The sequence below is a fragment of the Amblyraja radiata genome, chromosome 14 (genome assembly GCF_010909765.2).
Source record: "Amblyraja radiata isolate CabotCenter1 chromosome 14, sAmbRad1.1.pri, whole genome shotgun sequence".
In the NCBI taxonomy this organism is placed as follows: Eukaryota; Metazoa; Chordata; class Chondrichthyes; order Rajiformes; family Rajidae; genus Amblyraja; species Amblyraja radiata.
The window spans coordinates 31,027,059-31,170,114 of NC_045969.1; the positions used below are offsets into that span (position 1 = coordinate 31,027,059).

At 43.2% G+C, this 143,056-nt stretch overlaps 1 protein-coding gene and 1 long non-coding RNA gene across 2 annotated transcripts; one reads left to right on the top strand and one right to left on the bottom strand.

Annotated features, from left to right (window-relative positions):
* Positions 1 to 295: 295 nt before the first annotated feature.
* LOC116980612 lies at positions 296 to 6,450 on the bottom strand. The gene is made up of 3 exons (XR_004414023.1): positions 6,440 to 6,450; positions 5,144 to 5,146; positions 296 to 351 (listed from the first exon to the last, which is right to left on the bottom strand). It is a non-coding gene; the product is annotated as an uncharacterized LOC116980612 (long non-coding RNA).
* atp1a1 (ATPase Na+/K+ transporting subunit alpha 1) lies at positions 4,519 to 58,653 on the top strand. The gene is made up of 23 exons (XM_033033002.1): positions 4,519 to 4,724; positions 25,672 to 25,776; positions 25,877 to 25,936; positions 30,887 to 31,090; positions 31,181 to 31,294; positions 32,159 to 32,293; positions 33,047 to 33,164; positions 35,545 to 35,813; positions 36,422 to 36,620; positions 37,108 to 37,217; positions 39,099 to 39,233; positions 40,709 to 40,898; positions 41,451 to 41,626; positions 43,674 to 43,810; positions 46,532 to 46,682; positions 48,636 to 48,804; positions 50,065 to 50,219; positions 50,966 to 51,089; positions 52,020 to 52,165; positions 54,672 to 54,802; positions 55,532 to 55,633; positions 55,788 to 55,879; positions 58,447 to 58,653. The coding sequence occupies exons 1-23, from the start codon at positions 4,713 to 4,715 to the stop codon at positions 58,473 to 58,475; spliced, it is 3,063 nt and encodes a 1,020-aa protein (XP_032888893.1). The 5' UTR covers positions 4,519 to 4,712; the 3' UTR covers positions 58,476 to 58,653.
* The last annotated feature ends 84,403 nt before the right edge of the window (positions 58,654 to 143,056 follow it).

The following is a 143,056-nucleotide window of genomic DNA, read 5'->3' on the forward strand; positions in this document are numbered from 1 at the left end:
GAGAGTGGTCCTGACCTCCCATCTACCTCACTGGAAACCCTTGGACTATCTTTAATCAGACTTTGCTGGACATTATCTGGTGCTAAACGTTATTCCCTTTATCCTGTATCTGAACACACTGGATGGCTCGATTGTATGATGTATAGTCTATCCATGACTGGTTAGCACGTGACAAAAGCTTTTCACTGTACCTCAGTATACGTGACAATAAACTAAATTAAACTAAACTCCGACAAATACTCCGGCAAACATCCACAGATGCACCGTAGAAATTATCCTTACTGGTTGCATCACGGCCTGGTACGGCAATTCCAACGCACAGGAACTCAAGAGGTTGCAGGGAATGGTGGACTCAGCCAGATTACGGGCACAGCCCTCCCCACCATCTAAAGCATCTACACCAGGTGCTGCACTTATCACCATCCCCACCATCCCAGCCGTGCCCTCTTCTCACTGTTACCATCAGGCAGGAGGTACAGAAGCCTGGAGACCCACACCACCAGATTCAGCAACTCAGATTAGCAACTCAGCAGAACAGGTAGCACCTCTGGATAGAAGGAATGGGTGACATTTCAGGTCGAGATCCTTCTTCAGACTGAATCTGAAACTGAGTCTGAAGAAACGTTACCCATTCATTCAATGCAGAGATGCTGCCTGTCCCGCTGAGTTACTCCAGCATTTTGTGTCTATCTTTGGTGTAAACCAGCCTCTGCAGTTCCTTCCTACATTTTTTAGTTTTTAGTTTGGAGATACAGCTTAGAAACAAGCCCTTTGGCACACCGTGTCCATGCCGACCAGCAATCCCCGCACACCACTTCTCTCCAACACACTAGGGACAATTTACAGAAACCAATTAACCTACAAACCTGCATGTTTTTGGAGTGTGGGAGGAAACCAGAGCTCCTGGAGAAAACCCATGTATTCACAGGGAGAACATACAAACTCCATACAGACAGCAACCATAGTCAGGATCGAACCCAGATCTCTGGCGCTGTAAGGCAGCAACTCTACCAGTTGCGCCACTGCGGCACACTGTCCTTCTAAAACCAACCTGCACAACCCTAAACCACCTCATGGACCGAGCCTGAAGAAGGATCACGATCTGAAAGTCGCCTATCCATTTTCTCCAGCGATGCTGCCTGACCCACTGAGTTACTCCAGCACACTGTGTCTCTTTTTTCACTGATAGTTTCATGCCTATTTTGAGGTTTTGATCTTCAAACAGCCTTTTCTTCGGACAACCAACAGCTTTGGTTGCTCTGGAAGCTGGCAAAGAATTTCAACAGGTTAGTAAATACCTGAAACCTTGCAGATGTTGAGCAGAAGTCCCATCTCCTATACATCGGGTGAATGAACTGACATTGACTTGGAGCTCAGACTCTGAACTCCAGCATTTTTTGTTTGGTGTAGTTCATAAGTTCATAAGGCATAGGAGCAGAATTAGGCCATTCGGCCCATCTACTCCGCCATTCAACCATAGCTGTTCTATTTTTCCCTCTCAACCCCATTCTCCTACCTTCAGGAGAATTGATGGAAATGTGCACATCAGGCAGCAACCTAATAAAAAATCATTAAAGTATTAGGTAATAAATGGTTTTATTTAATTATATGATCTTATGCAAACTTAGATCAGAGAGCATCCCCCATTGTATGCGCCACCGAGATGGAGTGGATGTAGAGAGGATGTTTCCAATAGTGGAAGACTCTAGCACCAGAGGGCACAGCCTCAGAATAAAAGAACATACCTTTAGAAAGGAAATGAGGAGGAATTTCTTTGGTGAGAGGGTGGCGAATGTGTAGAATTAATTGCCACAGACAGCTGTGGAGACCAAGCCATTGGCGGGTTTTTGATTAGTAAGGGTGTCAAAGGTTATGGGGAGAAGGCAGGAGAATGGGGTTGAGTGGGAAAGATAGATCAGCCATTATTGAATGGCGAAGCAGGTCGAATGGCCTAATTCTGCTCCTATGTCTTATGAACTAAATAGTCTGAAGAAGGGTCTCAACCCAAAACGTCACCTATACCTTTTCTCCAGAGATGTTTGCTGACCCGCTGAGTTACACCAGCATTTTGTGCCTAAATCCGCAGGTGTAGGTCTGACTGAGCTGATAGCACAATTGCTGTTAAATCATTAACAAAACCAGCAGAGGGCGAACAAAGCCAATCATTCCCATAAGAATTTTGAATCGTCCCACTGGCATTGGAAAAACACATTTTACTTCCTGACTCACACTGAATTGTATTGTCCAAGGTCTGGGAAAATTACCATAAATGTTTAACTTCAAAACTTTTGTTAACAATTGGATTGAGGCATTTTGGCTTCTCAATCCAAAAATACCAAGGAAGGGTCTCAACCCGAAACAACAGCTATTCCTTTTCACCAGAGATGCTGCCTGATCCGCTGAGTTACTCCAGCATTTTGTGTCTATCAAAAATACTTCTTTTTGTATAGTGCATCTATAGATATATTATAATATTTATGCACGTGTACTATGTATAACACTTTTGGGATGCAGGGTAGCACTGTTGATAGAGCCACTGCCTCACTGCACCAGAGACCAGGTTCGATCCTGACCTCGGGTGCTGTCTGTGTGGTGTTTGCACATTCTTCCTGTGACCAGGTGGGTTTCTTCCAGATGCTCCAATTTCCTCCTACATCACAAAGATGTGTGGTTTGTAGGTTAATTGGCTTCTGTAAATTGTCCCTAGTGTTTAGGGAGTGGATGTAAAAGTGGGATAACGTAGAACACGTGTGAATGGGTGATCAATGATTAACCCGGTGGGCCGAAAGATCCTTTTCCACACTGTATCTTTCAATTATTTTCTATTATGAATAATAATCTACTTAATTACAGGATTAACTAAGTTAAATAAACCTCTTAGGGAGGTATATTTGCAGGCAAGTGAAGGAGCCAAATGGGACTAATTTAGATAGACACAAAATGCTGGAGTCACTCAGCATATCAGGCAGCATCTGTGGAGGACATGAATAGGTGATGTTTCGGGTTGGGACTGTGATTCTAACTCGAGAGATTCACCTGACCTGCTGAGTTGCGCCAGCACTTTACATCTTTTTTCGTAAACAAGCATCTGCAGTTCCTTGTTTCTACTTAACTGCAGAATGAATTAAGAAGCCTCAGTCTACACTGTAAATTGGCACCAGCTTTTTCTGCATGACCCAATAGTTTACTGTAAACTCCCATGAAGATATGGCTATGACACATAGCCACATATTTGAACATTTGGGCTTTTTTATCAGTATTTTGGGATTCCAATGAGTGCAACAGTTGTCTTATGCTCTGCAGCCTGGTTTAAAGCCACTGAAATACATTGCGACTTTTCTAAAGTGAGCCAAACTACCTCAGGAAAATCCTGATGCCTCAGTGAAAAAAGTATTTTTTCATCAGTGATTAATTTTTATATTTAAAAAATAAACATATTATTTGGGATTAAAAAAGAAATACACAAAACAATATTCTTCAAGCATTCTTAGAATAGAGTGTACATTCTACATTTGCATAATTGCAGCTGGTAGAGCCGGTGCCTCACAGTGCCAGCGACCAGGGTTCTATCCTGATCTCGGGTGCTGTGTGGAGTTTGCACATTCTCCCTGTGACTGTGTGGGTTTTCTCCGAGTTTCCTTCCACATCCCAAAGACGTGCATGTTTGAAGGTTAATTGGCCTCTGTAAATTTCCCCTGTACTGTGTAGGGAGAGGATGAGAACGTGGGATAACAGCACTAATGTGAACGGGTGACTGATAGTTCTTGGAGTTAACTCAGAAGGCGGAAGGACCAGTTTTCAGGCTGTATCACTAAACAAAACTAAACTAAGTTTAGTAAGGGTCCCAAGAAAGGCTCTGACCCGAGATGTCACCTACCCATGTTGATAGTAACATGTCGATGGTTGGTGTGGACTCGATGGGCCAAAGGTCCTCTTTTCATTCCGTGTCATTAAACAAAACTAAACTGTTTAGTTGTTTAAGAAGAAACTGCAGATGCTGGAAAATCGAAGGTAGACAAAAATGCTGGAGAAACTCAGCGGGTGTTTAGTTGGTAACTGAAGAAAACTGTTTAGTTGGTATCTGAAGAAGAGGTCCAAGCTAAAACATCAGCTATAAATTCTCCAGGGAAACTTAATATACATTAAGAATTTATATTTATATGTATTTATTTCTTAATACATTAGAAATTTAGGGTTTTAAGAATTATTATTAGATGGTCTATTAAGAATTTAGAATGTATTAAGAGTTAAATAAACCCTTAATATACAGTCTCCCTACCTTCAATTATATATCAATGCAATGGGATTGTCATCCCCAGTGGAGTGACCACCTCCCGATGATACAGGTGCCCACCATCGCCCCGCCCCGCCGCCACAAAGACGAGACGTGATTGGACAAATGGCCCGTCCATCGTTATGGTTGGTAGGCGGATACGGCCTTGTAATTGGTCGCGGCGGCGGGGGTGGGCGGGACGGGGCGGGGCGAGGTTACTTAAGAGCCGGCGGGCGGCGTTCTCTCCACTTTTTTCATCCGGTTCCGGCGTCGGTGGCAGCGACGGTAGCGGCGCTGAAGAACCTTTTACCGTCCACGTGTGACAGCAGGAGGGTGGATGCGCAAACCGCTTCACCTCAGTCGCTTTTAGTTTAAAAAAAAAAAACGTTTTTATTTATAAATCCGGCCGCCCTCGGAAAGGAAGAGAAAGGAAAACAAAATGGGGCGCGGGGTAAGTGAAGGCGATGGATGGAGGGAGGGAGGGGGGAGACGGGAGACGCAGGCCCCGCCGGGCCCCAGGCCGCCCCTCATCAGTTGCCCTTCACCCGCAACAGTTGCCCTTCACCCGCAACAGTTGCCCTTCACCCTCTACAGTTGCCCTTCACCCTCTACAGTTGCCCTTCACCCTCTACAGTTGCCCTTCACCCTCTACAGTTGCCCTTCACCCACTACAGTTGCCCTTCACCCACTACAGTTGCCCTTCACCCGCAACTGCTCCGGGCTGCTCGCGAGGGCCCCGCGCCCATTAAACAAATCCTCACCCAACAAACATCTTGGAACAGCCGCCAATGCTTCCTCTCACCCCGCGGAGCTGGAGGTGCCCGACACCCTTTGGGTGATGTTTTTTTTGTGGGGGGAAGGGTTCGTCACTTTCTTCCCAACAGGTGATGAAGTTGTTGATCTCAGCTCTGAGTTGCTAAAGTTACTGATCTTGGCTCTGAACAGTCAATAGAGCAACTTTGGGTGATATTTTTTGAACGGTTTCACTAATCTTTATTTCCCAACAAGTGATAAAGTTGTTGATCTCGGTTCTGAGATGATAAGGTTGCTGATCTCGGCCCTAAACAATCAATAGATTGATAGGATATTTTTTTGAGGGATTTTGCTAGTCTTTATCTCATCGAAAGTGATAACATTCTTGATCTCAGCTCTGAGTTGGTGTTAAAGTTGCTTATCTCAGCCCTGTGCAATCAATGGATTGATAGGGCCCTTTTGGCTGTTGTTTTTTGAGGGGTTCCACTAGTCTTTCTCTCCCAACAAGTGATATCATTGTTGATCTCAGTTAATGATAAAGTTGTTGATCTTAGTTCTGTTAGTGTTAAAGTTTGTTGATCTCTGCCCTAAACGGTCAATAGATCGATAGGGCCCCTAAGAGTGATAAGTCTTGAGGTGTAACACTAGTTTTTCTCTTGCAACAGGTAAAGTTGTTGCTCCGAGTTGTTAATCTCAGCCTTGCACAGTCAATAGATTGATAGAGCCACTTTGGGTGATATTTCTTCATTGGTTTCACCAGACTTTATCTGCCAACAGGTGGTAAATTTGTTGATCTCAACTCTGAATTCATAAAATTCTTGTTCTCAGCCCTGAACAGTTACAGATTGATAGGATCCCTTTGGGTGATAATTTTTGAGGTTTTGCTTGCCTTTCCCAATGGGTGATAAAGTTGTTGCTCTCAGCTCTGACTTGTTAAAAAATTGTTGATCTTAACTCTGCATTGTTAATGTTGATCTCAGCCCTAGGCAAGGCAACTCAAAAAGTAACGGTCACTTGGAGAACTGCATTGTAAATGATTGTCATAACTAACACTTAAGAGCAATTTCTTTTTAGTTAGCAGATGATAAATGACCAGTTCTTCAAATGTATTTTTTGCTGTTCTTTAAAATAATATGATCAGGCCACCTTGGAAGCCAGAATAGACTTATTTGGTTTTAGATTTTATTTGAAATGACAACACAGCATTGAAGTTGCAGCTGAGACTGTGCTCAAAAGGATATTGCGGGAGTTGTACTTGCAGCCGTTGCCTTGTGCAAGAACGTTACAGGTGATAAAGCCTTTAAAAAAAAAAAGAAAGAAAGAAAAACTGGAGAATTAGGATATCTAGAAGCTTAGAATTAAATTCAACTTGAGCACCCTGGAGAGGAAAAGACTACAAAAAGTAGTAAACACTGCCCAGTCCATCATCGGCTCTGACCTCCCTTCCATCGAGGGGATCTATTGCAGTCGCTGCCTCAAAAAGGCTGGCAGTATCATCAAGTAACCACACCATCCTGGCCACACACTCATCTCCCTGCTACCTTCAGGTAGAAGGTACAGGAGCCTGAAGACTGCAACGACCAGGTTCAGGAATAGCTACTTCCCCATAGCCATCAGGCTATTAAACTTGGCTCGGGCAAAACTATGAACATTAATAGCCCATTATCTGTTATTTGCACTTTATCAGTTTATTTATTCATGTGTGTATATATATATTTATATAATGGTACTAGACCAAGTGCAGACCCGTTGGGTCTGTTCCCCCAACGTGCGGTTGTGGGGGGGGAGGCGGCATGCAGCATCACACACACTAACTATCTCCCCCCCCCGCGCACTCACGCTAATTACCCCCCTTGATATAATATTAATATTATTAATTTGCTCCTTTTACTCCATAACCACCGTATCTACTGACGCATAGCCCCCAACTTGCAGTCACATCTAGAGAGGGGGGGGGGGGGGGGCGGGGGGACGAGAGTGAGGGCAGAGAGAGAAGGGGCAGAGACAAACACAAGAGGGTAGAGGAAGGTTGGGGAGGAGGAGAAGAGGAGGGTGGGTGGGTGATGGGGGGGAGAGAGGGGTGGGTTTAGGGGAGAGAGGAGGGGGAGGGAGGAGAGAGGGGGGGGAGGGAGGGGAGGGTGGGGAGCAGGGGAGGGGGGGGGAGGGGGGAGGGTAGGGGTTGTGGAGGGGGGGGGGGTTGAGGGAGGAGGGAAGAGGAGGAGAGGGGAGGGGGAGGAGAGGGGGAGATGAGGGGGGAAGGGGGGGGGGGGGAGGGAGGGGAGCAGGGAGGGTGGAGGGAAGGGGGGTGTGGAGGGGAGGAGGGTGGGGGGGGGGGGGGGGGGAGTGAGGGGGGGGGGGAGGGGGGGGGGGGGGGAGAGGAGGGGAGAGAGAGAGTGCCTATTTATTTCAACCCAAACAACCATTTGCAGGCAGTGCTTTTTTACTTTAACCATATTTTCATTTTCAAACCACATTAAGGGTACTTAATCATAGTTGTGTGGACATTTGTTCAGTTTTATTCACAGCTCAGAGAAACGTGACCCTCTGCCTTCCTCCAGCTTGCAGACTAATTGAGGCACACCACTTCCTGATTTTATAGTCCCTCCCCCCTGCCGCCAGCAGGGGCAGCAGAGAGAATGGGGAATTTTGTAAAATCATTAATATCTCTGTCATATTTCATCTACGGCAAAAATCCTCTGCACACATACGGCGGGGGGGGGGGGCTCTGAGCGAGGTGGCCAAAAATGACGGCCGTATGTGGCGGTGTTCTCTCGGAAATCGCAGCACAGATCGCCAAAACCGGTCAAGAACAGAGTTTTAGTAATATAGATATGGACACACTCGTCTGTTTTGTAGTCAATGCCTACTATGTTCTGTTGTGCTGAAGCAAAGCAAGAATTTCATAGTACTATCAGGGACACATGACAATAAACTCACTTGAACTAAAAGGTAGAGGAGGCATGTTAAATCTGAATTAACAATATCGCCTTGCCAGGCAGATCCTGCAACCCCGACCCAGTTCCGTCGCCAGGACAAAGGGCCTTTGTGGTCAAGTTAAGACTCTGATATTTTTAAATAACTTTGAACTTCAAGGTTAAAAGATGGCACTCGAAACATGGTAACTCTTACGCACTGCTTCAGTGCAACCTACGGTTTTTACTCGTGTACCTGAGAGTGATGGTACCTATGTATAGCTGATTTTTTTTCCTGGACTATGCAAAAAAGGAATTTCATTTTACCTAGGTACATCTGACAACAAAGTACCATTGAAACTAGTTTGATGTCCAATGGACTACTACAAAGAGATTCTCTGAACTCCATATTTTGAAATGGTTTCAAAGGATTTGGTGATGATGCAAAAAAAGTAGAATCAATTTGATGAGTATTTTGAGCAATTATTGTAATTTTGAGACTAGAACAGAGAACGTAAATTAGAATCTCTGTAGTAGGAGTAGGAGGGATTTAAATTGGTACCTGCTGGAAATAAATGGACTGTGAGATTGTGACTGTTTGGGTTGCTCTGCAACAGTTGACTCGGTAGGCCCAATGACTATGACTTTAAATCCAAGAGGAAAATTGAAGAAAGACTTCTTTACCTGGTGGAAAATTGTATTTGCTGCATCTGGAAGTGGTTACAGAAATGGTAAAAAAAATTAGTTCAATTAATAGCTAGTGAAGTACATGAGAATGAAACTCACTATCACCCTCCAAGAATATATTTGTTAATATGGAAGAAGACAATTGCATAGCACAATTGCCAGTGTGAAGGAGAATACCCTTTTTCCAAATATGTTTGACTTTTGGATTACTTCAGAAAATTCCATGTTTAATTCCAACAAATCTAATGTTTTTGCTAATTTTGGTATGAGTGTCATCACTTGTAATTACACAAGTATCTGGAACCCCAGGTAGACAAAGACACATGGGAGAGCATGTTGTGCTGGGGATATTTGGACTCAAGCAGGTTGTAGAGAAGTATGTGAATTGCAAGTGAACTTTAATGTTGGAACGTGCAAGGTCATCTATATACTTTTAAAACTCTGTGTGGGTGTACAGAATTTTGCCTTTGCTACGTATCTCCTCGAAAACCAGACGCAAAAACGCGGAGATTTTTACAATTTCGGTAGGAATTTATCTTACGAGTTCAGAAATCCACTCCTTGGTCAATTATTTCCCCAGATTTTGAATAAAATTGATCACAAAACTCAATTTTTTAAATATAAACGGCGCTCACCAGCTGCTGACGTCACAATGCCCTCCTCACCTCTCCCTCTGTCTCTTGCCCTTCTGTCTCTGCCCCTTTCTCTTTGCCTCTCCCCATTCTCTCTCTGCTCTCACTCTCTACCACCCCCCTCCCTCTCTAGACGCGCCTGCGAGTTGGGGGCTATGCGTCAGTGGATAGGGCGGTTATGGGGTAAAAGGTGCAAATTAATAATATTAATATAACATCAAGGGGGTAGTTAGCGTGTGTGCGGGGGGGGGGGGTGGGTAGTGTGTGACGCTGCATGCAGCCCCCTCCCCCGCAACCACACGTTGGGGGAGCAGACCCATACTTTGGTATACTTTGGGAAGAGAAACCGAAAGGCGGACTATAGGCATACTTCCTTTGGCATCTAAAAAGTTTCAGAAGTGATAAATCTGGCTGTAAAATTTTAAAATCGCCCATAGTTCTCAAGTGGGTTTTTACATACAAAAAGAAAACTCTTCTGAAGCAAAATTTATCATTAAAAAAAAAAATCGCAAACCATACGTGGGTTTTGAATTACATTTTACTCAGATGCAAGCCAAGTAATGGCATAATTGTTAGCTGTTAATTGGACATAATCAACCTCAGCAAATTGACAATATCATATTAATAGGGAGTGGGTGTTTAAGCTGTCAGGCCATTTCATTATTTGCCAAAATATACATCTCAATAGCATAATGATAGACTTACTTTTCCGCACACCACTCGTAAGTGGAGATTTTTTTAATGATAAATTTAGCTTCAGAAGCATTTTCTTTTTTATGTAAAAACCCACTTCAGAACCATATGCGATTTTAAAATTTTACAGCCAGATTTATCACTTCTGAGACTTTTTAGATACCAAAGGAATCAAGAAAAAACACAAATAATGCCTTGATGATACAGAGCAAACGCGATAATTCACAATATTTTCAATTTCGATATCTGCACGGCCAATGTTCGCCAAGCACTTTAGCTGTTGTTATCCCTTCAGCTCTCGCTTCTCTTTACCTTCATTTTGCTTCACTTTTGGAATTCTGAAGTTGGGTACATGTCTCTCACGCTTACCCCGGCTTCCACAATTTTTTACAGCGCAGAAATTCACCATTTTGGCGGTTTTTAACAGGAAAGTACGCGTTTCGTGTATTAACAACATATACCGGAAGCTGCGATGTCCTCCAGATGGATTGAGCGGCTCCGTGCGTCAAGCCCTATGACCCAGTGACCTTGCGTGCAACCCCCCTATTACCAAAATATATGTTGCAAATGAAAAGAGCACAGGTATCTTGATGTCCCTCTGCATGATTATAAAAGGAAAGCAGGCAGGTGCAGTGAGGAATAAGGAAGAAATATTGTGCATTTACCTTTATTGCAAGGAGATTGGAGCCAAGATATGGGGAAGTAATGGAGTTTCAGATTGCTCAAGGCTTTGCGTCCAAAGCTGGTTTCCCCCGTGCTATTTTTTCAGGTAACCATCTCAGTTTTAGATCAAAGATAGACACAATGTGTTGGAGTAACTCAGTGAGTCAGGCTACATCTCGGGAGAAAAAGGATAAATGATGTCTCGGGTCAGAACCCAAACACTTTGTGTCTATTTTTGGTATTAACTAGCATTTGCAATTCTTTGTTTCTATGTCTGTTTTAGGTTTAGGTTTATTATTGTCACATGGACTGAGATACAGTGAAAAGCTTTGTTTTGCATGTTATTCAAATGTACATGGATGCAATCAGTTCAAACGTGGGTACAAAAGATAGAGCAAAGAGGAATTTCCAGCAATTTTAAACTTAAAACCTGTTCTCGATTCAGAGGCTGCCAAAGTATGAAATGTAGTGGGATGTAACTGAAAACTGAGGGGACAAAATAAAATGTTTAAAATTAATGCTATTGCACTGCAAAATTGAAGGTTGTGCCAGTGCAATGCATTCCTTAATAGATCAAATTTTATTTTGTCTCCATACTAAGCACACTGCAATATAGATTTGTAGGAGGCAGCTGGTTATTCTGTGACCAAGTTTATCATCTGCTGATATCAAATGACGTTTAATCCAATTGCTTTTGCATCTGATTCTTTGATTATTTTTTGGAGAAAATAAAATAGTTGCCACTATTTGTAACTTTCTAGAGTGAGGTATTACAGACCTATGGTATGTTTACACAAAAAAACACGCTGCAGCTTTTCAGTATGTAATAGTCTTGTTTTGATTTTTGGATTCCACTCTAATTACCCTGCAGACACCGTTCCATATAAAGCATTAAAGCATATACAGGTGCACAACCTTTTATCCGAAAGCCTTGGGACCAGACACTTTTCGTAATTCAGAATTTGTCGGTCTTCGGAAAGGATTTTTTTTAGCGTAGATTTTAATGGCTGGCTCAGTGGTAGAGTGCTCGGCTCATATCCGCAAGGTCGCGAGTTTGCGCCTTGATCCCGGCAGTAAACTCGGTCGCGAGTTTGAGTCTTCAATGTAGTTTTTTCTTGCAAAATAAATGTTTGTATGAAATGCAGTGTAGGAGAGGTGTAGTGTAGGAGAGGTGTACTGACTGTGTGGGCAGAACTTTGGAAGTGATTGCCCACCAGTCTAAAAAGCCGCTGTGTCTCCCTGTCCCTGGGATAGCAGGGGGCGATCAAACAGCACAATACCCCCCTCCCCCTCCAGAGGAATCCGCTCCCCGATGGGCCGCTACGGCGACAAGTGGCAGTTTGCCCACAGCCTGAGCTGCGCCCCCTCATCCGCCACCCCAAGAACAAGACGTACCTTGCACACCATCAGCTTCTGCCCCTACGTGTTCCTCTGGAGTTGGAGCGGGGCTGGGCTGGAGTTGCTGCTGGCTGTGGGTCTCTGGGATCTCCGTGCTTGCAGTGGGCCTGGGGGTCGGTGTCCCGTTGGTCCTGACAACCCCACTCTCCTGCAAGGGCGGTACAGTTCCCGGAGGATGGCAGGTGGCCGGAGACGTCAAGACCAACAGGAATCCGCTCCCCGATGGGCCCCTACGACGCCCCGAGCTGCGCCCCGTCATCCGCAACCCAGGTTCCTCTGTAGTTGGAGCGGGGCTGGGCTGCTGTTGGCTGTGGGTCTCTGGGATCTCCGTGCTTGCAGTGGGCCTGGGGGTCGGTGTCCCGATGAGGGGGCGCAGCTCGGGGAACGGCTTCTGGTGGTCCTGACGTCTCCGGCCAGTTTGCAGTTTTCCTCTGGAGTTGGAACGGGGCTGGGCTGCTGCTGGCTGTGGGTCTCTGGGATCTCTGTGCTTTCAGTGGGCCTGGGGGTCGGTGTCCTGTTGGTCCTGACGTCTCCGGTGACTGGCACGGTCCTGCTGCAATCGCCGACTTGAAGACAGTGCAAAGCCCCCGCGCCGGTGCAGAGGGGAGGGAAGGGGTCACACACATGGCCGGGAAGCAGAGGGGTGTAGGTGGGGTGAAACTGAAGCGTACAGCATATATGCTTCAACACTTTCGCCACTTCCAACAGGATCCCACTACTGGCCACATCTTCCCATCACTCCTTTCTGCTTTCCGCAGAGACCGTTCCCTCCAACTCCCTGGTCAACTTGTTCCCTCCCACCCAAACCACCCCCTCCCCAGGTTCTTTATCCTGCAACCGCAGGAGATGCAACACCTGTCCCTTTACCTCCTCCCTCGACCATACAAGGACCCTGAGTCTTTTCAGGTGAGGCAGAGGTTCACTTGCACCTCCTCCAACCTCATCTGCTGTTCTAGGTGTCAACTTCTGTTCATCAGTGAGACCAAGTGCATGCTCAGCAATCGTTTCGCTGAACACCTCCGCTCTGTCCGCCTTAACCGACCTGATCTCCCGGCTGCTCAGCACTTTAACTCCCCCTCCCATTCCCAATCTGACCATCCTGTCTTGGGCCTCCTCCATTGTCAGAGTGAGGCCCAGTGTAAATTGGAGGAACTGCGCTTCATATTTCGCTTGGGTAGCTTACACCCCAGCGGTATGAACATTGACTTCTCTAACTTCAAATAGCCCTTGCTTTCCCTCTCTCTCCATCCCCTCCCCCTTCCCAGTTCTCCCACCAGTCTTACTGTCTCCGACTACATTCTATCTCTGTCCCGCCCGCTCCCCGATATCAGTCTGAAGAATGGTCTCGACCCGAAACGTCACCCATTCATTCTCTCCCGAGATGCTGCCTGTTCCGCTGAGTTACTCCAGCGTTTTGTGTCTACCTGTTCCATTTAAACATGTTAGTCTATTGTTTTATCTGCCTTGGTTTAATTATTTTACCATCCAATGGTGGGGTAATCTAAGCAAAGTTCATGCCACTCATCAATTTAATCCTTTTAAACATTGGCGTCGTTCAAATTAGTTTTCCCTGTGCCTGTCCAAGGTTAATAGTGCCATAACTAAATTACAGTACTTCAGATTGAGTCTGAGCAAGTACAATTTATTTGCATGTGATCCATAATTTTCTTTAGATAATGGGCAGTGTTCTGATCAATTTTGTGCTTTATGCCATGTCCACCCTTTGTTTTCTTTCATTCTGAGATAAGGAAACGCCATTTTATCTATTGGCAAAGTGAATGACCTAGAACTTTCTTATATATTGAAGGCTTATCTTCCCTAGATTTCATTTAATTTTTTTCTCTGTCGCTTCCTGTTATTAAACATACAACATGCTTGCTTCCCAGTACAGTCATAATGAGGCCCAGTATAGATCTGCCAGAAAGTGCCATTTTATAGCAATGTTACAACATTTTGAGATTTTAAAAATCAAGTCTGCAATTTATCCCATCAGATAAAGCATAAAAAGAAGTTTAATTTGACATCTAATTCACTTTAATATCTCAAATATTTAAAAAGTTATGGCCATTTTCATACTCGGAAATTAGCATCTTGTTCCCTATTGATTTTCTATGGACATAACAAAAAAGCTGTGATCGTGGACAGTCAAAAGCCCATAACTTTCTTAAAAATTAAGAGAACTGAATGAAGTTTTCAGTTATCATAGATTGAAGCATTCTGAAACAAATATAAAATAATCTTACTTGGATGACCTGAAATTAAAGCATATAATTAGTTAGTTACCCAATTGTAGCTAATTCCAAACTTCAATTACTAGATCTAAACATCTATCCATTTCTTAATAAATGATTAACATTTTTAAATAGTCTAAGTGTCCAAATAATATTCACAAATAATTCACAATAAAACATGATTTTTAAATCTCATTTACATTAATTTATAGGCCAAATGGAAGGAATTTAGTGTTCAATTGCTGTAAATTAATGTCCATTTAAATCAGCTTTCCAGTGGGATCCTGTGAACGCGCTGGTTTAGAACGTTCACATTGTGGTAGATTTGTGCCCTCAAATGCCCAGAAAAATACTGCAGGATATAATGGGCCCCAAATTAGCTACTCACAACATTAAACTTTGTATAAAGGGATCTTAAGAAGCCCTTTTTAACGTAAAAATAAACAGCCTACCTTCCGTTTTCCCCTGTATGAGATCCGGCCCGTTGTCGGCGATCGTGGGTTTAGAGGTTAATTTTTAACCTACTATAACAGGTAAATAAAGCCCTTAAAACTAATAATAGCTCAAGCAACGGAATCTTCCAGTGATTTTTCGTTAATAATTAACTAGGCTGAAAAACCTCGATTTGAACAGCCTAGGGAAAATCGTGTTTTAAACCCGCCCCCCCTCTAAACGGCGCCAAAATCGTGCACACGGGCTGGGACAGATTTTCAGCGACCTTCAGGTACGTTTTGCAACATACCTACATTTTACCCTTATGAAGTTGGGGGAAAATGTCAATTAATCGAACAGTGACAATTTTCTTTCATATTGTTCCTTGTGTTTGTTGTCATTTTCTGTGCAATATTCATTGAATTTATTAAAACCATAATTGTACAGGTGCACAACCTTTTATCCGAAAGCCTTGGGACCAGACACTTTTCGTAATTCAGAATTTGTCGGTCTTCGGAATGGAAATTTTTTAGCGTAGATTTTAAAGGCTGGCTCAGTGGTAGAGTGCTCGGCTCATATCCGCAAGGTCGCGAGTTTGCGCCTTGATCCCGGCAGTAAACTCGGTCGCGAGTTTGAGTCTTCAGTGTAGTTTTTTCTTGCAGAATAAATGTTTGTATGAAATGCAGTGTAGGAGAGGTGTACTGACTGTGTGGGCAGAACTTTGGAAGTGATTGCCCACCAGTCTAAAAAGCCGCTGTGTCTCCCTGTCCCTGGGGTAGCAGGGGGCGATCAAATAGCACAATACCCCTCTCCCCCTCCAACTCCAGAGGAATCCGCTCCCCGATGGGCCGCTACGGCGACAAGTGGCAGTTTGCCCACAACCCGAGCTGCGCCCCCTCATCCGCCACCCCAAGAACAAGACGTACCTTGCACACCATCAGCTTCTGCCCCTACGTGTTCCTCTGGAGTTGGAGCGGGGCTGGGCTGGAGTTGCTGCTGGCTGTAGGTCTCTGGGATCTCCGTGCTTGCAGTGGGCCTGGGGGTCGGTGTCCCGTTTGTCCTGACGTCTCCGGCCACCCCCCTGGACAGGAGCTGAGACTGGGAACTGTACCGCCCTTGCCCCCTCCCTCTGCAACTGCAAACAACCCCACTCTCCTGCAAGGGCGGTACAGTTCCCGGAGGATGGCAGGTGGCCGGAGACGTCAGGACCAACAGGAACCCGCTCCCCGATGGGCCCCTATGACGCCCCGAGCTGCGCCCCGTCATCCGCAACCCAGGTTCCTCTGTAGTTGGAGCGGGGCTGGGCTGCTGTTGGCTGTGGGTCTCTGGGTTCTCCGTGCTTGCAGTGGGCCTGGGGGTCGGTGTCCCGATGAGCGGGCGCAGCTCGGGGAACGGCTTCTGGTGGTCCTGACGTCTCCGGCCAGTTTGCAGTTTTCCTCTGGAGTTGGAACGGGGCTGGGCTGCTGCTGGCTGTGGGTCTCTGGGATCTCCGTGCTTGCGGTGGGCCTGGGGGTCGGTGTCCCGTTGGTCCTGACGTCTCCGGTGACTGGCACGGTCCTGCTGCAATCGCCGACGTGAAGACAGTGCAAAGCCCCCACGCCGGTGCAATGGGCGGGGAGCTGGAGAGGGGAGGGAAGGGGTCACACACATGGCCGGGAAGCAGAGGGGTGTAGGTGGGGTGAAACTGAAGGGAGCGAAAATCTGCTGCTGCCTGCCCCGCTGAGTTAAAAAGTTCCCACGCAAGACTCACGATACACTGTGTATCGTGAGTCTACCGTGGGAACTTTTTAAACTCAGCGGGCAGGCAGCAGCATATTGTCAATTATTAACCCTCCCGCGCATTATAGCCTCGCCATCTCTTTTATGAATGGGGATTTAGTTCCCCTTTCTTCGAGGACCGACCGGAGGTTCCGCTGTCACCTCTGCGGGCCGCCCTTGGTGAACGTTTTCAAGGACCTTTCTTCAAGGACCGAAAAAATGGCCGCTATTCGGAGGTTTTCGTTATTTGGATCTTCGGATAAAAGGTTGTGCACCTGTATCAGCATCCTTGAGTAATGACTGAAGATTTTATAGCATGCATGGCAGTAACTAATGGCACCAAGGTATGTGGCTGGGTTGAAAATACTGAAGGCTTTTGAGTACTTCCTGACATATTGCAAAGTTGGATGTTTCCATGTAGAATTTGGTGAACACAATTTTAAGAAAGTACTTGACTAAAATACTCGGATGGTTGTCAAAATATGAGACTCGTGGAATAGAAGGACCATTGTTGGGTTGGGCGAAAGGACAGATTCCAGCAGGTCAAGGCAAATAGTTCTTTTTCAGAATGGAGGATGGTGGTTATTGGTATTTTCCATGGATCAGTGCTCGGACTCTACTCCATTGATATTTTACACTGTATTCCAACAAATGACATCAGCAATTATGAAACTGTTTATCAAACTTGGGAGCGTGGCAAACAGCGAGGATGGTGCCATTTGATTTTAGCAGGCAGGGCTCTAAAAAGCATGCATATACAAAGATACATTGCAATATGTCTGCATAAATCTTAGAAAGTAGCAGGAACTATAGAAGCAGTATTTAGCAAAGTGTATTATATCTCCATGAATCGAGATACTGAGAACTTAAACAATGAAGTCCTATTGCACTATTGCTTTAAAGTTCTGGTTCAATCACAGTACTCATTTCATGCTGCTGCTCTTTAGCAAGGCTGTTGGAGGATGTAGAGGAAGTTTACCAGAATGGATAAGGAATTTTTATCTACATGATTAGATAGAAGAAACTGGATTTACGTAGGTTTTCCATGTAGCAAAGGATGATAAGTGGAGATTTGAGAGGTGTGGGATTGTGAAAGCCTTAGCTAAGGTTGTGGGTAGAAACAAGGACTTGCTGATGCAGGTTTACAAAAAAAGGCGCACATTGCTGGAGTAACTCAACGGGTCAGGCAGCATCTCTGGAGAACATGGATTGGTGACCAGGCACGGAAATGGATATCAAAACATGCGGGGAACACAATTTCTTGGCGGCCGCATGCACACACGCGAGACTTCGGCCGTGGGCCCTGTGAACAGTAACTGACCTGGTTGGTGACCGACTCCGAATTCCACCAACAGCAGCTTCGTCTGCCCCGATTCGTGGGACTTGAATCGGCCCGTTCAGGGCGTCTTTAATCGGCCAGCATTAACAACATCGGGAGCCTCGATCGCCTCGATGCAGCAGTTTGATTTTAAGCTGCGCCGGGCGCTGAAAGGCCCCGCGAACAGCCCGATTCAGCCCTTAGAAAGCGTCTGATAAATCTGGATTACAAAACATGTGGGGGGGGTTGTCCCCCACCTTTCAAAGCGTGTGTCCCCCCTGTCTCTTTTCTCCCCCCCCTACCCCAGGATTTCTGCCCCTGTCGGTAACGCTTCGATGCGGGACACTTTAGATTTCAGGTTGTGGGGTTTTGAGGAGGAGTGTGGGAGAAAACGTCAGGAAGAACCTATGATAGATGACACTTCCCACAAGGCTGGAGGGATGGAGTGATCAAAAAGAAATTTGAGCAAATAAATTCACTGAGCCATGAAGGTAGAGCAGAGGAATTGGAAAGCGAATTTAGGGCTTGGTTGTATGACTGCTTCCAAGTGGCAATTTTGGGAACTGAGAAGGGTGAGCATTCTTGGCAGGATACTTGGATAATCAGCCATGACTTCAATCAAGTCTATGGAGGAAATAAATTGAAAGTTGTTACTTAGTTCTTGAACTACTGAGAAATATACTTGCAGTCTTTAGTTTTACAGATACAGCTTGGAAACTGGCCCTTCGGCCCACAGTGTCCGCTCCGACCAGTGATTTCCTGTACACTAGTTCTATCCTACACCCTAGGGACAAATTACAATATACAGAAGCCAATTAACCCACAACCCTGCATGTCATTGGAAAATATGGGAAGAAACTGGAGCACCCGGAGAAAACTCGCTGTCACAGGAAGAACGCACAAAGTTCATAAAGACAACATTTGTAGTTAGGATTTAACCTGTCTCCTTGGTAAAGCAGCAACTCTACCACTGCTGCCCCAAATTTTGGTCAAACTATGGTTTGTACATAACACAATGGAGGAAATGCATGCAACCTTTGTCTTTTGAGCACGTGTCGGTTATTTTGATAGGAACCTTTATTTCTCAGTATTTTATTTTAAAATTTGAATTTGTATCCTGTATATTATTTGCAGTGTGATAGCCTGGGGGGGTTGAAATGCTAAAATATTCAAATAAGAATGGCGAATCCTTGTATGTACTTTTTTATTCAAGGCAGTATTTAGACCTTGAAACATATTGTTTTTGTGCACTCTGAGGAAGCAGTTAATATGTAACAAGGAACTGCAGATGCTGGTTTAAACCAAAGATAGAAACAAAAAGCTGGAGTAACTCAGCGGGACAGGCAGCGTCTCTGGAGAGAAGGAATGGTTGATGTTTGGGTCGAGACTCTTCTTCAGACTGGTTAGGGATAAGGGAAACAAGAGATATAGACGGTGATGTGGAGAGATAAAGAACAATGAATGAAAGATATGCAAAAACGTAACGATAAAGGAAACATGCCATTGTAAGCTGTTTGGAAATGCTGGGCCTTTCTGAAGTGAGAGAAATCAATATTCATACCACTGGACTGCAAGCTGCCCAAACAAAATATGAGATGCTGTTCCTCCTATTTGCGTTTAGCCTCACTCTGACAATGGAGGAGACCGAGGACAGAAAGATCTGTGTCAGAATGGGAAGGGGAATTAAAGTGTCCAGCAACCGGGAGATCAGGTTGGTTCACGCAGGCTGAGCGAAGCTGTTCCACGAAACGATCGCCCAGTCTGCGTTTGGTCTCGCCGATGTATAAGAGTCCACATCTTGAACAATGGATACAGTTGATGAGGTGCAAATGAACCTCTGCCTAACCTAAAAGGACTGTCGGGGTGGAAGGTAAGGACTTGGAGGGACTGTCTCTGTTGCGACTATCCCTCCCGAGTCGCACTAGCTTTTCATTTTCACCCTACAAACAGCTTACAAGCAAGAATGTTCTCGAACAGAAACGTTCCTTTGGGAAAGAGATGAGGAGGAATTTCTTTGGTCCGAGGGTGGTGAATCTGGAATTCTTTGCCACAGAAGGCTGTGGAGACTAAAGGGCCTGTCCCACTTGGCCGTCATTTTACATATTACCTATTTTACATGTGACGCGTAATGAGGCGCAAATGACGGCCGAGTGGGACAGGCCCTTAAGTCAATGGATATTTTTAAGGCAGAGATAGATAGATTCTTGATTAATATGGGTGTCAGGGGTTATGGGGAGAAGGCATGAGAATGGGGTTAGATGTAGCTCAGCCATGATTGAATGGCAGAGGAGACTTGATGGACCGAATGGCCTCATTCTGCTCCCATCACATATGATCTTATGACTAATATTGCTAAGGTTGCTCCATTCCATAAGGAATTAGAACATTAATTCTTCACAACTGGTCATGTGCGGTTAATTTTGACACACCCTTTGCCTGTTGATTAAGGGAGAGAGTAGATCATCGTAGTGATTTTCTTTGCAAATTGGAGCTGCCTATGAAGTTGATTATGACCTGAAGTTAACCTGATATCTCGCATGCCCCACCCATGGCAGGAAATGGATGATGGCAATAGTGCTTCTAAGGCTGGGTGACTTGTTACTAGTGGATCAGGCTGCATCTGTGGAGGGAAAAGAGTTGGAAGTCATTTACAGGCTATCATTCTATTTGTATATTAATTAATTATATTGATCATGCCAGCAGAAATTGTTCATTTTGTTGAAAGAGGAAAGCGTGTACAATGTTACCTTTACTTACAATGGCATGTGGACAGTAACTGGCTTGCATTCTGCAGTGACATTTGTACAATATTCCTCAATGAGTTGCTTAAATTTAAATACTATAGATGCTGGAAATTTGAAATAAGAAATGGAAAATACTGGAAGCATTTAACAGGTCAGACTGTATCTGAAAAAGAGCAGCGCTAATGGTTCAGGTCAAAGATAAAAGGTGTTAAGTCTTCAACCTTAAATGATAATTATTTTTCTTTCCACAGATGCTGTGTGACAGAGTACTTCCACCACTTTATACTATTATTCATTATTGAGATGTAAAACAATACATCCTTTTCATGTTTTAATGCTAAAAATATTATAATTTGTAAGTTATGGCAAATCAAACCATTTTTTAAAACTGGATTTTACCTTTGTATTTAAAGTTGAAATGTTGGTTCCCTAGGCTAGTAAAGTGTAATTTATTTTGTCTCTGCACTTGGCATTTTATGGCGATATCAGGACATAAACTTAAATCCCTTTTAACAGTAACCGAAGGAAAGGTCACGTTTGACTCAAAGCTGCTCAATTCTTTTTTAGGTTTCATTGAATTTAATGCCCAGAGCTGCTTGACCTCCGTCATAGAGGGCGGAGTGTGAAGTGAGCAGGAACAAATCTTTACAATAAAAACAATTCAAAGCAGAGTGCTGCTTCAAACCTTATCAGCAGCAGCTGGGCTGACTTAGGACCAATGAGTGACATACTTATTGCATTAAGTGGTCATCTGCCAACTTAGTCACGATACTGTGAATAGACAGTACATGGTTACAGTGTAATGCTTCATCTCATTAGTGGTTATGAGTTTTTCTCATACTTAGATAATGAGATTTTTTGTTTTAAGAAGTGTAATATTTATTACTGACAGCTTGTATTTAACTGGAACCCTTAAATTCTCATGTGGAAACAAAGAACTGCAGATGTTGGTTTATACCAAAGATAGACACAAAGTGCTGGAGTAGCTCAGTGGGTTGGGCAGCATCCCTGGAGAAAAAGGATAGGTGACATTTCTGGTTGGGATCCTCCTTCAGACTGAAAGTAAGGAGGGGGTGGATGGGGGGGTACGGGTGATGAGCAGGTGTGTTCTTTAAAATATGCTGTCCTATCATTGTGTAGTGTTGGATCAACACCATATACTTCATTTGTTAACAGGCTGACCTTTTGTGCGTATCAATTATAGTTTATGTGGCAGGTCTACATTGTGATATTATTGGACTGAGCAATATTATTTAAATTCGACTGATCACGGCCAAATTGAAATTGGTTTTGACTTCTGTAGGTATATGCCAACGCCAAATGTTTCAACGTCCATGCAATTGGCAATAATCTCTCTCCTACATTTTAATAAAATTATATCATCGGGTAGGTTTAACCAGAGGGAATTGCATTGATCAGAAAGATCATTTGATATTTAATATGGGTTTTGTTGAATTAAACTTGATATAATCCTTAAAGGGGATCCTGCTTGCTGTTCATTAAATGTTTGCAGAATAAGTCTGGCTGAGGATTTGTAAAACACCAAACTCTTCCTTGTGCACAAGATCAGTAGGGTGGGTGCAGCAGTGAAGCGGGCATGTCACTTTATTACAAAAAAAAACTTATCACCTAGTTCAGGGATGGGGAACCTTTTCATGTTGCAATGCCGCATTAAGTTAGCTGTATTCTAATAAGGCCGCATCCAAGAAACTTCAATCAGATATACTTCACGACATTTATCTTAAAAGTTGTTGAAGAAATCTATTCCTCGTGTTCTACCCATAAGAGTGCCCAAAGCGAGTACCTCTTCGTGGCAATAGAATAGCCTTCATGACTTACTAATGTTTTACTTTTGGCTGTCAGTCGGGGAGGATTATTTTGTTGAATCTTCTTTTATTCTTTGATATTTTAAATACGTTCATTTTCAGATTAAAATAAAAATAATAAAAGACGAACAAAAACATATTAATAAAAATAAAAGGATTTGTTCTACAAAATTAGGATTCATTCAAAAGGCCGCACTTAATGGCCTTGAAGTCCGCAGGTTCCCCACCCCTGACCTAGTTCCTTTACATTGGTTGGTCAGAATTTCATTGGTTTAGCTATTTTCCTCCTCGCTGTTGCCTCTGGAACCCAGATGTTAAATTTTAAACACTCCCCCTTTCATTTTGTGTACTTCCCAAATTAAGAGTGATCTAAATGAAATGGTTATATCTCTCAGTCAAATGAGAGTGTGTATCACTTGAGAAATGTAAAGTTTAACCAGAATGAAAAGAATTGTCACGAGTTGTTGAGGGATTCTGGCATTAAGGGCAGATTGACATATTCTAATTAAGTTTTACTTCTCTAGCTAATTTTAGCAGAAAATTTGCTTTAATAGTTCTTTTCTTTGTGAAGGAAGTACAATTATAATGACTCATGTACGAACTCTCCTTTTAACAATGTGGACTACATTTACATTGTCCAAAGGAGAATTCTCCCTCGTCCAGAAACAATGGTACAGTAAAATTAAAATTTGATAGTTAAATGCTCTGGTTCCTTGTAATGTGGATTATAATTTTCTTGAGGTGATCAAAAATTCATTACTTGTGCAATTTAATAGTGTACTAACAAGGGTAGTGCACGGAAAGTAGATTAATTTAAAGGATGAAAAACAAAAAGAACAAAGGGTTAATTTTCAGATTATCAGACTAATATTAGTCAGATAGTTGCTGGGATTACTCCTGATCCTTCAGCTATTTGCTGTTTCTATTAATAATGCACCCATTACAGGTGTATTTTTTTTCTTGGAAATTAAAAGTTGGATGGAAAGGTCAGTTGTTGGAAGAACATGAAGTCTGCAGCAGAATTAAGCAAGTAGACAAGAGGTGACAGAGATGGATTATAATGTAAGATTATGCATTTTCGTATGAAGAATAGCAAAACAATTTTTAAGCATTGAGAACTTGGTAAATTCTGGTTTGTGAAGGAATCTTGAGAATAGAAAATAAACATGTAGCATTAAAATGAGAAACAAGAGGTTGGGAAACAGATGTCAAGTTTAACTTTATTGCAAAGAAGACACAAAGTGCTGGAGTAACAGTGGGTTAGGCAGCATCTCTCGAGAAAAAGGATGGGTGCCTTTTCAGGGCAGGACCCTTTAAACTGAAGAAGGGTTCCAACCCAAAACGTCACCCATCCTTTTTCTCCAGAGATGATGCCTGACCCGCTGAGTTATTCCAGCACTTTGTGTCTCTCCTTTGCAATAAAGTCAAACTTGACATCTGTTTCCCAACTTCTCTTGTTTCTCTCCTGTATTGGGTCATGGTGAGGTCTTGGAGTGTGTTTCGTTTTTGTCACTATACCTGAAATGTTAGAGATTAACTGTAGATTAACCAATCTGATTTCAAAGGGCAACTATAATAGAAGATCAAAACCTGAAACTCAGTCCAAAGCTTTTTAACTGTCTAAATCAGGTAGCTCAAAGCCCTGGAAAGATGCTACCAAACTGTCTCCACAAAAATCTTTCAACCCTTTAGTAAATGTTGGCATAGTCTCTTGGGTCAATACCCCTCATGTTATTCAGCGTGGAAACTCATGGGCAGGCCCTGCTGTTTGCATGCCTGTACTAAATTCCTGAAATGAACTTCTGTTCCGAGCTCTGTCATGACCTGGTGAATTGGTTAAACATTTCATTGGTTCCCAAATATTCCTTGAAAGTGTAGCCTACTTGGGGACAGCTGGCATCCCCTGACCCATGACTATTTATGATGAAGTATGATTCAAGATGGTCAGGCACATGGAGGGTCAGTAAAAGGTGAAAAACACGACACTTCCCAGTCTGTCCAAGTATCCCGCTAAATTTTACAGTTGCCCCATTTCTTGCTACGCTGACCTGAGCAAGAAATCGAACCAGCCAGGATCACTGCAGAATTTGAGGAAGCAACAAGGAGAGCAATGGGTGAAAATAAGCCTCAGTAAATAAAAACAATGTTAAACAAATGTTGGGACAAATTAAGAATAAAATGATAGTGATGTAAAATAAGGAAAGTACGATGCAAAAGTACGGAAAGAAGACTATGATGACTTGAAAAGCCAGTTAAAGTGGTGACAAACGCCAGAAATATGGTACAGACCTCAATCGGGTAAGTGTTCTTCAGAGGTAATAATAATAATAATAATAATAAAAAAAACTTTATTGATCCCCTCAGGGAAATTCAGATGTCCAGAAGTCCCCAACCAACAAACCCACAGATTCAAAACGAACGCAGACAGAAAATACATAGAATACAATGTGGACACTACCTGAGAGCAATAAATACTTAAAAAGACCAATAATTAAAAATTAAAAATTAAAATCCCATCAGCAGCTGACTGAATCCTTGTTGCCAAGAACAAATTTGCTTACCTTCGGCTGTTATTTTCTCTTGTTGTTGTCTTTTGAATATTCAGAATAGCTGGGGGGAAAAGCTGCCACTTAAACTTGAGGAAAATCCATATTTTTAAGGAGGGTAGCTGTCTATTGTGTATTTGCAGTTTTATCTCTGGTTAAGTTGCCTTGACTTCTATTGATAAGATGGTGTGGCGTGTTAATGTTCTCCATTTCTGAACTTTGCATAGTCATCTCTTCCAGCTTTTGAAAGAATAGTTAAGAAAAACATTATTTTTTATATACGCAGAGGATTTTTGCAGACTAAACTGAAGATAAATAGGCACAATGACTGCAAAAACGTGTTGATTTCCCTTTCATGAAAATGATAGCCTTCAAGCTGTTTGACATCTGCTCAAGTACACAAGATCTGCAGTTTATTCCTTCGAAGAAGATATTCTAACTGGGATGTTCAGTCGTACATGAAGTACATAAATGGTGAGACAAGGCTAAATAAGTTTCTATCGGCTGTCGTGAACAAGAATATAAAAAAAACCTTAATCACAATCTCTAAAGCCAAAAAAAGTCACGCCCTGCAACATATGTCCTGAACATTAATCTGACTTGCAGATATTCTCAAATCTGCTTGGGGTAGGTGGGCCTCATTCTGTGGATGGTAGAAAGAAGTGCAAACAATGTTAAAATAAAACTATTTTAGCCATTGGCTAACATAACCACTGAAAGAAAGCATTTTGTTTAAATCAATTCATCATCTGTATGATTTCAGTGACTGAATCCTTTTAATATAATAAAATTGTTTTCATTCTAGGCTGCAGGTGAGAAGTATCAGCCTGCGGCAACATCTGAAAATGACAAACGCTCAAAGAAACCCAAGAAAATGGATTTGGACGAACTTAAGAAAGAAGTGTCAATGGTATAGATATTTTTTCGTTACTGGCATGCTTTTGAGTTTTCCCTAATTCATTTTGGAAAATATGTTTGCGGTTATCTAATGCTCAACTTTCATGTTCCAGGATGATCATAAGCTGACTCTGGATCAACTCCACCAGAAATATGGTACAGACCTCAATCGGGTAAGTGTTCTTCAGAGGTAATAATAATAATAATAATAATAAAAACTTTATTGATCCCCCTCGGGGAAATTCAGATGTCCAGAAGCCCCCAACCAACAAACCCACAGATTCAAAACGAACGCAGACAGAAAATACATAGAATACAATGTGGACACTACCTGAGAGCAATAAATACTTTAAAAGACCAATAATTAACAATTAAAAATTAAAAATTGCAAAATGCATCCCCCTACAGCCTAGCGGTCCGAATTATAAAATCTAATGGCTGCAGGGGTGAAGGATCTCCTGCACCGCTCCGTTCTACAGGGCAGGGAGAGGAGCCGGTTGTTGTTCCGTGTGCTCTTTTAACTCTCCAGAATTAAATGGAGGGGATGCCCGGGGTTTTTCAGGATGACCTGCACCTTGTGCCTCGTACGCCTCTCAAGCACATCCATCCCAGAGTCTACTCTCCCCTCCAGCACTGAGCTAGCTCGTTTGACCAGCTTCTTGTTGTTTTTTGCACTAATGCTGTTGCCCCAGCAGAAAATAACACTTGCAACCACAGTGTTGTAAAACATGTGCAGCATATCATTACACACATTGAAGGATTTGAGCCTTCTGAGGAAATTATTCTGTTTGGTATATTTTCTACAAATGCCATATTTTGACTGTTCACCTATTCACGACGGTCCTCCCATTGTCTTCCCCTCTCCCCCATGCTCCACTGCCACCGAGGTTTCTGCCGTCAATGCTCCGCTGCCGCCGAGGCCCCACCACCTCCGAGGATCCCGTTGCCATCAAGGCTCAAACTGCCGCCCAAACGGGCCTCACTGCCCGGCTTCTCTGCAGTCCCTGGGAGGCCTGTGGGGGCGCTCTGGACGTCGGCACAGCAATTGTTGGGCGGGTGGATAGGGCCCGCGTGGCTCCCCGGGACACTCCCGCCGCGTCTTGCTTGCTTCGTGCATCATATTATCTGATTTGATTGGGTAGGATACAAACAAAAGCTTTTCACTGTACCTCAGTACTCATTACAGTAAACCTAAACTTCCTCATAGTTTTTTTTTGTGTTATTTCCTACCTCGTATCAATGCCCCTTCTGGCCTTCCTTTTCTCCCATGCTCGTTAACATTAGCCCTATTGACTGGATTTTGTTCTGTAGGTCAGAAAAGGTGTTCTAAAGAAAATACCTATTCCTGTTACTTGAGGCATAAGAGCAGCAGTATGCCATTTAGTCCATTGAGTCTGCTCCACAATTCAATCACACCCTTACTCATCAAGAACCTGTCAATCTCCGCTTTAAACATACCCAGTGACTTGGTTCTGCACTTATCTGGCACCAACATCTGGCTAAAGAAATTCCTCCTTATCTCCTTTCTAAAGGTACATCCTTTTTATCCTGTGAGACATGGCTCAAAAACTGCCACATTGTTCAAGATTTCGAACACGCCTCTTGTATATACTTGTATATCCTCTTGTATATACTTGTCTATGAATAATTTCGATTTTATGAAGTGCTTTGGGGCATCTTCCTACATTTGAAACTAGTATTCATAGTGTTAAGTCTTCATATTGGCAACTTTTACAAAATCCATCCATGGTCCCAAATGTTACACAAATGTTGGAGAGTTCCTTGTGGGTTGGCATTAAAGGTTGCATTTATCTCTTGTTGAAATGGTTGAATGTGAATGCATTATTTCTTTTCTTATGAAGCTCATATGTAATGTAGTGTGAAGTGCTTAATTGTCATATGTACCGACAACAAAACAATGACATTTATTAGTTTCAGCAGCATAACAGGCCTCTAAACACGATACACATAGGTAATATAAAATAAACAAAAATGCAATCAATTACTAACCCCAATACTAGTGCATTGAATTCTGTGATAGATTCTGAAAGCCATGGTTATAATTCTGCACTAAACACATAATTAAGAGAATAGTAATTGATGCAAGTCTGTTTTAGCTAGGGCTAAACTTTTATAGTGAAAGCCATTTGAGGTTGGTGTTCTGCATGTTCTTTTCAAATTGTCATTTTATTTGATGAAGGCGGAGAACTCATTTGCTTGGTATAAAATCCAGTCTTGCAAATGTGATTAGTAGTGATTACGATTCCCCCAAAATAGGTGACCACCTAATGCCTTCCCAAGTGTCTATTGTGCAAATACCAACCTGTTGGTTATTTACAGAGCTGGGTAGTGTTCATATGTGATGAATGTACCTCAAAATACAACATTCTCTATCCAATTTGTCTTTAGGGACTTTACATTGTAATCGTTAGGCAGTCCAATTTCAAATGTTTTTATCACCCTTTACAGAGTTGATGTGATCAAGCTTTTCCCTTTGAGAATAGGGAAGATTCAAACAAGAGGACATGACTTCAGAATTAAAGGACAGAAGTTTAGGGGTAACATGAGGGGGAACTTCTTTACTCAGAGAGTGGTAGCGGTGTGGAATGAGCTTCCAGTGGAAGTGGTGGCGGCAGGTTCGATGGTATCATTTAAAAATAAATTGGATAGGCATATGGATGAGAAGGGAATGGAGGGTTATGGTATGAGTGCAGGCAGGTGGGACTAAGGGAAAAAAGTTGTTCGGCACGGACTTGTAGGGCCGAGATGGCCTGTTTCCGTGCTGTAATTGTTATATGGTTATAATAACCTTCATAGCATGATTTTTCTAATATACAAAACTTTCCATCATTATCAAAATAATGTTTACTGTCCTCTGAAGGAAAACAGTCCAAGTATTACCATTCATGCAGTGAAAGCACAGTTAAAGATTATTAGATCCTCTTCACTGAAGACAGAAACAAACTTGGTCAGCAGTTTCAGTACAGGTACACAACCTTTTATCCGAAAGCCTTGGGACCAGACACTTCTCGGATTTCGGAATTTTTCGGATTTCGGAATGGAAGATTTTTAGCGTAGATTAGGTAGGTAGCGCGGGCGGCTTGAAAAGTCTGGAGCGGCTGCCTCCTCCCAGGAGACCGGGGAATCATTGTAAATCATTGCTTAAATGTTAGTCAGTTAGTTTGGAGGGATTTTATGTGGTGGGGGGGGGTGAAGGGGGAAACTTTAATTCTTAGTCCCCTACCTGGTCGGAGAGGCGGGGAGCGGGCAATGCCTTACCGGGTCGCCGTGCAGTAAGCTCCGGAGCGCTGTGGCCGCCGACTCCCAACATCGCGGAGCTGGGGCTGCGGGCGTCCGGCCGCGAGCGGCGCCGGTTGGAGCTCCGACCCCGGCGAACTCTACCCCTGGCTGCGCGGCGCTCCAAATCCACCGCGGCCGGACGCCCGCAGCCCCAGCTCCGCGATGTTGGGAGTCGGCGGCCACAGCTCTCCGGAGCTTACTGCACGGCGGCCCGGTAAGGCATTGCCTGCTCCCCGCCTCTCTGACCAGATAGGGGACTAAGAATTAGTTTCCCCCACCCCCCACCATGTAAAAGCCCTCCAAACTAACTGACTAACATTTAAGCAATGATTTACAGATGTTTAAGTGTCTCCCCGGTCTCCGGGGAGGAGGCAGCCGCTACAGTAGTACAGACCTGGGTTGACCGTGGGTTGTTTTGGGTCAAGTTTGGCGCCAAACGCGAGCTTTGGTGTGCAGACGACATCCTGGAAAAAATGTCCGGTTTTCGGAGCTTTTCAGTTTCCGGAACTCCGGATAAAAGGTTGTGCACCTGTATTGAATAAGACTTCTCAGTCGAATGACTTTTGGCATTTCACAATCTTTATTACTGATCATTTCCTCCTCTGTCCAGCGGATTATTCATTGGAAACATTTTGAGATGGTTGCTATTTTCACTGCATTCTGTTTAATCGTACAAAGTACAAGTAGCTCTGCTATAACATGATTGTGCATTCCAAAGAAACCACATGTAATGTAATCGAAAATTGCACGATAAAGGCAATTGTTCCAATGGGGGAAGGAGGATTAGGGGCTAACGACAATTATCAACGTAATTATTAAATTGCAGGAACTTCAAATATCAAGGCCCTTTCAATAGCAGTAGTGTTTTGAGTTTTTTTTAACTTTTTTTAACAAAGTATTTTTGTTACTGCAAGGTACAAACACCAGAGGCACTACATTGTTTATTAAAGCAGTATCATGTGTCAATAGAAGTGACTGCTTGTCAATTTCAGTTACCACCCACAGTTCAAGTAGCAGCTGTGTTCTTAAGAGTCAATGGTGCCTCGGAGGTTACAGGGAAGCATTTTTCCCCTAAACTGTTTAAATACAAGACAGCTTTTTTTCTGTATGTCAATTTCCATTGTAACTTATAAAGGTTTCTCTATTTCGTGATTGAGAAAATCAATCCCATCCTATGTTAACCTGAACATGATTTATAACCATTTCGATCCACCTAATGCAAGTAGTGTTCCCTGATTCATTGCTTCTATTATATACAATTTGTGTTATGGAAATGCGTTTCTAAAAGCTGAAGTTCCTTGTGTCTATTATATCTTGGATGGTTTGACTATCTCCAAGAAAAAAAAAATTGCCCAGCACTTTTGAATGCAAATATTTGTCCTTTCCAACCAATGCCTGCACTTTATCCAAATTTTACTCAATGCAGAAATTTAATGTTCCACGTAGTAAGTAGTTGGGAAATGTACTTAGTTGTTTTCCGGGTTAATTAATTCTGAATTATTACTTAGTTGAGCAACCAGGGGGCCTTTCGAATGCACAAGTCTAATGTCACAAACTATTTATTCGGAGGTAGACAAAAATGCTGGAGAAACTCGGAGGGTGAGGCAGCATCTATGGAGCGAAGGAATAGGTGGCGTTTTGGGTCGAGACCCTTCTTCAGACTGAAGAAGGGTCTCGACCCGAAACGTCATCTATTCCTTCGCCCCATGGATGCTGCCTCACCTGCTGAGTTTCTCCAGCATTTTTGTCCACCTTCGATTTTTCCAGCATCTGCAGTTCTTTCCTAACTATTTATTCAGTGTCTGTTCATTATTTCATTTTAGGGTCTCACCGTTGATCGTGCCAAAGAGATTCTGCTTCGTGATGGCCCTAATTCACTAACCCCTCCTCCCAGAACTCCTGAGTGGATAAAGTTCTGTAGGCAGCTCTTTGGTGGCTTCTCAATCCTCCTGTGGACTGGTGCAGTTCTCTGCTTTCTAGCCTATGGTATTCAGGTTGCAACTGTGGAAGAGCCGGTCAATGATAACGTGAGTTGAGCTGTTTCTCATTCCTACAGTTGAGATTGTCCTGTGGTTTTTATGTTGCTGATTCCTGTGTGAAACTTGTGACTTTTGCAGTTATACCTCGGCGTTGTGTTGTCTACTGTGGTCATTATAACTGGTTGTTTCTCATACTACCAAGAAGCTAAGAGCTCAAAAATCATGGATTCTTTCAAGAACATGGTACCCCAGGTGAGTCATGCCTGCCATGCAACTAAACACTGTTATATCGTTTAGAGCAGTTAGTGTAGTGTAGAGGTACATCGTGGAAACGGGGCCTTCGGCCCACTGTGTCCGTGCTGACCAACAATCAGCCCGTACAATAGCTCTATCCTACACACTGGAGACAATTTTATAGAAGACAGTTAACCTACAAACCTGCACCTCTTTGGAATGTGGGAGGAAACCGGAGCACCCCCCATGTAGTCACAGGGAGAACGTGCAAACTCCACACACCTCCGCTCAGTTCGCACTAACCAACCTGATCTCCCGGTGGATCAGCACCTCAACTCTCCCTCCCATTCCGAATCTGACCTTTCTGTCCTGGGCCTCCTCCGTTGCCAGAGTGAGGCCCAGCGCAAATTGGAGGAACAGAACCTCATATTTCGCTTGGGTAGTTTACACCCCAGTGGTATGAACATTGACCCCTAATTTCAGATAGTCCTTGCTATCTCCTACCCCTCCCCCTTCCCAGCTCTCCCACAAGCCTACTGTCTCCGCCACTTCCTTTCTTTTTCCCATCCGCACCCCCCCCCCCACCCCTGACAACAGTCTGAAGAAGGTCTCGATCCGAAACGTCGCCTATTCCTTCTCTCCATTGATGCTGCCTCACCCGCTGAGTTCCTCCAGCATTTTTGTCTACATTCGATTTTTTTTCCAGCACTTTCCAGTTTTTTTTTTTACACAAAACTCCACACATAGATAGCATTCGAGGTCAGGATCGAACCCGGGTCTCTGGCTCTGTCAGGCAGCAGCTCTACCAGTTGCACAACTGTGCTGCCCAAAGTTAAGTCCTTGCAGTGATGTGTTGATTATTTTTGTTCCTTATCGCTGTAGCAAGCCCTGGTTATCAGAGATGGGGAGAAGAGTGTTATCAATGCTGAGAATGTGGTTCTTGGAGATCTGGTAGAGGTAAAAGGCGGTGACCGTATTCCTGCAGATCTGCGAATAATCTCTGCACATGGTTGCAAGGTATGTTTAATTAATACATTATAAGAATTAATCGATAAGCGATGTATCATTTATGATGCCATTGATTACATACTGCTCTGCATTTTCTGTCAGCAGCAAAGTCTTGAACATGCAAATCTTTGCAGGGATTGCTTGGTATGTTAGTTTAGTGTATTATTATGTGAAAAGCGTTTGCTTGCGTGCTATCCAGTCAAAGAAAAGACTATACATGTTTACAATAAAGCCATCAACAATATGGGTTTGAAAATGGGTTCCACCATAGGTAGTTTTGTACTTCCCAGTGGCAAGAGTGGGTGGCAACCTTTGGTAATGTGAACTAATGCATTTCCTTTATTCAGCTATGCTTCTGATTACGCTAATGTTTAGACTCAAGTAGACTACTATAATAGACTACTATAATGTTCTGGTTGTAAAGAGGAGCCAGTGCTGCAATAACTCAGTGGGTCAGGCAGCATCTTTTGGGTGGTGATGTTGTCTATCCGTCTTCTCCAAAGATGCTGCCTGACCTGTCAAGTAACTGCAGCACTTTCTCTTTTTTGAGTAAACCAGCATCTGCCGTACTCTGTCTATGTCTCAATGTTCTGGTATTTGGTTAAGCAACCTGCATCAAAAGATGTTCTATATTTTCCTTGTCAAAATGGAGTATACTTTTGGTGACAGACACGAATTGGAGTTCAAGTTAGGAAGCCAGTTAAATCAAACTGAATTTCACCCTGTCTAAAGACTAACAATTCTTGTTTATTTTTCATTTAGGTGGACAATTCCTCATTAACAGGAGAATCTGAACCTCAGTCTCGAACTCCTGAATTTTCCAATGAAAATCCCCTGGAGACAAAAAATATTGCTTTCTTCTCAACCAACTGTGTTGAAGGTATAGCTGAAAAGTATTGTAAATGACTCTTGATGATTTCTTGCTGGGCTTTTGACTCCATTACGTTCTTGTCTGAGTTGAAACTTATGGGTTCAAACCACAATGAGATTTAAGCACAATCTGTGTTAATGCTATAAGAAGCAGGGTGTTTACAATGTACTTCTGGTGGCCCTGCAAGATATAAAAAAGTTTACATTTGCACTGACTAAAACTTTTGTTTCAGGCAAGCATTCAAATGATTGGATAATTTGTCAGCATTGATTTTTAGTTTAGTTTAAAGCTACAGCGTGGACTGACCCTTTGGCCCACCGTATGTAATATACCAGCGATCACCCTGTTCCACCCAACACACTAGGGACAATTTACAAAAGCCAATTAACCTACAAACCCGCGCGTCTTTGGAGTGTGAGGGGAAACTGTAGCACCTGGAGAAAAACCAAGTGATCACAGGGAGAACGTGTAACCTCCGTACAGACTGCACCCAAGGTCGTGTTTGAACCCAAGTGACTGGCACTATAAGGCGGCAACTCTACTGCTGCGCCACAAATCAGTTTTGTCTTAAAGCTTGTGTTTTAAGAAGAAATAAAGGGTGTATACGAATAAGGGGTAAGCCATTTAGAACGGAGACGAGGAAACACTTTTTCTCGCAGAGAGTTTTGAGTGTGGAATTCTCTGCCTCAGAGGGCGGTGGAGGCCGGTTCTCTGGATACTTTCAAGAGAGAGCTAGATAGGGCACTTAAAGATAGAGGAGTCGGGGGATATGGGGAGAAGGCAGGAACGGGATACTGATTGGGGATGATCAGCCATGATCACATTGAATGGTGGTGCCGAATGGGCCTATGGCCCACTCGAAGGGCCGAATGGCCTACTCCTGCACCGATTGTCTATTGTCAAAATGAATTGTTCTGCAAAAAAGTTTAAACTTCAGAAGCATTTATTTGTATGTGGATTGGATTGTGGAAGGTTCTTGAAGTCAGAATTATGTTGCAAATTTGATTCTAAAACTTGACCATAAAGAGCAAGATGTATCACATACCGTATTTCCCGGCGACAAAGACGCACTCCAATTTTGAGTTGCTGAATTTTGAAAAGACAAACATTCGCCATGGTGGCGGCCATTTGCATTGCTAATGGTCTGGTGAATCTCACAGCTCAGCTCAAAACCAGTTGGGACTGGAATAATCTGAAAATCATTGGTTTCCTCGGATTTCTTCTCGGCAGTCTGTCGGGAATGTTGGGTGTTATCCGACAAGCCACTTCACTGCTTTAGGAGCTGCTCCTGGTTCCCCAGGGCTTAACCTTTAAAGTGAACAAAGCTGGCCACCAGCAGGTTGGTGCGGGGAGTGAGACCAGCCACTAGATTGTCCAACTGGCCCCCACTCGCTCTGTGGATGAGGCTGTTGATCGACTCTTCAACCACTCCACGCTGGCTGCAGTTGGCACCTTCCAGCTGCACCTCAGGATAAAAGCGGCAGAAGCTCTGGCAACGCCTCAGACCATCCTGGAAGATCATCCAGGTGCCGGTGGACATTAATGCATGTCCTGGGAACGCTCGCTGTCCCTGATCTCCCCACAGCTGCTGTCGGAGAGGCCCAAAACGTAATGGAATTTGTCAGCGTTAACCCCTTTGCACCCAGTAACAGACTGGCCAATACCATGTGGAGGTACGGAGGGGAGAGTGCCCTGGCCCCTGACCCTGTTTTGCAGACGCCATAATACGGGCAGTGTTAAAACAATTTTCACTGTGTATGTATAGGAAGCGTTAAACAATTAATGCTTCCTATAGGCCTATGATCAACCTAACCTTTGCCCTCCAAGACGCAGGTAATTTTTCGGGCCTTATTTTAGGGTAAAAAAATAGCGTCTTCGTCGCCGGGTAATACGGTAGTCTTCTACTGGCTGCCTAATTTGGTATTTCCCATATAGAGTAGTGTTTCATTCAACTGCCTTTAAAAGAAATTTGAAATAACTTATTGTAAACTATTTCATTTTACATTATTCATGCTCCTGAATCGATGTAAACTTTTATTTTGTTATAAATCCCCAACATGAAAAGTTAGTGCAAGATGTATCAAAATATTCCACTTGCAGCAAACTGACCAATTTGGCATTTCCAATACTGTATGGTTTCTTCGATCTGCTGTTAACTTTTAAAAAAAGTTTGGAATGCCTTGCTGTAAACCACTTCATTTTATGTAATTCATTCTCCTGGATCGATTAGAAAAGTTTTATTTGGTTATAAAACCTTTTCCATGAAAGTTATTGCAAGATGTATCACAAACCCTTCTCCCGGCCCTTCTGCCTAACTCGTCTGCTAACCAAGCCTTCAAAGGTATAAATTGAATTTAGCTAAATAAAGATGTCACACTTGTCATTCTAGGTACTGCTCGAGGTATTGTCGTTAATACGGGTGACCACACTGTAATGGGCAGAATTGCCACGTTAGCATCTGGACTGGAGGTTGGACAGACTCCGATTGCTTCTGAGATTGAGCATTTCATCCACATCATCACTGGAGTGGCGGTCTTCCTTGGTGTGTCCTTTTTCGTTCTCTCACTCATCCTGGGATACTCCTGGCTTGAAGCAGTCATCTTCTTGATCGGAATCATTGTTGCCAATGTGCCAGAGGGATTACTCGCCACCGTCACGGTATGCAATGGCATTTCATTTTTATTCAGCCAGCTTTTTGGTAAACCTGGTGTGGAATCTGGCCAGCTTACATTCCAGTGATTCTAAAAGCAGAAGAAACGGGGGGGAATTTGGAAGGGTTCTGAGAAATTAGATGGGTTTTGTACCATGTAATTTGAAGGGAAATGTGTTATCAGATTGAGCTAAAAACAAAATGCTGGACCATCCTTAAAAAGTTTCAAAGCCTGCAATGCCTGTCAGTTTCTCTCCACAGATATTGCCAGACCCACTATTGTGAAGAAGGGTCTCAACCCAAAACGTCACCTGGCCATTTCCTCCACAGATGCTGCCTAACCCACTAAGTTACTCCAGCACGTTGTTTTGCTCAAGATTCCAGCGACTGCAGTAACTGCAGTGCTGCAAGCAGTTTGCATTTTGCTCCGGATTCTAGCATCTGTGCTCTCTTGAGTATTTTAAGACCAAGCAGCTGTAATAAAATAATATTTAGTTTTCTTCCCTTCTCGCTGTAATAGATTGTTGGTAAAGGTGATCAACAGGCTAATGGGTTACACATTATGATATTGGTGGCTGAAGCATTTGGCCAAACGATCGATTTGTCTTGTTTCTAGGTGTGCCTCACCCTGACTGCGAAACGTATGGCACGGAAAAACTGCCTGGTGAAGAATCTCGAGGCTGTGGAGACACTCGGTTCCACCTCTACCATCTGCTCTGACAAAACTGGAACGCTGACACAAAATCGAATGACTGTAGCTCACATGTGGTTTGACAGCCAGATTCATGAAGCTGACACAACTGAAAACCAGAGTGGTAAGGAAAATAGAATATTTTTTGGTCTGATTATATGACTTTATTCAGTCACATTTTTTCAGAAAAGGACATCTTTTACCTCATCTTTGCTTTGAGCAATTAAAAAAATTGGCTAAACTCCATGAGATGAATAGGTGCATATATTTAGTTTGAAATATCTTTGTCATGTTCGTATGTGGCTGCCTCTTGTCAAAGAGCCAGCTGTGCAAGTAAATTCTTGACGAAGTCCAAATTATAATAGTTGTCTGTTGTAGTTTACCATACAATACAAAGTTAGGAGGTTTATCAATTATCTTGCGCCTAACTGCTGCTGCATTGTGCTGCTCATAGAGAGACTGATTCATATTGACTTGTCATTTGTCAAAACTCTTCAGACATTTTTAAAGTTGTAGAAGTTAATATAACACAAATTCTAAAATTATGAAAGTCGATCACTCCCAAAATGTGATGACAAAGTCCAATTTAACTTTGTGTTTAACCTCCTTAGGTGTATCTTTCGACAAGACTTCACCAACTTGGACTGCCCTTTCCCGTATTGCTGCATTATGCAACCGGGCTGTTTTCCAGGCAGGGCAAGATTCTGTGCCAATTTTGAAGGTGAGCTTGGTTTTGTGCTGTAGCCCTCCATCATATTAGTCGTCTCGTGTCAATTATGGAAATTTCATGATTACAAATGAGTGCAAAAGTAAGCATTACTTGGCATTTTCTTCCCAGAGCTGCTGATTAAATATCTGTGAGGCATAATGTTCTTTTAAATAACAACCAACTTAAATTTTAAATTGTTCCCAACAGTAAAGTATGGTGTTGAATCATTTGATAAGCTATTTGATATATTTACTTAAAGCTCTAAAGTAAGCTACATTTATATTGACTTGTATCAGATTTATTTTCTGTGGCAGTTTTGACCTGCTCTTTTAAAACGCTACGCTTCATTACCTTAACTCAGGAACTTCCTGTGTGTGCTGGTAGAATTAGACTGTAAGACTTTGGAGCAGAATTAAGCCATTCAGCCCATCAAGTCTACTCTGCCATTCCATCAGCACTGATCTATTTTTCCCTCTCAACCCATTCTCCTGCCATCTCCCCGTAACCTATGACGCCCTTCCTTATCATGAACATATCAATCTATGCCTTAAAAATACCCAATGACTGCCTCCGCGGCTATCTGTGGCAATGAATTCCACAGATTCACCACCCTCTGGCTAAAGAAATTCCTCCTCGCCTTTATTTTGAAGATATGTCTGTTTATTCTGAGGCTGTGCCCTCTGGTTTTAGACTCTCCCATTACTGGAAACATCCTTCACGCATCCACTATGTCTAGGCCTTCCATTGTCTGGGAGGTTTCAAGGAGATTCCCCCCTCATCCTTCAAAACTCCAGCGAGTCCAGGCCCGGAACCTTCAAATGCTCTTCGTACGATATTCCAATCAACCCTGAGGTCATTCTCATAAACCTCTGGACCCTCACCAAAGCTAGCACATACTTTGTCAGATATGAGGCCCAAAAATGCCCACAATATTCCTAATGTGCTCTCACCAGCGATGATAAAACGTCTGATGTTGTGTTTATTGTATTCTGTATGCCATATAATAGATTTGGAGCTGATATTTAAATCTCAAAACTTCAGGTGAGTGGAGTATGTCCTGAAATGATTTATCCCATTTTAAGATGAATTCCAGTCCTTGGAACATTTGAGGACTCCAGTGAGTTTACCTTAACCCTGTTGAATAATGATACTTTTATCATTAGCATTTTATATCTATCATTGGTGTAAACCAGCATCTGCAGTTCCTTCCTACACATACATTTATCTTCCCTCAGTGGATTCCCTGAAATGTGTGAAATCAGAACTGTCTGAAGAAACACTGCCAATAAATATGTTAAAATGTACTGTTAAAATCCAGTGTGATTCACTGGAATTTAGTAGGATAAGAGGGGATCTTATAGAAACATTAAATTATTAAGGGGTTGGACAGGCTAGATGCAGGAAAAATGTTCCCAATGTTGGGGGAGTCCAGAACCAGGGGGTCACAGTTTAAAAATAAGTGAGCCATTAAGGACTGAGTTTAAGAAAAACTTTTTCACCCAGAGAGTTGTAAATCTGTAGAATTCTCTGCCACAGGAGGCAAAGGGGGCAATTCACTGGCTGTATTCAAGAGGGAATTGGATATAGTAACAGAATCAAGGGATTATGGGTGATAAAACGGGAATGTGGTACTGATTTTAGATGATCAGCTATGATCATATTGAATGGCGGTGCTGGCTCGAAGGGCCGAATAGCCCACTCCTGCACCTATTTTCCATTCAATATGATCATAGTTGATCATCCAAAATCAGTACCCCGTTCTGGCTTTTCCCCCCTTAGCCTAAAGAGTTAAATCTAACTCTTGAGAACTATCTGTTTCTGTGATACTTATATCTGTGATACTAGATGAACTAATCACCATTAACCAACCATCTACTTTCCAATTTCATTCAGAGAAGTGTTGCTGGAGATGCCTCAGAATCTGCTCTCTTGAAGTGTATTGAGCTCTGTTGTGGATCGGTTCAGCAGATGAGGGATCGCAACCAAAAGATTGTGGAAATACCGTTCAACTCCACCAATAAATATCAGGTAAAGAGAGATTCAGCAAGGTTGAGCAATAGCAGCCCGTTAGAAAGCTACGTGACAATTTTAGATTGTACCTAGGAGTATCAGATCAGATAGGGTTGACAAAAGCATCTTAAATGAGAAACCCAAGCAAATTGAGAATCAGGATTGGGATGAAATGCTCCCAAATACCCTCTTTTTGGATTCAATTGGGTATTTATTTTAAATGCTATTTTTTTCCACCTATTTCCAATTTTGGTAATCCTTTACAAAATTGCAATACATCTGATGATCTTTTGTGTTTAAGAATGAAGGCGCTTTTATTTTAACATTCATCTTTGGTTAATTCTGGATAATTTCATTAACTTTATTATGTGAGTTTCCTTTTCCGGTGTTAAATTCATTGTCCATCTGGAAACATGTTATTGAATGACACCAGAGATGCTCAGCAGGTCAGGCAGCATCCGTGGGAAGAGAAAGATGAGTGACATTTGAGGTTGGAGATGTTTAAAGATACAGCGTGGAAACAGGCCCTTATGTCTACCGAGCCCACATAGACCATCAATCTTCTGCGTTATCTCACTTTCTCATCCATTCCCTAAATATTCAGAGCCATTTAGAGGCCAATTAACCTATAAACTGCACATCTTTGCGACTTGGGTAGGAACCAGAGCCCCCGGAGGAAACTCATGGCGACACAGTGAACCTGTAAACCACATACAGACAACACCCGAGGTCAGGATCGCACCAAGGTCTCTGGTGCTGTAAGGTAGTAGCTCTACTTCTGCACATATTTGCTATGTTTCTACCAGCTGCGCTGCTATGCTGCCCTCTGACAGAACTGAAAAGGAGACAAAAGCTGCAGGGAGGAGAGGTGTTTCTGACACGGTCAAACTAGGGTGACCACTAGGGTAGGCTGTAAATGCAGTTATCTGGTTCTGGCAGCAGTTCTGCCGAGGCTTCCTACTGGGCATTTTGAAGTTTTGGGTCCTGACTCGAAACTTCGCCTATCCATTTCTCCATAGATCCTGCCTGACATGTTGAGTTTCTCCAGCAGTTTGTGGGTTTTTTTTAAACCTGCACCTGCAGTTCTTTGTTTCTACATTTTGTTTAACATTCTTTGGTCTTTGCTCTCTCCCACTATCTGCTCCTATTCACTCGTTGATCATATCGTGTTTATAGCTTACTCTTTGTTTTCCTCTATCAGCTACATACCCCTCACTTGCCATGGAGCTTAACATTTTATAAAAGCTTGTTATAATCCCAGGAATTATGTTTTAAAATACAAGGTGCTTTTGTTGTCTTTTTAGTTCCATTAAAGGGTCTCTGATCTGAAACCGTGACTTTTTCCTCATCCCACTGACGTGGCTTGATCTCCATATTTCCAACGTTTTCTAAATTTATATTGTATTTCCGACATCTTCACAAACTGGTCGTGGAAGTCTATCTTATTATAAGCATTCCAGGCTGGTCTTTGTTTCACCAATTTTTATCTTTAGCTATCCATACACGAGAATGAAAAGGGTGACAGCCGCTACTTGCTGGTGATGAAGGGAGCACCGGAACGGATTCTAGACCGCTGCACCACTATCCTTCTGAATGGCGAGGAGCATCCCCTGAACTCCGAGATGAAGGAAGGTTTCCAGAACGCCTACATGGAGCTGGGTGGCTTGGGGGAGAGAGTGCTAGGTAAGGATTGAAATTTGAGTCTGAAGGCAAGGGTGGAGATGAGACCTGTACTGAAATCCCACAGGGTAACCAGGGAATTTAAATTCAGTTAATTAAGTTAGCTGGCATTTTCAGAGCTATGGCCAAACTAAGTTGAATCCTCCAGATTCAGGGACAGTTTCTTCCCAGCTGTTATCAGGTAACTGAACCATCCAACCAACAACCAGACAGCAGTCCTGAGCTGCTATCTACCTTACTGGCAACCCTCAGACTGTCTTTGATCGGACTTTACTTGATTTTATCTTGCACTAAGCGTTATTCACATTATTCCCTTTATCATGTATCTGTGCACTGCAGATGACTCAATTGCAATCGTGCATTGTCTTTCTGCTGACTGATTTGGATGCAACAAAAGCTTTTCACTGTACCTCGGTACACGTGACAATAAACTAAACTGAAAGAGCATAACTCAATCTTCCCAGATACGCTTCCAAACAAGGCACTTATTTGGGAAGATAGGCTCAGTTTATCCAAATACATTTGACCTGGTGAATTTATTTCCTTCTCTTGCAGGGTTCTGCCATTATAAACTTCCTGACGATAAGTTTGTTGAAGGGTTTCCGTTTGAACCTGAAGAGCCAAACTTTCCTACCGAGGGTCTTTGCTTTGTTGGACTGATGTCTATGATTGATCCACCTCGTGCTGCTGTACCAGATGCTGTCGGCAAGTGCAGGAGTGCTGGGATCAAGGTAAAGTCAAGGGTGGTGCTGATGTGTGGAAATTAATTTGTGGTGAGATTTGCAGCATTACATTGTTCTGCTCGAGGTTAGATACGAGATAATTGCACATGAATGCAAGGTGTCAGGGGTTACGGAGAGAAGACTTGATAATGGGGTTGAGAGGGAAAGATAGATCAGCCGTGATTGAATGGCAGAGTAAACTCGATGGGCCGAATGGTCTAATTCTGCTCCTATACATTGATTGGAGGTTCTAATTGTGTACATTATGAAATTTCAACAAAGTGGACCAATTTCGAAAGGACATGGACAGGCAACATTTTGAGTTGGGCACCCTTCAAACCTGACCTGAAATGTCACCTGCCCATGTTCTCCATAGATGCTGCCCGATCCGCTGAGTTACTCCAGCACTTTGTGTTATACTTTGCTAATATGCCAGTCATGATAGTTAAGAGGTTTTAATATTGTGAACTTTCAAAGCTGTCAACTTTAACATTCTTCTGCTTTGCCTGAAGAATGCCGGTTAGCTTGGTGCTAGTTCATCATGACTTGGTGTGAGTTAGCATAAGGACATTTTTTTCAAGAAATCAGTTTTGTGCATGTAAGACTAAGGAGGTCAGCAAGCAGTGGAATTGGTGAAATCATGAGTTATGGCAGTGCAGAACAGGATTTGAATAGATGAACTGAGGCAGAGTTGGAATTGGGCATTAGGAAAAAAAATATACAGGTCCACCGCTGATTTTCCGGCAACTGATGATCTGACGCCTCCTTTAGTCCAGACAAAATCCCCAGTATCCTACAGTAGACTGATCAATGGAGGCATAAGACTGCAAATGCTGGAATCCTGAGCAATAAGCAAAGTGCTGGAGGAAATGGACAGGTGACATTTTGGGTCATGTCCCTTCTTCAGACTGGAGAGTGGGGAGGGAGGAGGGGGGGGAAACTGGAAGAGAGAGGTGGGGTGGGCAAGTGATAGGTAGATAGAAGTGAGGGCGGCAGCACGATTGGCAGATCGTTGGGGATCGTGGTAAAGGCTAGAGGTGAATAAGAAATAAAGGGATGTCAGGTAAGGAATGAGGAGTGAAAGTAAAGCCAAGGTGGAACATGGGTGGAGAGGAGTTCCGCGAGCACTTTGTTTTATTCAGTGACTGGTCAAAGCAGGTTCTGGTGAGAATTCCAGGCACCATCGGGTGTGGAAAGTGACATTGTTTTGGGATAATGGTGCCCAAGGGTGGACGAGAAGTAAAACAAGTCCATGGGGAACATTAGAAAGGAAAGTCTGGGGTGTGGTAAGTGAAGCCATTAAAGGTGATTCTCAAGCTGCTCCTGGAAAGGTGAAAATGGACCTGGATAGGTGCAGACCCAAGGAACTGCAGATGTCGGAATCTTGAGTAAAGCACAAAGTGATGGAGGAACTCAGCAGGCCAGCCAGCATCTGTGGAGGGAATAGACAGATATTTTTTTTCGGATCAGGTCCCTTCAGACGTGTTTGAATATGGATCCCAACCCTAAATGTCAGCAATCCATTCCTTCCATAGATGCTGCCTGATACACTCAATTACTCTCGCACTTTTGTTTTACAATGGATGTCCAGTCCTGCCATCGAGGTGACAATTAAACGACTTTGTGATCAATACTGCAAAAGGTTCCAAAAGAGATACCTTTGATTAAGAAATCACAGGTTTTTGGCCATTTCCCCTCAGTTGTGAGTTCATTATAGCTCTTCCTACTTTGGGATTCATGAGCATATTAACGTTATCAGATTATTAACAAAGTGGTGGAAAATAATTATTAAAACCAATCCCTGCAGAGCGATTTTGATAACTAATTTGCATAACTATTACTGATACCTTTTCACAATAATGCAGTCACTTCCTTAATTTTAAATCCATTATAATCCCAGTGGAGGGCAGTTTATAAAACAAAATCTTTTAGTGCAACCTTTTCAAGAGATTTGCCAGATGTATGTCGACAGTTATTTAAATGACGAGGGTGTATTTTTTTGAGAAGGCTGCTGGCATTTTCTTTTGCATACTGATTCCTATTTTGAATTTCATAGGTTATAATGGTAACTGGTGACCATCCAATCACTGCTAAAGCCATCGCAAAAGGTGTGGGGATCATCTCGGAAGGCACTGAGACTGTAGAAGACATTGCTGCTCGCCTGAACATTCCTGTCAGTGAGGTTAACCCCAGGTAATCGCAGAACAGTTGTAATGTTTGGCTTCCATCTTGTTTGAGATTATCTAACTGCAAAACAAAGTGCTGAAGTAACTCTGTGTGAAGAAGGTCCTGATCTGAAAGGTCGCCTATCCATGCCCTCCACGGATGCTGTTTGTCCTGCTGAGTTATTCCAGCACTTTGCTTTGTTCAAGGTTACAATATCTGCAGTTCCTTGTGTCTATTTAACTGTTGGATGAGCACAAAACCAGTTTGGCCAGGTTTTCTCGTTCTTGTGTGCCGCTGGAGGGGAGTGCTGCAAGTGTTCCATCATTCCATAACTCGTCAACTGACTTGCTCAATAAAGATGTAATTGCTCAGACCATAAAGTACCAGATTTAATTTGAGAATTATATGGGATTACCTGATCGCTGGACTACAGCACTGAGGCACTGCTTCAAAAAGGCAGCCAATGTCATCATAGACCCACACAACCCTGGCCATGTCTTGTTTGCTCCGACTGTTGAGAAGTTATAGAAGTCTGAAAACTGTGACCCGGTTCAAGAACTGCTACTTCCCAACAACAAAACTAACCTCAATGATTATGTCTTTGGATGCACTACTGATTTTATACTATTATTGCTACGCAATACAGGTCCACACCGAGTTTCCAGCACCCTTAGTCCCAGAGCCTTGATGGATTATCTGTTTTGCCGGAGTAACAGAGGACATGACCTCCAAGTGGAGTCCAATGGTACTGGAAACCGGGGGGGGGGCTGAGATGACACCCACAGAAGTAGGCTGTGGGAACGAACCCGCCGGTGTAGTGAAGTGAAATGCTTTTTGCCATTTTGCAGCACACAAAAAAAGAATACAGACATAACACCAATGAGAGTCTTAAACACAAAGAACATCCCCCCACAATGGCTCCCACCATGAGGGAAGCCACAAAGTCCAGTCCCCAACCCCAGTTCACCCATAGTCGGGCCTATTGAGGCCTCCACAGTTGCCTCTACGGAGGCCCGATGTTCCTGGCCGTTCTCGCCGGGTGGTGGTCCTCCGGCGTCGGGAGAGTCCTCACAGCGGCATGGGAACCCTGGAACGGCCGCCTCCGTACTGGAGGCCGCGGCTTCTGAAGCCGACAAGGCCGTGCCGGATGGAGCTCCACAACTGGCGATCTCATATAGAGATCCCAGGCTCCCGATGTTAAGTTCAGCGCCGCAGCTGGCCGCTCCACAGTCCCGCAGCTCTGCGATGTTGTTCCCGGCGGTCTCAGCTCACCGGAGCTCCAGCGCGGCGACCCAGGCAAGGCATCGCCCGCTCCACGATAGCGCTCCAGCGCTGTGCCGCCGCCGAAGCCGAGGTTCTGGGCAGTCCGCGACAGGAAACGCCGCTCCAGGCCCGCTGGTAGGCCGCGAGGACGGGTCGAAGCTGCAGCCCGGAGAAAAGCTGCCTCTCCGACCAGGTAGGGACCCTGAAAGGCAGTTTCCCCCTTCCCCCCCACCACCCCACTCCCCACACAAAAAAGCCTAGACCTCCAAACAAAACACTTTAACTAACTAAAAATAAAAAGGTGAAAAGACAGACAACTGCTGTACGCTCTTGTAATTTTGTCCAGATCAAATGAGATGCCAGACCACCAGTTGCTGAATTTTTGTTTATTTATCTTTACTAGTGCGTTTACAGGCCTGTAGAGCTGCTGCAAGTTAGAATTTCTTTGTTTTGTTGTCAGTATATATGACAATTAAACACTGTTGACGGAAGTTAAAATTGGTTTCTTATCTTAAACCTAGATGGATAATGCAGAGGGTGAAAATACCAGGCATTATTGTCACTAAATGCTTCTACTCTATTTGAGGGTGTATCTGGCTTGTCTGACAATAGATTTTGCCTTGATACAGTAACTCCTGTTCACTTTCCAGATGTTACTTATCCCAGCTGTGTTTATAGCAGCGTTTCTCAAACGGGTTCCCCGGAATGCTAGGGTTCCGCAAGAGGTCGCTAGGAGTTCCGAGAGAAATAGTGATAAATAGGCTAATCATATGTAAATGCATTTTTGAGTCATTTTTGCGTTTAATTTTATATTCGTAATTTTATTATACACGTACCACATATTTAGTGACGTCACATTTAGCAACGTCTATACGGCGCCAGTGTGAAATGGCCATCAGTGGACAGGAGCTGTACATGATGGATTTGTGTATCATCAAGTGACTCACTCGAGTATGTACAGTCTCCATCAGTCCTGTCCGTGCTTCCTGGCGTGCATGTACAGTCCCTCATTCACCCACGTTATTTAGTAATTTTTACCCAACATTTAGGGATGTTATATGGATTTAAAAAAATTAAGTACGCTTGTTTATTTTTGTTAGATTATCAAAAGTTTATTTGTGTGTGTTTCAGTTAGTTTATGAAAAGTTTGTGTTTCAGTTTTTTTTGCTTTGTCAATAAACTTAGAAAAGCCTAAACTAGTTTTGCTTAAACTAGTTATCAGAAATATATATTATGTTTGCCTTATGACCCTTTAAGTTTATGAAAGAGAAAGAAAGATTAATAAAGATATATAATAATTGTTATGTAGTAATTCCCTGAGACATGAAAATTATTTCAGGGGTTCCGCAAGGGTAAAAAGGTTGAGAAACGCTTGATTTAGCATTTATTCTGCTTTTACCTAGAATAATACGTGTTGAATTGCTTAAAAGAAAATTAGGGATGATAGTAAATTGTGAATATATATTGTTGCATTTTGTATCACAGGGATGCCAAAGCTTGTGTGATCCATGGAACAGATCTTAAGGAATTAACCCCAGAACAGTTGGATGACCTTTTAAGGTATCACACTGAGATAGTCTTTGCTCGGACTTCACCTCAGCAGAAACTGATTATCGTGGAGGGCTGCCAGCGACAGGTAGGAAACTAGACTTGGAACCTAGAACAGTACAGTACAGCACAGCACAGCAACAGGCCCTTCAGCCCACAATGTCTGTGCCAAGACCAATTCTTATCTGCCCGCACAGAATCCATACCGCTCCATTCCCTGCATATCCATGTGCCTGTCTAAAAGTACCTTAAATGCCTCTGTCATATGTGCCTCCACCACCATCAACCCCAGTAGTGTATTCCAGGCACTCATTTCCCTCTGTGTAAAACAAAATCTTGTCCTGTGCATCACCTTTAAACTTTGCCCAACTCACCTTAACGCTATGCCCCCTGCTATTTGTTATTTCTTCTGGAAAAAATATTCTAACCACACAAGGGTGGTGAGTGTATGGAACTAGGCTGCTGGAGGAGGTAGTTGAGGCAGGTGCTATCGCAACGTTTAAGAAACATTTAGTCAGGTGCTTGGATAGGACAGATTTAGAGGGATATGCAGAGCTGCCAAGTAGTACGGATTTTCCATATTTTGTACGGCAATGAGATCAGAATACGGATATACGGATTTGCTTTGAAAAATACAGATTTTTTTTAAATCACCCGACTTAATGTTTCATCTTGCTGCTTAAAAAATGCAAAGATATAAAAAGTCATACTGTTCCTCTAAAAATTATAGCAGATTAAATCTATTAGTATTTTAAATTTCAAGATCTGGAAGCTTTGATCTGCCTGTCCTGCTCCAGGTTTAAACTGCGCTGTCAGTTTAACGCGTGGGTTTTGGAACGAACAGAGCTATGGGTTCTAAAAATAGCGCTCCCAGCTGGAGCGCTATTGGCCACAGCGCTATGGGTCACAGACTGTTAGGGGAGAGGGAGTGGGAGGGAGGGAATAAGAGGGAGGGAGATAAAAAGGGAAGGTGGGAGGGAGAGGAAGGGAAGGACGGGGAGAAAAAGCGAGGGAGGCTTCCAAAATGGCTTCTACATCATCACCTGGTGCTAAAAGCAGGAAGCAGCTGTTCAAACAGCAGTATACAAAGAGATGGCAATTAATGCACGGTCAAGTAAGGTGCGTAGAAGACATGTCATTTGGTAGCAAAGTTACGCATTCTTGTACTCTTACATGGGTATAACCGCACATTAAAAAAACACTTTTTTCAGCAAAATGACACCTCGTAAAAATACTAATTTCCTCAGCAAAATACTGATTTTCAGGTACTAGAATACTGAAATGCTCTGATAAAACTTGGCAGCTCTGGATATGGGCCAAATGCATGCAGATGGGACTGGTGTAGATGGGACATGTTGGCCGGCTCAGGCAAGTTGGGCCGAAGGGCCTGTTTCCACAATCTATGATGCTACAACTCTCTGTGCTTCTCGATTTTATATACTATCAGATGTCCCTTCAACCTCGTGTTCCATTGAAAACCATCCAGGTTTGTCCAACCTCTCCCTGTTACTGATACCCGCTAATCCAGGCATTATTTTGGTAAAACTTCTCTAGACCCTCTCTAAAGTCTCTACATCCTTCCTCTACTGCGACGACCATAACTACACACAATACTACCAACTCTTCCATTTGGGAATAAAATGCTATCTCCCCCCCCCTGTCACTCATTAAATAACTGAGCAGAATTTTGGCACATATAATTTCCTCCTTAATTTAGAGGCTTTTTTGAAAATAAATTTGTACAGTGTGAACTTGGTTCAAATTATTCAAAGCTAGTAAAAGCACCAGATGTGCTTGAGTGAAGCTGGATTTGTTTTCTGCCTCTATCACGTCAATCTTTGCATATGGGTGAAGGCACGTGGTATGCTGCCACATTTTCCCGTTTACCCGATCTCTATTCATAAAACAAAGCAGGAAGTGCTGACCCAGGACTTTGCTACACTATTCTTTGTGGAAAAGTTTTATGAAAAAAAGATGTTAAAGAATTTTTTTAATCGGCATTTTTTTTTAATGGATCCTATTTTGACTGACTTTAATGCAGGGTGCAATCGTAGCTGTCACAGGTGATGGTGTGAATGACTCTCCTGCTCTAAAGAAGGCTGATATTGGTGTTGCTATGGGTATTGCTGGCTCTGATGTCTCCAAACAAGCTGCTGACATGATACTGTTGGATGATAACTTTGCCTCCATTGTCACTGGCGTGGAAGAAGGTGGGTAACCTTTATTTTTAAAAGAAAGGAAATGGCCAGAATTTTACAATTGTTTTTCTTTGACAATGGGAACACTTTTTAAACATAGCAGTTCCCAGTTTTAGTCTTACTGTTGTATTTTAATTTCTAGTTACTGCTAACCTGTATGCATGCTTATTGTTGTCCCTCAATGGTCCTCAAAAGGAAAGCATGAGATTCTACTCTGTTAGCAGATTGCAACTTGATTTTTTGCTGAGGTACTGGGTAATGATGGATTGCAGTACAGAAATGAGATTGATTATCTGATTGAATAATGCCAGAACACAAACCTTGCTCTCAATGTCAGCAAGACCCAGGAGCTAATTGGTGACTTTAGGAAAGGGAAACCGAGGATCCAAGAACCTGTCTTCATCAATGAGATAGTGGTGGAGGGAGTCAACAACTTCAATGTTCTCGGTGTGCAGACCTCTGACGATCTAACCTTCAACCAGCACGTTGATACAATCATAAAGGAAGCCCAATTGCACCTCTACTTCCTTAGAAGATTAAGGAGATTCGATATGTCACCGAATACTCTTGAACTTCTACAGGTGTATGGTAGAGAGCATATTGACTGGCTGCATCACAACCTGGTTTGGCAACTTGAATACCCAAGAACGAAGCGGATTATAGAGTGGTGGCCACTGCCTGGTCCATCATTTCCCCACCATCAAAGGGATCTATAGGAGGTACTGCCTCAAAAAGGTACCAGCATCAAGGCCCAACACCACCATGGCCGCGCTGTCATTTTCACTCCAAGAAAGAAATGTTGGAATCTGGATGTTACTAGGAGGAACAGCTTCCCTCTGTTATCAGGCTTCTGTACTATAAGGTGGGGTACTATCTTATTCACCCACTACCCATTATGAGCATTGGACTTTGGGTAAGGAACTGATGCACTGCAATGCTGAGAACTATATTTTGTTCCTATTGTACTTGAATTTGACGATTGAATTTGTGTATAGTATTATCTGATCTGATTGGGTAGCATGCAAAAAGCTTTCCACTGTACCTCGGTAATCAAAACAATAGTACACCTAAACTAAGACGTACAGGCATTTATGGCATATAATTTAACATCTAACATTTTGAGGCATCCAGTTGAGTCTATATAGAGCTAAAGAAAATGCCTTTACAACAAGGAATTACTCTGCGTTTTATTTCCATTTGTTTTTTTTTAAATTATAAGAAATTTGTAGAACTTTTTCTTGCCGCTTCAAATTTCTTGATTTTGTTTTGTAGGTCGTCTAATTTTTGATAACCTTAAGAAATCTATTGCATACACCTTAACCAGTAACATCCCTGAAATCACACCCTTCCTGGTATTTATTATTGCGAATGTCCCACTGCCACTTGGAACTGTGACCATCCTCTGCATTGACCTGGGTACTGACATGGTGAGTTTTACAGTTGTTGATGTTGCATTATATTTGATTTTTGAAGCACTCCGATTGTTGCTTCCTATTGTGTCCAGAGAAAACTTGTGAAGCTGCTGCCTCAAATCCAGTGACTTAGATTCAACCCTAACGTCTGGTGCTAACTGTGTGGAGTTTGCAGGATCTCCCTGTGGTGGTTTGGGTTTCACTTTAGGGTAGCTCTAACTGGTTGGTAGATTAATTGGCTACTATAAATTGCCTGTGATGTACTGGCGCATGGGAGAGGGGATTCAGGGGAGAATAAAATCAGTGAGCAAAAAATTAGATTAATGTTAAATGATTGTTTGGCTGTATGAGTATTGTGAGCCAGTGATTGAGATTGGAAACAGTATTATTCCTGTTGGCGTTGTTTCATGATTTGCTCCTGTATGTGACACTGCAAACCCTCACAATTGTATTTTGCCTTGCCAGTTAAGTAAGTTGCACCATGACTATTGTGAATATACTAGTAATTGTTATTCGAGTAAGACTTGATGTACCCTGATAATCCTTCATCATTTGGAATGTTGGGCATCTGGCTCATCAAGGTTCTGGTATCTGTGCTCCCGGCTGGTTGTGAGTTCACTGCTCGAAAGAAAGGTGAATTTGAGTAGTAATAGGAATAACATTCAATAGTCCAGGAAATCTAACATCCTTCTACCAAGCATTCTGGATTATCACTATCATACTGTGTCATGTTGTCACCAAAGACATTTGGTCCTTTGTAGGTACCTGCCATTTCTCTTGCTTACGAACACGCTGAGAGCGATATAATGAAAAGAGAGCCGCGTAATCCCAAGACAGGCAAATTGGTAAATGAGAGATTGATCAGCATGGCATATGGACAGATAGGTTAGTATTTGTTCACTTATTTAATGCATTTGTTTTTATCTTTCCACTATTTTGAAGAGTACACAAATACTTTTAATATTTACAACTATCAACATGTTCCACTATTTCATTTAGCATAAATCAAACCATTGTTAGTAATCAGCATTGACTTTTATCTGTCCTTTAATAGGGCCATTTTCCATAGTCACCTTTTTCCCCCATGGTTTACATAGACTTTATTCGTTTGGCCATGATATTTTCTTTTTTAATTTTTCTTATACTCTTTCAAACAATTTTAACTTTGTTAGCCACTTCAATCATAATTTTAAAGATTTATTTCCATTTGAATGGGCCTCATATTTTGGGGGGTCCTTTGACTTACTTAGCAGTGGTTTTGTTTTTAAAGTATGTAATGTTTTATACCAAATGCCTCTTACAATTCAACTTAGCCAACCACTTTGTGGCAAATTCCAGACTCTTAAATTTATACTAAGTTTGATAACATTGCATAAGTATCTTCCCTCAGCCAGATTGTAAATTAAGATTCATAACGTATCACTTAAACTGATTTAAACTCATAAACCTTGTTTTCGAACATTCCACAATACCTGCTTGAAGTTTGTTTTGTTTTACAATTTGCAATGTTCTGCTCCTTCCAGCTTGAAAATTAAAATCTTCCATTGTCGCACTTGTATTGTCAGCATCTCTAATGTCTCTATAACTTGCCCCAAACTATTACAGTATAATAATCCAGTCGGTGGATTTATGGTTTGCTCTTGCAGGTCATGCATTCTCTTTATTATTTCACAATTTTAATTTACATGTTTACCCATATACAGTTTTATCTTATCTGTTTACCTACAATTCTTAAATTCTGTTGGGTGAATTCATATTAATAATAATGTATCGCGCGAGCAGCAACAACAATTAAAACAAATTGCTTTCATCCAGGAATGATCCAGGCCTTGGGTGGTTTTTTCACTTACTTTGTGATCTTGGCTGAGAATGGATTCCTCCCGTCAGACTTAATTGGAATACGTGATAACTGGGATGACTTATGGATGGACAATGTGGAAGACAGTTATGGCCAACAATGGGTATGTATATCTTTCCTGTTGCCATGTATTGGGAAGAACTAATTCCAGTGTGCTGTGATTAAGTGATTCCAGACTTGAGAGAAACCTGTATTGGGAATGGTGCAGTCAGCTAGTGTTTGCTAGCGATCAGCAAACTTGCGAACATTCAAACTTTTTCACGAAGATTGTAAACCACCAACTGGTGCATTTTACAAAAATAAACACTTTCCTGCGGGGGACATGGGTTATTCAGGGGTTTACTGGAAAAATGCAAATACTGCAAATTATTTTGAAGGATGTGATAATTTTCATCTTCAGTATGAGTGGTTATTTGGATTTCCAGATTTGACATTTACAGAAAGTGCTTAAGAAAGAAGTGCAGCTCTTTCTTAATGGGCCATAGGTCAACGGGAAACCACCTGTGACCTGGAGCAAGCTGTGAGAGTTGCCCGGTGCCCTGCCCTAGGGCATAATAGCCTTTTGACGTCCCATTTTAAACATTTTTAATAATGACTTTGATAATCTTGTCGCATGTAAATACAGCTCATATAGATTTTCTGATTCTAATAAAGCATTAACTGTTACATAAAACACCTTTTTAGAGTGAGTGAAACCTTCTAAAAACAACAGTGAAATAAAGGACAGCAGTCTGCATGTGCTTTTTCAATTAAACGTTAACCCGACCCAAATAAATTGCATTATGTACTACACCAGGCATGCCTGATAAAGCTGAGGGGTTTTAACTGGAATACATCCAGCCCTTGTCTTCAAGTGTTTACATTATAGCCATGGACTTGTAGCTGTCAACATTCTGCCTTCCGAATTGTAATATAGAACATAGAACAGTACAGCACGGGAACAGACCATTTGACCCACGGTGTCTGTACCAAGCATGATGCTGAATTCAATTAATCCCTTCTGCCTGCACATGATCCATGTCCCTCTATGTGGTTATCTAAAAGCCTTTAAACGCTACCATCATATCTGCCTCCATCGCCAACCCTGGCACAGTGTTCCAGGCCCCCGCGTACCCTCGGTGGGAAAAAAAAAAGTTGCCCTGCACATCTCCTTTAAACATTGCCCTCCTACTTTAAAGCTATGCGTTCTGGTATTTGTCATTCCCACCCCAGGGAAAAGATTCTGACTGTCTATCCTATTTCTGCCCCTCATAATTTTATAAACTCCTTTTGGGTCTCCCCTCAACCTCTGAAGCTCCAGAGAAACCAACCTAGGTTTATTCCTATGTTCCTTACAGCTCTTGCCCTCTAATCCAGAGAGCATCCTAGTAAACCTCTTCAGTACCTTCTCCAAAGCCTCCACATCCTTCTTGTAATGGAATGAACAAAAATGCAAACAAAGACTCCAAATGCGGCCAAACCTAAATTTTATAAAGTTGCGACATGACTTCCTGACTCTTGTACTCAGTGCCCCGACTGATGAAGGCAAATATTTGTGTTGCCACTTTCAATGAATGATGGACTTGGACCCCAAGATCTTTCTGTGCATCAATGCAGCCTGTCTTTACCCCAGACTTTAGAGAACCCTATCGTTATTGCTTGCCTGGATTTAGTCCTACCCTGCTGTTCAGCAGAGGCAGACATAATACCATTGTTCATGTTGCTGCTGCGATTTGCCCTGAGAATTTTTCCCAGCCCCCAACAGTATCCTTGTTTGAGAAGGAGACGGCTATAGGAGACTGCTGTAATACCTGCCTGCCCCTCCCAATGGTCATGTCTATCTGGCTGAGTCTTTGGTGTGTTCACCTCCCCAATATGACTGTCCACAACAGAGTGACACAGCGGAAGAGTTGTTGCCTTGCAGCGCCGGAGATTTGGGTGCAGTCTGTACAGAGTTTGCACCTTCTCCATAATCGTGTAGGTGTTCTCCGGTTTCCTCCTACACTCCAAAGACGTGCAGGTTTGTGGGAGAATTGGTTTCTGTAAATATCCCCGGTGTGCTAGGTGGAACTAGTGTATGGGTGATCGTTGGTCGGCATGGAGTCGGTGGGCCGAAGGGCCTGATTCCACGCTGTATCTCTAAACTAAACCCTCCCTGCCTCATGATGTGGAAATTTAAGATGAACTTCCTCAAAATGCGGTCATTGATTAGTGTGTGCATGTTTAGTTTCACTTCCTCTTTCCAAGGTGGAAATACTTAGACTGGGAAACTTGGTCACTGACTGATAAATCAAAGCACTGAAAATGAACTGCTCGTGAGAACATTCCTTTGCACGAATGAATAATAATTGTTTCACTAATTAGAGAAGATTTATGAATTAAATGGAAGGAGGAAATGTGACTTGGAAATGATTTTGAGGACAGTGGGTGAATTTACTTTTCAATTTCGCAGGATTGGGAAATTGTACTTGCTTCCAAGTGGAAAATTTGGGCAGGGAATCTTAATATGGCTCAGTAATATAAAATTTATATTTTACTATCAGTGCACATTTTCCACTTGCTATTTCTTAATTTTTAAATTCAAGCTAGCTCGTCCTACTCGCCTAATTTAAATTTTTGTCATTTTTCAGACTTATGCACAGCGGAAAGTTGTCGAGTATACCTGTCACACATCATTCTTCATCAGCATTGTGGTAGTGCAGTGGGCTGACTTGGTTATCTGTAAGACCAGAAGAAACTCTGTATTTCAACAGGGAATGAAGTAAATATCTCACCAATGTGTTTAGGAGAAATAACAATCAACAATATAAAATAACCATTCATGGGATATTTGACTAAATAATTTACTGAGGATTTACATTTCCTCTTCCCATGTTATTTTCTTTGCCCCTAGCTGATTGGGGTGGTATCCTCATGGAATACATTAGAGACTGTTACTGGTTTGAGCCAGTATATGAGATAAGAATAAAACGTGGAGCGAGATTCTAAGTGTTCAGCAGATGAACACAGTGTGAGCTCTAGTAAAACTACTCAATTGCAGTCTGAGGATGAGTCCCAACCAGAAGCATCGCCTGTCCATTCCCTCTAAAGATGCTATCTGACCTGCTGAGTTCCTCCAGCTTTGTGTTTTGTAAATCAATTCCAGTCCGTGGAATATGCTAAATTGTATAACCCTTGCTATTGCATTATTATTAGCTTCTGCATCTTTGTCTTATGAGAGCTATAATCTGCCAGCTCTATCCATCACATGCTGTTGTTGTCATTAGTCCCGTCCTTGATTGCAGGGAATTGATCAAAATCTCAAGACAGCATCGTGTTTGTGTGATTGATCCGTCTGATAGTACCTTCAGTTCCAAGTGCGTGGTGGTCATTAGATATGTTGCTCCTCGTACTAGTGAAACGCCAGAATAAGTTGCTGAATTCAAAATCAAAGATTCCATTGGTAGATTGAGTAATGATTTTTCTTTTTCAACGATGATTCTTTTTCTAGGAACAAGATTCTTATCTTTGGTTTGTTTGAAGAGACAGCCCTTGCTGCTTTTCTTTCATACACTCCTGGCACTGATATAGCCCTCAGGATGTACCCACTAAAGTAAGTAATTCCTGCCCTACCTTCCTTTGTTTGGTTCTTAGAATGAGAGTTTTTAAATCTGAATTGTAAACATTTTTTTAGTGTTCGTATATACTTTGGCATTTCTTTTGAATTTCTGATCAGTTTGTAATGCAATTCATTTGTTTCTCTTCAGACCCAGCTGGTGGTTCTGTGCCTTTCCATACAGTCTTATAATATTTCTTTACGATGAATCACGAAGGTTCATCATCCGTAGGAACCCTGGAGGTAATCCGGTAGTGCTTGTGACATTTGTGTCTCTAAAAGTAATTTGCATGAGTATGAAACAAGGAGGCAAGGTGTTGAGTCAAGTCCAGTCAATTTTATTTCTATAGCACATTTAAAAACTACTCTCGTTGACCAAAAGTGCTTTACATTGGTGCAGGTAATTACGTGCTAGAAAGAGTGGTACATAGATCAATGATACATACATAGATACATACATACAGTGCTCCCTCAGATGACCTCAAGAAAGGCTTGTGAGTAGAAATAAGTTTTAAGTCTAGACTTAAAAGAGTCGATGGAGGGGGAAGTTCTGATGGGAAGAGGGATGCTGTTCCATAGTCTAGGAGCTGCAACCGCAAAAGCGCGGTCGCCCCTGAGCTTATGCCTAGACGTCATAGATGGTCAGTAACCCCAAGTCGGCTGATCTGAGGGTCCTGGAGGTGGTATGGTGGGTAAGCAGCTTTTTGATGTAGGTGGGGGCAAGCCCATTAAGGGCTTTGTATACATAAAGAAGGAGCTTGAAATTTATTCGGAACTGTACAGGGAGCCAGTGGAGAGAGGCCAGAATTGGGGTGATGGGGTCCTTTTTTCGGGTGCCGGTCAGGAGTCTCGCTGCGGCGTTTTGGAGTAATTGCAGGCAGGACAGGGATGATTGGCTGATGTCAGTGTAAAGGGAGTTGCAGTAATCGAGGCGGGAGGAGATAAATGAGTGGATGATCTTTTCGAGGTCGACAAATTGGAGGAATTGTTTTATTTTAGCTATCGTCCGAAGCTGGAAGAAGCTAGATTTTACCACGGCATTGACTTGTTTGTCAAATTTCAATGCGGAGTCAAATATCACGCCAAGGTTTTTGACGTGAGGTTTGAGTAATGGGGTAAGGCTTCCAAGGCTGCCTGATATCGTTTTGATTGAGTCCGAGGGGCCGAGTAGGATGACCTCAGACTTACGTTTAGTTGATGGAAGTGCTGGGCCATCCAACACTTTATATCCTTGAGGCAGTGGATAAGGGTGAGTAGATTAGATCGGTTGTTGGGCTTCAGGGGGAGATAGAGTTGTGTATCGTCTGCGTAGCAGTGGAAGGAAATGCTTTGCCTTTGAATGACTTGGCCTAAGGGTAGCATGTACAGGGAGAAGAGAATGGGGCCTAGGATGGAGCCTTGTGGAACCCCGCAGCAAAGGCTAGCTGGGGAAGAGAAAGAGTTGCTTATGTTAGTCGAGAAACTCCTGAGGTAGGAGACGAACCAGCTCAGGGCAGTGCCATCAATACCAACCACGTACCGGAGACGGTCAATTAGGATGGCGTGGTCGACTGTATCAAAAGCTGCGCTGAGGTCGAGAAGGAGTAGGATTGCACAGTCACCTGAGTCAATGGTGAGAAGTAGGTCGTTATGTACCTTCAACAAGGCAGACTCTGCTGTGGTGTGCCCTGAAACCTGATTGGAAAGTTTCCACGATGGTATTTTGGTGAAAGTAAGGCATAAGTTGACTTAAAATTACCTTTCCAAGGACTTTTGAAAGGAAAGGCAGTTTGGAAATAGGTCTGTAGTTGCTAGGCAAGGTGGGGTCTAAGTTAGGTATTTTTCAGGAGGGGCTGGACCACCGCATGCTTGAAGCAGTTAGGAACAGTGCCAAGCAGACAATTGGAAAGCAATGTATGTGGGTTTTAACATCTGACAATACAGCATAGGAAGAGGTCTTAGGCCCACGATGTCTATACTGAGTATGATGCCTAGTTCCACCACCACCCCTTGCAACGCATTCCTAGCACCGTGTGTGTAAACAAAGAAAGCGTGCCTACACTTCATTTTTAAACATTCTTCATCTGACCTTAAAGATATGACTTCTAGTCTTTGACATGACCATAAAGCTATAACCTCTTGTCTTTGACATTTCTAGCCAGAGGGGAGGGAGGGTGTGGAAAGAGGTTCTGACTCTTACCTGATCAATGCTTCTCATAATTTTGTAAACGTCTGTCAGGTCTCCCCTGGGCCTTAGGCACTACAGAGAAAACAACTCGAGTTTTCCAACCTATTCTTATAAGTAATGCCGTTAAATCAGGCGGCATTCTGGTAAACTACTTATGGACCTGCAATGGGGTGACCAAAACTGCACCCAATGCTCCAAATGGGGTCTAACCAAAGTTTTATAAAGCTGCAACATGACCTCCTGACTCTTGTGCTCTATGCATTGACCAGTGAAGGTCAGCATACCAATTTGCTGCCTTTACCACTTTATCTATTTGTGTTGCTACTTTCAGGGAGCTATGGGCTTGGACTCCAAGATGTCTCTTTTAAGGATTCTGCCTTGAACTATATATTTTCGCTAAAAGCTTTAGGCAAAAACTTTTAAGTTAAGTTCATTAGTATGAAATATGTTTTATGGGGCATGAAAAGCACATATAGGTAGTATATTGGACATGATCCACCTACAGTAGGAACACTATACTTTGATTTATTCCTTTCAGGTTCAAAATGAAGTAAGGGCAACACCTTTTCAGAACAATTTTGTTTAATTTGTATTCTACTCTTTCAAAATTATTGACCTAACTTTTCTTCCTTTTTGTTACTAGGTTGGGTGGAGCAAGAAACGTATTATTAGAAGAACAAATGCTAATACATTTCAACAGTTTGTTTGTCTGCCTTAACTGTTAAAACATTTAAAGTGCTAATAGTGGTGAGTGGAGATGGACTGTTTTGTAAAAAACAAAACTGAAAGTCAGTAGTTTTATATAAACTTTTTACAAGTATAACTTAAATAAATTGGATTATCAATTTGAGTGTTTTTTTTGTATTTCACATCATTACATTTAATATTCCCTATCAATACTAGCTGTGTGCTCTTAGCTAGTTTAAATGTTCCAATACTGATAAGCAGTCTTGAATGAAGTAGCTGAAGATAGACATAAAATGCTGGAGTCACTCAGCGGGACAGGCAGCATCTGGAGAGAAGGAATGGGTGAATTTTCAGGTCTAGATCCTTCTTCAGACTGAAAGTAGCATTGTATAAGACCTGGACATTCTATGATCGGTATTATCCAAAAATATTTTGTGAGGGACTTTTCACTGTTACCAGAAAGCAGTTTCAGTGCACACTGCAGAACTTAACTCTCCAATGCAGAAACCCTCACCCAGGCAACTCCTACTATTCCAGCCTCCTCTACCCCAACCCGTCCCTTTCCATTTATATTCCGCTCTCTGATTTTACATTGCGCTCATTTTCTCTCCTTATTTGACATTCTTTTGCCTCCATTTCATCTCTCGCCTTTGTCCACCTACCTGCCAATTAACCCCCCTCCCACCTTGTATCAACCTATCACTTGCCAGCTTATGTCCTGTTCCCACTTTACTGGGTTCCTTCCCCCCCGGAATCACTCTGAGGAAGACTCCCAACCTGAAACGTCTATCCGTGTTCTCCAGAGATGCTGCTTTACCCGCTGAGTTACTCCAGCACTTTTTTTTAATGCAAGATTTCAGCATCTGCAGTTCCTATAGCCCATAGGGAACACATGTAATATTAGTAGCTCAGTACGTTAAGTTTGGCGGTAATGTGCTGTATCGAAAGACTTGCCATTGCCATTTGATTTATAAATGACGAAGTAAAACTGCAAATGGCACATAACATATTATAGACAAAACTAGAGTTATGCACATGAATAAAACTGTGGCCTTGAATGGAATTTGACACTAAGGTTCACAACCAGAACAAATGGCAAGATTGATGCATTCTAAATTGTAGATCACTTTCATGTCCTTTTCTGTCTTCATCTGGCCTGATATAACACCCTGGGCTACCTCCACTGTCGGAGTAATTGGAGGAACAGCACTTCATATTTCACTTGGGCAACTTAAGCCCCTGTCCCACTGTACGAGGTAATTCAAGAGTTCTCCCAAGTTTTCCCCTGATCCGAACTCGGAGAATGTCTGTAGCGGGTCCGTAGGAGTTTGTGGATGTCTCGTAGCGGCTCGTAATGCTAACAGTAGGTACTCTGGACATCCGGAAAACTCGTGATGTTTTTTCATCCCTGCAAAAAATGTCCACGAGTAAAAAAAATACTCGTGATGAGATAAATTGATACTTTTTACTCGTACGAGCCCCTACGAGACATCCACGAACTCCTACGGACACTCTCCGAGTTCGAATCGGAAAACTCGGGAAAGTGAAAGGGTTTGAATACTTTTTGAATGCACTATATACAAGTTGCTTAAGCATTGAACAATAGTAGATGTGGGCAGATTTTTCTCTGCCTGTTGACCTTGAGAATAGTTAGCTGTTGTCATTGATGTTGGTTTTGACAAACATTCATCTAGGCTTTGCAAGTTGATATTGCTGCCCACAAAAGATAGAAGTGTTGCTGTTGGAATGTACAAGGATATATATACTCCTTTTATTTCCATTGGTTGTGCAATCTGTGCTGGGAAGAAGTGTTACAATGTGGGACAAGTATTTCAGGCATTTTTCTCTAGATGAACATCTCGGATCACTTTTACAAGCAGCAATATATTGTGGATTTAAAAATACGCTGACAGAATTTAGTTCTTCAGTCTGAAAGTTTCCAACTTGAGACATGGGCTGTCTATTTCACAGATGCTGCCTGGCCTGCTGAGTTCCTCTGCATTTTGCAAAAGATACCAGCATCTGCAGTCTCTTGTCTATAAATAAACTAAACACTGAACTCGAGTGTTGTTCTTGAATCAGAAATCACAGAGTGTTGAGAAAAACATGTTTGGAAGGAAGTTTTATATCTTGCCTGCCAAATACAATGTTCTCGATCTTAAGCTATATTATTTATTATGTCCCTGCTAAAGCATTGCTGCCTCCCGCATTCCTGCATGTTGATAAGGGAATTACAAATCCACGTTTAAAAAAAGTTCCTTTACCTTGTCGTCATCATTTGGGGATAAATTATTGTTTTAGATTTACAACATCTGGAGTCTGCTTTGTTAAGCTTTGTCCAATGAGAAATAATTGTAAATGCCCATCAGAATGTACTTTTCCTTCATGTGCACAGCATTAAAGGAGAGCAGAAGGGAACAACTGTTAACATGGTGAGCACTTGCAGCAGCAGAGAGGCACAGCAATGAATATGGCGAATTAGAAAATCCATGGATGATAATCTGAAATTATCTTTGGCATAAGGAATAGAATTAGCCAGTATAAATTGCCTGAATATCGTCAGGCTTTAGAGATACAGTGCGGAAACAGACCTTTTACCCCACAGACCAGTACACTCGCACTATTCTACATACTGGGGACAATTTTACTGAAGCCAATTAACCTACAAACTCTTTGAAGTGTGGGAAGAAACTGGTGCACCCGGAGAACGTACAAACGCTACAATGTAGTCAGGATCAAACTCTGGTCTCTGGTGCTGTAAGGCAGCAACTCTACCACTGCGCCGCCACCTGTGCCAAATGGAACCTTGTGCTGGTAGAATACAATTTGTTTAGGATTAGGTTTATTTTTGTCACGTGCACTGATGTACAGCGAAAAGCTTTGTTTTGTATGCTCTCCAAACAGATCTGATACCATACATACCATGTCAAACTCAAATACAATAGAGCGAAAGGGAAGGTACAGAGTACAGTATGTAGTTCTCAGCATTCTCAGTAGCTCATCTGTTCAGTTCCATAGACAACAGACCAATGTCTGTAATGGGGAAGAGGTGAATTAGACAGCGTCCTAGCTTATGGAAGGACTGTCCAGGATCCTGATAATAATGAGGAAGATGCTGTTCCTGAGTTGTGGTAGCCCTTTACATATAGGGTCAATGTAGTAATCTTCAATTTGTTTCTTGTGCCCACCATAACTAGTTACGAACTGCTTGCTGATCTTTAGTTGCCGATCTTGTTGTGCAAGGCCCCTTGGGCAACAGTGACCATAATATGGTGGAATTCTGCATTAGGATGGATAGTGGCACGGTTAATTCAAAGACTAAGGTCCTGAACTTGAATAAAGGATACTTTGAAGGTTTGAGACGGGAATTGGCTAGGATAGACGGGTAAATTATACTTAAAGGGTTAACAATGGAGATGCAATGGCAAAGATTTAAAGACCTCATGGGTGAATCCAGAAATTGTTCACCCCTGTCTGGCAAAAAAATAAAACTGGGAAGGCGGCTCAACCGTGGCTGATGAGGGAAGTCAAGGATAGTGTTAAATCATCATGCTTGACTAGGCTGGATTTTTTTGAAGATGTAACAAGTAGATTGGATAAGGAAGAGCCAGTGGATGTGGTGTATCTGGACTTTCAAAAAGCCCTTTGACAAGGTCCCGCACAAGAGATTAGTGTGCAAAATTAGAACACATGGTATCGGGAGTAGGGTATTGACATGGATAGAGAACTGGTTGGCAGACAGGAAGCAAAGAGTAGGAATTAATGGGTCCTTTTCAGAATGGCAGGCAGTGACTAGTGGGTTGTCGCAAGGCTCAGTGCTGGGACCCCAGTTGTTTACAATATATTAATGGTTTAGACGAGGAAATTAAAAGTGACATATCTAAATTTGCGGATGACACAAAGCTGGGTGACTGAGCTGCGAGGAGGATGCTATTAGGCTGTAGGGTGACTTTGATAGGTTAGGTGAGTGGGCAGATGCAATATAATGTGGTTATATGTGAGGTTATCCACTTTGGTGGCAAGAACAGGAAGGCAGATTATTATCTGAATGGTGTCAGATTAGAAGGGGAGGTGTAACGAGACCTGGGTGTGCTTGTGCAGCAGTCAAAATAAGCATGGCCTATTGTCTATTGCAGCAGTCACTGAAAGTAAACATGCAGGTACAGCAGGCAGTGAAGAAAGCTAATGGCATGTTGGAGCAAGGAGGTCCTACTGCAGATGTACAGTGAGACTGCATCTGAAGTATTGTGTGCAATTTTGGTCTCCTAATTTGTGGAAGGACATGGTTTATATTTGCTGGAATTTAGGATGAGGGGTTCTTATAGAAACATATAAAATTCTTAGAGGATTGCACAGGATAGATGCAGGATAAATGTTCCTGATGTTGGAGTCCAGAACCAGGGGTCACAGTTAAAGAATAAGGGGTCGGCCATTTAGGACTGAGATGAGGAAAAACTTTTCACCCAGAGTGTTGTGGAATTCTCTGCCGCGGAAGGTCAATTCACTGGATGTTTTCAAGAGTTAGATTTAGCTCTTGGGGCTAAAGGAATCAAGGGATATGGGGAACAAGCTGGAACGGGGTACTGATTTTGGATGAACTGCCATGATCATATTGAATGACGGTGCTTGTTCGAAGGACCAAATTCCCTACACCTGCACCTATTTTCTATGTTTGCACCATAGATTTAGGGTGGCACAGTGACGCAGCGGTAGAGTTGCTTCAGTGAGTTGTAAAATTGCCCCTGGTCTGTAGGATAGTGTTAGTGTACGGGAGGGGGGGGGGGGGGGATTGCTGGTCTCTGCAGACATGGTTGGCCGAAGGGCCTGTTTCAGCACTGTATTCCAAGTCTAAAGATGGGAGTCAGCAACTGAGTCAAAGCCCAGAAGGTTTGCTTTATTCCACGGATTGCAAGGCCCCCAAAGTCTCTACTGCTGAAATTGTGTGTGGTAAAAACAGCTAATTTTCTGTAAATTAATCTGCTTCATAAACGTTAACATGCTGCATTAGGGGAAAAATGGAAACCGATAACTGCCAATGTTAACATTTCTCATGAGTAGAATGACTTGCAGGTTAAACCCAAGAACAACGGGCCTCCCTCTGCTGTCAGCACTGTTTACCAGCAGATGGTGAGCAGCTCTGAGCAGCCAACTCTATTTACTTTTGAATTTAGCATTTGGAGATTTTTTACATCATTAATTTTAATATTCCTTCAGTGGGTTTTTAATTAAATGAGATTTGCCCTCTTTGTGGGAAAGCATTGGAATGGTGTACTTCCAATTAGACGTTGTTCAGCAGGAAGTTAAATAGCTCATCAATAAGCAGCTAGTTTCAGCCTATGTTTGGTCAATTATGTAGTATAATTAGCTGGATTTCATTCTAATTTTGAAAGACCCCCACCATATCATTGTATCTGGAAGTGGCAGCTGAGTATTTTTTAATAGCTTCTGCTGCAGATTTTTTTTCCCCACTGCTTTCCCCTTGGGATATTATAAATTAAAATCTACTAAAAGATAACTACTGGAAACTCTCTCTTCAAAGTTAAATACAAATGCACAAATTATTTGCTTGATGCTACTCATCTGATGGCTATCAATGAATTGGCAGTCATCACGACTGAGTTGACTTTCTGGGGAACTTGAGTGGAACATGAAAATCAAGGCACTGAGCATCATAGCTTGAAATTGGAAATCATTAATCTGACTATATTCCTGTAACAGAAACATTGAAAGTAGGTGCAGGAGTAGGCCATTCGGCCTTTCGATCCAGAATCAGTACTCTGTTCCTGCTTTTTCCTCACATCCCTTGATTCCATTAGCCTTAAGAGCTATATCTAACTCCTGTTAATACATCCAGTGAATTGGCCTCCACTGCCTTCTGAGGCAGAGGATTTTACAGATTCACAACTCTGGCTGAAAAAGTTTTTCCTCATTTCAGTCCTAAATGGCCTACCCCTTATTCTTAAACTGTGACCCCTGGTTCTGGACATCCCCAACATTGGGAACACTTTTCCTGCATCTAGCCTGTCCAATCCCTTAAGAATTTTATGTGTTTCTATAAGATCACCTCTCATCCTTCTAAATTCCAGTCGATCCATTCTTTCATCATATGCCAGTCCCGCCATCCTGGGAATTAACCTGGTGAACCTGTTACAGCAAGAATATCGTTCCTCAAGTTAGGAGACCAAAACTGCACACAATACACCAGGGCCCTGTACAACTGCAATAGGACAGCCTTGCTCCTAAACTCAAATCCTCTAGCTATGAAGGCCAACATGCCATTTGCTTTCTTCACTGCCTGCTGTACCTGCATGCTTACTTTCAGTGAATGATGTACAAGGATGCCTAGGTCTCGTTGCACCTCCCCTTTTCCGAATCTGACACCATTTATAATAATCTGCCCTCGTGTTCCTTCTACCAAAGTGGATAACCTCATATTTATCCACATTATAATGCATCTGCCACCCACCCAACCAATCCAAGTCACCCTGCAGCCTCATAGCATCCTCCTCGCAGCTCACATTACCACAAACTTCTGTCATCTGCAAACTTGGAGATATTACGTTTAATTACTTCGTCTAAATCGTTAATATATATTGTAAACAACGGATCCCAGCACTGAGCCTTGCAGCACCCCACGAGTCACCGCCTGCCATTCAGAAAATGACCCGTTAATTCCTACTGTTCAAAAGGGAACTGGTGAACCTGTTACAGCAAGAATATCGTTAATTCCTACTCTTTGCTTCCTGTCTACCAACCAGTTCTCTAATTTTGCACACTAATCTGAGGGACCTTGTCAAAGGCTTTTTGAAAGTCTAGATACACCACATCCACTGGCCCTTATCCATTCTACTTGTTACATCCTCAAAAAATTCCAGAAGATTAGTCGTGCATGATTTCTCCTTCATAAATCCATGCTGACTTTGACCGATCCTGTCTGCTTTACAAATGCACTGCTATAACATCTTTAATAATCGACTCGTGCATCTTCCCCACTACCGATGTCAAGCTAACTGGTCTATAATTCCTGTTTTCTCCCTCCCTCCTTTCTTAAAAAGTGGGGTTACATTAGCTATCCTCCAGTCCACAGATCCAGAGCCTATCGAACAATGGAAAATAATCACCAATTGTCCACGATTTCTAGGGCCACCTCCTTGGGTACTCTGGGAAGCAGACAATCAGGCCCTGGGGGTTTATCTGCCTTCAGTCCCAACAGTTTACCCAACATCATTTCATGACTAATGTGAATTATCTTCACTTCCTCCATCATGCTAGATCCTCGGTCCCCAAGTATTTGTGGGAGATTGTTTGTGTCTTCCTTAGTGAAGACAGCGCCAAAGTACTTGTATGCCATTTCCTTGTTTCCCATTATAAATTCACCTATTTCCAAGTGTAAGGGACCTACATATGTCTTCACAAATCTTTCCCTCTTCACATATCTAAAGAAGTTTTCACAGTCAGTTTTTATATTCCCCGCAAGCTTTCTTTCATGCTCTATTTCCCCCCTGTTAAAGTTTTGTTTAGATCTACAGCATGGAAGCAGGTCCACTAGCTCCACGCCGACTATTGATCACCCATTCACACTAGTTCTATGTTATCACACTTTTCTCATCCACTCCCTACCCACTAGGGGCCAATTAACCTACAAACCTGCACGACTAGGATGTGGGGGAAAACGAGCACCCAGAAGAAACCAATGTCACAGGGAGTACATGCAAACTCCAGACAGTTTGCAATCCCACTAAACCTTACCTATACATGTACGTGTCCAAGTGTCTTTTAAAAGTTGTTATAGCACCTGTCTCTACTACCTCTGGCAACCCATTCCATATACCTACTGGAATAAGTTGAGTAACCCTTCATGTTCCTATTAAATCTTTTCCTTCTCACCTTAAACCTATATCCTCTGGTTCTTGATTCCCCTCCGCTGGGCAAAAGACACTGCATTCACCATATCCCACTCTATTTTGTGCACCTCTATAAGAATGCACCCAGCCTCCTGCCCTCCAGGAATAAAGTTGCTGCCTGGCCCACTGAGTTCCTCTTGCTCAAGATTTCAGCATCTGCAGTTTCTATTCCCTCTGAAATACCAAACCTTTTTCAATATATGGTGTTATTGGAATTTAATTGTTAAGGTGTCAGAGAGGCTAAATTCTAAAAGTGATGCTTGACTCGTTCAATTCATTTCCTCCTTGGTCCCAAGATAAGGGACAAGACGGAGAGGAAACCGAGTCTATAATTGTAGGTCAAATGTCCAGACTATCAGAGTGAATGACATTGGGAAGAATCAGTTTGAGAATTTCCAGTTTGGGTGCAAGTATCCAAGCAGGGAATTTGGTTGGAATTCAGCATTAGGATTGTTCAAGTGGGAAGAGGATTGCAGGCAGATTGTAATGTGTGACTGGAGATGTGGGGGTAGAGGAAAGACTTCTGATTCATGGAACACAATACCAATCCCAAGTCGGGCAATAGTGGTTCGAGATGGATTGGTTGCACCTCAAGATAGATCGTTCCGATATCTCTGTGGCAAAGTAGTTTCCTGTTAGCTAATGAAACAAATAGAAATTTCGCCAAAGATTATAGATTATCCAAGGGGTCAAAGAATAGAGCAGGTCAATCAAAGTGGCAGAGCTGTTTTAGCATTAGCCATGGACCATAGTCTTTTCGCCCTTTTCTCCAGGGATGCTGCCTGACCCGCTGAATTACTCTAGCATTTTGTGTCTATCTTGGAAGACAATACCAATGCAGATTTTTTTCTAATGAAACAATCAGATAAATACTTGACTATGGGGCTCCATTTCTTTTTACAAAACGAAGGCATTCCTACACCTATATTTTTGTTTCTGCAAGAACTGCATAAATCAATCACAAGATTAGATATGACAGTGGGTGGATTGTGTCCAAATCACAATGCCAGTGCAAGCCCTGCCTCGCGTTTTTTATTTTGCATCAAATGTTTCATTGTGACAAATGCATCAGGAGACGGGAAATAATCGGGAAATCCTTACAAAGAGGTTAGTCAAAGAGGCAGTGCCTCAGTGTGTCAAGATCATGGTAGGAATATTGTGTAGTGACAAATGTCTACACTTGTAGTATTTTGAGGCTGATATGTGTATAGCAGATTCAGTGTGAGCAATGGTGCCTGTTATAAAGGAACGCCAAGGCATGTTTCTGTGTTAATGTTACAGCTTTGATCCCAGTAATTGAAAACCGCATTATTTTCTCAAATTTCACACTCGGCATTAGTGAATTCTCAGTCAACTTGATATAGTAAATACCATTTGTTACACCAACATCAAATCTCAGATTAATGTTACGGGTGAAATTGCCTTTGTTAGCTTACTGAGTAAAAAAAGCACTGGCTGAGCAAATTTAGTGTAGCATCAGAGAGTCAAATCGTATAAAAAAGGCTACTTGGGTCCAACTCATCAATGCTGACCAAGAAATCCCTTCTTAAGCTAGTCCCATTTGGCCTACATTCCTCTAAACCCTTTCACGTGTCTTTTAAATGATTGGGTTAACATATACTGGGTTTTTGATGGCTCTGGGCTCACTGAAGTTTAGAAGGATGAGGGGACACCTCATTGAAACTTACCAAATAGTGAATGGCCAGGATAGAGTGGATATGGAGAGGATATCTCCAATAGTGGGAGAGTTTTTAGTGTTAGTTTTAGTTTACTTTTAGAGATACAGCGCGGAAACAGTCCCTTCGGCCCACCTGGTCAGCGCCCACCAGTGATCCCTGCACATTAACACTATCCTACACCCACTAGAGACCATTTTTACATTTACCAAGCCAATTAGCCACCAAACCTGTACGTCTTTGGAGTGGGAGGAAATTGAAGATTTCGGAGAAAACCCACGCATGTCACGGGGTGAACATACAAACTCTGTACAGACAGCATCCGTAGTCGGGATCGAACCAGGGTCTCCGGCGCTGCATTCGCTGCAAGGCAGCAACTCTACTGCTAGCTGTGCCACCGTTGACCGTCTAGGACCAGAGGGCACAGCCTCAGAATAAAAGGATGTACATTTAGAAAGATGAGAAATTTCTTTAGCCAGAGGGTAGTGAACCTGTGGAATTCATTGGCACAGAAGGCAGTGCAGCCCAAGTCATTTGTTGTTTTTAAGGCGGAGATTGACAGATATCTGGTTAGTCAGAGTGTCAAAGGTTATGTGGAGAAGACAGGAGAATGGGGTTGAGAGGGAAAGATAGATCAGCCATGATTGAATGGCGGAATAGACTCGATGGGCCGAATTCTGCTCCCATGACTTATTAACTTTAAATATGTTATTAAATCTCCTAGCATAACACAAAGTTCAAGGGTATTTTTTTGTTGCTCACAAAACATTGTTACACATAACTATCAATATATTTCAAAATTGAATCTAGAATCTACAGAAGCTGAAAGATTGATCAAAACACAAAGTGCTGGAGTAACTTACTGGGTCAGGCAACATCTGTGTCGGGGATGGATTGGTGATGTTCCATGTTAATATTAATAATAATAATAACTTTATTTATAAAGCACTTTAAACAACTGCAGTTGCCACAAAGTGCTGTACATGAGAACTCATGAACAAAAAGCTATTACAAACAATTAAAAACCATTAAAAACCGTAAAACGAAGGACTTTTCTTGCAACTCGGGAGAAGGTTCCCAACCTAAAACGCCATCTGTCCATTCCCAGATGATTCCTAATCCACCAAGTTCCTCCAGCATCTGGTGTTTTGATATAATTCAAAAGGCTCTTCTGCTAACAGCTCTGGGTCTTCAATGAGGCAGCCTTGAATCTGGCTGCTCGAGATATGAGTCTGAAGAAGGGTCCTGATCCAAAGTATCGTCTGTCCATTCCCTCCACAGATGCTGCCTGACCCGCGAGTTCCTCCAGCACTTTGTTTTTTTCAGTGTGCCCAGGCTTCTTGCTGTATCTCTCTCAATGTACAATGTGTATTCAAGAGGATGGGAGTCCAATCTGGCAAAGTACTGCAGTGTACTTTACAGCAACGATTTTCATTTGCATTGTAAAATGGACAGGGTGCTTTACAAGTCTATTAGTAGCTGTGAAATAAAATTGCTGGCAACACTTAGTAGGTCAAGTAACAGCTGCAAAAATGGAAGTATAACATCATAGAGTCATACAGCATGGAAATAGTTCCTTTACTCAACTTTGCTATGCTGACCGAGATGACCATGCTGACCATTACCATTAGTCCCACAATTAATGGACAGGTGAACAGATCATTCTTCACCTTAAATCTTTTGTCAGAACTGGGAAAGAGCAAAAAAAAAGTTTAGATTTATTATCGTCACGTGTACCAAGGTACAGTGAAAAGCTTTGTTTTGCTATGCAAGCAGATCATATCATTCTATACATAAATACAATCAAGTCAAACTCAAGTACAATATGTAGAGCGAAGGGAAAATACAGAGAGCAAAATATAGTTCTTGTCCGTTCCCTCCACAGACTCTGCCTACCCCGCTGTTACTCAAGCCCTTTGTGTTTTGCTGAAGATTCAAGCATTTGTAGTATTTTGTGTCTTGAGAGAAAAAATCACGTTAGCTTTAATAATAATAATAATATCTTTTATTGTCATTGCACATATGTGCAACGAGATTTGGTTTGCAGCTTCCATCCGATGTCATAACTTAAACAACTAATAAAATTTAGATTTAGATACCCCGAGAAACATGATTTATAAAAAGAACAGTAAAACAGTCTAAAGTGCAAATGTGTTCACGTGACCATCCAAGGGAGGCAGTTCATGGGGGTGGGGGGGCACTCAGCAGGGCCGGTTCAGAGCAGCTATAGCTCTGGGGATGAAGCTGTTCCTGAGTCTGGAGGTGCGGGCGTAGAAGGCCTTGTAACGTCTGCCGGAAGGTCGGAGTTCGAACAGTCCATTACAAGGGTGTGAGGAGTCTGTGGATGCTGACGGCCTTCCTGAGGCACCGTGTGTAGTAGATGCCCTCCAAGGCTGGTAGCTGTGTCCCAATAAACTTCTGCGCTCTGTGGACGACGCACTGAAGAGCTCTCCTCTCCGCCTACGTGCAGCTGAGATACCATACGTTAATATGCTCTCTGTGGTGCAGCGGTAGAAGGCTGTCAGCAGCTGTTGGGGCAGACCAGTCTTTTTCAATGTTCTCAGGAAGAAAAGCTGTTGCTGTGCCTTCTTGACCAGCGTAGCCGTGTTGGTGGACCATGTGAGGTCCTCTGAGATGTGAGTGCCCAGAAACTTAAAGCTGGACACTCTCTCCACACTGTCCCCATAGATGGAGATTGTGGCGTATTCTCCATTATGGGACCTCCTGAAGTCGATAATCAGCTCTTTGGTCTTGGAAGTGTTTAGGGACAAGTTGTTACGTGCGCACCAGTCTGCCAGGTTCTGCACCTCCGCTCTGTAGTTTGTTTCATCACCGTTGGTGATCAGCCCATACTTTAAGTTAAAAATAGAATGTGTGTGAGATGATTGGGATAAAAGGAATCGTTCTCATCGGGTGTGTACAGGCAGATGTGCGATGAAATCATTCGGTTAACGGAGGCGTTTAAATAGAGCAAGTGATTGAACACAGGAATTACAGCTTCAGTGGCCCAGCTGGTAGAGCCACTGCCTCTCAGCGCCAGAGACCCGGCTTTAATCCTGAACATGGATATGGAGTACGCACATTCTCCCTGTGACCGCATGGGTTTTCTCCAGGTGCTCAGGTTTCCTCCCACATCCCAATGACATGTGCCTCTGTAAAATTGTGCCTCTAGTAAGTAGGGAGTCGATGCGGAAGTGGGGTAACATAGAACTAGTGTGTATGGGTGATCGGTGGGTCAAAGGGGCTGTATCTCTAAACTAAACTGAATAAAACATTGCCTGCCTCTTATTCCCCACCTTCCCTTCCCCCAAATTATCAGCGGATAAAGGCTGGTACAGTGGCAGAGGTAGATTTGCTGCCTTACAGCGTCAGAGACCAAGGTTTGAGACTGTGCTGTCTGTACGGATTGGCCCTAGTGGGTAGGATGGAACTAGTGTATAGGTGATCATTGGTCAGCATGGACTCAGTGCTGTATCTCTAATAGTAAAACTTAAGATGTAACCAATCTGTTGTCTGGTTCTGTAATCAGATTGTTGCTATAGATTAGGGGCAGTTGGCAGGTGTGGGTCCACAATGTGTTCTGAAGATTATAATTTGTACCTTCCCACACTGACATTATCGCTGATTACAGCTGATCGATGGTCAGCATGGACTCAGTGGGCCGATGGGCCTGTTTCCATGCTGTATCTCTAAAATACAGTCCGTCCCTTGAACCTGTTCCACCATTCAGCGTCACAATTGAGCCACACGGGTAGAGTTGCTGCCTTACAGCGCCAGAGACCCGGGTTCGATCCTGACCCCGGGTGCTTGTCTGTACGGAGTTTGTACGTTCTCCCCGTGACCTGCATGGGTTTTCTCCGAGATCTTCGGTTTCCTCCCACACTTCAAAGACGTATGGGTTTGTAGGTTCATTGGCTTGGTATAAATGTAAATTGTCCATAGTGTGTGTAAGATGGTGTTAATGTTTGGGGATCGCTGGTCGGTGCGGACTAGGTGGGCCGAAGGGCCTGTTTCCGCACTGTATCTCTAAGCTGAACTATATAAGCCACAATTATGAAGGAGTGAGCAAGCAAATAAATGGAATGCAGCGGTTGTGAAACACTGTCGTATGACCCGCTGAATAAATCAGCTGCATTGAAAGAAAACAAGGTCACAGACGGGTTACTGGAGCAATAATAACCAATTCTTATGTGGAGGATGAAAGTGAGTCACCTGAAGGAACAGAATTCAATAGTCTGGCAATCTGCCCACGCCATGCACAAAACGAGGTGCTGCACTTCACGCTTGCACTGTGCCAATTTTCAAACAGGGTGGTGAGATGAGAGTGCGAGTGGCTGGATGATCAAAGTGGCAAGGAACATAGAACAGTCCAGCACAGGAACAGACCTTTCGGCCCACAATGTCCATGCTGAACATGATGCCAAGACCAACTCTTATCTGCCTGCATGTGATCTATATCCCTCCATTATCTGCATATCCACATGCCTATCCAAACACATGACATCAGATAGAAGCTGCATACCAAATCTCGTTGCACCTATGTGCAATGACAATAAAATATATTATTATTATTATTATTATTATTAAAAGCCTAAAAGGACTAGAGTAGATGGGGCATTCAAGAAGGAACTGCAGATGCTGGAAAATCGAAGGTACACAAAAATGCTGGAGAAACTCAGCGGGTGCAGCAGCATCTATGGAGCGAAGGAAATAGGCAACGTTTCGGGCCAAAACCCTTCTTCAGACTGATGGGGTAGATGGGGCATCTTGGTTGGCATAGGCAAATTGGGCCGAAGGGCCTGTTTCCATGCTGTATGACTATGATGCACTCGGGGGCAATTCTTGCTGGAAGCGAGTAGCGATTTACAAAAAAAGTTGTAGTGGGTTGGGAAAGCACTGCAATCTCATGATTTATTTTTAAAGTGTAAATAGCCACGCACTTCCACAATATCAGCTCGTGTTGTTCTTAAGTGGAAGAACATTCCAGGAAAGCACAGTGTGAACCTGTACATTTAGTGTGTCCAAAACATTTCCTGTCAAGGTAGCTGATGAGGGAGTTGGGGCTGAGACTATAACAACACTTAAAAGGCATTTGGACAGGTACATGTATAGGACATGTTTAGAGGGATATGGGCCAAAGGTGGGCAGATTGGACAAGGTTTGATGGGGTATTTTGGTCAGCATGTATGCGTTGGGCTGAAGGGCCTGTTTTTGTGTTGTATGACTCCATGACTTTAGACTTAACTTTACTTTAGAGAGAGCGCGGAAACAGGCCCTTCGGCCCACCGACTCCATGCCGACCAGCAATCACCCCGTACACGAGCACTATCCTACACACTAGGGACAATTTACAATTTTACCGAATCCAATTAATCTACAAACCTGTACATCTTTGGAGTGAGGGAGGAAACCGGAGCACCTAGAGCAAACCCAGGCGGTCATAGGGAGAATGTAGAAACTGCGTACAGACAAGGTCTGGATCGAACCCAGGTCTCTGGCGCTGTAGTGAGAAGGCAGAGATTGATGGTATAAAAGGGTCTCCTTCTAGGTCACAAGGATGTGTGTGTGGGTGAAATAACGCAAAATACCACTGTCAGTACAATGATCACCATCACAGACCCATATCACACCATAAATCAATGCTTTCAAGAGGAAAGGAAATTAAAAAAACAAATGAATGGAAAAAATCATTTGACACTGAAGACAGAGGTCACATTGTTCCCCAGAAGCCAAGTTACTGGATCATTAGTCTGCATTGAATTTAATGTTCTCGGCTCAGCCAGTAAGCAAGGCAGTTAAACTGGTCTCCATATCCTGATCTAAGAAGCAGGAGGAAAATCTGATAAAATTGCTATCTGGTGATTGTGATATTTAAAAAAATTCGGACTAGAAGGGTACAAGATGGCGCCTAAAACATGGCGACTCTTGTGTACGGACTTGGGGTGGCCTACTATCTTACACTTTAGAGTGGCACGGTGGCGCAACGGTGGAGTTGCTGCCTTTTAGCACCTGAGACCCGGGTTCGATCCTGGCTACGGGTGCTGTCTGTACAGATTTTGTACGTTCGCCCTGTGACCGCCTAGGTTTTCTCAGGGTGCTCTGGCTTCCTCCTACACTCCAAACACATACAGGTTTGTAGGTTAATTGGCTTTGGTAAAAATGATAAATTGTTCCTAGTGTGTAGGATAGTGCTAGTGTACAGGGTGATCGTGGTTGGCACGGACCTGGTGGGCCGAAGGGCCTGTTTCTCTAAACTAGTCTAGTCTTATATTTAGTATGATTGTGCCTAGTGTTTAATGGGATTGTCACTGACTATGCCAAAAAAAAAGAATTTCACTGTACTTAGATTCACATGACAATAAAGTACCATTGAATTGACCTTGTCAGCAATGGTGTGTTGTTATCTGTGAAGAAAAACATAGATAGGTTTCAATCTGCTCATTCTGAAAGAGCACATTGCTCCCATATCAATCTTATTATTCACCCTGGTCGGAGACAAATTTAGTTTAGTTTAGTGTCACATGTACCAAGTTACAGTGAAAAGCTTTTGTTGTGTGCTAACCATTCAGCGGAAAGACAATATATGATTACAATCGAGCCATCCACAGTGTACAGATACATGTTAAGGGGAATAATATGAATAACGTCTAGTGCAAGATAAAGTCCAGTGAAGTCCAATCAAAAACAGTCTGAAGGTCTCCAATGAGGTAGAGAACAGGTCGGGTTTCAAGTTGTCTCAAGTTTTCTCTAGATGGCTGCTGAGAAATGGAAATTGTCCTCAATCCTGAGGCATTGCCTGAGAAAGCAGAAGACTTGCTCAAGAAGACAAAGTGCTGGAGTAACTCAGCTGGTCAGGTAGCATCTCTAGAGAAAATGGATGTGATGTTTCGGGTCGGGACCCTTCTTTAGACTGATTGTAGCAGGGGAAAGAAAGCTGAAAGAGCAATCGGGATGGGACCAAGCCTGGCAAGTGATAGGAGGCTTTAGTTTAGTTTAGAAAGACTGGATAGACTTGGTTTATACTCTCTAGAATTTAGGAGATTGAGAGGGGATCTTATAGAAACTTACAAAATTCTTAAGGGGTTGGACAGGCTAGATGCAGGAAGATTGCTCCTGATGTTGGGGAAGTCCAGGACAAGGGGTCACAGCTTAAGGATAAGGGGGAAATCCTTTAAAACCGAGATGAGAAGAACTTTTTTCACACAGAGAGTGGTGAATCTCTGGAACTCTCTGCCACAGAGGGTAGTCGAGGCCAGTTCATTGGCTATATTTAAGAGGGAGTTAGATGTGGCCCTTGTGGCTAAGAGGATCAGAGGGTATGGAGAGAAGGCAGGTACGGGATACTGAGTTGGATGATCAGCCATGATCATATTGAATGGCGGTGCAGGCTCGAAGGGCCGAATGGCCTACTCCTGCACCTAATTTCTATGTTTCTATGTTTAGTTTAATTTAGTTTAGTTTAGTATTATAGCATGGAAACAGGTCCTTCAGCTCACTGAGTTCATGCCGACCATCGATCACCTATGTTATCCCACTTTCTCATCCACTCCCTGCACACTAGGGGCAATATATAGAGGCCAATTAATCCACAAACTCGCACGTCTTTGGGAGGTGGGAGGAAACCGGAACACCTGCAGGAAATCTACGCTATCACATGGAGAATGTGCAAACTCCGCACAGAGAGCTCCTGAGGTCAGCATGAAACCCGTGTCTCTGGTACTGTGAGGCAGTAGCTTTACCAGCTGTGCCACCATGTCTTACACGCAAACCACTCTGAATTTAACAATTGCCAAACAAAAAAATAGTTGTCTCAAGTTTTCTATAGTTATATCCAAGCCAAATTAAATCATTGACCTTTATTGCTGGATGTAACAGATACGTTGTGAGTTGCAAATAAATTGCACTCTTAATTGGAACCATTCAGGTTGTAAATGTGCTTTTCAGACCTCAAGAGATTCTTTCATTGGGGCTTTGATCAAATATGGCACAGTGGTGCAGCGGTGGAGTTGCTGCCTTACAGCGCCTGAGACCCAGGTTCAATCCTGACTGCACGTGCTGTCTGTACAGACTTTCTACGTTCTCCCTATGATCATTTGGGTTTCCTCAGGGTGCTCCGGTTTCCCCCCACACTCCAAAGATGTATAGGTTTTTAGGTTAATTGGCTTCGGTAAAAATTGTAAATTGTCCCTGGGGTGTAGGATAGAACTTAGGATAGAAGGTGATCACTGGTCGGATTCTTCCCACACTCCAAAGACTTACAGGTTTGTAGGTTAATTGGCTTTTGTAAAATGTCCCAAGTGTGTAGGATAGAACTAGTGTATGAAGTGATCACTGTGGACTCGGTAGGCCGATGGGCCTGTTTCAACGCTGTATCTACAAAGTCTGAAGTCTAAAGACTGAGTTACTGTGATTGTGCCTGCTAGTCATCAAGTTAATATTTGATTTTAACTCTGACCCAAACTTGCATACGGTTTGAAAATGTCAGTGTCGACACGAGGTCATGGCAGTGCTGAGATTGAAGGTGGGACCCAAATGTAATTAAATTCCATCTTAACACACCCATTGACGAAACAATTAACTTCACCCTTGGAGATTTGGCCAATGGAACCCGTGCACTTTAAACCGGGGTAGGTTAATATTTTACCTCAAATCAGAATTTATTGGCACATTTTATTCCGCTTCAGCACTAAATAATCAATAAATGGGATTAGTATGGTGATAGGATGGAAATTGTTATCAAATGAACAAGTATCCAATGCAAATCTTGCCAAATACACTTCACGCTGCCTCGGCAAGGCCACCAAGCACAATCAAGGACGAGTCTCACCCCGGACACTCCCTCAACCCCCCCTCTCCCATCAGGTACAAAAGAATACGCATACCTCCAGATTCTGGGACAGTTTCTTCCCAGCTGTTATCAGACCTCTGAACTGTCCTCTCACCAGCTATAGTGCGGTTCTGAGCTACAATCTACCTCATTGGAGACTCTTGGACTATCTTTAATTGGACTTTTCTGGACTTTATCTTGCACTAAATGTCATTCTCTTTATCCTGTATCTGTACATTGTGGATGTCTTGATTGTAATCATGTATAGTCTTTCTGCTGACTGGATAGCACACGATAAAAAGCTTTTAATTGTACTTTGGTTCATGTGACAATAAACTAAACTAGATTTCTCCTCTCTGTTGCGACTTACTATATTATATGCCCATTCCGTGCAAAGCCTGCCTCTTTCCTCTGTTCATTTTGTACGCTTGAAGCTTGACTGTGAGTGTCAAGAAGCAAGAGTTATGGAAATGCCAATACTATCTAAAGGCCATACAGTTAAACATTGATGGCAGGTACAAGTTATTATCTCAAACCCCCTACATTCAGTCAGAAGGGTCCCGACCTGAAACATCACCCATCCTTTTTTTTCCAGCAATGCTGCCTGACCCATTGAGTTACTCCAGTACTTTGTGTCTATCTTTAGTTTAAACTAGCATCTGCAGTTCTTTGTTTCTACTATTACTTATTATCTTAAATTCTTTATAATTCTCTGCTGCATGCAAGGTAATATCATGATGTTATTAAGATGGGTAAGACACAAAGCGCTGAAGTAACTCAGCAGGTCAGGCAGCAGCTGTGGAGGGAATGGGCAGGTGATGTGTGTAGAAGAGTCACGGCCTGAAACATCATCTGTCCACTCCCTCCAAAGTATAAAAATGAAATAAAATGCTGTGGAAGTATCTCTTATGGACTCAGGATGACTCTTGCTGGGTTTGGTTTGAAATCGAGAACCAGAGGACATAGGTTTAAGGTGAGGAGGAAAAGATTTAATAGGAACCTGAGGGGTAACTTCTTAATGCAAAAGGTGATGGGTGTATAGAACAAGGTGCCAGAGGCTGCAGAAGTGGTGGACTCAGTCCGGTCCATCAGAGGCACAGCCCGACACCATCAAAATGAGGTGTTGTCTCAAGAAGGCAGCTATCATCTCGTATCATTCTCGCTGCTACCAGCAGGCAGGTACAGGAGCCTGAAGTCCCACACCAACAGACTCAGGAGCAGTTACCCTTCCAGAACCATCAGGTTTATGAATCGATCTGCGCAACCATAATCCTCTTCAGCAACGGGACACCACAGACCACCTCTTAGTGTACCATGGACTTAGTTTCTAATTGTGTTTTGCACGAATGTCTTGTGCATAGCTCCAACCATCATGCAAACCAAACTCCATATACACTCTACACTGCCTGGGCAATACCACCAACATAATCAAGGACCAGTCTCAACCCGGTCACGATAGGGATCTGAGGGATAACCTTTTCACACAAAGGGTGGTGGGTGTATGGAACAAGCTGCCAGTTGAGGTAGTTGAGGCTGGGACTATCCCAACATTTAAGAAACAGTTAGACAGGTACATTGATAAGACAGGTTTGGAGGGATAAGGACCAAGCGCAGGCAGGTGGGACTAGTGTAGCTGGGATATGTTGGCTGGTGTGGGCAAGTTGGGCTAAAGGGCCTGTTTCCACGCTGTATCACTCTATGACTATGACTGTTCTATGCTCTAAAGGTCATGCTGACTTCATACTGCAGAAGACCACTGTACCTGCTGTATTTGAGCTATCAAGGCAACAAGCGGTGCAGTAGGTAGAGTCGCCCCCTCACAGTGCCAGCGACACAGGTTCGATCCTGCTGTTTGTGTAGAATTTGCATCTTCTCCCTGTGACTGTGCGGGTTTCTTCCGGGTGCTCCAGTTTCCTCCCACACCCCAAAGCCGTGCGGGTTTGTAGGTTAATTGACCCTCTGTCAATTGCCCCTGGTGTGTAGGAAGTGGATGAGGAAGTGGGATAACATAGAACTAGTGTGTGAACGGGTGATCATGGGTTAGCATGGACTCTGTGGGCGGAAGGGCTTGTTTCTGTGCAATATCTCTAATAGCGTAACTGGCTGTTGAGTGACAAAGACTATCCACTGCTGATTAAAACCGAACGGAATGATAGGCATGTCTTCTGGTGTGACCTGCTTGAAGGCTCAGTGAACGACGGAACCGGGCGGGAGCTCGAGACGGCAGACACGAGGAGCAAAGGCCGGTGGGAGGGTAATGCCTCCAGCGCCTTCAAGGTCTGCTGCAGCAGGTGTCCCCGGGTCCACAAAGATGGGCGGGCAAGGAGATGGAGAAATGGCTCCTGACTGGACTTTGGAAATGGCGTCAATACATGGCGACGCCCGCATGTGTAATATATTCAAAATTTTGCACACGTGACAAATAAAGTTCCATTGAACCATTGACTATTCCAAAATCCATTCCGCTGATTCTAATTAAATTGCAAGGTTTAGGGATTCAGCTGATCTGGATTTGACCTGCAAACCAGTTGAAGCATGATGAGCCAGCATATTGTGATTAGCCATGTGCTTAGTCCTAAAATCAAGCCTGTGAAACATTAAATTGTCACCACTCACTTTACACTTTAATCCCATTTCACCTGTTCAATTAGGCTTCAACTTCAGTTTTCTGTGCCTCTTCATCATGCATATTACATTCTCAGTTATACACACAAAATGCTGGAGTAACTCAGCAGGACAGGCACATCTCTGGAGAGAACGAATGGGTGACGTTTCGGGTCGAGACCCTTCTTCAAGGGTCCAGCATTTTGTGTCTATCTGCACATTTTCAGTTATCCATTGTTGTACAGGTCCACCGCCGATTTTCCGGCAACTGGTGGTCCGGCACCTCCTTTCATCCATGCAAAAATGACGAGTGCATACTGGAACTCCACCCCCCCTTCACCCCCCAACCTGAAAATGTGGCAGTGGGCCGGGTGAGGTGACCGATCACAATCTCATCAGGACTTCTGCGGCAGATCAGCGAGTCGAATCTTTCCCCCCAGCGGCTGGGGTTCTGGAACTCCGGCCCAGCTATACCCGGCATATCCGTTCCCATAGCCATCTTCAGAGGCCGGCTTTGCGGGCTGGTACCTCCGCCCCCTGGCAGCCAAGGCAGACCATTGGACTCCTCTCTGTGGTCCTGGCAAAACAGATAATCCAAGGGTGACAGAAAATTGGTGACGGACACGTACATGGATGTCAATTATTTATTTTGTTAATTATGGCAGCACACAGTAAAGCAGCTGCCTCACAACGCCAGAGATCCAGGTTCAATCCTGACCTCGGGTGCTGTCAGTGTGCAATTTGCATGTTCTCCCTGTGACATGTGCGGCTTGGTGGGTTAATCGGCCTCTGTAAAATTGCTCCGAGTGTGAAGGGAGTGGATGTGAAAGTGTGATGACATGGAATTAGTGTGAACGGGTGATCGCTGGCCAGCATGGAACCAGTGAACCAAAGGGCCAGTTACCATGCTGTATCTCTAAATTGTGTGAGGAGGCACAACTGGAGGCACAAAGAACTGTAGTTGCTAGTTTATACCGAAGATAGACATAAAGTGCTGGAGTAACTCAGTGGGTCAGGCAGCATCCCTAGAGAACATGGATAGGTGATGTTTCGGGTTGGGTCCCTTCTTCAGACTGAGTCTGCCTGACCCACTGAGTTACTCCAGCAATTTGTGTCCTTTTTTTAATAAACCAGCTTCTGCAGTTCCTTGTTTCTACATTGCCACGACACCAATGGTAGCTTACGGTTTATTTTTTGTTGTTTTGATCCTTGATAATACCCGAGGGAGCAAAACCTGTCTCCTAGCAACGGGACCTAATTCAGTAAAGGTTTAGTTTTACATTTAGCAGCATTGCTGACACTTTAATGATTTGAATGTCTAAACTTTACCGATGTGGAGGTAATTATGTACTCGTGTTAATGGAATACTCGCCATTGTCCAATGTTCAATCTCTGTGGCACGTGAGTTTTATATTTTAACTGCAGGCAGACTGCTGCCTTGTATTCAGAATAAATATTCCCATTTGCTGCCAGTTGCACAACCCACATTAATACACAAAACATTACCCTCATGACATGTTGGAAAATGTATGGTTCGTTGGTTAGTTGTCTCGAGGGTGTGCTCATGACATTGAAGAGATGAAATAGTCCGGCTATCACTGCACCCAAGGTCCAAGTTCCATTGCTTTTATTGCTAATTTCATTCCCGTGCTGACTCTAAATCAACATCAGCTTACCCAACAGAATGCCGGCACTTGCCATTAAATCGAGACAGGTTGATAGTAATTATAGTTATAAAGAGAGTAATCATTAAACTGGAATTTTCATTATGTGGTAATTATTGTACAAAGTTGCAGGTTTGCTGCATTTCGGGAAATATTTTGTTTTAGTAGTTTTAATAATATTTTACTACTGGGAACAGGAAAAGGCATCATAAACGTTTTTAACACCAAATAAATTCATCAGCAGTTCAACCATGTAAGAATTTTATTTTCATGGTTTTTATAGTTTTATAGTTTTATGGTTTTTATAAGCCATACCATAGAGAAAAATATTAAAATTAGACAATATGAATCCCATCTATACTATCTATCTGAATCCTACCTAATTTGAATCAATAGTAATATGATTTTTTAGAACATTTTCAATTGTTTGTACAGCTAGACATCTAGAAGAGTTGCGGCCTTGGCTTCTATAAAATTATATGTTGTCCCTAGTGTGTAGGATAGTGCCAGTGTACGAGGTGATCGCTGGTCAGTGGAGACTTGGTGGGCCTATTTCCATGCTGTAACTCTAAAATCTAAAGTCGAAAGTCTCTAGTTGTTCATTTAACAAGAATGGCAGATGGAAATTCTTCTAATCGCATTTTGAATGGGTAGGTTGATGGTTAACCAAAGAAATTCTGAGAAAATGACATTTATTAGAGTTACAGTAGTTATCCTTGCCCTTGGACGTTTTAACATGAGATTTTGCCTATGCATATTTCTATGCCGTCAAACTCACAAACTTAATTTAAACCTTATACATTGTCAAAACAATACCTGTTGTCGATGATTAGTTCCAAAAACTTCAAGTGCCCTTAAACCTATGTCCTTAAAAAAAAGTAAAAAACATCAAAGGTTTATTTGTAATTCTGGAGATACAAAAGGCTGCAGGCGCTGGAATCTGGAACAAAAACAAAGTGCTGGAGGAACTCAGATGGTCAGGCAGCATCTGTGGAGGCAGAGGGATGGTCAACGATTCAGGCTGAATCCCTGCTTCAGGACATATATTTATCATGTATGCGGCCTCGTTGATATAACAGAGGTTACAGGGATTTGGCAGTCTGATGAAGGCTCCCAACCCAAATCATTGCCTGTCCATTCCCTCCACAGATGCTGCCTGGCCTGCTGAGTTCCTCCAGCACTTTGTGTTTTACTCAAGATTCCAGCATCTGCAGTTCCCCGTGTCGATAAAAGAATCTTTGTTTAAAAAAAAATCATATTTGCATGAATTTGCCAGTGATTTTTGTGTATCAGACAGTGTGGGAACAGGGACAAAATGTCCTGTTTTTACCCTGCCACTTATTTTTGCTGCAAAATCTCTAGCAGCCCAACATTTATAGTCATCATATTTTCCTATCTCCCTGCTTTAGAACGGGGATAATTACTCTGAATGTTTTGCATGGCTGTCAGCTTATATGAAAATAATCCCTCCACCCACCCCCTGCTCCTGCAAATGCCTGCCTTCAACCCCACCCCACCTCTGTTTAGCTACTTTCCATGCTTTCTTCTCTATGCTCAGTCTGAATCATTGTGCACTACCTCTACTTACCTGCCTCTAGATGGGTATTATAACCTGATAGAACTTTCATAAAACTATGAGGGGCATAAATAGGGTAGACAGTCACAGTGGGCATAGGTATAAGGTGACAGGGACAAAGTTTAAGGGAGGTGTGTGGGGCACGATGGTTTACGCAGGGAGTGGTGGGTGCCTGGAACGATTGAATAAGTGGAAAGGAAGCTTTCCTGCTCCTTTGCTGCGAACGAGATTGCTGCACGAAAAGAGAAGTTGAAGGGTGGGCGAGGCAGAAAAGAGAGCGGTGTTTAAGAGACTCATTGGCTGTGAATATGCTTGGAATGGAAGGATATTGATCACATGAAGGCAGAGATCAGATTAACATGGCACGTTCGGCAAAGACACTGTGGGCCAAAGGGCCTGTTCCTGTTCATAAATCATCTGTGCAGAATTAGGCCATTCAATCATGTCTGATTTATCTTTCCCTCTTAACCCCATTCTCCTGCTTTCTCCCCATATCTTTTGAAACCCGTACTAATCAAGAACCTGTCAATCACCGTTTTAAAAATACCCAATAACTTGTGGCAATTAATTCCAGATGCACCTCCCTGTGGCTAAATAAATTCCTCCTCATCTCCATTCTAAAGGTATGTCCTTTTACTCCGAGGTTGTGCCCTCTGCTCCTAGGAGAAACATTTTCTCCACATCCACTCTATCCAGACCATCCACTATTCGGTAAGTTTCAATGAGGTCCCCGCTCATCCTTCTAAACACCAGTGAGTACAGGCCCAATGCTGTCAAACGTTCATCATTCATTAACCCAATCATCCCCGGCATCATTCTCGTAAATCTCCTCTAAACCCTCTCTAACGCTAGCACATCCCTCTTCGGCTTTGGGGCCCAAAAGGGCTTACAATACTCCAAATGGGGCCTGACCTGTGCATTACATCCGGTGCTGTACTGTTCTATGTTATAATAGAAAAATAGAGACATAGAAAATAGGTGCAGGAGGAGGCCATTTAGCCCTTCGAGCCTGCACCGCCATTCATTGTGATCATGGCTGATCATCCACAATCAGTAACCCGCGCCTGCCTTCTCCCCATATCCCTTGATTCCACTAGCCCCTGGAGCTCAATTTAACTCTCCTTTAAATTCGTCCGGTGAATTGGCCTCTACTGCCTTCCGTGGCAGAGAATTCTACAAATTCACAACTCTCTGGGTAAAAAAGTTTTTCTCATCTCAGTTTTAAATGGCCTCCTCCTTATTCTTAGACTGTCGCCCCTGGTTCTGGACTCCCCCATCATTGGGAACATTTTTCCTGCATCTAGCTTGTCCAGTCATTTTTATAATTTTATACGTTTCTATAAGATCCCCTCATCCTTCTAAATTCCAATGAATACAAACCCACTCTTTCCGATCTTTCCTCATATGACAATCCCAGGGATTAACCTCATGAACCTATGCTGCACTGCCTCAATAGCAAGGATGTCCTTCCTCAAATTAGGAGACCAAAACTGCACACAATACTCCAGATGTGGTCTCACCAGCGCCGCTGAATTAAATAGACAATAGGCAATAGACAATAGGTGCAGGAGTAGGCCATTCGGCTCTTCAAGCCAGCACTGCCATTCAATGTGATCATGGCTGATCATCCCCAATCAGTACCCCATTCCTGCCTTCTCCCCATATCCCCCGACTTTGCTATTTTTAAGAAAGCATCCAGAGAACCTGCCTCCACCGCCCTCTGAGGCAGAGAATTCCACAGAATCACCACTCTCTGTGAGAAAAAGTGTTTCCTCGTCTCCGTTCTAAATGGCTTACTCCTTATTCTTAAACTGTGGCCCCTGGTTCTTGCATCCCCCAACAACGGGAACATGTTTCCTGCCTCTAGTGTGTCCAAGCCCTTAACAATCATACATGTTTCAATGAGATTCCCTCTCATCCTTCTAAACTCCAGAGTATACAAGCCCAGCTGCTCCATTCTCTCAGCATATGACAGTCCCGCCATCCCGGGAATTAACCTTGTAAACCTACGCTGCACTCCCTCAATAGCAAGAATGTCCTTCCTCAAATTAGGGGACCAAAACTGCACACAATACTCCAGGTGTGGTCTCACTAGGGCTGTGTACAACCGCAGAAGGACCTCTTTGCTCCTATATTCGATTCCTCTTGTTATAAAGGCCAACATGCCATTCGCTTTCTTCACTGCCTGCTGTACCTGCATGCTTACTTTCATAGACTGATGTACAAGGACCCCCAGATCCAGTTGTACTTCCCCTTTTCCCAACTTGACGCCATTTAGATAGTAATCTGCCTTCCTGTTTTTGCTACCAAAGTGGATAACCTCACATTTATCCGCATTAAACTTCATCTGCCATGCATCTGCCCACTCCCCCAACCTGTCCAATTCACCCTGCATTCTCATAGCATCCTCCTCACAGTTCACACGGCCACCCAGCTTTGTGTCATCTGCAAATTTGCAAATGTTACTTTGAATCCCTTCATCCAAATCATTGATGAATGGTCCCAGGACCGAGCCTTGCGGTACCCCACTAGTCACTGCCTGCCATTCTGAAAGAGACCCGTTAATCTCTACTCTTTGTTTCCTGTCTGCCAACCACTTCTCTATCCATGTCAGCACTCTACCCCCAATACCATGTGTCCTAATTTTGCCCACTAATCTCCTATGTGGGGCCTAATCAAATGCTTTCTGAAAGTCCAGGTACACCACATCCACTGGCTCTCCCTTGTCCATTTTCCTAGTTACATCTTCAAAAAATTCCAGAAGATTAGTCAAGCATGATTTCCGCTTCATAAATCCATGCTGACTCGGACCGATCCTGTCACTGCTATCCAAATGTGCGGCTATCTCATCTTTTATAATTGACTCCAGCATCTTCCCCACCACCGATGTCAGGCTAACTGGTCTATAATTCCCCGTTTTCTCTCTCCCGCCTTTCTTAAAAATTGATATAATCCCCTCACGAGCAGCCTAGATGGTTTCTGCCTGAAGTAGGGGTTACAAATGGTTAAGTAGCCAGTGGGTAAAGGGATTTACTGAATGTAATGACTGCTGATCCCAACACCACCTTGCAACTTCCTCCATGAAGGGACAGATGGAAGAGGCAGGTGGGAAGGGATTGCACAGGGAATAGGGCGTGTAATTGGGATAGAAGTGTTTTGGCCTTACTTGCTTGACATACAAAACATCTGCTTGCCAACTGTCTGCTTTTCAGTATTTGTAGACAATTGGTAAATTAAAATGTTCTGCACCATCCAATATTGGAATAATTGTCTGTTAGATGCAGAGGAAATTTAAGCCCATGGATCTAACAAGCAAATGATGCATACAGGTTGCTAGGCCGAGGAATTAATGTTATTATCCCCTAGCAAGGCAAATGCAATTATCCTGGACTTCTAACATCAATATGAGTTGCTGCTTCCCACTCACTGGTAGCACTGGAAAAGAAACTGAAGCATTGACTTTAATTGATGTATGTCTTTGTTATTTGCATTCTGCCAAATTACATTAATCAGTCAGTCACTCAGCTTTACAAATGGGTTACAATGTAATTATCTCAGTAAATTTTCTGCCGTCAAATTTTTTTAGACGGCTGTGAGCTTATTTTTCATGATTTCCCAGTTAAAGAATCATCTGCTCCAGATACTTCTCTGCTTATTTTGCTTATTATCCCTTATATACCATGCTACTTTGCATAGATCCATGCAAAGTAACACAGCGTATCAGGCAGCATCTCTGGATGGGCGTTGTTTTGGGTCGGAGCTTCAAGAGTCAAAACACAGAGTGCTGGAGAAACTCAGCGGCTCAGGCAGCATCTCCGGAGAACATGGATAGGCAACGTTTCACAGAGTGCTTGGGAAACTCAGCGGGTCAGGCAGCATCTCTGGTGGGTGATGTTTTGGGTCGGGACTTCAAGAGTCAAGACACAGAGTGCTGTAGAAACTCAGCGGGTCAGGCAGCATCTCCGGAGAACATGGATAGGCGACGTTTCGGGTCGAAATTTCAAGAGTCAAGACACAACGTACTAGAATAACTCAACGGGTCAGGCAGCATCTCGGGAGAATGCTGGGTGACATTTTGGGTGGCGACCCTTCTTCAGACTGGTTGGGAGTAAAGAAGAGAAATCTGCTAGAGCTGGTATCTCAAACTGATATCTACAGCCTCTACCACTGTTGGGAAACAGATATCCATTAGCTAGGCTTCATCCACTAATGGAGCCCTGCTTTGAATTAGTATGGTTGGCAAAGGCACACAGAAGGTGATTAAGGGGCTTTTGGATAGGCACGTGAATATGCAAGCAAAGTTCTCCAGAGATGGGCAGGAAAATGGACAGGTGATGTTTTGGATCAAGACCTTCTTCAGTCTGAAGAAGGTTCTCAATCCGAAGCATCGTCTGTCCATTCCCCTTCCAGAAGCATCGCTTGTCCATTCTCTCCCCAGCTGTTGCCTGACCTGTTGAGTTCCTCCAGTGCTTTGGAGTCCAGCATGTCCAGGTTCAAGTTGCACCCTGCTGTTTCCCTAGACTGTTTCCCTAGGCCACCAGCATAATCAAGGACGAGTCTCACCCCGACCGGACATTCCATCTTCTCCCCTCTCCCGTCAGGCAAGAGGCACTGAAATGTGAAAAATGCATACTTCCAGACTCAGCTGTTGTTAGGCAACTAAACCATCCTATCACCAACTAGACAGCGGTCCTCAGCTCGATCCTCAGATTCTCTTTAATCAGTCTTTACTGGACTTTATCTTGCACCAAATGTTATTTGCTTGTTCCTGTATCTGTACACTGTGGACAGCTCGATTGTAATCATGTACAGTCTTTCCACTGACTGGAAAGCACCGAGTCAAGTGCATCTCCATGCATCCAAGTATCTCGGTACACATGGCAATAAACTACTAAACTAAACTAAAACTAAACTAGATGCATCAGATCACAAATGAGAGCTCTACAGGCTGTCATTGAGTCAATCTTCACTTCTGCTATGATTTATAATGCTTCACTGTCCTCTTGCTAAACAAAAGCCATATGCATTGGACATGAACCAGAACTGCAAAATGCTTAATGTAAAAACAAGGACCTGCAGATGCCAGTTTACAAAAAAAAAGATGCAAAGTGCTGGAGTAACTCAGCCGGACAGGCTGAAGAAGAATTATGAAGAAGGGACCCGACCTGAAATGCCACCTATCCATGTTCTCCAGAGATGTTGCCTGACAGCATGAGTTACTCCAGCATTTTGTGCTTTTCTTTTAACTGCAAAATGCTTACTTATTACAACCTTACAGGCACATTAGATGCAGCAACAACGATAATAAATATACAATAGAGACACAAGGATCTACAGATGCTTGAACCTTGCATTGAACACAAAGCGCTGGAGGAACTCAGCGGGTCAGGCAGCATCTGTGGCAGACATGGATAGTCGACCTTTTCGTGTTGGGACCCTTCTTCAAACTTGATGTTTCACGTCAGGACCTTTCTTCAGTCCTGACACGAAACGTCACCTATCCATGTCCTCCAGAGATGCTGCCTAACCCGCTGAGTTCCTCCAGCACTTTGTCTTCTACACTACAATGGATATTAAGGCAGGTCACCTTGCTCTCCTTGGGCAACCGGTATTACAGATATCCTTTCAAACCAGGTGAGGACCAGAGACCTAAGCAGTGAGAGGTTGAAGGTGTCCCGCCAAACTAGTTGTCAAGGCAACGCTGCCACTATTCCAACCAGGGAGCTTTGAAGATTCTCAAAGGACTTGAGGAGGTGCTTCAGTTGATTCATTAGTGCAGCACTCAATGCTCTTGTGTGAGGTATGAATGTGAGAGTCCCAGACCAGCTGTCACATAGGCCTATCCCTCTCCTCCTCCTCCTGTTGTTGTTTGTTTCCACCTTGACTTGCTCCATTTGCTGAAGCTTCTCGAACAACTCCCTCTTGACTTCCGTGCATCTGATTTCCCAGAAGTCGGAGCAAGCTGGTGCGTGACTAGTCTGGGGGCAGCTGCTGGCAGAACTCCTGTCTTTGTCTGGCACCACCGACCTCGTTTTGGGACGGCATAATTGAAGGAGAAAATAAAATATACAGGAATAAGGCTACCAGCACACCCCTGTGGTAGAGGGATAGACATTATCCACAGACGAGGTTCATAAGATATAGGAGCAGAATTAGGCCATTCTGCCCATCAAGTCTACTCCACCATTCAATCTATCTTTCCCTCTCAACCCCATTCTCCTTTCTTCTACCCATAACTCCTGACACTCGTACTAATCTAGAATCTGTCAATCTCCGTCTTAAAAATACCCAATAAGATCATAAGATCATGTGATAGGAGCAGAGTTAGGCCATTCGGCCCATTAAGTCTACTCCACCATTCAATCATGTCTGATCTATCTCTCCCTTCTAACCTCATTCTCCTGCCAATGACTTGGCCTCCACAGCCTTCTGTGGCAATGCTTTCCACAGATTCACCATCCTCTGGCTAAATAAATTCCTCATCATGTCCTTTCTAAAGGCACGTCCCTCTGGTCCTAGACTCTCCCTCTGGTCTGAAGCTGTGCCCTCTGGTCCCAGATTCTCCCTCTAGTGGAAACATCCTCTCCACATCCACTCTATCCGGGTCTTTCACTAGGGGCAATTTTGGCTACCGTGTGAAATGGGAAATGATACAAACAAATATAATGGATCTCCTGATTCTAATTTCCGTTACAAAGAAAATGGAAATGAAGAATGATGATAGGGTGGTGCAGCTGGCAGCTGGCAACTGGACAGCGCCAGAAACCCTGGTTCGATCCTGATCTCGGGTATTGTCTGTGTAGATTTTGCATGTTCTCCCTGTGACCGCATGGGTTTCTTCCGGTTGCTCCAGTTTCCTCCCACATCCTAAAGACGTGCGGGTTTGTCGGTTAATTGGCCTCTGTAAATCGCCCCTTATGTGTAGGGAGTGGATGAGAAGGTGAGATAACATAGAAGCCATGTGAGAGGGTAATTGATGGTCGGTGTGGACTCAGTGGGATGTGTTCGTTCCCCACTGACTCCACACTGAGTCCACACTGTTTCCCCGCTGTATCTCTCAAACTCAAACAAAGCAGTCGACTTGATTAGCACTGCATCCATCACCCTTAACATTCGTTCCCTCGACAATCTTGGCAATGTTTATCATTTACAAATGGCGTTCCAGTTACTTGACCAGGCTACTCCGATATCATCTTCCAAAAGGGCTGATTAGTCTGTTCAACATTGCCACAGCTTGCACTGAGGTGCATGACATAGAAATGTTGCTAGCATCAAGTAAACACACAGTGACACTTAATGAGCAATGAAAAATAAAGCTGGCAACGCTGTGGGTAAAACATTCACATCACATCAATCTGTTGCAGGGTTTGCTCATTATTTTGTATCTAATAAGTAGAGGTTGTAGGGTGCACCTTTCTGCGATAATTTAGGTAAATAAAAATGCAAATAGCAGCCATGCGCATGATGCCATGATTAGATGCATGACTGATACAGGGATGTGTTAGATGAGCTGTGAGGACTCATTATGCAAATCTCCATGGCAATTTCCTTGCAGGTACTAATTGACCTGGAAATGGTTGCTATAGTGATCTGACCAACATTATATAAGACAATCTGCAAAGGGTCTTGAACCAAAACTTTGCCTGTCCATTCCCTCCACAGATGCTGCCTGACCCACTGAGTTACTCGCCCACTTTGTGTTTTACACAAAACAATTACAATGGATTCAATTACTAGAATATTCCCCAGTTTCTACGGGGGCAGCACAGTGGTGCAGCTGGTAGAGCTGCTGCCTCACAGCATTAGAGACCCAGGTGCGACCCTGGCCTCGAGTGCTGTCTGTGTGGAGTTTGCATGTTTTCCCTGTGATGGCTTACTTGCAATCGTGTATAGTCTTTCCGTTGACTGGATTGCTTGCAACAATAAAGGTTGTCACAGTACCTCGGTACACGTGACAACAGACTAAACTAAACTAAACCGTGTGGGTTTCAGTTTCCTCCCACATCCAAAATTCATGCAGGTTTACGGGTTATTTGGCCTCTATAAATTGCCCCTAGTGCGATGAGAAAGCAGCATAAAATACAACGTGCGAATGGCATGGATTCCGTGGGTGTTTCCATGCTGTATCTCTAAAAGAATTGGAGGAATATGAATCAGATGAAAGCAGATGAGAGGCATTCATGTTCGGCACAGATATTGTGGGTTCCTGTTCTGTACTGTTCTATGTTCTCTATAATTTGAATACTGCACTTTATGTTCTAGAATATATAACCTTTTGTCTTTGAGATGGAGGAGAAAGAGAAAGTGTCAAATAAAATCTGAAAATGCTCAGACTACTCATCAGGCCAAGCAGCATTTGTGGAAAGTGAAACACAGTTAATGTTTCAAATCAAAGATCCTTCATTAGATCTGAGAATGGAAACAAATTGGGTTTAAATTGCAGATGATATTGGGGAAGGATGATGAGAGCAAATGGAATGACTTCATTGGAGAAATGTAGAAACAAGTAACTGCAGATGCTGGCTTACACAAAAGACACAAAGTGGTCCAGTAACTCAGCCAGCATATCTTTAAGACATTGATAGGCGACAATTCGTATCCGAAAAACATCACTTATCCATGTTCTCCAAAGATGCTGCCTTACCTGCTGAGGTACTCCAGCCCTTAGTGTCCTTGCAATGAAGAAACAATGTCATCCAATCAGTGGGTTAACATTTTCACCACCTCCAACGGGATCCCACCACTCGCCACATCTTCCCATCTCCTCCCCTTTCGGCTTTCCGTAACTCCCTGGTCAATTCGTCCCTTCCCACCCAAACCACCCCCTCTCCTGGCACTTTCCCTTGCAACCGCAGGAAATGCTACACTTGTCACTTTACCTCCCCCCTTGACTCCGTTCAAGGACCTAAGCAGTCTTTCCAGGCGCGGCAGAGGTTCACCTGCACCTCCTCCAACCTCATCTATTGCATCCGCTGCTCTAGATGTCAACTGCTCTACATCGGTGAGACCAAGCATAGGCTTGGCGATCGCTTCGCCCAACACCTCCACTCGGTTCGCAATAACCAACCTGATCTCCCGGTGGCCCAGCACTTCAACTCCCCCTCCCATTCCAAATCCGACCTTTCTGTCCTGGGCCTCATCCATGGCCAGAGTGAGGCCCACCGTAAATTGGAGGAGCAGCACCTCATATTTTGCTTGGGTAGTTTACACCCCAGTGTTATGAACATTGACCTCCAATTTCAGGTAGTCCCTGCTTTCTCCTTCCTTCCCCTCCCCTCCCCAGCTCTCCCACAGCCCACAGTCTCCGCCTCTTAATTTCTTCTTCCCGCCCCCCCCCCCCCCCCCCCCCCCCACCCCCACATCAGTCTGAAGAAGGGCCTCGACCCGAAACGTCGCCTATTTCCTTCGCTCCATAGATGCTGCCTCACCCGCTGAATTTCTCCAGCATTATTGTCTACCTTCGATTTTCCAGCATCTGCAGTTCATTCTTAAACAGGTTAATGAGGGTAGTTGAAGCAAGAGAACATGACCAGAAGCTGTGAAGTGCAAGCAGTTAGAGACTGTGAAAAAATAATGGAACGTTAAAAAAAAAAATCACGAACACTGTAGGGAATGTTGTTCTAATGGAGCAGAAAAATAACAGCCAATATCATGAACGAATAACTTACAGCAGAAACGGCCAGTTGTTTGACATACAGAAATAGAGAATTAGCTGAAGTTGTAGTATTTGTGTAAAGATAGGATGGACCACCACTGAATATGGTCTTTATTCTCTGGAGCGCAGAAGGTTAAGGGGGGACATGATAGAGGTCTTTAAAATGATGAGAGGGATAGACAGAGTTGATGTGGATCAGCTTTTCCCTTTGAGAAAAGGGAAGATTCAAACAAGAGGACATGACTTCAGAATTAAGGGACAGAAGTTTAGGGGTAACATGAGGGGGAACTTCTTTACTCAGAGAGTGGTAGCGGTGTGGAATGAGCTTCCAGTGGAAGTGGTGGAGGCAGGTTCGTTGGTATCATTTAAAAATAAATTGGATAGGCATATGGATGAGAAGGGAATGGAGGGTTATGGTATGAGTGCAGGCAGGTGGGACTAAGGGAAAAAAGTTGTTCGGCACGGACTTGTAGGGCCGAGATGGCCTGTTTCCGTGCTGTAATTGTTATATGTTATATATGTCATAATATGACACTATTGAATGTATAGACATTAAGAATATTTGAAGAGTTTTTTTGCACGTGTTTTTGTTTGGTATATTTATTTTAATTATGAACAAAGTTTATTTTTTGGAAAATAAAATGTTGTTTTGACTCCGGAAGGCTGCAATGTGTCCGGCCAAACATCTGGATGGTCCTATGCTGGGCCAAGGTCTACCTTCTCTCTCCTCAGATGTTTTCACCCAAGGGCTGGGACCTACTATCTCTCCCCATCTCCAGAAGATCTGCTCCAGGTGACCTTACCCAGAGGCAGGGTCCACCTCTTCAGATGTTCCTACCCCAGGGCAGGAACATTCTGCCACATTCCCGCCCCACCCTAGACGATCCTACTGTGGACTGGGGCCTACCTTCTCTTCTCCCTCCACCCCTCTGCAGATGTTTTACCCAGGAGACAGGACCTACCTTCTCTACACCTCCAGATCAGCCTACTCTGGGGCCTACCTCCTATTCCCCACTGCCCCTTCCAGCCATTCTTACAGATGTTCCTACTCCAGGGCAGGGCCTACCTTCTCTCACACTCCCTCAGTATCCCAGATGTTCCTTCTCTGGGGCTAGGACCTACTTCTCTATACCTCCAGATGATCCTATTCTGGGGCCCACCTCCTCTCGCCTCATTCCCTTCCAGATGTTTTTACCCAGGGGCCACCCCCCTGACAACAACCTGACGAAGAGTCTCGATCCGAAACATCACCCATTCCTTCCCTCCAGAGATGCTGCCTGACCCGCTGAGTGACTCCAGCATTTTGTGTCTATCTTCGATTTAAACCAGCATCTGCAGTTCTTTCCTACAAATCTCTCCCCATCTCCAGCTGTTCTTACCCAGGGGCGGAACCCACCTTCTCTCCCCCTCCAGGTGTTCCCAGCCGGGATCTGCGGCCCACTCTCCTTTCCCCAGATATTCTCCCGTCTCCACCCTCCCACGTCAGAAGCCGAGGCTGGGACCAACCTTTGGCTGGGGCCTACTGTGGCCTCACTCTCGGGGCCAGGGATGGCGGCGTGGAAGTGTCTAGACCTGGCCGGCGGCCTTGTTGCCATGGTAACGGCAAGGATAACGTTGCCGTGACGACGGCAGAGACCGTTGCCTTGGTAACTGTGTGGCCTTGCCCAAGGCCCGAAGCCTGCCCACAGGTTTGCCCTGGAACCATGCAGCTTCCTCACACCCACTCGTAAGTCATCACTTTTTAACGCGTGGCAGGCACATTGCTTCAATATTTGACGTGGTAAAACATTGTACACAACGTGCCCTAGTTGGGGGAATCACTGCTCAGGGTCAGAGGCCAGTGTCTTGTGTGCCTGGGCATGTCCTGGCCCTGGAGAAGTGGACAGAAGTGATCCATGCTCTCAAGGTTTCCGCTCACATTTTAGATAATTTTCTTCTGCCTAGAACATTTAAAATGTTACAATGTTCAGTTTCTAAGTCATTAATCTAACTCTTTGCAAAGGACATTGCCCTGACATTTTAACACCCTTTATGTGTGGAGCCACTCAGAAGATGTTAAAGGAATATTTCTCATCTATATTTACCACGGAGAAAGATGTGGGAAGATGGGACGAGCTGCTAGAGAAGGTAGTTGTGCCAAGTGCAACAACAGCATTTGAAAAGCATTGGACAGGTACATGGAGAGGTGAGGTTTAGAGTGATATGGGCCAAACATGGGCAAGTAGTATATTTTTCTTTGAAAGCGGCATCATAGATGGATAGGGTGGTCAAAAAGGCTTTCAGCACATTGGCCTTCATTAGTCAGAATATTGACTATAAGGTGAGGGGGGAAAGATTTAAGAGTGGTAGGTGTACGGAACGAGCAGCTGGAGTAGGCAGTTGAGGCTGCTACTATCATTACAGTTAAGAAACATTTAGACAGGTACATGGATAGGATAGGATTTGAGGGATATGGACCAAACGCCGGTAGGTGGGACTGGTGTGGATGGTGCGTGGGAGTTGGGCTGAAGGGCTTGTTTCTCCACGCTGTATGACTATGACTTTAGATGAGGCATCTTGGTTGGAATGTGCAAGTTGGACTGAAGGGCCTGTTCCCATGCTTTATGATTCTATGATAGTGCAGGGAAAAAGCCTTGTGGTGGTAGATTAGCCGTATACAATGAATGGTTGAGCAGGCTTGTCGGGCCCTATTCCTGCTGCTACCTATGTAATAACTTGGCCATCTAACTTGGCCTGTCCAAACATTTGTGTGGGTTATGAGCTGATAATCGCACACAGCTTTTTTTCACAAAGAAAAAAAAGGCCCTTTGATCCGTAGGGAATGAAGTGAAGTGCCCTGATTGCCGGCCTAAATTGCTAGGAATAGTTCTAAATATATCCTCCTCTACTCTTTGATCTGATTATTTTTCTTGACGATGACAGTTCAATGTCGCAATCACCACTCTGCTCCACTACGAGCGATGTTGCCTCCCCCTTTCACACAGACTTTATTAAATTATTTATTCCACAGACTTCTATGTGGATGGTATAAAGCTGGGAATTACTGTCCTATTTTCCGTATTAATGTCGTCAAGAACTTAAAATTAGAACTATTAAAACTATCCAAGACTAAAATTAAAACCTTTCAAAAATGTTCTACATCAAATTTTGGCCATTGAAGTTTACAAGTAAAATGATTGGCATTCCTCTTAATTATCATGTGCATAAATAACATGCAATATTTGGCAATGTTTTGCAAAAGCTACACCATCTTTGATCACTTGAAGTGAATTCCAAACCATATTAATTTATTTATTATTGGTATCTTCAGGCTCAGTTTTGGCAGAAGCACGTAGAAGATATAGAGGATTTAAGTAAGTGCCTTTAGTTCCAACATGAATACATTTGGAATCATTTTTACTGTGAGAGAAGTGCAGAAAAAGGTGGGGCAGGCAGTAATCAATGATTATCAAGCCCCAATGAACTACATATATTCATAGAATCATAGTTATACAGCATGGAAACAGGCCCAACATTCTGGTGTATCTCAGCAGGTCAGGCAGTATCGTGAAGCCGATCCATCATCCACCATCCAGATGCTGCCTGACCTGCTGAGTTACTCCAGCATTTTGTGTCTATCTTCTGTATAAACCAGCATATGCAGTTCCTTCCTATGCATAGAAACAGTCCCATTGGCCCAGGTTGGTTATTGTGAACTGAGCGGAGGTGTTGGGAGAAGCGATCGCCAAGCCTGCCCTTGGTCTCACCGATGTAGAACAGTTGACACCTGGAACAGCGGATGCAGTAGATGAGGTTGGAGGAGGTGCGGGTGAACCTCTGCCTCACCTGGCTGGGTCAGTGGGTCAGTTAGCATCTCTGGAGAAGTGGGATAGGCAGCATTTTGAGTCAGGACCCTTCTTCAGATACCCTGTGGTTACAAGCTTAACACAATACTAATAAGTAGTTTAAAATATCTTATTTTATACCACTTTCCCTCAGAAATTACACAATTGCCCTGTTATAACTGGAAGACAGTGGGTTACTTGTTAGTGCGATTATTTCACAACTCATGAATCCAATGTCACCGTGTGACCATGAGTTCACCAGTTGACTTTTGTTAATGGGATTTATTCATTTAAAATTCTTTGTAATGAAAACCTACTGCTGTTTCTTATTCCGGTATTAGACTAAAAGCCGCAGCTCTCAAATGGTCATCCATGCTATTGTGATGAAAGTTTCAGCCTCCAGAGTTCCCACTCCACCACCCTGTGGATGAAACAAATTCTCCACACTCTTATCTTTTCACTAATTTGTTTAAGCTATGTTGTTTAATAAGTGCCTCTGCTAAGGGAAGATGTTGAAGATGTCATACAGGCTTAAAGGTTTTCTGGGAATCATTTCACTCTTTGAGGAATAAATGAGGAGATACAATATATTTTTTATACCACTTTCCCTCAGAAATTACACAACTGCCCTGTTCTAACTGGAAGACGGTGGGTTATATGATAAGTCAGTATCAGAATAATACGGTTTTCAGAAAGCTTTAAAAATAGATAACTTGCAACATGGGACAACACAGTGGCGCAGCGGTAGAGTTGGTGCTTTACACCATGGTTTGCTCCTGACTACGTGTGCTGTCTGTATGGAGTTTGTACGTTCTCCCTGTGACTGTGTGGATTTACTCCAGGTGCTTCCGGTTCTCTTCCACATCCCAAAGACATGTGGGTTTGTAGGTTAATTGGCTTTTGTAAATTGCCCCCAATGGGTGTCGAGAATGGAAACAAAAGTGGGATAACATAGATAACATAGAACCAGTGTCAACAGGTGATTGTTAGTCGGCATGGACTCGGTGGGCCGAAGGGCCTGTTTCCATGCTGTATCTCTGCGAAGGGAAACTGAAACACTTCCCATTGATGCCCATTCTGTGTCTCATAATTTTAAACTCTTCGACTAAATGTTTTCTCTGTTCCCAAATTTATCCTGTTCCCAAATTTAAAAAAAGTAATTCAGCCTTGTTAATATCTCCATAAAGCTCCACTGCACTGTGAGAAGCATTGTCACATTGTGCATTATGTGCAACTCATGAAGTGTTCTTCACACACTTATTAAATGTCCCGTCCTGACCCAAAACGTCACCTATCCATATTCTCCAGAGATGCTACCTGACCCACTGACTTGCTTCACCACGTTGAGTCTTTTTTTCTTAATAAATGTTCATACTATTGAGTAGTAAGTTCTATATCCTCACCATATTTCCTTCAACTCTCCACCAACCATTCAACCTACGACCTTCAAGGTAATATCATCAAACCCACACCATCCTGGTCATACTCTAATCTCGCTGCTACCATCGGGAAGAAGGTACACCAGGTTCAAGAGTTGCTGATTCCCAACCGCCATCAGGCTCTTGAACATCACACGACACCTTACCTCAGCAACAATCTACTATGGACTTTGTTTTTAGTTGCACTACATACCTCAGTTTTCATGCTATTATAGCCTGGTTATTATTGTTTATTAATGTATTGTATTATTGATTACTGTATGTTTGTTATCTTTTTATTTAATGGGCCTTTTCGAGCTGCAGCAAGTAATTCCTTATGTAGAAATAAGGAACTGCAGATGATGGTTTATAAAAAAAAAATACAAAGTGCTGGAGTAACTCACCAGGTCAGGCAGCATCTTTGGAGAACATATCAGTCTGAAGAAGAGTCCTGATCCGAAAAGTCACCTACTCATGTTCTCCAGAGATGCTGCCTGACCCACTGAGTTACTCCAGCACTTTGTGTATCTTTTTGCAAGTCATTCCTTTCCCGGTACATACGACAATTAAACACTTGAATCTATTTCTTTCAGTTAATGGCATATTTGCTCATGGAAATAGGTCTTTCATAATCACTTTATCTAGTCTATTCATTACTTTAAACAGTTTAATTGATTCCTCTTTCACCTGGATTATAGTGAATCTGTGTAACCAGTTTATTGACCCCACCTTGTCCCCAGTAATTAAATGCCTTTTGTTAATAAAATTATTCGATTCTTAGCCTTAAAGCTATCAATTAATCTACACCAATTGTCATCTGTGGAAGAAGATACTGTATGTTTACCAGGTTCTGTATGTAGAAATGCTTCTTAATTTCACCTCTGTAATACCTGGCCTATTCTTCAGATGATGTCCCAGAATTCTAGACTCCCAGCCAGTGGAAAAAAATTACTAGAAGCAACCCCCATCAGTTTCTTGCCAAAGCTGAGGAAAAGGATGTAACACAAACTAATAAGATTTTAGTAAATTGAGCTTGGATTCTGAGAATTTCTGTTTTACGAAGATCAGAAGAAAGAGACTGGTCTATTGTGTTATACTTGGCACAGATTCTTGTTTTCTCCTCCAACATGAGTTTTGCTGACTCATGTTGAACAAATCAGAACGACACTCATCATCTTTCTCCCACCCTGGAGCCATGTGATATTTTTCTCTTTCAAATTTGATCCCATTGTTCTTTAAGAAATTGCATTACTTCATAGCTCAGCATCTTATTGTGCAAAGTAGTCCTTTCACCTAATTACTCTCTGTCCTAGGTACTCTCCTTATTCTAATTATAGCAAAATTAAATGGATAATTTATCTTCCACCGTAGAAAGAAAAGTTCTTAAGATTCAAAACCTACAAAATGTAAAGGTAATGAATTGTTATTTTAGAGTATCTCATATATTCAATCCATTCATGGGGAAAATGGTGTCCTGAAACATGATTAAATATTTTATAAAACAAGTTGACCTTAACGTGGGACTGGTAACTGATCAGCTAAATTTTAATGGTACCTGAGAACATTAGCATATAGAGCCTTCTACTATCCCTTCAATGGGACGCCAGATAGTAATATGGTAAATCAGTTTTCTTCCTGTTGCTTTTCCTATAGGTTGCAACAATATACGATGGCCCCAAATGACATCTATCCGGCTTATTCTGTGAGGGAACACTTTTTCTCACAGAGAGTGGTGAGTCTGTGGAATTCTCTGCCTCAGAGGGCGGTGGAGGCAGGTACTCTGGATGCTTTCAAGAGAGAGCTAGATAGGGCTCTTAAAAATAGCAGAGTCATGGGATATGGGGAGAAGGCAGGAACGGGGTACTGATTGGGGATGATCAGCCATGATCACATTGAATGGCGGTGCTGGCTCGAAGGGCCGAATGGCCTACTCGTGCATCTATTGTCTATTGTCTATTGTCTATTACTACAATTGATATAATATGAAATGAGTGTCAGCCTAGAACATCGGACAATACAGCACAGGAACAGACCCTTTGGCCTACATTGTCTCTGAACATGATGCTAATTCTTATCGACCTGCACATAATCCATATCCCACCATTTCCTGTATATTCATGTGCCTATCCAAAAGTCTCTTAAATACCACTATCGTATGTGCCTTCACCACCAACCCTGGCAGCATATTCCAGGCACTCACCACCCTTTGTGTAAAACAAAACTTGCCCCACTCACCTTCTTTAAACTTCGCCCCTCACCTGAAAGTTATGCCCTCTGGTATTTGATATTTCCATCTTGGGGAGAAAGGTTCTGACTGTCTATCCTATCTACGCCTCTTATTATTTGATATACTTCTACCGGGGCTCCCCTCAACCTCTGGCTTCCTGAGAAAACAATCCAAGTCTGTCAAATCTCTCCCTGTAGCTGATATCCCCTAATCTAGACAGGTGTTTGTTACAATATTGCAAGGTGTTTTCAAACCAAAAATCATGTGCATATTCTCGGAGATCAAGGCAGCATCTCGGAGAATTGGCTATCAACATTTTACAGCAGGATCTTGATCATTTGGCCAAGTGGGCTGAGGAATAGTTAATGGAGTTAAATGCAGATAAATGTGAGGTGTTACCTTTTGGGAAGTCAAACCAGGGGTCGGGACATTCACAGTGAATGGCAGACCCCTGGAGAGTGTTGTCGAACAGAAGGATCAAGGAGTGCAAATACATAGTTTCTTGAAAGTGGCGTCACAGGTATATACGATGTCAAGAAGGTTTTCGGCACATTGGCCTTCATCAGCCAGGATCTTTGAGTATAGAAATTGGGATGTTATGTTACAAATGAAGTGTTAGGCGCTTCCCCCTCCTGGTGAATGCTATGTACTTACCTTTCTCTGTTTCTCTCCCTGAGTACAGGCCTCGTGGCTGTGAGTCTGGAATCGAGGGGTTAAAGGCTCCTGTACCCGATTGGCCAAGCTGCATCAGGTGACGGGTGACTCATCTGAAGTATAAATACCAGAGCTTCCCAGGATTCTCTCTCTTCTTCGTCGACCCTGACTGATGAGCAGACTGCTGGTGTGGGCCGAGGAAGCCTGACCACATGGCATAGAACTTTGTGTATTTTCACCATTCCTTGTTAACAGATATTGAATTGGGACGGATAAGGGCTGACCTTAGAGTTTTCGTGTATTTTGGTTTCAGGGTTGTATCTCTTTGGGCAGGTTTTGGAATCTCCGGTTCGACGGCCCATTGCGTGGCTGGCTGGAGCATTGTTAAATTGTTTGTCGGTTTATCCATATCCCTGACTGGGTTGTTTAAATCAGGTTTGGGTTTTGTGTTCCAATGAATAATTAAAACTGTTTTTGAACCTGAACCTGGTTTTTGACTTGTGTTACGCGGCTCTGAAGTACTTGCATTCAGGAGTCGTAACAAAATGGGGGCTCGTCCGGAGTTTTGAGGACCCTAGACGTTTTTAGGGGGGTTTTTTTGGTAGGCTTCTGGACTGAGGAAGTCTGTGTGTTGTGAGGGAATTTTTTCTTCCCTGTTTGTGGTAGCATTAGTGCCCAAGTTTTAGCTGGTGGTTTGGGGCTACATTAGAAATGGAATTTAAGGTGAAAGAATTTGTTGAGGCTCCTAATCGGGAGTTGTTTGATAGATGTACGAAGGAGCATTTGATTTTGCTGGCTGAGAACTATGCCGTGACTATTGACAAGCATTCAAAGAAACACTCCATTAAATCGGAGTTGTGGGCTGCGTTGGTGGAGGCTGGGGTTTTGCCTGGTGGTGCAGACAGTCCCCCACCTTCTGTTCAGCCAGTTCAGAACATGGAGGCCATCATTAAACTGAAGGAGATGGAGCTTGAGTCACAGAGAATTGCCTCTTTGTTAAAAGAGAAAGAGCTCATGCATGTTCTTGAAATGAAACGGCTTGAGCTTGAGGAGGAAACCAAAAGGGCTGAATTTCAGCTGCGGGAAAAAGAAATAGATAATTCCCGGGTTTCTTCTAGGGAACGGGAGTTTGATATGAGCAAGAACATCCACCTGGTTCCCCCGTTTCGTGAGAAGGATGTGGACAAGTATTTCACAGTGTTTGAACGGGTGGCTTTGTCCTTGAAGTGGCCTAGGGACGTGTGGACCTTGCTATTGCACGGGAGGTGTACTCGTCTTTATCTGTTGAAAGCAGTCTGGACTATGAGTGTGTGAAGTCTACAGTATTAAGGGCTTATGAATTAGTTCCAGAGGCGTACCGGCAGAAGTACCGGCGCTTTAGGAAGTTTGATAGTCAGACTTATGTGGAGTTTGCTAGGGAGAAGGAGGCACTTTTTGACAGGTGGTGCGCTTCTCAAGGAGTGAAGGATTTTGAGCTACTGCGGGCCTTGATGATTATGGAAGACTTTAAGAACTGTCTCCCTGAGAGGGTTACTACTTACCTTAATGAGCAGAAGGTGAATGAGGTGTCTAAGGCTGCGGTGTTGGCAGATGAGTATGTATTGACTCATAAATCTGATTTTGTTGGGCGATCCTATAGTTTTGGTGCACGGCCGGTTGATCGTGGTGGTGTCGCTGGTGGCAGTGTCAAAGCTGTTTCTGTGCCTGCAAGTGGCAGCACGTTGATACAGGGGGAGGTCCGAGCTGATAAGGTTGACGGAAATGTGAGGACTAATGAAGGTCCTGTGTGCTACTATTGTAGAAGGAGAGGGCACATGTTAAAGTCGTGTCCCGTTCTGAAGCAGAAAAATGCAAAGCCTGTGGCTTTGGTGGGTGCACAGAAGGCACCTGTCGTACCTGAGGTGCCTGAGTCTGATGAGTGTAGGAATTATTCTGCGTTCATCATGAATGGTTTTGTTTCTCTAGAGGATGGGGGTGATAGAGTTCCAGTATCCATCTTGCGTGATACTGGTGCTACTCAGTCCTTTATATTGGATGGTGTACTGCCGTTTTCTGGGGAATCATCGGTTGGGTCAAGTGTCCCAGTGGTAGGATTCGGGATGGATGACATGGTAGTGCCTTTGCATACCGTGCGTCTCGACTCCGAGTTGGTTTCAGGCCGGGTAACTGTTGGGTTACGGCCGTGTTTTCCCGTTGGGGGAGTTTCTGTGATTTTGGGGAATGACTTGGCAGGAGGTAGAGTTTTAGTCACTCCTGAGGTGACGGCTGTTCCGATGGTGCAGAGTCCTGATAGATTGGCTATGCAGCATCCAAAGGTCTTCGCAGCTTGTGCTGTCACGAGGGCTATGGCTAAGAGCCAGGCGAAGTTTGAGGATGTGGTGGACCTGAGTGAGAGCATTTTTGGGGATCAGGATGATAGATCCTGTGTTGTGAAGGGTGTTTCTCCATCTCAAGATGGGATAGTGTCTGGAAATGTGCCGGTGTCACTGTCACGTGACCGGCTGGTTGAGGAGCAAAAGAGTGATCCAGGTTTATCTGATCTGTGCGACTGCGCGGTGCCTGAGGGGGATATGGATTCCACAACAAAGGGGTATTTTCTAAGGGATGGCTTACTGATGCGAAAGTGGTCTCCCTTGGATATATCTGGGCATGATGATTGGAGCGTGGTTGATCAGATTGTGATGCCTCGTCGGTATAGGGACGAGATACTCTGTTTGGCTCATGATGGTCCTCTGGGTGGACATTTGAGGGTCCTGAAGGAAAAATGGTTGCAGGAGGATACAAAACGTAGTATTTTAGACCACGTCTGTACTTTTCGCTCTAGACTGAGGAGGGCATGCGAACTGGCAATGGGTAATCTTGCCTCTGCTCAGTCTAGGATGAAGGACTGGTTCGACAGGAAGGCTTCTAGTAGGAATTTTTCTCCAGGTGACAAGGTCCTGGTGTTGTTGCCTATTCCTGGTTCCAGTCTGCAGGCTCGGTATAGCGGTCCCTATCAGGTGGTTAAGAAGGTTGGTGAGAGGGATTACGTTATTGGTACCCCTGATCGGAGGCGTAAGACTCAGCTCTGTCATGTTAACATGATGAAACAGTACCATGAGCAGGAGCCTGTGGAGGTTGATGGGTCGGAGCTATGTCCTTCTAAGCCTGTTTTGGCTGCAGTGGTGCTGCCCCCTGACACGGGTGGTGATGTGGGGGAGGCACGGTTGTCTGTGGCAGTAACGCAGGGAAAGCTGTGTAACTCTGAGGCTTTGGAGACGCTTCCCTTGCGGTTGTCTCATTTGACTGGCATATCCGTGGCAAGGATGATGTATTGGCTGATGCATTGTCGCGCCAGTGATGTCTGTGCTACTGAATAGTTGCTGAAATTTGGTGGTGTTTTATAGTTCATTTTCAGAAACTTATTCAGTATCTTTGGGTGGGGGTGTTAGGCGCTTCCCCCTCCTGGTGAATGCTATGTACTTACCTTTCTCTGTTTCTCCCCCTGAGTACAGGCCTCGTGGCTGTGAGTCTGGAATCGAGGGGTTAAAGGCTCCTGTACCCGATTGGCCAAGCTGTATCAGGTGACGGGTGACTCATCTGAAGTATAAATACCAGAGCTTCCCAGGATTCTCTCTCTTCTTCGTCGACCCCGACTGATGAGCAGACTGCTGGTGTGGGCCGAGGAAGCCTGACCACATGGCATAGAACTTTGTGTATTTTCACCATTCCTTGTTAACAGATATTGAATTGGGACGGATAAGGGCTGACCTTAGAGTTTCCGTGTATTTTGGTTTCAGGGTTGTATCTCTTTGGGCAGGTTTTGGAATCTCCGGTTCGACGGCCCATTGCGTGGCTGGCTGGAGCATTGTTAAATTGTTTGTCGGTTTATCCATATCCCTGACTGGGTTGTTTAAATCAGGTTTGGGTTTTGTGTTCCAATGAATAATTAAAACTGTTTTTGAACCTGAACCTGGTTTTTGACTTGTGTTACGCGGCTCTGTAGTACTTGCATTCGGGATTCGTAACATGAAGCCACGTTTGGAGTATTGTGTTCAGATGTTGTTTTTTTAGCCCAGTCATAAACCAGCATCTACAGTTCCTTGTTATTATATAGATGTTGTTGTTGAAAGATGTTGTTAAGCTGGAAAGCTGCAAAGAAGATTTACGAGGATGCCAGGACTCAAGGGCCTGAGCTATTGGGATAGGTTGGACAGACTAGGACTTTATTCCTTGGAGCCCAGGAGGATGAGGGGTGATCTTATAGAGGTGTATATGATCATGAGGAGAATAGATAGGGTAGATGCATAGTCTTTTACCCAGAGTAGGGGAATCAAGAACCAGAGGACATAGGTTTAAGGTGAGTGGGAAAAATTTAATAGGAACCTGAGGGGCAACGTTTTCACACAGAGGGTGGTGGGTATATTGAACAAGTTGTCAGAGGAGGGAGTTGAGGCAGGTACTCTCACAACATTTAAAATACATTTGGACAGGTACATGGATAGGAAAGGTTTAGAAGGATATGGGCCAAACACGAGCAGATGGGACTAGTGTAGATATGGCATCTTGTTCAGCACGGAGAAGTTGGGCCGAAGGGACTGTTTCCATGCTGTATGAAGCTATGACTCTATGACAGCGTAGTTTCATGTTGCAAATGATGTGCAAGATTGATGCAAACCAGCACATCAAACCTTACATTTAAGACATTTGTTTCGCACTCATATTACACATAACATGAATCCATTGTATTTTTACTCCAAAGTCGAACACAAGGTCTTTTATTAATGAGGAACTGTTTCTTCTGACGCATGAAATGTATTTGTGCTTCATAAAACCATCACACCCACAAACAAAATTCATGGAATATCTGAATTTCTCGTGACGGGTTTAAAACTGATCGGGAAATTGATGCTTCAAAAAGAATCATTAGTGTATAGGTTGTGCAGTATTTTGCATTTTGCATTAGAATATTTCAAACATTTTTGCTCATGAGTTGGTTAATATTTTACTGTCTGGTTGACTGCTGATGCAAAATGTAAATGATTAGTTACATTAGCTAAATTAAAATGTTTTTAGTGCTTCGGGTAATGTTTAGCTGCACTTTATTGCAAGTTAGGATTCCATACTGCGTGAGAATTTAAAACAAATTGTAAACTCTTTGGTGCTGGAATTCTTTTACCTTGTAAATGTTTCTTCTTGCCCTTCCGGAACACCTTGACTAATACTAAGGAAAATTCCACATAAAGTAGCAGCCAAGTTTCTTGTTTATGTAGAAACAGGGAACTGCAGATGCTGGTCTATACAAAAGGGCAGATGCTGGTCTATACAAAATGCTGGAGTAACTCAGCGGGTCAGGCAGCATCTCTGGTGAACCTGGATAGTTGACATTTTGGGTCGGGACCCTTCTTCAGTCTAAACTTGCCTTTCTAGTGATACATTATCAAACCTCCATCCGACTTATAAAACAAACTATTTTTTACTGTTGTTACATGGAGCTGCAGATGCTGGTTTACAAAAAACAGACACTGAATTCAGGAGTAACTCAGTGGGTCTGCTAACATCTCTGGAGAACATGTGACGTTTCTGGTCAGGACCCTTCTTTAGTCCCGACCCTAAATGTTACTATCCATGTGTAGAAAGGAACTGCAGATGATTGTTTATACCGACAACAGACACAAAGTGCTGGAGTAAGTCTGCGGGTCAGACAGCATCTCTGGTGAAAATGGATGGGTGAAGTTTTGGGTCTGGATCCTTGTTTACACCACTACATACTGCAGATGGTCTCTGAAGAAAGGTCCAGACCCGAAACATCACCCGTCCTTTTTCCCCAGAGATGCCGCCTGACTCGCTGAGTTACTCCAGCACTTTGTGTCACCTTGTTCATGTAGCTCTTATTCAGGCAAACAATTGGACAGATAGGCCAATGAACAAGGTAAGGCATCACAACCATATCATGATCCCATTCTCCCCTGTCAGCAATGCACTTAATCTTTCTAGCAAGTATTTCTCTATAGGAATGAAGAATAAGATGTCTAGTTGATATTTTATTCTGGAGGCACAAGAGACTGCAGATGGTGGAATGTTGAACAAAACACAAGTGCTGGAGCAATTCAGTGGGTTGGGCAGTATCTGTGGAGAGAATGGATATTTTAGACTTTAGACTTTAGAGATACAGCGTGGAAGCAGGCCCTTCGGCCCACCGAGTCCGCGCCGACCAGCGATCACCCCATACACCAGCAGTATTCTACACACTAGGGAGCATTTTCAATTTTACCAAAAATAATTAGTTGACAAATCTTCTTTAGAATGTGGGAGGGAACCAGAGCACCCAGAGAAAATCCACGCAGTCAGAGGGAGAACGTACACACTCCTTACAGACAGCACCCGTAGTCAGGATCGAACCCGGGTCTCTGACGCGGTAAAGCAGCAACTGTACTGTTGCACCACCGTGCCGCCCATTTTACTCTTCTCGAGCTGAGAAATCTGACGTCACCTATAATACCATAAATCGGCAAAGGACAACCCTTCCAGGTATGGACACAAAACGTGGGGTGCATTTAACCAGTGAACATATTTTCTTTTACTTTAATAATACTTTACAATTCTGTGTAGGTACAGCTTTATTCTATTATTTTAACCAGAGTGGCAAATAAAATTACAGGAAGATAATTATACAATTTTAAGCCTGAGTTGAATTCCACAGTAGTTACTCTGCCCATCCAACAGAACCGAAAATGGCTTTGATACTTGAGATCGATTGACACTTGAGATACTTAAGTTCCCTGACCCCAGATAATTTTAGGTGGATTCAGGTGCACAGGTTAGAGCTGAGCATGTCGAAGTCCTACTGAAGTTCATTCCATTTTAGGCAAGAAAGAAAGACTTTCCCATTGTGATAGAATATTGCCCTTTCAGCCCCGAAATTAAATCTAGCAAAGCGTTTACAAAATAGAAATATCATGGCAGTTCGGCCACCTTCGGCCCACCAAGTCCACGCTGACCATCGATCACTCGTTCACACTAGTTTTGTGATATCCCACTTTCTCATCCATCTCCTACACACTAGGGGCGATCTTTACAGAGGACAATGAACTTACAAACCTGCACGTCTTTGGGGATGCGGGAGGAAAGTGTAGCCCCTGGAAGAAACCCACGGGGTCACGGGGAGAATGTGCAAACTTCACACAAACAGCACCCGGGGTCAGGATCTAACCCGGGTCTCTGGCACTGTGAGGCAGTAGCACTACCATCTGTGCCACCTTTGCAGGTGAAAGTCTGAAATTGGGATTGGATGATCCGGTTTTAAGGAATGCCATTTACTGTTTAAAATGCGTCATCACTGTAAATTAGTAAAAATATTTAGTTCTTATGTAGTCAAACTTTACCTTGGATAAAAACCTTGTCAGCAAATTAATTCATGTAAATATACGATGCAATGGAGGCTTTAGCCCTTTATTACAGAGCATGCCCACCAAGCCTGACTGCACCCTAATATATGGGCTAGGTCTGGTATCAAAAAGGTATAAAGTCCTTGAGCTAGGATTGGATCGAGTCAAGCTGGCCCTATATAAATCAATGCATCGAAGCTCAGGCCTGATAAGATTGACTGCCTAGAACTAGTTTAGTTTATTGCCACGTATACCGAGATACAGTGAAAAGCTTTCGTTGCATGCTAACCAGTCAGTGGAAAGACAATACATGATTACAGTTGAGCCATCCACAGTGTATACATGATAAAGGGAATAACGTGTAAAACATTTAGTGCAAGATAAATCCGGTAAAGTCCGATCAAAGGTAGTCTGAGGGTCTTTAATGAGGTCGATAATCGCACATGGCTGCTCTGTAGTTGTTGGTAGAATGGTTCAGTTACCTGATAACACCTGGGAAGAAACTGCCCCTGAATCTGAAGGTGGCGTTTTCACACTTCTATACCTTTTGGCTGATGGGAAATTCAAATTCAGTCAAATTCAAAAGTCAAAGTCAAAGCCAAAAGTCAAAGTCAAAGCCAAATTTATTAGTCACATGCACCAACTAAGGTACAGTGAAATGAATTTGCCTTAGTTGGCTGGGGCACGACTCATTCTTGATTATGCTGTTAGCCTTGCCGAGGCAGCGTGAGCTGTAGATAGACAATAGATAATAGACAATAGGTGCAGGAGTAGGCCATTCAGCCCTTCGAGCCAGCACCGCCATTCAATGTGATCATGGCTGATCATCCCCAATCAGTACCCCGTTCCTGCCTTATCCCCATATCCCCTGACTCCGCTAGCCCTATCTAGCTCTCTCTTGAAAGCATCCAGAGAACCTGCCTCCACCGTCCTCTGAGGCAGAGAATTCCACAGACTCACAACTCTCTGTGAGAAAAAGTGTTTCCTCGTCTCCGTTCTAAATGGCTTACCCCTTATTCTTAAACTGTGGCCCCTGGTTCTGGACTCCCCCACCATCGGGAATGTGTTTCCTGCCTCCAGCGTGTCCAAACCCTTAACAATTTTATATGTTTCAATAACATACCCTCTCATCCTTCTAAACTCCAAAGTGTACAAGCCCAGCTGCTTCATTCTCTCAGCATATGACCGTCCCACCATCCCGGGAATTAACCTTGTAAACCTCCCTCAATAGCTAGAATGTCCTTCCTCAAATTAGGGGACCAAAACTGCACACAATACTCCAGGTGTGGTCTCACTAGTGCTCTGTACAACTGCAGAAGGACCTCTTTGCTCCTATATTCGACTCCTCTTGTTATAAAGGCTAACATGCCATTCACTTTCTTCACTGCCTGCTGTACCTGCATGCTTACTTTCATACTCATGGAGTCAGTGGAAGGGAGGTTGGCTGGTGTGATGATCGCACTGCATCCACAATTCTGTGCAATTTCTTGCGGTATTGGATGGAACTGTTCCGAAACCATGCTGTGATGCATCCCGATTAAATGCTTTCTAAGGCGCATCTGTGGAAGTTAGTGGGAGTTATTGAGGACATGCCAAACTTCCTAAACCTTCTAAGGAAGTAGAGACATTGGTTGGTTAGCTGAGAGACCTGTGCAGTGAGCATAGCTATTACTTCTCATTTTTTAATCCATGCCTTCATTGTAGAGCCTGGTGGGACACCACTATATGAGTTGGATTTGGATTGGCTAGAATGCATCGTACTGGAGTAACACAGCAAGTGAGGCAGCCTCTGGAGGACATGGATAGGCGAAGTTTCAGGACCAGAGCCTTCTTCAGACTGAAGAAGAATCTCGAGCAGAAAAGTAGCCTGTCTATTCATCTATAGATGCTGCCCGACCCACTGTGCTTCTCCTTGCCTTCCCCTTCCCTCCCCCCTCCCCCACTGCCCCCTTCCTTCACCCTAGTCATGTTATCCATTGCACAGTTCTCCACGTTGTTTCTTTCTTGGGATCCCGCCTTCCCTAGCCAACAATGGGCTTACCAGGCACCATCCTGCCAGTGACTGGCAGTCTGAAGAAGGGTTCCGACCCAAACGTCACCCATCCTTTTTCTCCAGAGATGCTGCCTGACCTGCTGAGTTACTCCAGCACTTTGTCTCTATCTTTGAGTTACTTTAAATAACTTGTGTTCTACAGATCCCAGCCCCTGCAGTTCCTCATGTTTCTGAATCTGGATTGTTCTCGGTTGTGCCAGGTTCTGACGGGATTTGAATTCTTGCTTGTCATGTTTTTCCCCATTGAACAATGGAAGCCATTGATCAAAATAAGGTCATTTCTCAAATTGGCTTATCTTAAACCTAAATTGGTTCTTGTGATTGTCATTAAAATGATTTGAAAAGAAAATAAGAGCAGAGAAGCATAAGTTAAATTGTACTACAATTGCCTCAAAAGCATGAAACCATTAAAAACAAAAGCCCACAGGACTGTGCAGCATGCATTGATTTGCAGTTGAGGTTATTATTTAAATGCTCCTGACATGCCTCATGAACTGCTGGTTCAATCAGATTTAGCCATGGGTTAAGTTTAATATTCCTCTGCAGGAGTTAATGACTCTGTGATGAAAGCTCCACAAGTGATAATCAGGGAGATCTCAAACTATAAGGTCTCTATGTCAGCCGGTGTTGTTTGATGCCCGTGACATTGTGTTGTGAAAAATAGGAACACTGGATTCAAGTTAGTCACCAGGATTGTATCAGTGAAAGACATTATCAAAGTATTTCAAGATGTGCAATCTATATCTTTTCTCTATATCTTTTATCTATATCTTTTCTCCACGACCCTCCTAGCCCTGGACAGTCTGTATTTGAAGATCCTCTGCTCCCTTGACACCTGCCTGTGAGGGTATGGCTTCATCATCCATGACCTGAGTGGGAAGGCATCATCAGCAACCAGTGTGTAGTGGGTGTCAGGGTTGTCTTCTCCTTGCAGAGGTTCTGGATCAGGAAAGCCTGCTGTTCTTTATACCAGTGCTTGCCCAAGGGAGGTCTCTCTCCAGATCCTTCCATCTGTGACACTGCCAGGTGTGCCCATATCCACAAACAGGAAGTTGTAGTTTGCATCCACCACAGCAATGAGTACGATGGAATGGAACTTCTTGTAGTTGAAGTATATTGAACCTCCCTGGGGTGGACACCTGATGGCCACAAGCTTGCCGTCCACTGCCCCACATGTGTGTTGGAAGTTCCATCTGGTATCAAAACCCTACGCCACTCTCTTCCACTCATCTGGTGTACTAGGGCAGTCCATGACTCCATAAGCATTGATGATGGCCTCACAGGTCTCTCGGACAACCTTGCTGATGGTGTTGTGGGCCACAAGAAAGTTGTAGGAGAGGCTCTTGTAGTAGTCTCCTGATGCCAGGTCTTCTTCTTCTTTCGTGTGGCGTGCACAGCCTAAAGTTGTTGGACAACTTGTTCTATTTGATCTTCCGTTTGTGCACGTCTAGTTGATTGCATTAGTCGAAACAGGGCGGACCACGTGAAGGTTGCAATCTTCCACCCCCTGATGCCAGGTAGCGGAGGGTGATGGCTAGGCGCAGGCCTGGTTCCAGTGGCTTCCTCATGAAGGCCTTTTTCCTCCAGAAGAGGGCAACCCGTGTCTTCAGCTCCTGAAACAGGCCATGGGGGAGCCTGGTGACGTTTCTGGAAGCAGCCTCATCTTCTTGCTGGAGCACAGTCATCGGGTTGTCATAGTGGCCCAGCCTGCATCTCTTCAGGGACAAGGGCTTCAACCACACAAACCTAGTCTTGGGCTTCTTCTCCCCCATTCTTCTTGTCCTTCTGTCTTGCTGATCTTTCACCATGAGGGCTACTGCGATTTGACTTCAGTTGACGCCGACAGGGCCGTAGCTTGTCACGGGTGGACGTAGGTTGTCGTAGATTGCTGTAGGTGTGGTCGTAGGTGGACGTCCTAAGTGGCGACGATTGGGTCGCCGGTTGTCGGGAGCTTGCCGTAGCTTTACGTCGACTAGGTTGTAGGTTGTTGTAGCTTGTCGTAGATATTGTCGTGGGGGGGGGGGTCCAGTTGTTTTTAGGCGACCTGACAAGACTATGACAGTCGCCGGCAGTCGCCGAAAAAATCGTTAAGTGGGCCATTAAGTATAAGAAAGACAAAAATCAGAAAGTTCCATGGAATTTAATACAGAAAAATGTGAGGTGTTGCATTTTGGGAAGACTAACATGGGCGGGACCTATACAGTGAATGATAGGGATCTGGGGAATATTGCAAAGCAGAGGGATCGAGGGACGCAGGTATATAATTTGTTGAAAGTGGCACCACAGGAAGATAGGTGGTCAAAAAGGCTTTTGACACATTGGCCTTCCTCAGTCAGAGTATTGAGTATAGAACTTGGGAGGTCATGTTACAGTTAAAGAAGACGTTGGTGAGGCTGCATTTAGAGTATTGTGTTCAGTTCTTGGCACCATGTCATAGGAAAGATGTTGTCAAGCTAGAAACGATGCAAAGAAGATTTACGAGGATGTGGGCTTGAGCAATAGGGAGAGTTTGAGCAGGCTGGGACTCTATTCCTTGGAGCACAGGAAGACGAAAATAAATCTTATAGAGGTGTACAAAATCATGGGAGGAATAGTTCAGGTAGATGCATAGAGTTTCTTGGCCAGTGTTCGGGAATTGAGAACCAGAGAACATAGGTTTAAGGTAAGGGTGGAAAGATTTAATAGGAACCTGAGGAGTAACCTTTTCACACATAGGGTGGTGGGTGTATGGAATGAGCTGCCGGATAGATGTGGCAGGTACTATCACAACGTTTGAGAAACATTGAGACAGGGTCATGGAGAGGACAGATTTAGAGGGATTTGGGCCAAACGCAGGCAGGTAGGACTAGTGTAGATGGGACATATTGGTTGATGTGGGCAAGTTAGACTGAAGGGCCTGTTTCCACATTGTATGACTATGATTCTACAAATCTGCGCACAAACAGCGCGCCAGTGGCCTGCTGGTAACACGTACGAGGCATTGCCTCCAGTATAACAACTGTCAATATGGATCTGTTGCTACTAGAGGTAGGGTAAGAGGGAGAAACGGGAAAATGTAGAAACTAGAATATTGAGCAAAGCACGAAGTTCCTTCCATGTTAAACCAAGATGAAGCAAAACAACATTGTCCCCCGATGTCACTTCTGCCCCGTATACAATCGGGCGATGTCGCAGCTCATTAGACCTTCTTCATACTCACAGCAAGGTCCTTCAGTGGAAGTCTAGTTTCATAAGTGCAAGTCCTGTAGTAAGATGGATATGGACTTATTCAATGGTAGGTGCCTGGATCGTGCTGCCAGGAGTGGTGGTGGAGGCAGATATGATAATGTTCAGGCAGAGAAGATGACTTTAACTTGGCATCATGTTCGGCACCGACATTTAATCATCTAAGACCACTCTTTAGCAAACCATTCACGCTTGTCCTGCGCTTAACACTGGTACAACAGGCAGGAACTCAGCGCTATGGTATTATTAATATTGGTTGTAAATAGTAATGGTTGCTTCTTTGAAGGTTGTGTCGTGTGACTAAATACAATGTTGATAGAAATCTCAATCTCAATGGTTCTGGTTGTGTACTCGCTGGAAGTTTAGAAGGATGAGGGGGTATCTCATTGAAACCTACCAAATAATGAAAGGCCTGGATAGAGTGGATGTGGAGAGGATGTTTCCACTAGTGGGAGAGTCTAGGACTAGGGAGCTCAGGCTCAGAATAAAATGACGTGCCTTTAGAATGAGGAGGAATTTATTTAGCCAGAGGGTGTGAATGTGTGGAATTCATTGACACAGATGATTGTGGGGCCCGACATTGAGTACTTTTAAAGCAGAGATTTATAGGTCCTTGATTAGTAAGGGTGTCAATGGTTATAAGAAGGAGGCAGGAGAAAGGGGTTGTGAGAGAAAAATAGATTAGCCAGGATCGAATAACAGTGCAGGCTCGATGGGCCAAATTGCTTAATTCTGCTATTAAGTCGTAAGATCTTTGAATAAGGAACCTTTGAATACAGAGGAGTTTTTGGCTCATTGTATCTTAGATGTGGTCAGCACACTACACATGGGTGGCACAGCTGGTAGAGACGCTGCCTCACAGCGCTGGAGACCCAGGACTATCCTGACCTCGGGTGCTGTCTGCGTGGAGTTTGCACATTCTCGCTGTGACTACGTGGGTTACCTCCCACATCCCAAAGATCTGTGGGTTTGTAGGTTAATGAATTGCCTCTACTGTGTAGGGAGTGGATGACAAAGTGTGAACGACCGATTGATGGTCGGCGTGGACCAAAGGACCTGATTCCATAGTGTACGTCTAAACTAAACTAAATATTTACATATCAGACCTTCACAGCTGGAAACAGGAATTGAACTGTCTTCGGTTTTTAGTTTTTTACTGCTTTTCTGTGGATTGTAGATTTTATGAATAATCCTTAGATGTGCATTTTTAAGTAACCGAGAAAAATGTGGTGTTTAAGAAGGAACTGCGGATGCTGGAAAATCGAAGGTAGACAAGGTAGTTCATGAAGGCCTGTTTCCATGCTGTAACATTCAGTTCAATCTCAAGTCTGCACTCACTCACGGCCAGAATGCAACTCCATGATGTCATTCTGTATCACTTCCATGTTCTTCAGAGTTTTGCTCATGTGATATGAAGGGCAGAAAATGGAAATGTTCTTCTTTAAGGTTGTAGCCTTGTGTTCCCACAAGTCGAAGCTAGGTCACAATCTTCTGTAGCTCGACATTGCTGCATAATTTTTTAATTACCACCGCTCGTTTATTTACAGGCTGTTTCAAAGTAATTTTTCAGTTGTTCACATGGGCAGAATTGTTTTAATGTCCTTCAAACTTCTCACATGAATTCCTCCTACCCAGTTGACCCTGACAAGTTCTGATGTTTTCCAAATTTACCACAGCACACTTCCCTTTTTCCTGTCAAGGTCATGCCAGCTCATAGCTTGTTCGCTGCAGTTCGACCTCATGTTCTGAAACTGCAATCTCCCATTTATCTTCAGGCCTCAGTGTAATTTACTTTTCTCTGACTTGAACCCACCCTCGTTTTTGCTGCACAACTCCCTACCCCACCACACCCACTCCATTCAAGTTCCCCTCCCATTCTCAGTTCATGCTTATGTTCTCCCTTATCACGACTTCTTACGCTCATGACTCGCATCAGTCAGTGCCGCCCTGAGGTCAGTGGTAGGCAGCTCCTAGGAGTCAGTAAAAAGTAGACACAAGAACGGCAGATGGTGGAATCTTGAGTACGACATAAAGTTCTGGGGCAATTCTTAAGTCTCGAGAAGAGTCCTGACGCGAACCTTCAACTATCCATTCCTTCGTCAGATGTTGCCTGACGCGCTGAGTCCATAAGTTCATAAGTCATAGGAGCAGAATTAGACCATTCAGTCCATCAAGTTTACCGCCATTCAATCATGGCAGATCTATTTTTCCCTCTCAACCCCATTCTCCTACCTTCTCCCCATAACCCCTGACACCCTCACTAATCAAGAACCTATCAATCACCTTACAAATATCCTTTGACTTGGCCTCCACAGCCTTCTGTGGCAATGAATTCCACAGATTCACCACCCTCTGGCTAAAGAAATTCTGTCTCATCTCCTTTCTGAAGGTGCGTCCTTTTATTCTGACGCTACGCCCTCTGGTCCTAGACTCTCCCACTAGTGGAAACATCCTCTCCACATTCATAACATGAAGAGTTCCACCAGCAATTTGTGTTTTATTTAAGATTCAGGAGTCAGGATTGGGATAAAGGATATTGAATTGAAAGTTAGAGCATGGAAAAAGGCCCTCGGGCCTGCCAAGTCCACGTTGACCATCGATCACCCGTTCACACTAGTTCTATGTTATCCCACTTTCTCATCCACTCCCTACACACTGGGGGCAATTTTCACAGAGGCCAATTAACCTACAAGATGGCATGTCTTTGGGATGTTGGAGAAAACCGGGACACGCGGAGGAAACAAACACGTTCACAGAGAGAACGTGCAAACTCCATGCAGACACCACTCAAGGTTAGGATCGAACCTGGGTCGTTGGCGTTATGAGGCTGGAGTATAGCTGAAAGCCAGGAGTATAGGGAGTACTGGGAGTCGTACATTGAAGATCTTTTTCTTCTGCCTGTCTGGAAATAAATTACATATGTGAGCAGAAGGTCACAGAATCCATTACACTGGACCTCCCCAACCTGAATATTATCTTAGTATTGCTGAGGATGAACTGCCTAATCGGCAGTAAGTAGGCAAGGAATGTTCCCAGCTCTTTCATATCACTGTTCTTCCACCAGCCCGCCCTCACACCACGCCCAGATGGTTTTCACTTCCTTCCCCATGCCTCCCCCACCCTTCCCCAATCTAAAGTGACGCTGTGTGTCTATCTATGCCCCAGCGGGAATGATGGATGAGTTAGAGAATGTGGCTAAATGTGTCTGAAGAAACGTCACCTGTTCCATTTCTCCAGAAATGCTGCCTGACCCGCTGAGTTACTCCAGCATTTTGTGTCCATCATCAGTGTGACTGATCAAATGGACACGTTGCTGGATTAACTCAGCAGGTCTGGCAGCAGGTCTGGAGAACATGGATAGGTAATGTGTCGGGTCGGGACCCTGCTTCAGACTGATCAACCTTGCCATGCTGATGCCTGGCAACATTGGGACCACCCTCTCGAACTTGAACTCAGTCCTTAATTGTTAGACACCAGGGTCTCTCATGTTTAACTGGACTGAGATTGTGTGTGGTCACTTCAGATTTGTTGCTGATCATTCTGCATAACTCACTTTGGATGAACAGCGACATCTGCTGAAAGTAAATACTAAGGGCAGCTTTATCAAACAAGGAAACAGTTCTTTAAAATAAAGAGGCCTTATTTCCAGCTATTACTTGTGTTAATGAGTGTATGACATGCGCAACCCATTGGAAAAATAACCAGAGGTCTAACATACACTCATTTCTTTGTCCAGTGGCATTACAATTTTTCATTCAGGTTTGATATGGATGCCAAAGGTCTCTAGCAATTCCATATTAATATTTGGAATGGAAATATCAGTTGGACATCTCACCGTCTCCTTCCTGTTTGCTTTTAAAGACGTATACCTCACTATTCACACTGATCACAAACCTATTTAGAGTAACCTATTTAAAGAACATAGCATAATACTGCTATTCCCTAGCCTATGATTTATTTATGCTATTTTTATTTAGATGGTCAGGAGAAGTTGCAGGAATGTTTTTGGCACTACCCGTTTCCTGCACCACCCTTCATACTTGAGGTTGAGGTGGTGATGAAGCAGAATTTCCACAATGACCTGCCAGTTGAAGAGTGAAATCCAGTACTTCCTTTAAAATTATCTCAACTTTTTTTTTAAGGCAATCTGCATTCCAGTAACTATATTTAGTAATCCAATTCTCAAGAATTGGTGGTTATTGCTTTTGGGCTTTATTGTGCAACAGAATTGGTGATGTTTCAGGTTGAGACCTTTCTTCTGGAATGGTAGGGAAGGGAAGAGGAGGGTCTCAACTCAAAACGTCACATATTCCTTGTCTCCAGGGATGCTGCCTGATCCGCTGAGTTACTCCAGCATTTTGTGTGTCTCCAAGCAACAAGATTGATGAAGGCAGGACAATTGACGTGAAATAACTTTTTAATTTATTGAACTTTTTTTTAGTTTGTGTAATAAATTGTCCATTGAGTACAGTGTTTACCAACCTGTTGTGCTGCTGCAAGTAAGAATTCCATTGTTCTGTTTCGGTACATATGACAATAAAACACTTTTACTCTTGAAATAGTGCCCACACTCCCATCAGCATTTCCTGACAGTTTACAGAGGGTGGAATATTAACAACTTCTTAGAGTAAAATTTTGGGACTAAGGTTTTCATCATTTAGGTAGCTACAGTAATCAAGGGATGGTGTTCAGACTCATTATCTGACCAGAGTCAAATGCCTCATTCTCATATTCTGAAACCACAATCTCGAATTTATATTCGGGCCTCAGTGTAATTTGCTTTTCTCTGTCTTGAACCAACTCTGTTTTTTGCTGCACCACTCCCTAATGAATCAAAAGATCATAGGATTATAGGAGCAGAATTAAGCCATTCTGCCAATCTAGTCTGCTCAGCTATCCCCCTGAAGACCCAAATAAACCACAGACATTAAACAGTAGATTTTATGTAGACACAAGGAATTGCAGACGTGTGTTTACATTGCATACTGTTTATGTAGAGTTGATGTCGTTTCTCTTGCCTGAGGACCATTGGAAGTCATTGATATACAGCTCACAAAGCAATTGTTCTTATATTTAGGGCAGAAAGTTGAAAATTCATTGTTTGGTCAGACATTTGGACAGGTATTTGGGTGCGAAAGGTTTATAGGGATATGGGCCAAACATGAGCAGGTGGGATTAGTGTAAATGGGGCATCTTGGTTGGCATGGGTCAGTTGGGCCAAAGAGACTGTTTCTGTGCGGTGAGGCTTCATGACTCTATCATCAATCACCAGCGAGGTACCCATAGGCTGTAAAATACTTATAGGCCATATTTCTCCTCTTTACTTATTAAGACGATGCTTCTTCAGGGATATGAGTAATTTAGGGAGAGGTTGTCGTTCTCCGGTAGCTGTTTACCTGTGGGAACTATACTGGGAGTCAAGAGTGTTTAATTGTCAGGACAACAGAACAATGAAGCAGCGTAACGAGTGTAGAAACAAGGAACTGCAGATGCTGGTTTACGATAAAGGACACAAAGTGCTGGAGTAACTCCACAGGTCAGGCAGCATCTCTGGGGAACATGAATAGGTGACTTTTCGGATCGGGTCCTTCCTCAGACTCCAACTACCTGGTTCATTGAGTTACGCCAGCACTGTGTCCATTTTCTATGTGGCATATCAGGCCTGTAACACAATGCACATTGATAATCTTTCATAAACAACAATTCAATAGATTAATAACCACAATATGAGTACAAAAAAACACCCAAAGTCCTTAGTGTAAGCAAGAACTTTGTCCATAGAAGTTCATAGTTGAGGCTAGTATAGTGTTGTGTTCAAAAACATGATGGTTGTTGGGAAGAGGCTATTGTTGAACCTGATGGGAAGGATTTTCAGACTCCTGTGCCTATTCATGGACAGGAGCGATACAAGAGGACGTCAGGATGGTGCGGGTATTAGATGACATTGGCAGCCTTTTGGAGATAGTGCCTCCTGTGACAGGCTGAACCTGTGTTGGAGTGAGCAGGTAGCAGTTGTTGACAGCACAACATTACTAGAACCATTCTACACCGCTTACATGCAAAGGTTACCAAATAATGACTCCCTGATTCCCGGTTTCTCTTCTGAGACTTGAGTGGAGAACATTGTAGTACTGCCCGCGGGTGTTGCTGTCTTTTGGGTAAGTTCAGGATCCTGACCCAAAGCATGGCCTGGCCATTCCCTCTGCAGATGTTGCTTGACCTGCTGAATTATTCCAGAAAAGGACACCAAGTGCAGTAATAACTCATAGAAACACTAGAAACATAGAAAAATTGGTGCAGGAGTAGGCCATTCAGCCCATCAAGCCAGCATCACCATTCAATATGATCATGGCTGATCATCTAAAATCAGTACCCCGTTCCTGCTTTTTCCCTATTTCCCATGATTCCTTTAGCCCTAGTTAAATCTAACTCTCTTGAAAACATCCAGTGAATTGGCCTCCACTGCCTTCTGTGGCAGAGAATCCACAGATTTACAACTCTCTGGGTGAAGACGTTTTTCCTCATCGCAGTCCTAAATGGCCTACTCCATATTCTTAAACTTTGACCCCTGGTTTTGGACTCCCACAACATCGGGAACATATTTCTGCATCTAGCCGGTCCAATCTTTTAAGAATTTTATATGTTTATATAAGATATCCTCTCATCCTAAATTCCAGTCAATAGAAGCCCAGTCGACCCATTCTTTCATCATATGTCAATCCCACCATCCCGGGAATTAACCTGGTGAATCTACGCTGCACTCACTCAATAGCAATAATGTCCTTCCTCAAATTAAGAGACCAAAAATTGCACACAATACTCCAGGTGCGGTCTCACCAGGGCCCTGTACAACTGCAGTAGGACCTCCTTGCTCCTAAACTCAAATCCTCTCGCAATGAAGGCCAACATGCCATTAGCGTTCTTCACTGCCTGGTGTACCTGCTTGCTTACTTTCAGTGACTGATGTACAAGCATACCCAGGTCTCGTTGCACCTCCCCTTTTCCTAATCTGACACCATTCAGATAATAATCTGCCTTCCTGTTCTTTCCATCAAAGTGGATAATCTCACATTTATCCACATTATACTGCATCTGCCATGTATATGCCCACTCACCCAACCTATCCAAGTCACCCTGCAGCCTCATAACATCCTCATCGCAGCTCACACTGCCACCCAGCTTTGTGTCATCTGCAAATTTGGACATATCCCATTTAATTCCCTTGTCTAAATCGTTAATCTATATTACTAAAAGTCTGATCTTGACCACTTCCTGTTGTTCTGCATTTTGATTTTAGAAAAAACGCTGCCACTTACGGCTGTGATTTTTGGCCATCTTACTCAGAGTCCCCCTCCACTGCACAGGACAAGAGGATTTTCCCCATCGATGAAAAATAAAAGAGTTATTAGTGTTTAAAAATGTTGAGATTCTATCTCCTGAAGGCCATGCCCCTTCCGGAGGGACTATAAAACCCGGAAGTGTTGAGTGCCTCAGTCAGTCTCTGCAAGATGGGGGAGCGAGAGGGTCACATCTCTCAGTCTGAGCAGTGAATAACACTGAACACATGTCTACTAAACTGTGAGTGGTTTTACTGACCTGTCAGTACCCTTAATGTGGTTTGAAAATATAGTTTGGAAATGCTAAAGCTGTGTTGCCTTTGGTTGCGAAATGCTAAAGCTGTGTTGCCTAATTAAAGTGCTTAAAAAAGTCATAATCGCATAAAATGTGAAATTGTCCATGATATATCTATAAAGAATCATCACTTTAACAACAAAAAAAGTTTGAATTATTATTAGATTAGAAAGACCATACAACTGTACATACAAAAATAAATTTAATATAATTGTTTTTTCCAATGGCCAATGAAATTCACCGGTCAGGTCCAGCGAGAACCTACGTCACCTGGCGAAAACCTACGTTAACCTGGCGACAACCTACCATAGCACCTACGTCAAGAGAAGTCAAGAAACGCTCATATGCGTCAAACCCACTGTCACCAAAATGTTTTCAACATGTTGAAAATGTTGTGGCGACCAGAAAGACGCTACGACTCTTTGTGCGACTGAGGAGACTACTCACGACCATACAGGCGACACCCTGGTGACCACCGGCGAATATGTGGCGACAGTTAAGTCGCCTGTAGTCGCCTGTAGTCGCCTAAAATATTGCCTAAGTGGGACAGGCCCATAATCTAACTGGTCTATAATTCCCCGTTTTCTCTCTCCCTCCTTTCTTAAAACGTGGGGTTACATTGGCTACCCTCCAGTCCACAGGAACTGAATCAGAGTCGAGAGAACATTGGAAAATGATCACCAATGCATCCACGATTTCTAGTGCCACCGTGAGTACTTTGGGATCCAAACCATCAGGCCTTGAGGATTTCTCTGCCTTCAATCCCAACAGTTTACCTAACATCATTTTCTGACTAATGTGGATTCCCTTCAGTTCCTGCCTCCCACTAGATCCTCGGTCCCCTAGTATTTCTGGGCGATTGTTTGTGTCTTCCTTTGTGAAGACAGAACCAAAGTACTTGTTTAACTGTTCTGCCATTTCTTTGTTTCCCATTATCAATTCACCTGTCTCTGATTGTAAGGGACCTCCATTTGTCTTCACTAATCTTTTCCTATTTATATATCTGCAGATGCTTTTAGAGTCAGTCTTTATATTCCCCACAAGCTTTCTTACATGCTCTTTTTCAAGTTCAAGTTCACATTTATTGCCACATGCACCGATTAAGGTCCAGTGGAATTTGATTTACCAGGCAGCCATATAATCAAAAAAGAGCAAAATACACAATAGAATACAACATGAACATCCACCACAGTGGAATCAACATTCATCACTGTGGTGGAAGGCAATAACTTTCAGTCAGTCTTCCTCCTTTGTTCATCCGTGGTCAGGTCCATGAACCCTCCGCAGTCGCCGCTATGGATGGCCCGATTTACAGGCCCTCTCATCGAGATGCTCGAAACTCTGACGTCGGGACAGACAGACACTCCCCCTCTTAATTAACCCCTTTGTCTTCCTCTGTTAAGTTCTAAATTTCTCCCAGTCCTTCGGTTTGCTGCTTCCTCAGGCCAATTTATACCCCTTTTGCTTGGATTTATCACAATCCTTGATATCCCTCGTTAGCCACGGTTTAGCCTCCTTCCCCGTTTTATCTTTTTGCCAGACAGGGATGAACAATTTTTGGAGTTCATCCATATGGTCTTTAAATCTTTGCCATTGCATCTCCACCATCAACCCATTAAGTATAATTTGTCAGTCTATCCTCGCCAATTCCCGTCTCATACCTTCAAAGTCTCGAAGTTCAGGACCTTAGTCTCAGAATTCCACCATATTATGGCCACTGTTGCCCAAGGGGCTTTGCACAACAAGGTCGCTAACTAATCCTTCCTCATTACACAATACCCAGTCTAGGATGGCCTGTCCTCCAGTCGGTTCTTCTACATATTGGTTTAAAAACCCATCCTGTTTACATTCCAGGAAATCCTCCTCCTTAGCGCTGCTACCAAGTTGGTTAGCCCAATCTATATGTAGATGAAAGTCACCCATGATAACTGCTGTACCTTTGCTGCACGCATCCCTAATTACCTGCTTGATGCTATCCCCACCTCCCTACTGCTATTTGGTGGTGTGTATACAACTCCAACACGCGTTTTTCTGCCCTTGGCTACTACCCATACCAAGTGTACAGCATTCAAGCGAATGCATTAATCTCCTCTTTTACCAGCAATGTCACCCCACCTCCTCTTTCTTTCTGTCTATCCTTCTGAATATTGAATACCCCTGCATTTGGATGAATAAATGGATGAATGAGTTTATTGGCCGAGTATGTAAAGATACAAGGAATTTGCCTCAGTGCTTCTCTCGCAAGTAACAACACGACATACAGTAAACAATTAAAAATAAAACATAAAACATTAAAACATTAAGAAAAAAAACATTGTAATTTAAACATGTGAATGAAATAAAATACCAGAGCAAAAGGAGGCCACAGGCTTGAGTAGAGTTAATGCTGGTGGAAAAAAGATGCTTTATGTTTGGTTGTGGTGGCTTTGACAGTCCGGAGTCGCCTTCCAGAGGGAAGTGCTTCAAAGAGTTTGTGGCCAGTGTGAGAGGGGTCAGAGATGATCTTACCCGCTCGTTTCCTGGCCCTTGCAGTGTACAGTTTATCAATGGGGGGGAAGTTTGCAGCCAACAACCTTCTCAGCTGATCGAACGATTCACTGCAGCCTCCGGGTGTCGTGCTTGGTGGCTGAGCCAAACCAGACCATGATGGATAAGGTGAGGAGATGGCAGTATAGAATTGGAACATCATTGCCTGTGGCAGATTGTGTTTCCTCAGCTGCCGCAGGAAGTACATCCTCTGGTGGGCCTTTTTGACTGTGGAGTCGATGGTGGTCCCCCATTTAAGGTCCTTGGAGATAATGGTTCCAAGGAACCTAAAAGACTCCACAGATGTGACTGTGGTGTTGTTGATGGTGAGTGTAGGGGAGGGGAGGGGGAGCTCTTCTAAAGTCTACTATCAATTCCACTGTCTTAAGAGCATTGAGCTCTAGGTTGTTACGAAGGCACCAGGACGCCAGCTGTGTCACTTCCTGTCTGTAGGCAGATTCCTCCCCATCCTGGATCAGTCCAAACAGGGTTGTGTCATCCGCAAACTTGAGAAGCTTGACAGAGGAGTCTGTGAAGGTGCTGTCGTTAGTGTAGAGAGAATAAAGGAGAAGGAGATAGTACGCAGTCTTGCGGTGCTCCTATGCTGAGGATCTGCGGGTCCAAGTGCTTTCTCAGCCTCACATGCTGCTTCCTGTCTGTCAGGAAGTTGTTGATCCACTGACAGAGAGGTTCAGGCACAGATAACTGGGAGAGTTTGGAGTGTCGTAGCTCTGGCACAATGGTGTTGAATGCAGAGCAAATATCAAAAACAAAATCCTCGCATAGGTCCCCTGACGGTCTAGGTGCTGAGGATGAAATGCAGGCCTAGGTTGACTGCGTCATCCACTAAACTATTGGCCCGATATGCAAACTGCAAAGGGTCCAGCAGGCGGTTTGTGATATTACCCAATTTGGTCAAGCTCCCAGCCTGGGTTAACTTGGTGCCATGTCTCCGTAATTCCAACTATATCATATTCCTTAACTACTAACTATACCTTCAATTCATCCAGCTTATTTAGAATGCTCCTCTCATTAAGGCACAAAGCATTCAGGTTTGTTTTTCTTACCTCCCTTCTGCCTTTTGCTCTGTCCTCCTTTCATGTCCCTGTCTCCTTACATTGGTTTCCACCCCCCTGCCCTGTTAGTGTAAATGTTTAAACCCAACCATGTAGCACTAGCAAACCTGCCGGCCACAATGTCCATGCCTCTCCAATGAAGGTGTAACCCGTCCCGTTTGTACAGGTCACAGCTGCCCCAGAGAGATCCCAGTGACCTAGAAATCTAAATCCAGGTCAGGCAGCATCTCGGGAGAACGAGGGAGGTGACGTTTCGAATTGTGCTTGTTCCAACACTTTGTGCTTTGCACAAGATTTCAAAATCTGCAGTTCCTTCTGTTCCCTCTCTACCTTCTCTGGTGGAACTGCAAGATTCCTTGGCACAAGGTTAAAGAAAATCAGGAAAGCCATCACTAATTATCTGACTGACATTTACCTCTCGATATTCATATCATATTCACCAGATTATCTAGTCATATAGTATGAAAAAGGGTCCTGACCCAAAACCTTGTCTGTCCATTTGCCTCCACAGATGCTACCTGACATGCTGAGTTTCTGAAGCACTTGTGTTTTTGGCTGTATGTTCTTGCTGTGTCCATTGCGACAGTTAAGTTTCCTTTATTACAACAGTGTGCAGACTTCCAAAGTATTAGTATTGCCTAAGTTTGTGAAATTCCAAAGATAAACACAAAGAGCTAGAGTAACTCAGCAGGTCAGGCAACATCCCTGGAGGATAAGGGTAGGTGGCATTTCCGGTCGCAACCCTTCTTGTATATTATTATTTTAATTATTATTATCATTATTATTTGTTAATACTTTATTATAATATTTTATTATTAATATCTTTACTTTATTATGCTGTGAAATGCTATTTTATTTTTCCTTAAAAGAAAAAATTGTCAAATATCCTTTTGAATGAAAATGCTCCTTTCAAAGAGAAGAGAGAACAGGATTTTATTTAAATTTAGTCCACAGCTGATTTAGCACACAGCTCATGCTCGTCAAGCAGTGCCCTTCAGCATACACTTCACTGCACTATTACAAAGATCTCGCAAGCAGGATGTGGAAACAAAGGGTGTTGGTCGAGCAAGATTACAACAGAGGCTGTTCAGACAGCTATAATTTTCTGTGACATATCTCAGCAACATTTATACCCATTACATGAATGGAAAAAACCCCAGAAAACTTTCCACTGTGAAACTGAAGGCACACTTGGCAGCCACGGTTAAATGAAGGGGAAAAGTTCACAATGCTTCAACAATGCTTCATCCTCAATCCAAGCTCAGAAAGTCACTCATTTTATCATTTTATTTCCGTACAACTAAAAAGGATGATTGTAAAGGGGACAAAGTGCTGGAGTAACTCAGCAGGTCAGGCAGCACCTCTGGAGAACATGGATAGTTGTCTGATTATGGACATCAGTCTGAGGAAGGGTCCCGACCCACACTTCACATATCCATGTTCTCCAGGGAAGCTGCCTGACCCACTGAGTTACTCCAGCACTTTGCGTCCTTTTGTACAAACCAGTAAATTCCTTGTTTCTACATTTGAAAGATGACTCAGCTTTCTATATAACACTGAAGTCTGATTAAAGATGTTTCTATAGTCAGGAAATGTGTGAAAGTTATTGAGAAGGGGAAGTTTTATTGCCATTCCATGACTGCGTAAGAATGCACTGGTGACCTGCTTCTTGAAGCATTGGATTCCTCAATTTATGAATGCTTAATTAACATTTTTTTGGAACCATTATGCCATTGATTGTTTATAGTATGTTTTTGATTTATGAACCTATTTTTGCTATAAAATAGTGCCCCAGTCTCCAACCATAGAATACATTGCCTGTCAACTAGCCGTTTCTATTATTGTCTTAATAAATTACGTACCCCTAGATTTATCCCTTTGATAAATCATGTACACTACATGGCCACAAGTGCTGTCTGTATGGAGTTTGCATGCACCGCGTGGGATTCCACAGGCTGCTCAAATTACCTCCCACATTCCAAAGACGTGTGCGTGTGTAGGTTAATTGGCATCTGCAAATTGTCCCTAGTACGTAGGATGCGAAAGTGTGACAACAGAGAACTAGTGTGAACGTGTGATTGATGGCTGGCGTGGACTCAGTGGGCCAAAGGGCCTGTCTCCATCTCGAAACTATACTAAACTACTCTCCTATTATCCTAATTTCCTGTCCGGAAGGAGGAACAACACTTTTTTGATGACTATTCACCATAGTGAACTCAGCCAGTTGATTTTGGCACACTGTTCAACTGCAGAAAGCAGTCTAGCGAGAGGAAGATGTGTTTATATGCAGTACAAGGTTCAAGCATGTCATTAGAAAGATCAACAGTGTAGGTGCCCCGGGAATATTTCCTCTGGTTTAGGGGTCTGGAACTAGGTGGTCACAGTCTCATTATAAGGGGGTAGAAGACTATTTATGGTTGCAAAGAGGATAAATGTTTTAAGTTTCGATTTAATATTGTCATGTGTACCGAGGTACAGTGAAAGGTTTTGCATGCTATCCAAATAGACCAGTTATATCATACAGAAATGCAATCAAGTCACACTCAATAAAAGGGGAAGATGTAGAGCGCAAAATATAATTCTCAACATTTAGACTTTAGACATTACAGATACAGCACGGAAACAGGCCGGAGGTTCAGGGGAGACCTGATAGAAGAATATAAAATGAAGAGAGGCAAAGTAGGGTAGACAGGCAGGAAATGTCCAGGCTGGAAATGTCAAAGACTAGAGGGCATAGTTTTAAAATGAGACGGTCAAAATTTAAAGGAGATATGCGGGGTAAGATTTTTTACACAGAGTGGTTGGTGTCTGAAACTCTCTGCCAGAGATGGTGGTGGAGGCACATACGCTGGTGGCGTTTAAGAGGCTTTTAAATAGGCATGTGGATATGCAGAGAATGAAAGGATATAGATCTTGGGCAGGCAGAGGAGATTAATTTATCATGACATCATGTTCGGCACAAGCATTGTGAGCCAAAGGGCCTATTGCTGTGCTTTATGTTCCATTCTATGTGTGTAGATGTGTAAAAGATAGCTGATGGGGATGTGTAGAAAATAAGGAAAAAAGCATTAGTATAGAATTGGCATAATACTGGATACTTAATTATCAGCATGGTCCAAAGTGCCTGTTTCCTTGCTGTATCCCGCAACCTAGCATCATCCACGATCGCATTGAATGGTGGACTGGGTTTGAAGGCTTAATGGTTGATTCCTTTCCTATCTCTTAAATTTTTTGCAATATTTTTATTTCAATAGGATAAATGCAACAATGGGTTGCATAAAATAACATGTTAACTATCCAAATTGGACATCTTGGTTTAGATCTGCAGATTCCATGGTCAGAAAAGATCGGCAAGAATGCTTACCTCGTCGTGCAGTTGACTAGCCGCAGCTGCACCGCCTTTTGCCGTATTACATAAACATTCTTTGATTTAAAACATCAGAATTGCAAATTTCTGCTTTTAAAAGAGAACTTAAGAGTATTTCATCCCCAGACCAATTAAAGTGCCTCGTAATTATGCTTCACATTGTGATTCAAGTATTAAGAGAAGTATTTTCCTGTTCAATGGTTTTATAATAGTTCTAATTTGATTTTGAAAAGATAAGCCATGCATGATTTGCTCTTGGTATTTGTGTTACTGTCATCGTTTAGCGTTAGAATTTACCCTGCAGTTTCAGCAATGTAGTAGTACTATTCGAAACAAGGAACTGCTAAAGACAGACACAGAGTGCTGGAGTAACTCAGCAGGTCAGACAGTATCTCTGAAGAAAAAGGATGGGTGAAATTTTAGGGTCGGGACCCTTCTTCATACTCTGAAGAAAGATCCCGACTCGAAACATCGCCCATTCTTTTTTCTCCAGAGATGCTGCCTGACCCGCTGAGTTACTCCAGCACTGTGTCTGTCTTTAGTAATACTGGTATGGGATTTATAACTTTAAGGTTATTAACTCAAAGCCCATTATGGAAAAATGCATAAACCACTTCTGTAAATTCGAGACTTTAGAAGAGATTATCTGACTAGATGTTTATTAAAACTAACCCTGATTCAGGATTTCGAAGGAAATGATTTGGCATACCTACCTGTTCCATGAAACTTAAGGTTTGCTGAGGTGACCTACCAACCACACAGCTGTGCAAACAAGTGTGATGTAGTTAACTGAGGCCAAGCAATAAATATCACTTCTAATGTCTTAAGAAGAAAATCAAAACATTGATCTGTCCTGAGCTACTATCTACCTCATCCGAGACCCTTGGACTATCGTTGACTATCCTTAATGCACTAAACATTATGCCCTTCACCATGTATCTGTACACTGTGGACGGCTCAATTGTAATCATGTATTGTCTTTCCGTTGACTGGTTAGCACGCACCAAAAGCTTGTACATGTTGCATTATAAAGCAGAAATAATTACATCTACACGGCCCACTGTTATCAGAGTTAACAGCTCTTCCAATTATTAATGACTAGAAATTTAAGGTGTAGTCTTGTTTGATGACACTATATACACTGTATACATCTTCCCCTGCTAAAGTGCAGTCCTGACTTATGTAACTTACTGGAGACCTTTGAACCATCTTTAATCATACTTCAATTATATATCTTTATACTAAATGTAGTACCCTTTTTCCTTTGTCTGTGCACTGTGGTCAGCTTGATTGTATTAGTGCAGAGTCATTTCTTTGACTGGATAGCAGGCTGGCAAACAGAAGATTTTCACTGTATCTTGGTACACGTGACAATAATAAACTGAACGAAACTATTTATCACATGCAAAAGAAGTGTCTAAAATAAAAGATGAGGATTATGCTCTGGTGGAATTTGATTGACTACTGTACGGAGGAAGGCAGAACAATGTGTTGATCCCTGTCTACAACAAACTGTGGGATATCTTTGCTCTATCAGAGATTCAAAAGTTTATTTGCAATGTTGGGCTGTTCTGAATGGAGAAAATGAGTTGGTAAACCCAAATGTACATTCCTGGCAGTGTGTAGACAAAGACTGTTTCAATGTTGCTGCATGACTTAGCATAACTTCAATGACAATCAAAATGTCCGATACTGACCGGGACATTGCTGAATTTTTTCACTGGGAATCTTTCATCCTGACAGTTCCCACCCTCCACCACTACCAAAGTCACTATTTCATGAAGTGCAGCACCTTGCCAACAAAGCCTCCTAAACTAACAATTTCTAGCATCAAGAAGGACGTACAGAAGATTCACATAAATACCACTGGCTACAGAAATCCGTGCAAAGCCCACTGTGCCCTGACGTGGATATATATTGCAACATCACAGTTGGGTTATAACCATAGAGAACCCTTTCTACCAGCAACATCGTGCAATTAGAGATGAGCATTAAATGTTAACTTTGCACGCAATTATACATCACAGTTATGGATTTGCTTTGAAACCTCTTCCTAGCAGTCCCTTGAGATTCAGGATGACTTGTTTCTACTTGGGTCAGGCACGGGCAAATTGGACTAATGCAGATCTTGGTTGACATGGGCAAGTTGGCCCGAAGGGCCTGTTTCCGTAAGACTCTATAACTCGACCCAAGTATCATAGGTTCTGAAGTGACTGCAGAGGTCACTGATAGAGCAAGTGGAGCCTGAAGGGATGAGTAAGTGGTTGGAGATTTGATGTGCATCTCCTGCTGTTTGCACCTAGCTTCTATGTACTGCCATGGTAAAAATCCTGAGGTGATCAATACCTTCCTCCGTTGTCACCCTCCATTTTGAGCAATTATGAACGTGATGTGTTTGTGAAGGAATTTTGATAATGTCCTTGAAACATTTTCTCTGTGCTCCTAGAAACGCCCTTGCCTTCGTAGATCTCATGCTGGGGTGGATGTTTTGGTAATCCGGCATCAGGCGTGCAAATTATAGTTTGTACACTGGAGTTAGTTAAGAATGATCAGGCTTTGATGTTGGCCTGAGAGTAGATGCAGATTGGGAAATTGCGAGCAGTTTTGCATGGCACATTTACAGGAAGGAGGTGGAATCTTTGTAGAGGGCGCAAGTTTACCAGAATACTGCCAGGAGTAATAATAATAATAATAATACATTTTATTTATGGGCGCCTTTCAAGAGTCTCAAGGACACCTTACAAAAATTGAGTATGTAGAGGAAAAACATGTAAGGGGAATGAAATAAATAGTAGAGACATGACTAGTACACAAAGTAAAGACAGAATTCAATACAAAACACAGTATGAGGCAATTAATGCACAGATGAAAAGGGACGGGAACGTGGGGCTAAGGATAGGCAGAGGTGAAGAGATGGGTCTTGAGGCGGGACTGGAAGATGGTGAGGGACACGGAATTGCGGATCAGTTGGGGGAGGGAGTTCCAGAGCCTGGGAGCTGCCCTGGAGAAGGCTCTGTCCCCAAAACTGCGGAGTAGAGGGGTATTACCTATAAATAGAGTTTAGACAAACTTGGATTGATTTCTCTGGAATGCCTGGAGTTGTGACACCTGATAGAACTACAGGCATCTTGCGTTTTACATGGGGCCTATGCTCTCAAAAAGCAGTGTGTAATTCAAAAATGCATAAATTAAACATATAAGTTTATCATAAATTTGAGCACATCTAAACATTTAAGCAGGCATAAATTTGAGCCTGTTATTTCAAAAATACACACGTAAATTAGATTTTGGTATTAATTAAACAAGCTCGATTTCAAAAACGCATGCATCAAACACTCGTAAATCACAAGATGTCTATATAAAATTCTGAGGCATTGATGTGTTGCCATTGAATAAGGATTGTGAAATATGTCATTCGAGATATTTCCTCATTTACAAAATATGTTTCATTGTAATTGGAATAAATACAGTATGTGTTCTCAATTCATTTGCAATTTTGTTTTTTTACCAGATTTGCAATCTCGCCACCAGATCTCCCATGGGGTGAATCAGAAAATTCATGTACTTTTTCAAGTTCTCTGGACAAATACCAGCTTAACAATCTCATTGCACTCAATCAGTTGTCCTATAACAAACCCCAAAGTCAAAACATGAGCACAAAAAGCCTTTAAACTAAAATGGATGTCTGTTGATTGATTTAGAAACATAGAAACATAGAAAATAGGTTGCAGGAGGAGGCCATTCGGCCCCTCGAGCTAACACCGCCATTCATTGTGATCATGGCTGATCGTCCCCAATCAATAACCCGTGCCTGCCTTCTCCCCATATCCCTAGATTCAACTCGCCCCCTAGAGCTCTATCTAACTCTCTCTTAAATCCATCCAGTGATTTGGTCTCCACTGCCCTCTGTGGAGGCCAAATTCAATTTATATTCCATTGAGGTCATCAAATGTTGCAACAAAGGGCTAAACACTTGCAAAATTATTATTAGTTTTGTTGTCAAAACTCGAAACCAAGGACTGTGAATTATTTGAACTACATAGCTATTAAGCAACACTATTAACAGAAAATCTGGCATCTAAACTAGAAATTATGGAATATTTGAAGGGTTAATTATATCAAAAGTAGTTCTGCTGCAGAGGTTAAATGGCATCTGTGAAAAAAAGGAGTTAAAACTTTAAGCCATGCACTTTTTGATAAGAGGTCATTAACCTAGAATGTTAACTCTTGCTTCTCTCCGAGCTACCCGATATGTTGAATATTTAGAGCACCTGTTTCTTTTTCTCAGAATCTCTTGATATACAACATTTTGCTTTAGAATCATATTTCAATCTCATATGCTTTCTTCCAGTCATTGTTGATGGCCTACCCCTTGCAGTAGTCCTTCCATAAGGATTAGGGTCTGGAGGTCTCAATAGTGGTTGCGCCCAATATGGCAATAGGAAAGAAGAGACACAAGGTACTGCAGATGCTGGAATCTTAAACAAAACACAAAATGCTGGTAGAACTCAGCAGGTCAACTGTGGAGGGAATGAACAGACAACGTTTCAGGTTGGGATCCTTTAGTGAGTCTGAATCTGCACCTCAAACAGAAATGTCATCTGTCTATTCCCTTCACAAATGCTGCCTGACCTGCTGAGTTCCTCCAGCAGATAGACATAAAAAGCTGGAGTAACTCAGCGGGACAGTCAGGCATCTTCTCTGGAGAGGAATGGATGACATTTCGGGTCGAGACCCTTCTTCAGACTGAAAGTCAGGGGAAGGGAAAATGAGAGATATTGACGATGATGTAGAGATATAAAGAACAATGAATGAAAGATATGCAAAAAAGTAATGAAGATAAAGGAAACAACTGTTTCGGGTGAGAAGGAGATGCTGGTGTGATGGGTGGGGGAGGGATGGAGAGGGAGGGAATGTAGGGAGTTAATTGAAGTTAGAGAAATCAATATTCATATTCATATTGAGTTCCTCCAGCAGTTTGTTAATTATTCTCACGTGCCCTATTCATCTATAGTTCATCTGTCTGGCATCATTTCTGAGAGTCTAATTTCCTGCATATTTAATCCTAAAAACACTATATAAGGCAGTGGTAAAGACTTAGTATAATGTAGTGTAGGGAAGTTATGAGCTGAGATTTATTTTCCACATCTATTTTATTAATATGTCTCCTTGCCTGTAATGGAGTAAAGATTTTTTCTTTATCGAAATAAGATTTTGTCAACATTCTGCATGGAACTAAGTTACGGCCTGTTCATTCTCATATATCTAAAAGGAAATATTGAGAATATTCAAGGGAGAGGCAATGGGTTGACATTTTGAGTAAACGGTCTTTAATTGTGGGCAGCACAGTGGTGCAGTTGGTAGAGCTGCTGCCTCATGGCGCTGGAGACCCAGAACCGATCCTGACCTCGGGTGCTGTTTGTGTGGAGTTTGCATGTTCTCCCTGGGACTGCGTGGGTTTCGTCCCGGTGCTCCGATTTCCTGCCACATCCCAAAGATGTGTGGGTGTGTAGGTTAATTGGACTCTTGTGTAGGGAGTGGATGAGAAGGTGGGAAACATAGAACTAGTGTGAACGGGTGATCGATGGTCGGCATGGATTCGGTGGGCTGAAGGGCCTGTTTCCATGCTGTTATCTCTAAGACAAAAATTGGAAATAGTTCTTTCTAGTTATTACTTCATTCTCCAGGGCTAACATAATAGTATTTCTAGTGTCATCTCGTGCCTGAGGCTTCAGAATCTTATCAACCCTGTTCTGAATGGGGAAACCTTTCAAAATATACATTTCCACATGAAAACCAGAATAAGCGAAGGTTTCTCTTTGAAATGAAAGCATAGCATCAGGTTCCAAATGATCAACAAATGCAAAAGATGAATGGGATATTTGTTGAACATGGTCCTATCCTTCACCTGAAAGTGTTAATTTTTTCAAGATAAATGTCAAGTTTGTAAATAAAACACCCAAATGTATTTACCCTTTGTACTTGTTTCTATAAACAGAATACAATTTACATTTGCGGGTGAAGAACAATGTGGCACATCAACCATTCCTGTCAGTCTAAACCACTTACACTGTAATTCAGAAAACATAAATGAATGGTGAGTTCCTATCTATTGCAAAGAATCAGTTAAGGTTTTGTTTTATTTTCACGGGGACTGAGGTTGTTGGACATGTCGTCCTTCTGCAGAAAATGCAAACTGACATGAATACCAGCGAGCAAATCAACTGAAAATCTATCAGATGAACATATTTTGCAGCTCAGGTTAAGAAGGTGCTTATGATGGGAAGATTCAGTAATGCAGGGTTCTCAATTCTTGGTCAGTTGCTTACCGGAATAAGATTTTATGCCACCCACATGCGGCTTTTTGCTCTCAATAATTTTCTCCTTTCCTCGTAGCTTTAAAAAGCTGCTGATGTACTTTTGATGTGTTATTAAAACTGCAACCGACCATGTGATGTCAGTTAATTGCGAATGATGACACTGCAATTGTGATTCCAGTCTGCAAGAAATAAATAATGCTTGTTTCTCAATGAATTATCATTCAGTTAATGTCTCTACCCGGGTCCATCAGATGTAATTTAACATTAGCATGATCTGAACACTAGGCAGAAGTCTCAAGAAATGTCCCGACCCAAAACATCACCTATCCATGTTCTCCAGAGATGCTGCCTGACCCACAAAGTTACTCGAGCACTTCGTGTCATTTTCTCAACTTTAGGCAGCTGTGTGGTGCAACTGGGAGAGCCACTATCTCTGTGCCAGAGACTCGGGTTCGATCTCTAACCTCAGATGCTGCTTGTGTGGAGTTTGCACGTTCTCCCTGTGATCGTATGGGTTTCCTCCAGGTGCTCCGGTTTCCTCCCACAACCCAAAGGCATGCGGGTTTGTAGGTTTATTGGCTCTCTGTAAATTGTCCCTAATGTAGGCAGTGGATGAGAAAGTGGGATAACATAGAACTTGTGTGAATGGGTGATCGATGGTTGGCATGGATTCAGTGGGCCGACGGGTCTGTTTCCATGTTGTATCATTCAATCGAAACTCAGTTCTTGCAGGATCATCCCTGCTTTCCAGCCTTCTCCACAGATGCACCACTTCCATTCATCTCAACGGTGCAGAAAATCTATATCCCACAATCCTGATAGATAAGATGCTATGTGTTGTCAATTACCATGGCATCGAAACACACCTTGTTGTAGTTCCTCCAGCAGTTAGTCTTTTTATTGTTACTGAAGTTGTACATTTTTAACATCAGCTGAAACAAAAACAGAAAATACTGGAAACATTGAAGACCAGGCAGCATCCATGGAAAGAAAAAGAGTTAAAGTTTCAGGTGGTTGTCCTTTTAGTCTGATGCAAGGATGTCAGTCTGGAATATTCACTCTGTTTCTCTGTGTGGAGATGCTTCCCGAGTACTTGCAGCATTTTCAGCTTTTACTTCACATTTCCATCACCCACAGTATTTTGCTTTCTAATTTAAGTAAAATGTTGTGGCTTTTCTTTAGTTTGCCCTTCTCCATTTTGTCTGCCCATATAGACATTTCTTTCTACTGATATTAGTAATTTCTCAATTGTCTCCACAACATTTCCATTGGCGACACAGTTGCACAGTTGTTGGGGCCACTGCCTCAGTCACAGCGCCAGGGACCTGGGTTCAATCCTAACCTCGGGTGATGCCCGTGTGCAGTTCGCACTTTCTCCGTGTGACCACGTCAGTTTTCTCCGGAGCCTCCGGTTTCCTCCCATGTCCCAAAGAAGTGTGGCTTTGTAGGTTAATTGGCCTCTAAAATAATTTTCCCTTGTGCGTAGGGAGTGAATGAGAAAGTGGGATAATGTGGAACTAGTGTACGGGTGATCAATGGTCAGTGTGAGTTTGGTCGATGGAAGGGCCTGTTTCCATGCTGTATCTCTACATTAAACTAAAATAATCTAAACCCCTGATGAGATCCCTGTTTTCTCCAGGTACCTAGGTCAGACCAGTCTTCTTGAATCAATTTTACCAGTTGTTTTAGTTTAGTTTAGCTTAGAGATACATCATGGAAACAGACCTTTTGGCCCAGTGAGTCTGCACCAACCAGTGATCACCCGTACACTAGTTCTATTCTACACACTAGGGACAATTTACATTTAACCTACAAATTTGTATGTCTTTGGAATGTGGGAGTAAACCGGAGCACCCGGAGAAAACTCATGCGGTCATAGGGGGAACGAACAAACTCCATACAGCCAGCACCTGTAGTCAGAATCGAACTTGGGTCTCTGGCACTGCAAGGCAGCAACTCTACCGCTGCGCCACTGTGTAGCCCATGTTGCAAGTTATCTATTTCTAAACCTTTCTGACAACCATATTATCCTGATACTGACATCATATTCACCCCTCAAAGTGTGGAATGATTACCAGAAAACCTTTAAGCCGGCTCAAATCTCCAATATATTCCACTGCATTTGGAAATCAAAAATGTAAATGCACTCAGAATAATACTCCTCATGTAATTCAAAAACCTTCTTCCAACTAATAATTTCTTATTAAATGCTTAGAGAATGGCTTGGTTAAAGAGAGGTAGAGGTTATGATTTGTGATTGCTATCAAACGCACCTGTTGAGGGCCTTAGGTGTGACTATTTGTGTCCAAAATATCCCATGCAGACTGACTGATGCCTCCGGAATGGGAATTGGTTGCACAGTGAAAAAAACTGTGAAATATGGTTCAAAGGTTCATTATTGTCACATATGCACGGCACAGAGAAATTCTTGCTGCCATTTACAAAAGAGAAAGGAAAAGGAAAATGGAAAAAGTCCAAAGTCGGACTGTCATGCCGAATGTCACGCATGTCAGTCCACATGCCGGTCGTGAATACAACACTGGCAGAAATTGAATGTGACTCCTTCACAACGTATATATCTTTGAGACATTCTCTAATCTGACAGTCTATGCATTGTCATGAATTTATATAGATTCTCCAGTAAACCAGCCTATTCATGCCTATACCCATGCTTAAAGCACCACCCACTGGACAGATGGAGCAAAGCAGTTTGTTGTGAAAGAAAAGTGTTTCTTCCAGTTAAACAACTCCACATCCATAGATCCAGTTTCTGAGACTAATACTGAAGAGTATTCCATCAATAAAGATTTTGTTCATCTCATCTTTGGCAGGAGCAGTTCTACTTGGATGGTAAGTGGCCCTGAGCAACCACCTACCTCATTCGAGACCCTCAGACTCTCTTTAGTTGGACTTCACTGGATATTTATCTTGCACGAAACGTTATTCCCTTCGTCCTGCATCTGTGCACTGTGGATGGCTTGATTGTAATCGTATATAGTCTTTCCGCTGACTAGATAGCACGCAACAAGAAAGCTTTTCACTGTACCTCGGTACACGTAACAGAAATAAACTAAACTAAACTAAAATACTAAACTGCGTGAGTGGGTAGAAGAATAGATGGGGCAGTGGGAGATCTAGCCCATTTTGAAGATGGAGCTATTCAAATGTTATTTCTTTGTGACCAGTTTGGTCTCAGATCCTTATCCCAGCATCTTTTCTGGCCAGGAAACTATGATCAGACATCTATCTCCATTGTTAAGTAAAGACATAGTTGGAGTCAGGCAGACAATTTGCTATCTGCACAGATTAAAGTTGAAAAAGAATAAGATTATAAATTGGGGTTTCACTTCTGTTTGGGTTTAGGTTTGGTCATAAGACATTCATTTATTTAATTTCTCATTTTTATCATAATGATCTGACTCCCTTTTGTCTCCTTTGTTACTTACTCCATGCATTTGCCGATCCAACCCTCCTCACCTGTATCCAACCACCCAGTGCCGGACTGGGTCTAAAAATATTGGTTGCCAGGAGACAAAGGCGGCCCACTTTCATCAGGGACCCACTTGCCATTGGGCAAGCTGACACCCTGGCCAGTCCGCCACTGCAACCACCTATTATAGGCCAGGCTTTGTCCCGTGCCCCCCACCTCTCTTTCAGCTTTCTCCCCCCATTACAATCAGTCTGAACAAGTGTCCCGACCCAAAATGTCACCTGTCCATTTCCTCCACAGATCCTGCCTGACCTATTGAGTTCCTCCATCTCTTTGTGTCCTGCTCAAGGTTCCAGCTTATTTAAGGTATTTGCTTATTTAATACTGTACCTGTACCCTTAAGTGTATTATCTTTCTTTTTTTTCCCCTTTGGGTATTGATACAAAAGTCATTGAAAGCTGTTCGAAATGCCAAAGACTAAAAGTGTCCCTCTCTTTGGTATTAACACCTTGGACCGATACAGGCTGATGTCAATTAAGAGTCAACTTTAGTTTCGTCATTTTCTTTATGGTCAAGTCACAAGTCAAGTCAAGTCACATTTATTTATATAGCACATTTAAAAAACAACTCTCGTTGGCCAAAGTGCTTTACATTTGTTATAAGAATAGTATAAACAAACAAACTACATACATATATACATATAGCCCTCGCTCAGTGGACGTCAGGAAAGGCTTGGGAGTATAGATAAGATTTTAGTCTTGACTTAAAGGAGTCGATGGAGGGGGCAGTTCTGATGGGAAGGGGGATGCTGTTCCACAGTCTAGGAGCTGCAACCGCAAAGGTGCGGTCGCCCCTAAGCTTATGCCTAGACCGCAGGATATTCAGCAGCCCCAAGTTGGACGATCTGAGGGACCTGGAGGTGGAGTGGTGGGTGAGAAGACTTTTAATGTAGGAGGGGGCAAGCCCATTGAGGGCTTTGTAGACATAGAGGAGGGCCTTGAAATGTATACGGAACCGCACAGGGAGCCAGTGGAGAGTGGCCAGGATCGGGGTGATGTGGTCCCTTTTTCGGGTGCCCGTCAGGAGTCTCGCTGCGGCGTTTTGGACCAGTTGCAGGCGGGACAGGGAAGATTGGCTGATGCCAGTGTAAAGAGAGTTGCAGTAATCTAGGCGGGAGGAGATAAATGTGTGGATGATCTTTTCGAGGTCATCACTCTGGTTCCGCGCTTTGTTCAGCAAACTATAAAAGCTGTATTATTTCATTGGAAGCTATTAGGCACCTCCAGCGTTAAGATTGTGATCTATATTGATCTTGATAGCTCATCTTCATTACTGGCAAAGAGAAAATAACCCATTAAAATGTGTCCCGCTGTGGATGTCAAACAGACCGTGTCACAAGTTTAGTCATGTTTTCATGAATGACGCAGTTTGCCAAAACCAATGTTACCATGCTGTTAAATTAGATAACCTGGATTAATTTTAGATCGTGGATTGAACATGGACCAGCAAATACACAATGTCTACAATAAAAACCCTATGGATTAGGCTTGTCTTATTTTAGTGGGACCACCTCAGTCTCATTTTTGGATCTGTAAGTGTGGTGAGATTTGAAAGCGTTCTGCTTTCTTGCCTTTGTGACAGCTGGGAACATCTTTCGAATGTGCAGCTGCTCATAATAGCATAACGACAAAGACAAGTTGTTTCTTGATCCAGTCTTGTTTTCCAACTTTTGCAACTCACTAAATTTTCTCACGGTAACGAATCAGCTTCAACAGAGAAGGAGATGTTGAAATAGAAGCTTATTGCTTAAGCAAATTGCTGGTTTTATTATTCTTACGGGAAAATAATTGAATCTTAATAATCGTATAAAAGGAAGCTTGTCATGTTCTACGTAGAGGATGCTGTAATCTGAACAGGGAAGTATTTTATTTCTACTCGACCAACACTCAGTAATTCAATTGTCAATTCTGGGAGAGTCATCAAATCTACTTCCAGATAATTTTAACTGATTATTTGCCCTAAATCCATAGGGTTAAAAATATCCCCCTATGTCATTATTTGAGATTACATTACAAGGTATGTTTAGAGAGAGAATACAAGGAACATGGGAACAAATTGTGACGATGTGCTTATCCATACTTTGTCCTTGGGGCACTGAGCGGCGGCTCAGGCAGATCAGTCGCGCTAAAGGCACTACTGTGATAGTGATGAAAGATTACAGAACCAATGAATGGTTATGACAGAGGAAGAGGTGGCCATTCAGCCCATCACATCAATGCAAGCTCTCTGCCAGAGCAACTGACTAAATCCATCTGCCGGCTCCTTATATGTTGCTTTGTGAAAATTTCCTCGCCATCTGTTTATCCAATTCCCACTTGAAGGAAGAGAATGGATAGAATGCAATAGAACCTGCTGCATCCTTGCAGACAATACATCCAGATGCCAATCACGGACTGCATTGAAAGATCTTTCATTGTGTCACTCTTAATTCTCTACTGGACTAAGTGGGACCCATTGGGTCCCAGGATCACACGGGAGGGCTGGTCCCCCAACGCAATATTCCACCTCTCCACCAATTCCAATATTGCTGGCCAGCGGAGGAGCGGGGGCTTTCTGGACTGCTAGCATTGTGTTGTGGGCCGAAGGGACTGGTTTCCAGAGGGCTAGTATGGACATTATGGGCTGAATGGATTCTTGGGCTGGCAGCTCAGTCACTGAGACCACTCACACACACTTACTCGCTCACTCACACACATACACATACACACACACTCATGCACACTCAAGGTTTTTTAAACATTCATAACTTTTTTATTTTTCATCGATGGGAAAAATCATCGGGGCCTGCTCAGCGGAGGAGGACTGTGAGTAAGATGGCCAAAAATCATAGCGATATATGGTAGCGCCTTTTCTAAAATCAATATACAGCGCAGACAGGAAGTGGTCAAGATGAGACTTTTAATTATATAGATTTTATACCTGTGATACCTGGGTCTACTAGTCTGCAACTCCGCCATCAATGGGAAAAGCCTCTACCTGCACACTCTGGACTGGCTTCTGTTCACGTTATAAGCTGTTGTCAAGGTGTCCTTGAGATGTTTGAAAGGCGCCCATTAAATAAAATTTATTATTATTATTATTAAGGACCCTTCAGGCTTCTTGAAGCAAAGCATTCTCAGTCTCTCATTGTAACTGTAGACCTTTATACCATGACTGTTGACATGAGATTTTAACCATGCCCCTCCTGTTGTTGCATGTGTCTGGGCCACTGAACTCTATGAAGAACCAATGAAAATGTGCCTATGGTTAGCAGTACTAAACATTGGACACAATGGCACCAAAATGGAAAGGGAATAGAGCTGCTGCCTCACAGCGCCCGAGATCCAGGTTCGATCCTCATCCCGGGTGTTTTCTTTGCACGTTTCCCCTGTAACTGCATGGGATTCCTCCGGATGTTCTGGTTTCCACCCACCCTCCCAAGGCATGGAGGTTCACGGGGACTCTGGAGGCCTTCTGTGAACGCTGGTCGCCGCAGGAGGTCGAGTGTATTATTGATAACAATGTTAATATTTTAATTTGATAACTTTGTTTGTAGAATGCCAATATGGGCATTCTTTGATTGTGTTACTAATTTGCATTTTTGCTTGTTCTGAATAAAATCATTTTGTATGGGAAAAAAAAAGGCATGGAGGTTTGTGGGTTAATTGGCCCTCTGTAAATTGCACCTAATGTGTAGGGAGTGGATGAGAAAGTGGGATAACGTGGAACTAGTGTGAATGGGTGATCGATGGTCAGCGTGGATTTGATGGACCCAAGTGCCCGTTTCCATGGTGTATCTCTATACTCAAAGCTATAGAGATGCAGGGGAGCCATCTTACTGGCCTCCACCATCCTTGAGTCCTTGCTTGCAATCTCCATAATAGCGCTGCCTCTGACTGAATCATTAGAAGGTCCTAGCCATTCCAATCAGAACCACTGGCAACAAAGCAATGTTCAACCTAGTGAGTTTCTCCAGGAATTATCGTGCAGGCATAAAAACACGAAACTGCAGATGCTGGTAATATACAAAAGGACGCAGTGTGCTGGAGTAAGTCAGGCAGCATCTCTGGAGAACATGGATGGGTGACGTTTCAGGATGAGACCCTTTCTTGTACAAAGGTACTTTCCTGCTTTGGATCTTAGGCTATTTATTTTGATATGTTGTGACACCAAAACTGTATTGATCGGCATAAAATAAAAATTCAAAGCATTTATTATCCATTAATGAGAAAGTTTATTGCCATAAAGAGGACAGCAAATGCAAGCACCGACTGGTTTGGTGACATAAACCTATGACAAGACAAGATTAATTAGATCTAACACAAAGTCAGCGGGTCAGGCAGCATCTCTGGAGGGCATGGATTGGTGACGTTTCCGGAACATTCTTCAGACCGGTCAGACGGGACATTTAATAAGTATGTGAAGAACATTTAATGTGTTGAACATAGGCACAATGTGACAATGCTTCTCACATTGCAGATGAGCCTTTTGAAGATATTAACAAGGCTGAATTACTTTGGCTTTTGTTTGTTTGGGCACAGGACACGTACAAAATAACTGAAGTATTTAAAATTATGAGACACAGATACAGCATCAATAGGAAGTTTTTCAGTTTCCTGTAGCAGAGACATTTATTGAAAAGTGTGGATTAAACAAATTAGTCAATAGATAGGAAGGGAGTGGAGGACTTTGTTTTACCCTCAGGGTGGTGGGGTGGGAATTCTGGAGGCAAGGCACAAACTTGCATCACAATAACGTGGGTGACTGTTTGAGTCCCTTCGATCCTGATTGAGTGCACAGTGAGAGGCCTGGTAATGGGAGCTGGAAGCCACACGGCATAAAATGGTGGCAAAGGCAAGTGACTGTGCCCGGTCATGGTTGAAAATCAGAGGGAGGGCAGTGAGAGAGGGTCTCTCAGATCCCGTGACAGGATCTGGTTGAGAGATCTCCCTGATAAGTTCCTGGACAGGTTTAACTGCATTCCTTTGGATTAGTCAGCTGCCAAACTTGCCTGTAACATTCACAAACTTTTAACTGAATGAAAGAATGAAAATACACCACAAATGTCAACATTTAAACAACATGCTTTTTGTTTTCAGTGGCGGCACAGTGGCGCCGGAAATCCGGGTGCTGTCTGTACAGTTTGTACGTTCTCCTCGTGACCGCGTTGGTTTTCCCTGAGATCTTCGGTTTCCTCCAACACTCCAAAGACGTACAGTTTTGTAGGTTAATTGGCTTCATATAAGTGTAAATTGTCCTTAGTGTGTGTAGGATAGCGTTAATGTGGGGATCGCTGGTCGGTGTGGACCCAGTGGGCCGGAGGAGGGCCTGTTTCCGCACTGTGTCTCTAAACTAAACATAAAAACATCTAAAATATTTTGAAAAATCTCAAAACATTGAGATCTCCCTTGTTCTCCACTGAAAGGACATTGAATCCAACAGTGGAACACAATAGTAGCAATACTGAACCTTCCAGAGTTGCAGTGCAGTCAACGTTTCATC

Excerpts from the sequence above, each read along its gene's own strand:
- atp1a1 (XM_033033002.1), top strand. Across the intron at positions 32,294-33,046 it reads TCTCTGCACATGGTTGCAAG|GTGGACAATTCCTCATTAAC; the intron begins GTATGTTTAATT and ends TTTTTCATTTAG. Across the intron at positions 54,803-55,531 it reads GTATTTCAACAGGGAATGAA|GAACAAGATTCTTATCTTTG; the intron begins GTAAATATCTCA and ends TTCTTTTTCTAG.